This window comes from Chrysemys picta, chromosome 11 (assembly GCF_011386835.1).
Source record: "Chrysemys picta bellii isolate R12L10 chromosome 11, ASM1138683v2, whole genome shotgun sequence".
Classification (NCBI taxonomy): Eukaryota; Metazoa; Chordata; order Testudines; family Emydidae; genus Chrysemys; species Chrysemys picta.
In genome coordinates, this window is record NC_088801.1 from 30,703,245 (window position 1) to 30,847,423 (window position 144,179).

Consider the following 144,179-nt stretch of genomic DNA (forward strand, 5'->3'; position numbering starts at 1 on the left):
TGTGTACAGTACTATAAAATCCCTCCTGGCCAGAGACTCCAAAATCCTTTTCCCTGTAAAGGGTTAAGAAGCTTAGGTAACCTGGCTGGCATCTGACCCAAAGGACCAATAAGGGGACAAGATACTTTCAAATCTTGAGGGGGGGGAAGGTTTTTGTTTGTGTTCTTTGTTTGGGTGTAGTGTTCGCTCTCGGGACTGAGAGGGACCAGACATCAATCCAGGTTCTCCACATCTTTCTAAACAAGTCTCTCCTATTTCAAACTTGTAAGTAAATAGCCAGGCAAGGCGTGTTAGTTTTCCTTTGTTTTCTCAACTTGTAAATGTACCTTTTACTAAAGTGTTTATCTTTGTTTGCTGTACTTTGAACCTAAGACTAGAGGGGAGTCCTCTGAGCTCTTTAAGTTTGATTACCCTGTAAGGTTAATTTACATACTGATTTTACAGAGATGATTTTTACCTTTTTCTTTAATTAAAAGCCTTCTTTTAAGAACCTGATTGATTTTTCCTTGTTTTAGATCCAAGGGGGTTGGATCTGTATTCACCAGGAGTTGGTGAGAGGAAGGAGGGGGAATGGTTAATTTCTCCTTGTTTTAAGATCCAAGGGGTTTGGATCTGTATTCACCAGGGAATTGGTGAAAGGTTTCTCAAGGCTTCCCAGGGAGGGAATGGTGGCAGCGGGACCAGAGCTAAGCTGGTAGTTAAGCTTAGAAGTTTTCATGCAGGCCCCTACATTTGTACCCTAAAGTTCAAAGTGGGGATACAGCCTTGACTACAACAGACACCCAAATATTAGGAAATAACAACGGACAGTGTACATCAGATAGTCATCTTTAGCTCTTCATCCATCCCTCAACAAGAGACCCACCAGTCTCCCAGTTTAATCCTTATTTTCTCTCAATTCCCCAACCTGCCCTACAGCCCATCCCGTGCCAATTCACTCACTAATCCAGAAGAGATCTACTTGTATCTGCCCACTTCCCATCAGAAGTGCCCAATCTACAGCCTCACCAGCTCCATCCCTGACATTCATTCACCCACTTCCCACCATGACACTGGCCTGCAACTTCTAGTCACAAGCTGAGAGTGTGGCTAGGAATTGGCAATGGGAGTGAATGGCCAGAGAATTGGGAAGAGTTTCTAGCAGCGGGAGGCAGGGAAAAATCCTACCCCATCTCTCAGCTGCTAGAACTCACCATACCTGGCTTCACCCCAGGATCTAGATTAGGAGACAAGTCTTCTTCGAGCACCAATGACCCAACTCATAGGTGTCAATGGAAAGTTTTCTGTTAATTTTAATGGAGGTTGGATCAGCCCATACATTCGGAAAACAGCAACTTTCTACGTATCACATCCCTGCAAACTACTCAGTTTTCCAAGTGTAAAGATATTTGTCTATGGAAACCCTGTGCGTGGAGTCTTCCCCTCTGAGAGACTGTGATGTTGATGTAAAAATATAAGAACAGCCATACTGGGTCAGACCAATGGTTCATCTAGCCCAGTAGCCTGTCTCCAACAGTAGCTAGTAACAGAGCTTCAGGGAGATGAGTGTACAGAATAAGGAAGTAGAAGTGATCCACCCCGTCTTCCCATCCCAGCTTGTGGTAGTCAGAGGTTTAGAATCTCCTGAGCATGGGATTGCATCCCTGACCATCTTGGCTAATAGTCATTGATGGACCTATCCTCAATGAACTTATCAAATTCTTTTTTGAATGTAGTTATACTTTTGGCCATCACAACATCCCCTGGCAATGAGTTCCACAGGTTACTGTGTGTTATGTGAAAAAAATCTTCCTCTTGTTTGTATTAAATCTGGTGTCTATTAATTTCATTGGGTGACCCCTGGCTTTTGTATTGTGGGAAAGAGATATAGCTTCTTTTAGCCTATCTTTAATAATTTAACTAAGATGCAATTCATCAAAGTGTAAGGAAGGGAAATTCACTCATACTCAATGGCCAAAATAAATCTCCAACCATATTAGAGCAGAAAAGATTACATTTAGATTGCTGGTCCACATTCACCTTCATCCAGCCTGTCTCTACATGAAATCACAGACAGCCTTTGAGTTCTATGGATTCAGCTGCTTTATTTAATTACTCCAAACTGTGTGTTCTGGAGGGTATCACAATAATAAAAGTAGAGGAGAATCAATATTTCATTGCAACTCCTCTAAGTGGAACATCTCACTCTGTGTCACTAATGTGCTGTCACCATGGCACTGAGCAGTTAATAAATTCGGCTGTGAAAAGCTGATTGTTTCCTCTAAAATGGAAAATGTTCCTGCATCTTAATTTACTCAAAGGATTAATAAGTTATCCCAGCCTCCTCATATTAACTTTTTTACAATTCCTACAGATATGCAGTAGGCTTTTCAAATGAAATATTAATGCATTTCTGCAGACATCTATAGCAAAAGTAAGGGTGATTTTGGGTTCACACAGGTATGCACCCATGAAGTTTTACTTTCAGAAACTCTAAGCAAAGTTTCACTGGTGAGTTTCACTGATATCAAGTAGCATGTCCCTCCTCTAGCCTCAGCAGGGCAGACAGAACTTAACCAGCTCTGCTCCCTTATGCTCAAATTGTCCCAGGCGATGAAGACTGGACTAAGTCTCTCCACTGGGTCACAATAGGCCCAGGCTTTCCCTTACCTTAAGGTGCCTTCTTCAGAATGATGGGCTGGAAATTCCATCATCCCTCTCAGTTTCTGCAGGAGGTCATGGCCATTCAGGGGATATCTGGCCTGTGTTTAACGTCCTCTCTTCACTCTTTCCATCCACCCTCAGTTTTGAAAATCTTCCACTCCCTTTTCACTCTGTTTTCTCCATTTTGGTTATTCCTTTTCCTTCTTTCTTTGTTTCAGATTTTAAAGCTTTCCTTCTCCAGTGCCGCCTGTTCACCACACTTCTTTTTCACATGCTTCAACATGGTTTGAAGTGTAGTTTTCTCATGAAAAGTTCTCAGTGCAAATCATTTTGCTGCATTACATATTTTCTCTATCCCTCCCCTGCCGCCCCCCCCCCCACACACACACACACCATTCCTTCTCTTTTACACTTTGGAACACATTTGCATGATAGGAGGATTTTGGTTTTTTGATGGACCCAAGGGACAACTCCAAGAAGCAGAGATTGCCAGAGTGCAGTGATGTCCCGCCCTTTTCTTTAGCTTTGCCCATTAGGCCAAAGGCCAAGAGGAGGGGTGGCACATTGCCACTGCATCAGCCCTGTGTCACCCAGGGATTCCTCCACATTGGTGTAATCCTTAGGATGCTGGTTAAGATGGATTTCCCCATCATAATGGCACAGAGTGACTTAGGAGCATACTGTTTAGCTGTTCCTGGTACCCACTTAAAAGGCTTCATAATCCTTCATTTGAGGCACAATTGATTGCTCTGAAACATAATTCTTATGCATTAATAGCAACCAATGAGACATATTTAGTGCAATAAGAATGGCCATACTGGGTCAGACCAAAGGTCCATCTAGCCCAGTATCCTGTCTTCCGACAGTGGCCAATGCCAGGTGCCCCAGAGGGAATGAACAGAACAGGTAATCATCAAGTGATCCACCCTGTCACCCATTCCTAGCTTCTAGCAAACAGAGGGTAGGGACACCATCCCTGCCCACTAGGGACACCATCCCTGCCCATCCTGGCAAATAGCCATTGATGATTCATGATGCAGAGCTGAAGGACACTATTCCTAATATGGAACAGCTTTGAGGATTCTGCTCACACTGCTGGTCACAGTCACGAGTGGGGAGCGCAGTTTTTCAAAGCTCAGGTTCATTAAAACATATCTTCAATCAACAATGGCTGATCAGAGAGTAACATTGCTTGCTATTTTATCGCTTGAAAATGCCATTGGCCAATCTTTGGATTTTTCGGACACACCTTCAGTTCGCAAGGGCAAAGGCAAGAAAAGCGACCTTTTGAACTAAAGGACAAGGGTTAACATTTTAAGGCTGTTGCATACTGTAATACTATTTAATACTGGTCCACCCAATGTTGGTGCGCAGTTCAAATTCTTGATGTTAGTACATTTCAGTTATTCTTAAAATTAAAAAGTTTCTATAAGCTTAAGGAAATGAATTTTTTGTTTGCTTATATATGGCACGAATAAATACAGATTTACAGATCCTATCATGCAAATTTATAGTCTTATATGACAGGGATAAATCATGCATGCAAATCGTGCATCAAAGTCCTGGAATAGGCTACAAATGCAATAAAAAATAAATAGTCAAATGTTTAACAAATGGAGGAGGGGCACCGAAGACACTCCTCACCTGGGGCCCCATTTGGTCTACAGCTGGCCCTGAGCAAAGCCTTCTGTGGCTCATTAGTGCTATTTAAGCAAGGACGCGATATGAACAGCAAGTAGGCTCAGTGAGATCTGGTGAGATCAGGGACACTCCAGCTGAACAGTAGGAGAAGACATTTATCTGTGCTTCTTTAAACTTTTTACTCCAGCAACCAAACCCAAGTCTTGGGGGACAACTTTCTCTACCCCCTTTTGTCTTGTAAATGACACTCCTGAAGCAATGAGAGAAAGAGGAACCTGGGGTTAGATTCACAAAGGGACTTAGGTACCTGAGTGCTCCCTTAGTGCCTAAGTCCAACCTTTGTGACATTCACAAAACCACCATTCAGCAGCTACCTAACCTTGCAGGCATCTAAATTTCTATGGCTGGCATGTTCAAAACCACCTAAGTCCTGACACCACCCCACAGCTAACAAGCTGCTCAGAGTCCTCGCTCAGGCCTAAGCCCTGGCAGGATGCTCAAACTAGGTGTTCCTCTGCCTAGCTTACCTGTGAGACCTGATCTAGTAATTGTGCTCAGATCAAGCCTATCCCTCACAAAAGGCAGCCAGAGGCAAGCAGGTCTGAACATTTTGGGGTTATCCAGGCATCTACTGCCTAATCATAGCCTCGTGGTTTGAATCCCTAATCTGCCTTGTTTGGAACAGGGGCATGAACTTGACTCTCCTACATCCCAGTGAGAGCCCTAACCAGAGGGATAGGGAGACTGACTCTTCTCTTTCTAGGCCCAACGAACATTTAATTATGTAAAATAAAGTGAAGCAGCTTCATCAGGACAGTCACCACCCCCAATAGCTTGGTGGTTAGAGTAGTCAACTGGAATATAGGTAGACCTGGGTTCAAGTCATTGCTGCCCCAAATAGACAGAGTAGGGATTTGAAAACAGGTGTCCCAGGTGAGTGCCCTAACCATTGGGCTATAAGAGAGGGAGTGGGGGGCTCACTCTTCTGCCTTTTGTGAGAAAGGGCTTGTGATGGGTTGGATCACAGAAACCTTGGGGCTGCCAACTGATATGCCAAGACTACTTCTGCCCCTGCTTTCCCTGCCAGCTTGGGACTCCAGAGCCCTGCCTGGCTGTGCCCGACATGCTTGCTGGCCACAAACATAGACCCAGGTCTTAACCATGTCCCACAAACTGAAAGCAGCTTAAGAAGTGTTCCTGTGTTTAACACTCAGATGCCCAACTCCCAATGGGGTCCAAACCCCAAATAAATCCATTTTACTTATACAGGGTAAACTCAAATTTTTCACCCTCTATAACACTCAGAGAGAGATATGCACAGTTGTTTGCCCCCACCCCCCCGCCCGGTATTAATACATACTCTGGCTTAAATAATAAGTAAAAAGTGATTTTATTAAATACAGCCATTTTACTTATACAGGGTAAACTCAAATTTTTCACCCTCTATAGCACTCATAGAGAGATATGCACAGCTGTTTGCTTCCCCCCCCCCCCCCGGTATTAATACATACTCTGGCTTAAATAATAAGTAAAAAGTGATTTTATTAAATACAGCCATTTTACTTATACAGGGTAAACTCAAATTTTTCACCCTCTATAACACTCATAGAGAGATAAGCACAGCTGTTTGCTTTCCCCCCCCCCCCCCCGGTATTAATACATACTCTGGCTTAAATAATAAGTAAAAAGTGATTTTATTAAATACAGAAAGTAGGATTTAAGTGATTCCAAGTAATAGCAGACAGAACAAAGTGAATTAAAAAGGAAAATAAAATAAAACACGCAAGTCTATGCCTAATACAGTAAGAAAACTGAATACAGATAAAACCTCACCCTCAGAGGTGTTCCAGTAAGCTTCCTTTTACAGACTAGTCTCCTTCTAGTCTGGGTCCAGCAATCACTCACACCCCTGTAGTTACTGTCCTTTGTTCCAGTTTCTTTCAGGTATCCTTTGGGGTGGAGAGGCTACCTCTTGAGCCAGCTGAAGACAAAATGGAGGGGTTTCCCAGGGGTTTAAACAGACTTTCTCTTGTGGGTGGACACTCCTCCCTCCCCCTATCTAGAATCCGAGCTACAAGATGGAGTTTTGGAGTCACATGGGCAAGTCACATGTCCACGCAAGACACAGAACTTACAGGTAGCAGTCAGGAAGCTGACCAAATGCTTTACTAAGGCTACTTAGAAATCAAGCAAGTACACAGCCAATATTCATAACTTCGAACACAAAAATGATACATGACCACAAATAGGAGGAATAGATTCAGTAGATCATAATCTTTACAGAGATATGTTACATGGCATATGTAGCATAAAACATACTCCAGTAATGTCATATGTACATTCATAAGCATATTTCCATAAAGCCTTATGGGGTGCAACATCACAGGGCTGACCTGGGTTAGGCACCTAACTTCAGGAGTGGAGATCCTCACCTAATGCCTGATCAATTGGAGCTAGCCAGCTAACACCTTTGTGGAGCTGGCTCCTAAGCCCCAACCCGGTCCTCTGCATTTCACTCCTGGCAAGGAGATAGACATTGCATCAACTAAATCCCCTTTGTGAATCTAGCCCCTGTAAGCAGAGAGAGTCCAAAGCTGGAGGAGTGAGCTGGTGGAGCAGTAATACTGGATAGTCCGTGGGCTCAGCTACACTTTGATCTGTAAATTCCAGCCCAAGTAGACATACCTGCATTACCTCTGATCGAGCTAGCACACCAATGACTGATACCCCTGGGGGTACAAGCAGCAGGAGGGGCTAGCCACCCCAAGGATGCAATGAGTGTCTCAGATGAGTACATACTCAGGGTGATTATCCCCCCTGCTGCTTGCACTCCTGTTGCTACATACTATTTTTAACACCCCAGATCTGATTAAGCTAGTGCAAGGACGTCTCCTCAAGCTGGTATCTACACCTCCATCTCGAAATACAGATGTACCCTTTAAAAAATTATGAGATTTAAGAACATAAGAATGGCCATCCTGGGTCAGACCAAAGGTCCATCTAGCCCAGTATCCTATCTTCTGACAGTGGCCAATGCCAGGTGTCCCAGAGAGAATGAACAGAATATGTAATTATCAAATTATCCATCCCCTGTCACACATTCCCATCTTCTGGCAAACAGAGGCCAGGGACACCAGCCCTGCCCATCCTGGCTAGTAGCCATCCATGAACTTATTTAATTCTTTTTTGAACCCTGTTATAGTCTTGGCTTTCACAACATCCTCTGGCAAGGAGTTCCACAGGTTGATTGTGCATTGTGTGAAAAAATACTTCCTTTTGTTTGTTTTAAACCTTTTGCCTATTCATTTCATTTGGTGACCCCTGCTTCTTGTGTTATGAGGAGTAAATAACACTTCCTTATTTACTTTCTCCATGAGTCATGATTTTATAGACCTCTATCATATCCCCCTTAGTCATCTTTTTTCCAAGCTGAAAAGTCCCAGTCTTATTAATCTCTCATCATATAGGAGCTATTCCATACCCCTAGTCATTTTTGTTGCCCTTTTCTGAACCTTTTCCAATTCAATATATCTTTTTTGAGTTGGGGTGACCATATCTGCACGCAGTATTCAAGATGTGGGCATACCATAGATTTATATAGAAGAAATACAATATTTTCTGTCTTATTATCTATCCCTTTCTTAATGATTCCCAACATTCTGTTCGCTTTTTGACTATCGTTGCACATTGAGTGAATGTTTTCAGAGAACTATCCACAATGACTCCAAGATCTCTTTCTTGAGTGGTAACAGCTAATTTAGACCCCCATCATTTGATATGTATAGTTGGGATTATGTTTTAACGTGCATTACTTTGCATTTATCAACATTTAATTTCATGTGCCATTTTGTTGCCCAGTCACCCAGTTTTGTGAGATCCTTTTGTAGCTCTTTGCAGTCTGCCTGGGATTTAACTATCTTGAGTAGTTTTGTATCATCTGCAAACTGTGCCACCTCACTGTTTACCCTCTTTTCCAGATCATTTATGAATGCTGAATAGAACTGGTCCCAGAACAGACCCTTGGGGGACACCACTATTTACCTCTGTCCAGTCTGAAAACTGACCATTTATTCCTACCCTTTGTTTGGATTTAGTTTGGATAAACACTTATGCAAATTTTGGGCCTGATGTCTGCACTTGTTCTGCATAGGATTGTGTCCATCTTTTGCCTGATTTATCTGCCATTTACTTTGCAGAAACAGAAAAACCATGATAGCAATAGCACTGGGCGTGCATGGCTATGCTGTAGGGCAAACAATTCCTTTCAGGTTGCTGGGCAGACTAATTTTCCTTTTAAACTATTAAAAATAATGGAAAAAGGCAAAAACCGATTAGAACCACTGTTAAAGAGCTCCATAGAATAGTACTTCTGGTTCCAGCCTGAGATAGAGGCACAACCACCATTCCATCCAGCGTAGGTAAATCATGTCTTGGGAAGAAGAACTGCCTATGAAACAGCAGGGGGTTAGTACTTACTGGCTGGCAACTTCAGTCATAGCATGGAGAAGTATTTTTTTTCTCTGCAAATTAAAAAAAAATCAGTTTAGGGTGATAAATTCAGGGATACATTAGGCTATAATGCCTAAATATGCTGGGTAGCTAAATCTTTGACAGCAAATGGAACCAGAGAAATGCAACATTCCTCCTGGAAATCATTGTTGTGGGTTTCCAGGTGGTTGCTAATGTAAAAAGTACAGTAGTTGTTTATTTTGAGCTATTTGTCTTTGCGGTTTATACTCTTCTGCCCTTCAAAGTAACTTTGCACAGGAACTGATTAACTGTCCATCAGCTGGGTTTTAGTTGTCATGGTGACAAGCAGTAGGTTATGTTAGCACCTAAATATTCATAGCATTATTAAACTCACATGAAGAAGTAGATTTAAGGTCTTCCACCAAAAATATTGATTTATAAAGTTAAAGACTGTATATCAGATCTATGAATAGCATAGCATAGCATTAGTTTAGGGGCCAGAATTACACAGGTGTGTGGGTGCCCAAAGATGCACAGAGTCAGTGGGAGCTGGGCACCTAACCTGCTTAGGCACTTTTGTGAGCACAACGAGGTGCCTGTCTGCATCTTTAGACACCTACACACCTTTGTAAGTCTGGCCCTATACGTTTATCAGGACTGGGTCACCTCGTTTCACCTAGGGTAAGCCCCCAGCTGCAGCCTGATGGCTTAAGAAGGACACCCGAGAGTTCGTAGGTTTGACATATCTCAGCCTTCTTTAGGCAGGGTCACTTAGGGCAAAGATTTACCGCTAATGCTGGCGGTGTTGTTCTGATTTTTAAACCCACAATCAGCAGAAGCGGGCATACTGTGGTGACACACGTGGTGGGTGCCTTCTAACAAGCAGAGCTGGAATGGGAGCATTCGGTTACTGACAATGCTTAGCAATTCACGTTGTCCATCCTGTGACGGATGGTGGTGGCTGAAAGTAACATACCTGAAATTTTAGTGTATCCCAAATGCTTAGAATTCAGAGCTGGCAAATTAGTGGCCCATCGTCAGTGACTATTTCTTCTGGAATGCCAACATGGGAAAGGATGTCCTTAACTTTTCTATCAATTGTTGACTAATGGGAAAAACACTTTCTACAAATCTGGAAAACTAGTAATTTCTTACCAGATAGATATATTCCTTTCCATAGCATAGGTCTCATGCTGTTTTTGGTCAAAAGACCTGCTGATTATCTCTGTGCATCTGAGAGCTTGTTTGAGTGGGGTTCTGGTCATTTTGCTCAGGGCTAGAAGACATGGTAGTAAAAGTGTCTGAGCCGATTCTACATTGGTATTTTACCATGCCACTTCACTGATGGTGAACTATGGGTCTGAATTTTGCTAATGTGCCATGTGCACCTTGGGATTTCTTCAGCTCCATTTTGTGGGCTTAGGTGGACCACGCTGGCTGCTCCCTGCTATGCACACAGTGTGACCACAGAAAGACTAAAGTGCCTATCAGAAGTGAAAGGACATGTGCACGTTAGAATGGTCACTGCTCCATGTGATTCATTACTGTGTCATTTTGGGTGGTTTCTTGGGCCATTTCAAATTATACTTACACCATATTCTTTCCAAAGTGCACATCAGAATGCTTTCTGCATTCTCCTTGATGGTGGATGAACATTTTGTATGAATGATTCATCGCACAACTACACTGGAAACAATTTCTCTTCTTTTCTGGCTACTACTGTGAAGATACAATTCAAGCAGGTTGCTGACCTGTGTGATTGCAACATTTTATGTTGCAGCAACAATTGGTTTTATTCCTAGAAACTGCAGAATTAGAGTAAGTGTTGCAGGCATATTAAAGCACTGTAATCCAGTAATTTGTGAGAGGTGATTATGGTGAATTCCAAAATAATCTCTACGTGAGTATTACTATATCTAATGCTTGTGGATTTATACATATATAGATACACACACCATTGGCTGAAGACAGCCCCTTGCCAAGTGGTAGATGACTGGGTGTGGTACTTGTAAAACATTAATACGAGGAAGGAAGTGTCTGGTATTAAAGCCAAAAATAAAAAAACAGAAGTGAAAGCATTAAGGTAAAAAGATACAGCAATCCATGAGAGGCATGCATTTAAATGTTCACTGTAAAATGACAGCAGCACAATCAGTGGAAAACTGATATGGAGTAGCAACAAGAAATCTAGAAAGAAATATACTCAAGTCCTTCAGCACCTCATAGGATTGGATTTTAATTGTGAAAGGAGAAATACATTTTTTTGTAGAACATCATGTACATGGAGCCAGAATCATTTTCTGTTTGCATCCTCAAATGTCCTCATGAGAAGCCTGAGTCCATTAGAGAGCTTTGGACAAACTTCAGTAATGGAGACAGTAGATTGAAAGAGCCCAACAGGATCTAAGGGAACTATGAGGGTCATGAGGAACATCCACGCTAGCTAGAGAGAAAGAGGCTATTGCTAAGTGAAAAAAAAAAACCTGGGGACCAGTCTTATAATGGATCAAATGGGGTTGGGGAGCATCAGAAGCTGCTCTTACTATAGGCTTTGTCCTGTAAATCGATTGATATCCATTACATAAAATTTAAAGACTCCCATTGACTTCAATGAGTTTTGGATGTTAGCAGGAGCTAACATCCTGCTTCTCTTATCACTACAGAATGCACTTCAGCAAAGGCCTGCCCACTGTGATACCATACAAATGTTTGATTTTGTACCAAGAAGGAAATGCTGTGGGGTCCTGTTCCTAAAAAATAAGCTTTGCCCTCTGTGTCCTTTAAATGTAGGTGCTGATCCTATTCTAGTCTGAGAAAAAGGCAAAGCCTAATGTTTTGTTCTACAATCAAGCCCAAAAGCTTTAAGAACGGTCTATTCCTGCCACCTCTGGTAAGTCAGCCTTCTTCTGCCTAGTTGCCACCAAGTAACTGAAATCAGAGGCCATAGCCTATGATTCTGTCTCAGTTTTACAGCAGGTTTACAAAGTAAAGTAAATGATGGCTTAGCTGAGGGCCTCTTATAGGGTCAGGCATAGTAGCAATGAGCAAATTAATTAAACAAGTTTTCTGTTTTATAGGGAATTTCGTTCTTTCAGAACAACAGCTCTCATTTCCTTCTTTAGTAAACTCAAGTTGCCCTCTTTATCCACAGAGGATAAGCAGAGTATAAAGTAATTCCTTAACTCTTAGGAAATCAAGCGAGCCATTAAAACCTATAATCAGTTAAAGCTTCTCCTTTTCTGAAGAGACACAGTGTGCCTTTCATACAAATGACAGCCTCCTGCTGACCCTCTGAACCGCATGGGCCTAATTCTTACCCCAAAAGCCAAGTAAAGAATCACTCAGGGCTATGTGTTCTACAAATCTACAGCCAACCCCCATGTCACAAAACATTAACCAACCAGCTTAAACCTCTGGCAGTGAATTATAGGGGCAGAGCATACAAGCTATTTCTCTGGCATGCTCAATGGTTTTCCCCTGATTCAAGAAGTTAAAACCTTCACCCTCACCTTTAATGCTTAACATGAAGAAAGTTTTCAATTTGGGGGTTCATTTTCTGGATGAATATCCCCTTTTTACAGCATCAACCACTTCAGCTGGGTATTCCCATCCCTGACACACTGGCATGTGTGCCCCTTTTTTGCATTTGCTATGGAGCACTTAGTGGCAGTGCTGGGACAGAATGTAGAATCTTACTGGTGGGAGAAAACAATGGGACACTGTACTTTTTGGTTGATGCCCCTACTGCTTTGTGTTTCTAAATTGGAAAACTGCTTGTGTGGTGTTGTCATTATTACAAGCTGTTTTTGAGAACTTCAAAGTAAGTTTTCATGAATCATAGGGTAAAGTTGATTGCTGGACTTCTCTTACCTAGCTCTCTGCTTTGAAACTGCTAACACTATTTTTAGTTATGCTCTATGGCATTTTGTCTTTCATACGTCCTAACTCTTACATGAGATCTACAAAGCTAGTTTGGCCAAACGACGGACATAGGTGAAAGCTGTTTTTGAACAGATGGATAACTGCTGTTTTTTGTGTGTTCTGGCAAATTAAAATGTGCTATTTCTCCATTATGTTTTCTAACAAGCTGCTCTTTTCAAACACTTGGGCAAATGATACTGAAAAGCTAAACAGGAATTGTCTAAAATGCATTACAAATAAACTCAGAACTAAGTTACCCAAATTACAGCTTCCTAAACTAAAGTTAGTATGCTGTGGTACTGTACACCATGTGAATGTGCGGCCATACAGTCTTGGACAATGATTATGCCAGATCTCAGATAACTGAGGAGGGTTATGCCTGCTTAGGACTTGGGCAGGAGATCTCCAAGGAACATCCAACATGTTGCAAGTAGTAAGGGTACAGTGGCGTTCTGTTCTCCGAGTCCATATGAATAGTGTTAGGGGGCACAGTGCTGCTGGAGGCTTTCCCTCCCCCCGCCCCGCTCCCAAATAAAACTTAAAACCAAGGATTTCGCCACCATGATCTCATGATACTTTTTGCCAGTTAGCTCTAGTGCCCCAAGCTAATACCAGTTTGGGTGATTATTATACTTTCTACCTTTTTCTCCTCAGTTTAAATAGAATAAATCAGGCAGGTTTCACTTCCTATCCTACACTAATGTCTGATTGGTTGCTAGGCACTGTTGACAATGTCTGTATCCCACCCAGAGGTGACTGTACTTCAGTAGTGGCTGATGTGATTCCTATATGATGTATGGTATATCGATCATTTTGTTAAATGCTTTAGGATCCTAGTGAATGAAAGGCACTACTGTGTATACTATAAATGCAAGTCATCAGTCATTGTCATTACCAAGTAACAGAGTTGCACATATAGAAGTTAAGTATCAGAGGGGTAGCCGTGTTAGTCTGAATCTGTAAAAAGCAACAGAGGGTCCTGTGGCACCTTAGAGACTAACAGAAGTATTGGGAGCATAAGCTTTCGTGGGTAAGAACCTCACTTCTTCAGATGCAAGACTTGCCACAGGACCCTCTGTTGCTTCATATAGAAGTTGTAACATTTCTTGCAGAACATTAATTAATCTTGAAAAAGTCCCTGGACTGGACCTTACCCACACTGATGTGACAACACCCAGAGTAGAGAACAGAATGCCATTTAATATAGATTCTTTCATATTCAAGATATGCCAGATCACTTAAACTCACTCTGGAAATATAGTTACCTTGTAGGTCAACAAAGCAACCATTATTCGCTCAGCAATCATTTATTTACAGATTAGTCAGACACATTAGGAAGAAGAGGAATGTTTGCAAATTTACTTGTGTCGTCCTCTCCTCTTTTAAAACACATACCACGGGACCTTTAACTTCTATCTCGGGAGTGACCTCAGCTTAAAGTATGGTTGCACTCTGAAAAGTGATGACACTGAGGGGCTCAATGCTTATTGTCTCTGCGAGCTAGGTCAGGAAGGGAATTCCATGCATAGGGGTCAGCATAGAGAGGCTTGTAGAGGGAACAGATGATTTGGGTGTTAAGGATAGCATCACTAGTGGAGCAAAAGGAGTGGGAGGAGTCAAGGAGAAAGACCAGAGAGGTAGAGAGGAAGAACTATGCAAGCCCTTTAAGTGAAGGGTCAAGAGGAATGGGGAGGGATCCTAAGGAGAGATTCAAAGTGTGGGGTGATGTGGCCACGTCAATGGGGTAGGAGAGCAATTTTAACAGCCACATTTTTAATAGATGAGATGTGGGGATTGTACAGGACATTGAGGTTTTCTGGGAGGCCAGACTGTACAAGGACAACTCTGCTAGCTGCTGCAAAGGGGAGCAGGCCATAGCTCTGCCTTGACCCCTCCCTGACCTGCCCCTATGGGAAAACTGGTGCTACGGGAGGTACAAGCCTGGAGTGCAAGGACTGGCACTGTGCCCAGCCCTGTGCAGGAGAGAGGCAGGTACATGGTACACACTCCACAGAACGATGCCCAATCTAACGCCGAGTGCTGGGGAATGCCCAGGGGCTCAATAGGAGTTGCCTTTCCCTGTGTCCTGGGGAATAGTCCATTATAGACGTGTGTTATACTTATAATAATTTCAGTAACGTATTCTACTGGCACATCACTTACATAATATAGGCTACACACTCCTTCCAGATGCCATGTACATTTATGTTTGTGTGGGAGTAAACAATAAATAGCAATACAGGGGCCCATGAATAGGGACAGCCTCATAAAGAGCTCACAGCCCATGCATAGAGGCTGCACTTATATGTGTATGGGGCTGAATCCTGAGCAACTGAGCAACAGCCAGTTGCTGTGTGGCAAGTACTGCAGAGTACAAGGGCAGTAGTGATCATAGGCTGCTCCTTTCTTTGTTCATGAGTTTGTGTACCCCGACCATGTTCCCAGGTCATGGTCTTCATGCACCTACCCCCTGTTATTCAGTGCAAAGAGCCATTTCGGTGTGTGCAGGTGCAAGACATGGTCTAAAATGCATTCTAAAGGGAGACACGTAGTCTAGAAAACATCCTTATTTTCTTTGTTTTAGATGATATTTAGGTTACATATAGACTTTTTTCTTACAATTGTCAAGCCATCTTTGATCTTCAGCAAACACATAGGCAGCCTCACATGAATCTATCACCCACATCCTGTTTTTGATCAGCTGCACATCTTGTGGCCCTGAAGAGCTTGGTGTAAGTGTCAGATTGTGGTAAAAATAATAACCAAAGTTTTCTCACTACATGCTTGGACATTTGTAACAGAATTTTCTTTCTTCAGCATATTGGATTTCCTCCATAAGGCTTAGGTTGACTACATAAAAGGCAGACAATAGTTAAGCCTGCACAATAACATCTCCTCTGTTGCAGCTAAAAGACATGTACAATTAACCTTGCTTAGTTCACATTCAAATGCACATAAATACTATGGGCCATAGAGATATGCCAGTTTACGGCAGTAGAGGATCTGGACTTCAATGTTTATATCTATAGAATATTTTAAATAGACTTTTTTTTTAATTATCATGCTGACATAATGCTTAAGCAAAACACCAAGTCTCTCCTTCACACACACACACGCTAGTCCAAACCATTCTGGTCTTTGTAAATACAGTCAGAATGATATTTTCATTCAAAATATTATTTATAAAAGAATTCTGGAAAAAGAGAAACAAAAATATATTTATTTTAAACAATTTCCATGAGTTTACTATCTAGTCTATGTTCTTTCAATACAAAGAGCTACAGTTTAGACTTTGAGGTTGCATTTGACTCAACACAAGTAAAATGCCTGTTTATTGTCATAGGGCAGGGTTCCCTTATCCTGGATCCTTACTGCAAATAGTCCTCATGCACACCAGTAGCAAGTTCAACACCAAGTGCTTTATAAACATTTGTTCTCCACAGCATAAGACTTTTCCTCAGGTCTTTACCTAATACCAAGGCAAAGTGCAGGAGGGAGAGAGAGATCTCACCTCTCTGAGATAATGGACTCCTTTGCCCTGCCTTCCCCTCTCCCTCCTGTCTCTCTTTTAACCATCCTCGCCTGACCATCTGAATTCCCTGGCTGGTTGGTTAATAACTTGGTACTTAACCAATATCTCATCACGTTGGCTTATGAGGGGGTTCTTACCAAGTGCACACAGTCAGCCTTTAGCTACTCACATTATTGATGATGCAAGGGTACAAACTTTCACCTTCAGGTCCAACAGGAAAGTCTGAGAACATCTGTTGCTTGTGGAGATGGTCTGAGACCAAAACCCTGGCTCCAAACACTCTCAAACCTTGGGGAGAAGGAGGTCTGATGAAGGTTGGGTTGCTCCATGTGGAACAACCTCTCAAACTCTGAAGGACTTGAAATCCACATTTGGATCTGAAATTTGTGGTTCTGGCCTATCTCTAGTTCCTCGCTGCTGTTAAAGCGCAGCACAGAATTCAAATCCATATGTTCTGTTAAACTGATCAAGCCCAAATTAAAAGACTGACTCCAGCCAATTTCATTGCTCTGATATATAACCACCAAGGACGTAGGTAAATCCCTTAAAGGGGAGAAAGGATTTAGCTACACAGGGTCATATGTTCGAAGGGCCCCTGATCCATGTACCCACAAATTATCTTATGCAAAGCCCCACCTTTGCACATATCAGTTGCATATTCATTACCTTCCAATTTGTGTGTACTTCAGCACAAATCCAGAGGCCCCTTTCCTGCAACAATATTCTATAGTTTTAATATAAAATGGCACTTTTTACTTGCGAGTAAAATTTTAACCCAGCTATGGAATTCCTGTTCCTAAATAGGGTGAAATCCTGGCCCTGTGGAAATCAATGTACTTCAGTAAGGCCAGGATTCCACTCTACATGTACAGTAGACATGCTAAGAAAGAAAATATTTACTTTAAGTGAAAATCCTGCATTAGGAACTTCCTATACTTAAAAGGCCTGATTTTCAGAGATGGCTTCTAACTTGGCAGGTGCAATTTTGTATGCACAAATAACTCTGCCTGCATATTTGCACCTATATGTTGGATTGTTAGATGTCTAGGTGCTACCATGAGCAAGATGTGGGTCCAATTATTTGCATTTGCAAAATTGCACCTGAAAATTTGGGAACTAGGTTGAAGTGTCAGGCCCTATATGTTCTCAGAGTGGTATTATGGGCATGATTTTCAATCCAGCCTTCACTAGAGCATCACTGTGCCCACAGTCACTTTCACTTGGACATCTAAGCATCTAATTTTTCCCAGAAGGCATCCTAGTGACATTGCATCTAAAAATAACTGTGGGTGAAAAACAAAAACAAAACAAGAAAGCAATGTCTGAAAATACATGCAATGTATCTTAACTTTTTGCCTGTGATTTACTGTGTTGACTCAGAAATGGACTCCAGCTGCAAAAATTAGATTGGATCCAGGTGTGGGGTTATTTGAATCAAGAGGTTTGGTTTTGCTCAGGTTAAGGGCCAGCCAGGAAATTCAGAGCTCAGCTGGATCAAGGGTTGGACTTTGAACCACCAGAGACATGGGAATTTAGGGGGTTAAAGCACATGTTCAATTTTTAGCATAATAATAAACATATATGTTAAACTGAATAAACAAAAGAATGTGCTTCCCATAATAAACAGAGCAATAAAGCTTCCTCCATGTTCATATAATGTTTCCCTTCCCTCAACTTCACATGGAGAATTGCTGTACTACAATTTTTTTAATCCTCTTAGAAAAAAATATAAAAACTATTTGAAATGTTGGTTCACAGCTCTTGTTGGTTTAACAAGCGTTGGGTGGCTAAATCACCTTGGAAGATGTGCCTTTGAAACAAATTTATCAACTAAAGGAATATTGGGTACAATGGAGGATATTTCTTTGACTTTTTGTTTGTTTGTGGTGGTGAAAGTTGCTGGTTTGACTTGGATGTTTTAAACACAATTGAAATCTTGTTAGAGAAATGTCTGAAGTATTAACTACCTCTTAATGCTCTTTTTTTGTCAGTTAAAACCAAGTGAGTCATGTAAAACAAAAGATATTCTTAAAGATAATTATATTAACACTTCTTCCATCTATGCTATGTTTTGAAAAGTTTTGCCGCAGTTTAGAGGACTTAATTTGTGCTTTATCTATTATAAAAGTGTTATGCACATATAATACCTGATATATACATAAAGTGTCTCCTTTCCTTCCCATTCTATATCCAAACTGATTAAATAATTTCCTATAATCTTGGGTAAACTATCCCTTCCATCTTCATTCCATAAACTACAGAAATCTTTAATCCTAAAAAAACCTAGACAATTGCTGACCCTTTTGTTTCCGCAGCAGTACACCAAAATACTGTAGATAGAATTCCATGAAGTCCTTAAGAGTGCAAGCTTGTTTATGAGGTTTGAATCCCAAAAGGCACACTCCCCTGACACTGATTTGTAAGGAGTTTTCGAAAGTGAGACTGAAATCTTGCAGTCCATTCAGAAACAAAACAAAATCCTATTGGTAACTGCAGGACATCCCATGAGAATGGCATAGGAAGGGATGGACTTATTTCTATGGGACCTTGAAGAAGGAGAATTCATTTGATGTACTGTATTTAGGTCATCGTTCGCTGATCAATATTTTCTCAAGACTGCTGAAATTCTGCTATGCTTCTTTGACTGCAACAATCTCAATTAGTGACAGTGAAGAAGCATAACCTTTAAATTACTTGTTACTGAGCCTGATATATGCACAGTACAGGGAAATATGTTTTCAATAAGCCTGATTAGAATTTCAGAAACAAGTGACAGGAGTTAGAGACATGTCACTATAAGCAGGGATAACGGGCCCACCTGAGCTGTCACAACAGGGTCTTGAAGCGGAGAAAACACAAAAGCAGTCAGACTACATCACTAGTTTTCCAGAACCTTGTGCTGCCATTCGATTTTTCCTTTTTTTTCTATTTTCAATCAGTTCACCCTGGAAGACTCCTTTTCTGGCATTTCATTCCAAACCACTGAAATGTGTTCCAAAACCTTTGTTACCAAACTACTGCAATGGATGTTATTTTGTTCTGTACACACCTGTCCAATATTTCTTTGGTGTTCATCATTTCAATGATCTTTGTCATCACCACTGCTAAGTACAAGGTCAATTCATGTTACTGAAGCTAACGTCAATCCGATACCAGCAGCACCAGAAAGCCACTTCCTCTCTCTTTCTATACTACCGTGCAGCTGCAGATCAAATAACATACCTCAGTTGAATACCTCCCCCAAACATACTCAAATCATAGTCCAAGGAGTGTGGCTCTGCAGTTGTCTCATATTTCAGATACCCCCTCCATTTTTTAAGCCAATAACCCTTTATGCTTTTCTCCACCGGTTCTTTTTAGAAAACTGAAATGTTTTGACTCCCAAGTTCATTTACATTCAATGGCCCCAGTTTGTTCCCCCTACCCAGATGAATGAAACACACACCCTGTGTTTTAAAAGTTCAGTAACTCAGCTATTGTGGCCAGTCTAGTGTGAAAACAACAGACAATGGGTACTGAATGAGCTGCCATAGTAGAAAAGCTTTGGGTTGTTATCTGAGGAATCACGTAAGTTTGTGAGTGACCCTAGATTTCAAATTCCCCGTGACAGTAAAGACTTACCATGACATATCAGTGATTTCAACCATGAGGACCAGACAGGTCTGATAAAGTGTGGGCCATAGGTTATGATGTGTATTAAAATATTAGCATGAAGAGACAAGAAAAATCCCAATGATATCCTAGGAGTTACTGCTACGGGCCCTGCAGCGTGTGCATGCTGTCCTATGGGCATGACTGACTGGAGAAATGTGCTCGCTAACTTACTGACTGGAAAGACAATTGCATTTAAATAAAAGTCCCTAGTCTCTGCTACAGAAACTCAAATATACCCTAGTCTGAGCCACAGCTCAGGCAACAAGGTTAACAAACATACAAGTAAATCCTTCAGACTTCTAGTTACTGCACTTCTTTTCACAGTTTTGTTCTTCTGTGGTGTGCACATTTGTATATGTGGGGCCTGATCCTGCTCACAATGGGACTTCTGCCAATGATTTCAGCAGCAGCAGGCCCTTTAATAAAGTTCTTTGAAGAATATAATATTTGGCTCGCTAACGTAGGAAATAAATAGCTGTAACTCTCACACAGAGTGGACTACATTGGTAACACGAGGGTCGATGAGAAGGTGCTGCAAAGCTTTTCCACATACCAAAGTTAGTCCCTGAAAATCTGTTCTGTACTAACAAAGCAGGGTTCACAGTGTGCTAGCTGCGTTCAAGAATAATGAAAAAAACCAGCACTTTAAATAATGTCAGTCCTGTCATAAGGTTATGTCGGGGGAAAACGTGTGGCTGGGTGAGTCAGTATGAATCCCAGGCACTATGTGGTTTTACTGCTGCAGTTTCTGTCTATGGATACTAACACAGTCCTTGCTACTGAAGAAGATACTTAAGATGTCAGACACGACTTTCTTCCTCTTCAACTGCTCGGTGAAGACCTGGAATGAATTTTAAAAGCTGCTTTCGGACACTTCCTCTCCTATTTTTCCGTGGGAGTGTTCCAAAAATATTTGAAAAACTGCCTCCATCCCATGACGGCGACATTGATCCACTGCTAGCCAGACTGATGCTTCTGTTCCTCCTCAGTGAATATTTCCCTACTGCAGTGTCATTGTCCCTCGAAAAGAAGCAATCATCATCTGTGCTCGACTGTCGGCTCAGAGTCTCATGAGCAGAATCCTCAAAAACATAGGTCTGGTAGAAGCTATCCTCACTGTCCACTGTCATTGAGCTCAGCTGGCTTTTACAGCTGCTTTCGCTGGAGAATCGGGGCTTAATTGGGAAGGCAGGCCTTGATGAAGCACCACCACCAAATAAATTGGACTCCAATTCCAGGGTGTCAAAGTTGTTGTCATTCACCTCCCCTAGGAAAAAAAGGTATAAAAGGTATAAAAGCAGCGACATTATACAATGTAAATTACGTAAAAACCAGAGCACAGGAAGTTTCTGTATCAAAGATAATCTACAACTTCGCAATCTGAACTTCCCGAAGTGTCATTAGAGAGATATGTTACTGGCAACTGACGCCTACATGTTTGGCTAATTGAAGAGAGCTGCACAAGGCACGTCAACAGTTTTATTTTGTCTCCCCTAGATTTCTCTGTTCTTCCTTACTGTCATGGTATCAGCTTTTTTCCAGCCAGGAAGATGGGGAAGAGCCCCATGGATTTATCATGCCAGCTTAGAACATTGATCTATCAAGTCCAGTGTCCTGCCTCAGGCATTGGCCAATTATTGATACTTTAGAGGAAGGTGTATTAGTTGTGTACCTATCGCTTCCCCCTAGATAAACCGAATGAAGGTCATTCCCTGGGTCAGTCAGTAAAGGAAGGGAGGAAAAAAGTGTGTAACCAATGCCAACTTCTGTTTTCTAGAATTCATACAAATGACCTTTTGTTCTGCACCAGCCAAGGAGACAGACATCCCCATTCATTAATCCCTGAAACAGTTTTTCCACAAAATGCCCTCATTAACAGGGAAAAAGAAGCCAAATGAAAATCAGACCCAAGCAAACACCTGCTTTCGACTGAGCACACAGAATTTCTGCCGAAGAAGCTGTGACGGTCATGAAACGTCCTGTGGTTTCCTAACAGGAAATCAAAACTTACCATGCAGCAAGCGTTGTTCCTGTAATTGCAGCGATCGGAACTCCACCCATTTTTCCTGCAAAGTTTGCTGTGAAGGGTAAATTGTGAATGATGATTAGCACTAACTTTCACAATGTCAAGCTTGTTTAGAGAAATGGTGTATTCAGAAAAACTGCAGCTTAGTTCTAGGAAGCAGGTACTTTCAATAAAGTGCATGTTCTCTTACCAGTCGTATTAACAGAGCCTGCTTGAAAATTAGTAAGTTTCTCCCAGAAACAAATTATTCAGTTAATTTTTGTTTGACTTTTGCTGATGCACCTAACACATGCTATTATGGAGTATTATCTGGATTCTCTTATTACCCATAGATATGATAACACTAGTTATTGGAAGTCGGGCTCACCTCCTACAAGAAGAGAACGCAAAAGTTCAGAGGCATGATACTATAACTACCTGTACCAACAGCATTTGAATACTATCTGCACATCCCATAATAGAAGCAGCATCTTTGAAGGAAAAGCCATAGCTGTAGTGCAATAACTATATAATAATCACTGGCAAGGACAGTGAAACTCATTTGCCAAAAGAAAGGCTGGGGGAGAGATTATCTAGTTATTTGGGATAAGAAGATCTTCAGAATTTCCAGCATTGGTTGCTGTATTAAAATTGCCAGTCAACCCACTGTGATGCCAGCATCACGGGCACTGTGGTCTGGATATTGAAAAATGCTCAGCTACCATTTAGTCACCAAATTGAATGACCAGATTTTTCAAAAAAGCTCAGCACATCAGGAGCCTAACACTGATCTCTTCTGGGACTCTGTCCCCAGTCGTGGGTGCTGAGCTCTTGAAAACAAGGCACATGTGCTTCTATAGCTTGTTCTGCCATGAGCAATGTCCTGATGTCATGGTTAGCAACAGCACTTTCAGTCTGATGCCTATAAAGGATCATCTATCCTGATGTTGCTCAACATTTTTGCTTCCTCCCTGCTGCATGCTTATCTAGACATCTCAAATGCAGTTACAGATTTTAATTAAAACAATAAAACCTGTACCATTTTACTTTAAGGTGGATGCAATAGGGCCATCTGCAATGATGTAAATGAACTCAGTGTACCTATAAATAGGTAGCCAGACGCACCGTTTCCGGATTTACATAGGCAGAAGCTTGATGTTGAATACAAATGCAAATTTTTGCTAATACCACATGTGTGCAGACATCTGTGTGGACTGTTGTTTCAGGGGCAGTCATATTAGACTACCGCTTCCCTTCTTAATGACTAGAGCTAAGGGGATAACTGCTTTTTGGTTTGGTGGCTGAACCAAAAAAAACCCAAATAAAATTAGTTTCAGGTCGACACAAAACAAACTGAAAAATGTCTTTCTTGCTGCAGTGAAAAACAAGCACTACTGAACTTTTGCAAATGGTGATTTTCAGAGGCCTATAATTTGGCCAAATCTGGGTGAATTCTCATGAGGGCAGCATGACACCTTTTATTGGTTATTCAGAATATCCAAGATTTTCCTTATTCTCATCATCACCACATCAGAGTCCCAGCTATCCCCTAATTATGGTTTCTGGCACCTAATTGAAATTTGGGAGCACTTGGACACTCAAATAAATGATGTGCATCCATCTGTTGCTGCCAAGATGCTAGCTAGACTTCTCTTCAGTTTGTTGGCCCAAAAGTTTAGAACACATCTCTCTAACAATGTGCTTACATGTTCAGTCCCTAGTTCTGTAAAAAGGTTATTTGTACCAATCTGGCAGGTTATGTCAAAAACCAAAACAATTCTTAAACTCTAAATGTGCTTATTCGGTTTGCAGTGTATTTGTAGCCGTTTTGGTCCCAGGATATTAGAGACACAAGATGGGTGAGGTAATAAAAGATATTCCCTCACCCACTTTATCTCTCTAATTCTGTTTATAATGACTCTTTGTACTTGTGGTTACTTATCACATACTTTAGTAGAGTCTCAATTATAGAAGCCTTTTTGGGGACAGGTCTTTTATAAACAAAAAATTGGTTTCTTACTATTGTAACCACACTAATATGAAACCAGTGGGCCTAGGCCCACACCCTCTCAATACTTTGATATATGACAACTATTTTGTGAGGTAGTGGTTTTGCACTTCTGGGAAACTATAGTTGATATATTAACCCCCTTCTTGAAAACAGGGCATATAGTTAGAGATGCAGCAGTTTTGCTTTATCAGTGACTTAAGCTTAGAGATGCTGTGGTCTATGCTGTGAGGCCACAGGATGTTCAAAATGACCGGCCCTATTAGCACCATCATGGAGCATTACAATGTGGTCTGCACGGCAGCAAGAGGACTAGCCATTTTGGAAGCAGATAACTGCTTTAATTAAATTCTGAATGAGGGCAGAAAGAGGGGGATGGGGTTAGATTCTGAATCTGGAAGGGGAAAGGAGAGAGATGAATTTCATATTTAACAAATCCACTTAGCAAGGCTAGAGTTCGGCTGCTAAGAAACAGATTGGGGATATTTTAAATCCATCACTGTAAAGTAAGTAGCTCTGTTCCACCTACTGTTTGTCAAATCAAAATGTACATGGGTATATCACAAAGCACAGTAACTTTATGATGTTTTTCTTAGGCTCAGATGCTTTTCAAAGCTTTTATCAGAGAGAGAGAGAGAGAGAGAGAGAGAGAGATCTCAATTGTCAGGCTGTTTATCCCAGCCTGTACAACTAACAGTAATGGACTCTGTAGCGGTACTAGTGACTGCCGACATAATAATCAACTACTGTGGTCTCATTAATCACAGCAATGAAATGTCTGGCTCCATGACTTGGCTTATTTCTAGTTCTTTCTGGACTAGGTGGTGGTGGCTGCTTGCATACTTAGATGATTTAATCGAAGTTGGGGTTGCCATTCCAACATCAGGGTCATTTGGAGGTCAAACTCGGGTGGTGGCCCCATGTGATGTAAGCAACGTGCTGGGCATGTGTAGTTCCCCTACCTCCCTCTACCTTCCTAAATCTCCTAACACTGAGGGACAGGGCAGAACATGGTAGATTGCATAAAAGCATCACTGTATATGAAGGAACTTTGCCTCAGAGCCAGCGTTGCAGAGGAGCACCTGGTAAATATTATTATTATTATTAGAGTAGCTGCATTACATAGCACCCAGAGGTCCCAAAGGAGAGTGAGAGACAGTCCCTGCCTTTATATTCTAAATGAAGACAATAAAGGAGAAACAGAAGCACAGAGACTTGCCCAAGGAGACACAGCAGGCCAGTGGCAGAACAGGGAACAGAGCCCAGGTCTTCTGACTTCCAGTCCAGTACCCTATCCACTAGACCATCCTGCCCTGAGAAACCCAAAGAAAGCCCTGTAATTCATTGGGAGATTAGATGTATTTTAATAGTTTTAAACAGGCGCTTTCTACTTACTACTTCTAGGACACTTTAAAAACTTAAATTCTTGACTAAAATTAATCTGTTTAAATTACAAACACTTTAAAGGCCGAGTACTTTCCTTGTAATAAGAGAGTAAGTGGGCACCATTGTGGTCTCAGTTACACTAATGTAAATCTGGGACGTCTCCCCTGAAATCATTAGTGTCACTTGTGAGAGGTGAATCAGGCCCAGCATTATTTAAAAGAAAAGAAAAACAGTAAAGAGGATGGGTCAGATTCTGCTCTCAACTACACCAACTCCAGATATGCTGACACTAGTGAATAGTTTGACTACACCAGACAGGTATGTTAATTGGATCAACTTGATGACTTAACTTGTATGCATAGGGTATGTCTACACTGCAATTAAAAACCTGCAGCTGGCCCATGTCAGCTGCCACGGCTCACTCAGTTGGAGTCAGATGTAAACACACACACACGCATGCTTAAGTTCAGCATGCATTTTTTGTTTGGTTTTCTGGTTGTTTTTTTTTAAACTCTTTATGAATGCCATGTCATGGTACAAAACTGCTGGTGGTATTTGCTAAATACAGATCAAATTAAAAATCATACCAACTCTGTTAATAAAAAATGAATCAAGGTCTGTGTCATAACACCTAGCACTTGCCCATTACTGACACTCACATGGCAGAGATTATTATAGGTTTACAGAAGTAGAAGTAATTCTATCATCTAAATATTTTAGGTGCTTATATGGCCCTTATCACCATAGTATTTGAGTGTCTTACAAAAGCCTGTGATGTAGGGAAGTGCTATTATCCCCATTTTTCAGGTAGGCAGCTGAGACAGAGACCTGCCCAAGGTACACAGGGTGTCTGTGGCAAAGCAGAATATTGAACCCCAATTCCCCAAGTGGCAAGCTAGTGCCCTAACCACAGTACAATCCTTCCTCTCAATCAGTCTTGAAAACATCATCCAGCAGCTTTGGGCTATCCTGAGTCAGCAAACATTCCTTAATTCTACTCCTCACACATACTACGTATGAACAATGTCCCAAGCTAGATGACCTTAAGCAGATGATAAAATGAGGGCCTGGGTATTTTGGGGTTCCCCTTGTGGAGAAGCATCCTCTTCACAAAGACTGCCAACACACCTGGTATCCTCGCTGGCAGTAGAACTAGCAAGGTCAAAGACATAGGAAATGAACTAGCCTCTCAGAACTTGAGGCAGGAGGGGTTGATGCATATTGGCAGGGCAATGCGAGATGTTGCATTTCCATTGCCAGTTCCTTCTTTGTCTGCAGAAAAATAGATGACTTCGGTCTTCAAGAAGTCAATCTGGCACTTTTTACACATAACATATTTACATGAGACATACCGCACTTAAAAACCACATATTAAATTACCTTCAATAACTGCAGCTTGGTTTCAAGTTCCATTCTCCTAACAATCCTGGCTCCATTAACAGTCTCTAATCTGTAAAGAACAATTGTTTTCATGGCTGAAATGTACAAAGACCATTTAAGCATGTATGGGTATTACATTACTACTATTAGTTAATGTTTATACTGCAGTAGCACACAGAGGAGTCAGTAGGCACAGTATCAGAGGGGTAGCCGTGTTAGTCTGAATCTGTAAAAAGCAACAGAGGGTCCTGTGGTACCTTTAAGACTAACAGAAGTATTGGGAGCATAAGCTTTCGTGGGTAAGAACCTCACTTCTTCAGATGCAAGAGGCACAGTAAATACCCTGAAGAGCTCACAATCTAAAAAGCAAGAGGAATATGGAGGGCTGGGGAGAGGGATGCAGTTAGGATATATTATCTCTCTCAAATCAGGTATTTTAAGGAGTGATGTGTTTCCTGTGTTACAGAGGAATCCAGCCACTTTGTAAAATTCCAAACACAGGAGTGTGGAGAAGCAGGAGAGGATGAAGAGAGAGTATGGGCCAACATCCAAAGAATGGTAAATATAAAAAAGGGGATCCCAGGGCCAACGGGGACAAGGAGGTAAGTGTAACAGTCTTGACTAGTTAGTCTTCCTACAAGTTTTACGTCAACAGGCAGTGAGAGAACTAACACTACTTACCACAAAGATCCAAGTGTGTGAGTGTGAGATTGAGAGGGTCTTGTAATGGCCTGGGAATTCTTCCAATGTATCATTCTATAAGTGCCTGTGACAAACAGCTTTGTGCTAATCCACTGCGAGAACCTGCCTACCTCATGCTCAATAGTGCTTGCAAGAGTAGGGTGACAAGATGTCCCATTTTTTAAGGGACTGTCCCGTATTTAAGCCCTCCTGCAGGTGTCCCGAGTTTTGCTTAAAAACGGGCAAATTGTCCCATATTTTCTGCCTCCCCTCATCAGTACTGGCAGGTCCTGCTGCTGGCCCGATCCCTCTTTGCCAGCCACCCGCCCACCAGTGGTGAGTGGAGGGGTCCTGTGGCTGACAATGGGGGTGGGTGTGCAAGGCTGGTGGGGGGTGAAGCTGCAGCACGTGGGGCTGGTTGCTCCCCAGTGCTCTGTCAGCACAGCCCCCACTGCATGCTGGCTCTCGACCAGCATGGCCCTGCCCCCTGTTCCGTTTCTGGCCAGGGCAGGCTGTGAGCTGTGGCGGCCGGTGAGTGTGGGCAGGTGCCAGGCAGCACCTGGTTATGTGTCGCCTGTGCTGCCCACCCATTGGCCCTTTACATGTTCCCCTTCTCACTGTTCTCTCCCTGTTTTGCCCTTCTCCCTTCCCCCCAACCCCTCTGCTCCTCCATATCCCCCCTGGCAGGGCGCGTCCCACTCCTAGCGCTGTGAGGAGAACCAGCCCCTGGTCAGAGCGCTCAGCTCACCAGCAGCCTGGCTAGCAGGCTCCTTCCTTCCCCCACTGTCTCTGGTTGGGCCAGCACCCCAGGAAAGTCCAAGACCCTCCTGCCCTGGGTCCTGCCCACAGGGGGCACGGGGCTGCTCTAGCCCCTAGGCACCCTCCCCTGCTGACCCACCTCTCTGGCCAGGCTGAATGCTGAAGCCCCTTCAGTCAGGTTCCCTGGGCCCTGGTGCACAATGCATCCTTAAGGCTTAACCCCTTCCTGCCCACACTATAGCCGGGGGACAGGAGGCGGCTGGGTTATGTCGGTGGCCAGCAGCGGCCTGGAGGTGTTAGCTGCCTTCTGACACTGTGTGGGCAGGAAGGGACAAGCTATTTCCAGCCACTGGGGGTGGAGGAGAGAAGAAGAGATGAGCTCTGCAAAGACACAGGCCAGGTTGTCCCAGCAGCAGGGGCGGAGGAGTTGGGGGGGGAGGGAGAAGAGGGAAGGAAGCAGCTCCCATCCCTTCCATCCCTCACAGTGCCAAAAGGCTGCTGCTGGCCACATTCTGGTATGAACCCTGGCAGAAATCTGTGGGGGGAAGGGGCATGTGACCCTGATTGCCCACAACCCCCTGTGTTGCCTCAGGAAGATGTGATGCCAGATATCAGGAGAGGCGAGTCTGTCTCGGGGGCTCAGGTCAGTCGGTCACTCCCTCCCCCCATATGAGAGAGGTGTATGGGAGTGTGTGTGCATCACCTCTCCCCATGTGTATGGGGGAGGGGAAGGGTGTGTGTGTCACCCCTCCCTGTGTGAACCCTAAAGTCTTAAAGATAAGAAGAATCCAACTGCTCAGTATTTCTTTTTAACGGGCTCAGTCAACTTGATGTTAATTTGAATGTTTGTACCGCATCATTCTGATTGACTGCCGCGGAACTCACTTGAATACGAGTCATTTTACCAGGTGTCCCATATTCACCATAGGGAAATATGGTCACCTTATGCAAGAGCAGGGTTCAATTCTAATTTGGGCAATTACATTCTGCATATTTGATGTGCTATGGTAACGCTGCACTTCTTGTCCTAAACTGTCATGTAGTGCGGCTCTATGATTTTGAACTTGCTATCGTGTTCCTGCCTACAGGCAGGACGGTGGATCTTATTTCATCAGCAGAATTTGATTTAATCATTTTTGCCTTAGCATCAGAAACAGCAAATGGAGCATCAGGAAACAAGTAAACATTTCTTCTTAGGCTCATAGTGTGAGAAGGGATTAAACTAAAATGTTTGAAAAAAACACTTAGTTACCTTAAATAATTCCCTGAAGATTTTATCAAGTCCACCATTTGCTTGTGACTAAAACCTTCAGTGCTCACTCCATTGATATTGGCTAGAATATCACCTGGTAAATTTAAATACAAATAAAATGAACATCTCAGGTACACACCATTCTTTCCACAGTCTCTAAAACAAAAACTAAATGATACAGAAATAAATGGGAAAAAAAACAAACAGAGCCACAAACCATAGGAAAACATGAATAGTTACCTGTTTGCAGGCCAGAAAGATGGGCAGGACTTTCTTCTTGTATTTTGCAGACATAAGTGCATATTTGCAGGGAGCAAGCATTTTGGTGTTGTAATCTACGTGTCTATAAATATCAAATTGACAGTGTTACCAATATTAAAACCTCAAAATCAATGTAAAAAGTTAAATAGTGTCTGGGCTGTAGTCCACGAAAGCTTATGCTCTAATAAATTTGTTAGTCTCTAAGGTGCCACAAGTACTCCTGTTCTTCTTTTTGCGGATACAGACTAACACGGCTGCTACTCTGAAATCCATCACTGCATAGTAAGTGTTCATCTTATTTTCATTTTTTTCTTATTTTTTGTATTGCATAATGTTTTATTACTTTTGTTATTATCATAAACGAGAAGTCAGGAAGCCTGGGACAATAGGAATAGGTTATTTCCTTCTTAGGAGAGAAATGAGTGGAAACAGAAGAACAATCAATAAATTATCCTTGTTCATTTTGTTTACAATATGTGCCATTCCTACACAACATAGTTTTAAACCAAGATGGCTACTAAACAGTAAAAAGAAAAGTTTAGGCCTATTTATACATTAACTGTAGACAAGAACAACTTTCTGGTTCTAGACAACCTGGACATAGATTATTCTCTTGTTTACACTACAACAAGCTACCATCTTGTAGGATCCAGTTATAACAGTGTAGAGTCTGACACCGCCTGGGAACATGGTTTTAAACATTTTGGACCATATGGTACCATATTTCAAATGTCATTTTAACCATCAGGTAATATTAGATGGGACAAAAGGCTATTATGAGATAACTGAGAAGCAAGGAAAATTGAACCTACTCTTGTCCTAAGTAATTTTTTAAGCGGTAAAAGCTCCGAGTCCCAAGGCACAACATTGTGTCCACACCTGCTCCAAGAAAAAAAATAGCTGCCTCTATTTTTTATTTTGAAATGAATATTTATTAAATAATTATAAAAAAATCAAGCAAAATCCATCATCTGTGTCACATGTACTTCGAAAAATAGTCAGACAGATCATGTAACTGTAAATACCTAATCAAAATCTCGGTTATCTTGCAAAGACATAAGAAATAACCAGTCCTGTTGGTTGCCTGGTAATATCAATATTTAACCACCTCTTCCTACCACAATTCAGGACTGGAGTTGTGCAAAACATTAATAGTGAAACAACAATGACACCACCACTTACAATTACCATGTCCACTTCAGGAAAAAAATTGACTGTGAAAACTTAAACATCACATCTACCATGATCTCTCCACCGCCATACAGTCCCTGAAATCTAACCACCAGACAGTGATCAAACCAGTAGACAAAGGGGACACCATTGTCATGGGCGGCGAATATAATAGGCCAGGGGAGGCTCTCCCATGGCTGCTGGATGCCCAGTTGAGGGAGTTTGGGGGGGGGTGGGGGGTGGAAGAGAGAGTTTTTGCTTTATTATGCTCCATGCAGGTTCCAGGGCAGCTGAGGAGGTGGTATGTGCTATTCAGCTTCCTGGGTTCATCAGTAATCTTCCTGGACTCCCTGAACTGATGAACCCAGGAAGTTGAGTAGCAAATACTGCCTCCTCAGCCACCCCGGAACTTGCATGGGGCATATGAAAAGCTTCTTCAAATGAAAATGAGAAACATTTCCCTGTGGCTAGGCTGGGGCTCCTCTGGGCAGGTGGAGGGGGCTTGGGGCACCTCCAGGCAGGTGGGGAGGGAGGAAGGCTCAGAGCTTCGGCTAGCCCATGACTCCTCCAGCTGAGGGGGGAGGGCGCTCCAGCTTCTGGCCTGTGCGAGGCTCCTCTAGCCAAGGGGGAGGAGGGGAGGCTCGAGACTCCTCTGAGTGAGTGAGGGTCTCATGGCCCCAGCCGCAGGGGAGGGGCAGGGGATCTCAGGACTCTGGCTGCGGGGGGGGGAGGGGTGCAGGCGGACGTTAATGAGGCCAACTGACAACTCTCCAACATCACCTACTATAAAGATCTCAAAGAAGATCCGACACCACACCACAGGACATCATCAAATCCTTCCCCAAACAATTCCAAGAGTAACTCTACAAACTGATTCCCCACAAACTCATCCCATTGACCTCCTACATGCTTCCCAAGATACAAAAACAAGGGAACACAAGCAGACTCATCCTCTCTGGCCACAGCACTCTTACTGAAGGAATATTGGGACTCATAGGAAACCATCCTCTAACCACTCACCACACAAAGGGCACAACTGACTTCCTTCACAAACTCTGCAACATTAACAACCTCCCTCAGAACACCATCCTCACCACCATGGATGTCACTTCCCTATACACCAACATACCTCACAATGTCAGCATCATCGTCTGCCTCGAAATCTTTACAAGATAATGGACTATCCACCCCAAAGACATCAGCAAACTCATCCATTTCATCCTCACCCATAACAATTTTACATTCAACAACAAACACTTTGTTCAAACCATGGAAACAGCCATGGGTACTAGGATGGTCCCCAATAGGCCAACCTCTTCATGGGCCACTTTGAAGAAGAATTTTTGGACAAACAGCACAAAACCAGTGATATACCTGATATTTTCATCTTTTGTACAGACTGTTTAAACTCCCCTCATAGATTTCCACCACAAATTCAACAACCACCACCCATCCACTAAACTCTCTCTGGAACACTCCCACACTAACATCAACTTTCTGGACCACAACAAGCTTTAACAATGGAATCCTACAGACAACCATACACAAGAAACCCACAGATCACCACACCTACCTTCATAGATCCAGTAATCACCTCAAACACACCAAGAAATCTTATCTACAGCCAGGCTTTCAGATACAACAAAGTATGCTCTGAGGAGAAAGCCCAGGATATACACTTTAACACACTTAAAACCATCTTCACCAAACAAAGACACTCCACCAGACAAGTAGATCACATCATGGAACAGGCCACCCAAATGTCCCAAGAGAACCTGCTTCAATACAGAAATAAAACCCTCTCTGACCAAATACCCCTAGTTGTCACCTGCAACCCTACGCTGGAACCCAACCGGGGTATCATCAAACAATTACAACCTATACACAATGGGGACCCCATCCTGAAAGAAATATTTCCTGACCCTCTACTTCTGGCCTTCAAACAACGCCCTCTTCAAGCTCATCATCAGAAGCAATTTCCCCACAGACCAGGACACACCAATTCAAAGAGGCACCAGACCCCGCCAGAACAACAAATGCAAAACCTGCAGGCATATCTCCACTGCTGTGATGATCAACAGTCCCCACAACACACCTTTCAAGACCCATGGGTCCTACACATGCCTATCACAACATGTGGTGTGCCTCATCCAGTGCACTAAATGCACCAATAACAATGTGCGTTAAACCAGACAATCAATACGCTCTCAAATGAACTCACCCAGGAAAATGATAAAACACCCTATCACTTGTGCGTGAACACTTTTCACAAAGCGATCACTCTATATCTGACCTATCAGTCCTCATTTTCAAAGGAAACCTGCACAACACTTTCACAAGGGAACTTAAATTCATAATCCTGCTAGACAATAACAATCATGAACTGAACAGAGGCACTGGATTTGTGGCTCATTACAACAATCTGTAACCTACTAACCCCCTCTTTTTGTCCTATGACTCAGAGGTGTTAACGGGCCACTTTGTCTTGAACGATCACTTACAATACTGTATGTGCTAACTCCTTATGCTAAACAATGTGTTCCACTTTGCATTTAGCTGTCACACTCAGACAGTGCTTAATTTGTAATGAAAGAGGTACCAGGACTCATGCAATTAGGTATTAAAGCTTAAGCAATTTTTTTACATTCATAACTGATGCAGCAAGCCCAGAGGTGCTGGGGCTATGAACTGCCAAGTCTAGCCCTGGCACAAATTAAGCACTGCACTCAGTCTCAGAGTACCTGTCTCAGACCTGAAGAGGAGTTCTGTGTGAAACTAAGACAGCCAAAACCCACACAATTCTGAGTTTCGTTACAACCCTAAAATCCTCAGCAGGTTCACAAATTTTTCCAATCACAACATGGATCAAATGGTGAGCAAACCTGGCATGAGTTTCTAGCAAACCTGGGCTTATTTACTTATTCACGAAGAAACTATGCAACTCAGTGATTTCAATATTAGGCACAACTTAATGCTTTCAGCTAAATCCAATATTCCAAGTGAAACTCGGGGGTTTCAGAATCACACCAGTACATGCCATTTAACATTGTCCTACCAGACTGAAAGTTTATACCAGCCTGAGAAATATTATCTAGCTATTTAGGCCTCAATCTTGCACACACATGTATTTACATTAGTAACTTTTTAGACACATGCATGGTCCCATTACAACAGTACTGATTGCCGTAATCTGATTACAACAGACTGAGACCATAAATGGGAAGTTCTGGTAGAATTGTTCAAATGGGCAGAAACTTTCAAATGCAAAATTTTCACTGTAATTCTCATAAACCACCTGCAAATGGTAGCATAGAGATTCATATAGTCCTATTCGGGGATGCCTAAACTCACACTTGATCTTAGCCAAAAGGAAGGCTAAATCATCCTGTAATAATGAAATAGAATATCAAGGTTGGAAAGGACCTCAGGAGGTCATCTAGTCCAACCCTCTGCTCAAAGCAGGACCAATCCCCAGACAGATTTTTGCCCCAGATCACTAAGTAGCCCCCTCAAGGATTGAACTCACAACCCTGGGTTTAGCAGGCCAATGCTCAAACCGCTGAGCTATCCCACATAATCACATCTACACAATGTAAAGACTTTAGGCCAGATTTTTTTTAAAAAGATGCTTAGGTGTTGCTCCAGTCAGTGTTGCAAAGCCTAAGAATATGTCCACACTGTAGCTGGAGATGTAATTTCCAGTTCAGGCAGAAAACCCCATGTTAGCTCTAATCAAGCTATCGCACTAAAAGCGTAGCTGTGGTGGCAGGATGGACAAGCCACCCTGAGTACAATCCCATCTGACACCCTGGGTATGTAGTCAGGGGGGTGGCTAGTCTATCCTGCAGCTCATGCCACCACAGCTACACTTTTATTTTTAGCATGGTAGTTTAATCAGAGCTAGTTCTAGCAAGAGTGTGTCTACCTGAGCTGGAAGTTACACCTCCAGCTCAAGTTCAGACATACCCTAGCTGACATAGGAGCAGGGGTGCTGGGACAGTGGGGGCAGGGGGTCATGGCCCCATCACTTTTTACTGGCTGTAAAGGCGAGCCAAAGAGGGAGGGGACAGAGAGAAGCAAGCGTGGGGTGGGGCCTCGGGGGAAGGGGCAGCATGGGAGAGGGCCACGGTTCGGGTGCCAGTGGTCCCTCCACACACACTTGTAGGGAGCTTCCACCGCCACTGCTTAGGAGCCTAAGTCTCGTGTGCAGAAGTGATTTAGGCTTTTAGGAGCCTACGTCTTATTGAAAGTCAATAGGATTTAGGCTTCCTAAGAGCCTAAATCAATTCTGAAAATGGGACTTAGGTGGTGCAATGGCAAGTGAAGTAACACCTAAATACCTTCAAAATCTGGAGCTAAATCAACCTATTTCAATACCAAACAGATACTGGCTTTTTATAGACCAGGCTATCAAGTGAGAGGCTCACAGACAATGTACATTCAGGAAGATATGCCAAGAATAATTATTTTTAATCTGAATGCCACAAATAATGAAAATCTGCCCTGTCAATTCATACAAAAGCACAGTAATTGACTCAATTATCTTCACTTCTAAAAGCTCTCCACTATTCCTGACCCGAATACTTACACACTCATTAGTCACAGAACTAAATCAGAAAAAGTTATGCTTCTCCTAATACACTAATTTGGCTGAAAAAATTATTTATTCTCTGTGCATAAATATGGGAAATGCTTCAAAGATGTACAACAACAGCACTGTAAATAAAGTGGTTTCATTCCTATGTATTGCAAGTGGGGAACCAAATCCTTATGTCCTCAAATAAGCCTAAATGCTTGATGCTTCCTTGAGAACATTTCTAAATTTATTATTTATATACTCTGCTAAATATCTATCTTATTTATCTCACACCGTTAACATCAGTGATGTATTTTAAAGCTACAACCATGCCACCCACAGTAATTATGCAAAATGATAAATGGACGCAGATAAAGACTACCAGTATATAAACAAATACTGTACAAATGTGTGTGTGTATAGATTAGAAATACAGTATGAGGAGGTTTTCTGTGATACTTGTATTAGACAACTGCCCTCAAAATTGCATCAGTTTTGTTTTCTAGTGATCCAGGTCAAAGTATTAAAGTAGTCAGCTGAAAGAGGAATAGCAAAGATTTATATCTCCCAAAATATATAAGAAATCTGCAAAGGCCTGCCCCTGCAATCCTAGATGACCTCTGTGAGTAAACCTTACAGGATCAAGCTCTCAACTTATTATGAACCATAAGTAATTTTATTTTATTTTTATTATTTAATGTATTTATATTGACTATTGTATGTGTGTCCTTCTCTCCCTATATATATATATATATATATATATATATTATGTGTGTGTGTGTGTGTGTGTGTATACACACACACACACACACATATTATATATACACACACACACACATATATATATTATATATACACACATACACACACACAGAGTTATTTTTAAGTAAATTGCATGAAAAGTAAAATAGTTGAACTTAGTATGCTCATTACTATTATTTTAAAAATTCTTAATGTAGTTCCTCTATACACTTACTTCCAAAAATATATCTACTTAAAGTTTAAAAAGAGATTTTAAAAAGACAGTACAGTGTTTTCAGAAGAGAGCATGTGTGTGTTATTTTCCCGTAATGGATCAAATATTTATATTCTATACTTGTTCTTTATCCCTTCCAAGTTTGCACTGAACTCTGTATAAAGGACATTTTGCTGTTTCCCCTCAATGTCCATAAGGAAATCCCATACAAGTTAGATACACACATTGAGGCTATAGAGAAGCGATCCCGGAGTTGGGTAACATAAGTGTCTAGAATACTTATATAGCAGCGTTAATCTAAAGCACTTTAAAACTATTAATTCTCACAACATCTCTATGAGGCAGGTAAGCACCATCGTTACCCATTTTTCAGATGGGTAAACTTAGGCCAACATAAGTTATATGACTTGTCTAAAGTTACTCAAGAAGTTAGTGACGGGGGTGGGAATTGATATCAGGAGTCCTCTTGCTTTCTAACCCTCTATTCTAATCAGCTGACAACACCCCCTGCTTTTGGCAACAAGAAGCACATTGTGGATTCAGAAGGAGGATTAAAACAACCATGTCATGGAATAGGAAGAGCCATGGAAGTTGAGGGTATCTGGATCTAGCGTTTTGTTTTGGCCCATAATAAAGATAAGGCCACCTACAAATCTGGGATCTGGATTCAGATCCGAATCTCTCTGAAGTTCAGGTGTAATGGTTGGTGATCAGAAGATTTGGTCTGTGTCCTTCTCTATTTGTAAACCCTTTGAAATCCATCACATTCCAGGTCCATCACTTCAATTCGTCATGAACACAGACCTATCACAGTCAGTGAATTAGATAATCTATATTCACAGTGCTGAAGACTCACCTCAATTTCAAATCCAAATGTTTCATTATCTTCTTTGACAATAGCAAGAAGCCGTCTGTAAGAAAAATACATAAATCTGCATATAAAGAACACAGCACCCTATTTGGGGGGTTTATTTATTACTAAGAAATGCAAAATGCCGCTATTTATCCAACTGTGACATATCAGCCCTATCAACAGTCTAGATTCATGGCATGCACATTTACAGACAGTCATAAATCTTAGGAGCCCTTCCTCTCAATATTCAAATTACTTTTTAAACCCACCTGCTCTACACTGCTTGCTAGCTACTGTGTGCAAATGAACCACCATTCTCTGTCTGGTATCTGTGCTGTACCTACTCTTTGCTGTTAGATTGTAAGCTCTTCAGGGAATGGCTTTTATTTCATTTTCTGTTTTATATTTTTACTATCCATACATCTATAGCACAATATAAATCAGAGCAAGTATTATAGTAAAAAGCAAATCTCTTTACCTTTGTGGCTCAGAAGAGTCACTTAAGGAACTTGATCTGGTTAAAGCAAGCTGGAAACAGAAATAAAGTTTGCCATTGTCAATATGTCTATACATTTAACTTTACATATACAATGAATAAAATCAACAAGTTAACAGAAAACTACACCCTGTATCCTACGGGAGGACAGAAGGTGTTACTGCTGCCTAACCACCCTCGGTGTTCCCACTGGTGTAGGAGCAGATGCAGAGTGATTAGGGGATGTGCTGAATCAGGGCATCTCACATACACTCTCTCCAGCCATTCCTGGCCACTTTTGGGATTGCATTGGCTGCACGCAGGTCCCTCAGTAGAGGAGAGAGTTTGTAGCCACTTTGCAACCTCTCCCCGGCAGTTTTCATCTTGTGGGTGCTGTACCTTAGGTAATGCCTAAAAAAACAATATAAGCCTGAGATGAATCTAGTCCTAAAACTATACTGGGTAAGGGAAGACCAGAATAGAGATCCCGTTCAAGGTCTTTGTACCACCATCCAATGGTTGGCACTTGGGTGGTCTGTTAGTCATGCATGAATTCAACAGCAAGGTTCAGTATTCTCCATAGATCTGTTGTAAATCAAATCCCTCTGATCTTCCATACCATTCCCAGTCTCTGTGTCATTTCCAAATGGAATGATGAGGGAAGAGACATGTCTCTGGGAAGTTTGGTAGATTACGTAGTGCTGTACCAGTCAATAACAAAGGCACTTCTGACGCTACATCCCTCAGTAATAAACACACAGTGGCAAGTGGGAGCGGGTCAGACAGAAGAGAGAAGAGATTTCATTTTGTTAAGCCGTGTCTAGGTCCATAGCGATGGAGCTGAATTACAGAAAGGTAAACTATAAACAAACTGGATTTAATTTGAAATAAAAGTTTTAATTAAAACAATAAATCTGATCAACCTGATGAAAATGACAACTGTAGAACCTCAGTTTTAGAAGCTAAATATAAGATTGCAAACCAATTTCCATTCCTCTTCAAATCCATCTTTTTAAAGCTGGCTGGCTACTTCTAATTAATAACTGTCAATATATAAACCTGTCTGCTTTCTAGGGCTGACTTACCATTTCATGTGTAACACTCAGTGCTTTTACAGGTCATTCATCATACATTGTTTCAGTATTGTTATGATACAGAAAGTCACCGGTAGGAGAAACATTTCCAAATGGGTGTGAAAGTCACTTAATATGATCTTTCCAGACTCTTTGATACAAAGTGGAAATATGCAGTTTCTGAATCTAACATGTGAAAACATTTTGGACATGATATACCCTTATGTGACTCCAGTGTTATGCCACTTTAAAATCTGCAATAGTCCTCCACAGGAAATCTGCAATGAATCAAGCCTTATTTAAAAAGCTCTCCAATATCTGTATAGCCAAATGTCAGGCATGAACCTGCTGCTAATAGGATAAAGATGAAACCCATTGATATATTGTGTTACCACTGGCCAATGGAAGCATGAGGTAACTCACAGCACACTTTTGTACTGGAAATTGCCACCTAGTACCTTTGTGATCAGCTTTCAAAAGTTCGGGAACCGGTGCCCTTAACACCAAAGCCCTGGAGGGGTATGTAACTTGGTTAAGCGATGACTAGTATACCTGCTGAAGAGTTTGAAGGCTGTAAACATAATGGAAGGGATTGTTTAGGGTATTGAAAGCAGTTGTAATTAAAAGTAATGGGCTGAGACTATGAAGAGGGAAAATTTAAGCTGAATAATAAGAAAATATTTTTGAGAGTGAGACTGGTTCGACTGTGGATTCCACCCCCCATCACTCCACCCCCCAATTGAAGTGCTGGGACTTTAATTGCTTGGGACATTTTAAACTGGAAAGGACAATAGACGGTACTCTGTAGGGGGAAACCCTGCGCTGGTCGAGTAGCTGAAGTGTTTCCTATGATTCTAGAACCTATTTTGCATAATGTAGGAATGCCATGTGACAGTATTTTGTGGAACTTTCAGATAGGAGGAATGACTCTTAATGTTCACTGATAGGGCTTTGGAACAGAGCCTGGAGCTCGAGTGCGGAGCAGCTCCAGAGCAGTGAAGCTGCAGGTTTTTGCATGGAGCTGGAGCAGAGCCGGAGCACAGCTCCAAAGCCCTGACTGATATTGTGGAAATTATACTGCTGTGCACTACGGAAAATGTACAACCTGATCAAAGTCTGAGCTGTGCAGGTCTGAACACCCGCTCTCTGCAATCAGGCACAGCCTAGCCTACACATGGCCAGAATCCACAGGCCCCAGACATGCTATCTTACTAGGGGGTTGTAGGTGTATCACAAATGCATTATTTGGAATGATGTTGGGAGCCATATAATGTACATGAATCATGCAGTGTGTTTTTCAAAACATTTGGGAACCCTTCCAAATGCAGTCTGAAATATGTGGAGCTCCAAGGCCAGTAAAGGGCATGGGCAGGGCTGGTTCTAGGGGCAGGAGAGCAAGGCAGTCATCTTCCAGGGCATGTTGAACTGCTGCGCCACTCAGTTCTTATTTTCTTTTCCTCTAAGGGTGGCAGGGGGGCAGGTGCTAAAAATATTTTCCATCCTGTCCAGCAAAATGGGTAGGGCTTCTCCTGGGGTAGGTAGTTCTAATCAGAGTTAATATTTTTATCGTGCCAACAGTGTATTTTAATAGCACAAATACTTTTTACACGTCTCTGGCACCTTCCAGTGGAGGACTTGAAAGCATTTTACAAACATTAATACTTAACACCCTGTGAAAAGGAGAAGAGCTCTGTGTAAGCTCAAAAGTGTCTCTCTCTCACCAACACAAGTTGGTCCAGTAAAAGATATTACCTCACCCACCATATCTCACCCCATGAGAAACTCAAGTAGAATGATCCCTGTTTTACAAATGGGGAAACTGAGGCAAAGATAATTAATTGACCAAGATCACACAAGAACCAGCTGAACCACCAGCAGGACTCAAATCTTTTTGACTCCCACTCTTGTGCCTTTACCACAAAGCCACTCTTATCTCTGCCAGCATTCATCCACGAGTAGCCAAATGGGCCTATTACCTTCTCCGCTGACACCAATGAGAAATAGAGATACATCAAAAGAACAGACCACCTGGGCTGGGATTCAGAGGCCCTCCGTTTTGGCTAACTCTGCTCCCATTGAAGTCGATTTTCCATCGTCTTCAATTGGAGTAGAATTAGGCCAATGCGGAGCACTTTTGAAAACCCCACAATAGGAGTATTGCACCCACACAGCGGTACTTCCGGGAGTGCTGTGATAGCAAAGGAAATGCTGATTTGCTAATGCTAATTCCAGCATTTCTAAAAGCAGATATAAGTTTCACCGGGAGTTATTGGGGTGACTAAATCCCCATGTGTGAGCAGGTATAGGAGTGTCTGTGTGACACCACTCGTTAGAGGAATACTCTTATCTCCATGCACGGTGGAGTCCAACAGCATACACACATTCACGAGGCCAGAAAACATAACTTGATATTTCAGGCAAATAGAAAAGTATTTAAGAAATCAGGAAGGATTCTGAAAAGGGCTAACATTAATTTTAAGCAAAGATTCTTGCCAAAATGTAGATTACAAATGAGGAACTACTGGCCTGTATCACAAAAATGTCTATGGACTGCAAGTTAACATAATAAAACATATGACAGACTTCAGAGGGATAAAACTGTGCCTCATCATAAAACAACCATCTCTGTACAAATCTTATTTCAGAAACATGTATTTGTTTTGGGGGAGGAGTGTTAGATGTAGGTTGTTTGTGAGAGTTAAATATGCACATAACTTTTAACTGATCTACTTCTCTAAAGTATCCATCAGATATGTAATTCTTTGCATAGGGTGGTTCTCATAGCAAATACATGTGTTGCAATTTATTTTTAACAAACATGGTCACGTCACAACCGTTACTGTAGATGTTCTCTCTAAATCAGGCATGATTGCCATAGAAAACTGTGCCTATCACAATCATCAACAGCATTCCACAGAAATATATTAATCTGTCTAGTTCTGGTTCTGCTTTATCTTCTCCAGTATTGTACAAAGAGAAGGATTAAGCGCAGTTATATTGTTATACAAAGTGAATGCTTAAGTGCACAATCAGTATGCACATATTCTTTGATAATTTGTGTTAATGTGTTTTATGTACTTTCAATTTAGACTGCTTTACATTCGATTGTTAGATATATCCTATAAGTGCTTATTTGCCAATTCAAAGCATTAGCAAGAATAGAAACGGGCTTTCTTAAAAGTCAATTACAAACAGAAATCTGTCATGCTCTGAAAGAAAAAGAAAGAAAAACAAAGAATATTGTATTGAGAAACAATTCAAATCAGAATCACTTCTAGCAAAATACTTCAAACCAGATGGACACAACTAATGAGGTGCTTTCAATCATAGATGTGGAAGGCAGTTCATGAGGGAACCAAAAGCCCAAATACTGGAGCAAAGTAAATTAAACTATCAGAAACACCCAGAAATCAAGAGTCTTCTCAACACAGCTGTAAACAGAACAAACCCTAATGCAGTACAGCTAGGGACTTAGCTGCAAAAGAACTTTATGTTCCGAGTTGCCCTAGAAACTTACCATATTAGTGTTTCGTTTTAAAGGTTTTAATCACAATCCAAGAAAACAAATTCCCCTTGGTGTAATTCCACTGACTGTATTAAAGTTAAACCAAGGTTGAATGTGGCCTGCTACATTCTACAACAAACCTTTAAAAATCACATGTTGATAACCTTGTAGCTTACACTTAGAAATAAAAAAAATAATTGTTTCTCTGTGGTTTTTATTTTTATCTGTTCTGCAAAAACTGGACCTTCCACAATGTCAAAACCTGAAAACATACCTGTTTGCGTCCCCTTGGTAACGTTCCCACTGTGTTTGCCAGACTCTGAATTCTTCTATTATCCATCTGGGGACTGCACATTGGATCCAAGTAAGGTGTGTAACTTGGACTAACACAGTAGCCCACAAAATTGGCATTCCGGTTTTGCTGAATGAGCTTTCTTAAGGACATGTTGGACGAAGGGCACTTAGACTGGCATTGCTAAAGAACATTGCTTGGCTGAGGAAACTAAAACTATAACCTCCTCTGCACGCAATCAAAAGTAGCAAACAGAAAGAGCCCATGTGACTTGTGGTTTAGGTGCATGTTACATAAATCACTTCTTGCAGATCGCCAACATTACTCAATGTTTTTTTAAGCTCATGGGAGAGCTAGGAGATGCGTTTTGCAATTAAAGAAATCTGCTTGTTTTTCCACTCCTGGATACAAGTAGAACTCACATCATGCAGTTTTTATGTTCTGTGATGGTTTGTGTTTAAAAGACCATCTTGCTTTAAAAAGGTCCCTGAATTTGACATTCATTCTTACATTTGCTCCATGTCCCTTCATATCCCTCAAATTATCATTGACATAAAAAAAAAATAATGTTTTTGCAAATAATGACTTCAGTGAAGATTTAGGGACATCAGAAAGAATTAAAAGGACTTGTCGGAAAGTATTCACTGCAAGAAAGCACTATTCCTGCACAGTGATGCTCTTAAAAGAGAAATTGCATTTTGCTGTTAATTATCAATTCTGTTCCAAAAAGAAAAATTTATGTAATTCCAGGCAAGCAGGAAGGCGATACCAGGCAACCCATAGACAGAGCCATGAGGGGAGGAGGAGCATGCCAGTCAGTTCACAGTCAGAGAGGGCCATGGCATGAGGATAAAGTTAGGTATTTCACAGCTCATGGTCAGTTTGCTGGTAGGTGGGGCCTCAGAAGGATGGTGACACCAGACAAGCCACAGACAGACAAGGAAGTCAGAAAACTGTTCCAAATTGGTCCCCCAACAAGTGGGCTCAAATGGACAGGCAGCACTATAGCTGATAAAGGCACTCCAGAGGTCCCAGAGGCAGGGGTGCTGGAACAATTTGTATAGTGGGGATGCTGAGAGCCAGTGGACCAATTTATACACCCTGTATATGATGGAAACCACTTCAAGCCATGGAGTGTAATAGCAACCCCAACACCCCTAGTTTCAGCACCTCTGAGGAGGCTCTACCACACATATCACCCATCAGTCTGTCACTACACACACTGCATACTCACAAGATATTGAGCACCGTATTGCAAACAATGGCTCAGACTCTCTCCCCTGATCAGACTCCTTTATACCTCTCACGTGATACAAAAGGGCACGATACAGGTTGTATGTGGCCAGATAGAGAGGATCTCTCAGCTAGTGTAAAGTCAGAGCAGGACTGGGACCACCATTCACTTGTACATAGGCCGCCACACAGATGGTTGATTTTTGTAAATATCCATAGCTTGAAGATGGGATTTTATAACTGGTTCCTTTTCCTTGAACATTTTCGCTGGTATTGTTTCCATTTGCTGCTGGGACATGTGAATGGGTCACAGTTGGTTGGGGTTGTTTTGTTTTGGGTTTTTTTATTCTGTTTTTTTTTAAACTTCCTAGCGCAGCTTCTTCACTGCTTGGTTCTCAAAATATTTTATTTATGGGGAAACAAAGAAGTCCATAGACCACAATTTCAGAAGTACGTCACAAATAGAAAAGGGGCAAATAACATTTCATAAACCCAAATTTGAGAGAGCCCAGCTACCAATTGGCTACAGTTAAACAGTTCAAGAAGAGAAAGGGGATAGAATACAGGAACTTTCCAAACACTCCCCTCCTCTCTCCCCCCCCCCCCCCCCCACACACACACAAAATCATCTTTGTTTTTCTTATAGCTCCTGTATAAAAGTTGACATTACCACTTTCAGACATCAGCAAAGCAGAAAGATGGAGTGTGAAGATGTCAATACAAGTATAATACAAGCCTGAGATGCTTGCCAGATCCACCAGCCTTACCTCCTTTGAACCTAACAGCCGAAAACGTGTGTGAGAGAAAACAAGGAATTACCTATGCTTCACCAGAGTTCTGAAGCTGATTAACGCAAGAAATACTGTCTAGCCTGTCAGCCCAGAACTGCTGCTCTGCCAAGAATGCCATTTTCTGATGGCCAAAACCAGCCTCTGGGGGAGTCTGAATGGTCTGATGGAAGTTCTCTGAAATTCACTTTCATTTTTGTTCAATGTATGAAGATGAACACTTGAGACTCATGGATGAGTGTCAAACAAACATTAAAGTCATCAGGATTTGTCATCTATAGTGGTTAGTACTAGCATGCTCTTGAGATCTTGAACAGAAGATTTAGGGCTTCAGACTATCACAGAATCTCAGAAGTTACATTATTTTTTCTCAATACGTCCTTCCTATGTACCTTTAAAAAAACGTGTGTGTCTGGAATACCCAACCACCAAAAGGAAATTCCAGCACATAAAATCACAGGGGTCATGCATCACACAGAATATGGATAGTGGTGAGCTAAGTGCAAGAAGGTTTAGAGAACTCTGCCAAAACTTCAGACTAGGGCAGAAGTTACAGATTCTAATTCCTCTCATCTTCTGCTAGCCACATGGATTTCAGTGCATTCTTTTTAGTATCCATATTATGCAGGGGGGAATCTGATACAGTGTTTGATTTAGATCTGGTTTGTACTTCCTTTTTACTTGTTCAGTTTTAGTAAAATGCTCTGGGGGAGAGAGTGGAGTGAGAGTGGAATCTCTCAAAAAAGATAACTGACTTTAAATGATGCATTGTGGAAGACACAGCAGCCATATATTCATTTTAAAGCAGAGACCTGCTCCCTTTATCATCCTTAAATAGAAAGACAAAACAGAAGCTTAAAGTCAGTAACAATGTATTTGGGAAGTGGTGAATGGGGCCCCCCTTTCAAATATATAAAGCATGTAGAATGTAATTGCTAGCAGAATTCATTTTCTTAGCTGTTGTTAATCTCTTTTCAGATGTAGTAAGTCCATTTTCCCACCTATCTGATCTGAACTCAGCTGTTTCCAGTGTCTAGCTCAAAAGGAGATTTGCCTTAGCTCTGGTTTCCTGTACAACTGTGAATCAACTGACAACCAGCCACAAGCACCAGAGTGTGAAGAGCAGTAAGGCCACCTTCAAGATGTTCTTTGCACAGCAGCACGTATGTGAATTCTTCAAGCTACTCTAATGTAGTGGTTAGGGTTACCATATTTCAGCAAGCAAAAAAGAGGACGGGAGGAGCCCCGCCCTAGCCCCGCCCCTGCCCCTCCCACTTCCCGCCCCCCCAGAACCCCCAACCCTCCCCCCGTTCCTTGTCCCCTGACTGCCCCCTCCTGGGACCCCTGCCCCTAACTGCCCCCCAGGACTCCACTCCCTATCTAAGCCTCCCTGCCTCTTGTCCCCTGACTGCCCCAACCCTTATCCACACCCCCACCCCCAGACAGACCCCTGGGACTCCCACGCCCCATCCAACCACTCCCCACCCCCTGACAACCCCCCCCAGAACCCCGACCCATCTAAACCCCTCTGCTCCCTGTCCCCTGACTGCTCCGATCCCTCTCCGCACTCCTGCCCCCTGACAGCCCCCACCAGAACTCCCAACCCATCTAAACCCCTCTGCTCCCTGTCCCCTGACTGCTCCGATCCCTCTCCCCACTCCTGCCCGCTGACAGCTCCCCCCCAGAACTCCCAGCCCCCCACCCCCCCGCTCCTTGTCCCCTGACTGCCCCCTCCTGGGACCCCTGCTCCTAACTGCCCTCCAGAACCCCACCCCCTACCTAAGACTCCCTGTTCCTTGTCCCCTAACTGCCCCCCTCCTAAGACCCCCCCCAACTGCCCCCCAGGACCCTACCCCCTACCTGTACCCTGACTGCCCAAAACTTTCTCCACTCCCCCCAAAAAGCCCCCCCCCGTTTCTTGACTGCCCCCTCCAGAACCTCCCTGCCCCTTCTCCTGCCCCCTGGCCCCCTTACCCTGCTGCTCAGAACAGGGTGTTGGGCTCTGTGCGAGCCGAGCCGGACACGTGGCTGCGCTCCCCAGCACAACAAAACCCGGTCCCTGGCCCTGCACAGTGCTGCTGGACCGGGCTGCAGGGGAGAGCTGCCGGCTCAGAATGCAGGGCGGATCCGGCTCCTCTACAGCTGCTCCGGAGTCCAGCCCGGGACTTTCCTGCAGCCCTCCCAGCTGCTCGCTGTGCTCTGCCGGGGGAGGGGGGAAATCCCGGACATTTTGAGTGCTTTACAAATTCCCCCCGGACGCTATTTTTAGCACAAAAAGGAGGACATGTCCGGGTAAATCCGGACGAATGGTAACCCTAGTAGTGGTTTCCAACCTGTGGTCTGCAGACCCCCCCAGGAGTCCACGGACTATGTCTAAGGGGTCCGTGAAAGACAGACTGAAAACTGACTGAACAATTTTCAACTCTACAGACAATAGATTTTCAAAGGGGTCCGCACCTGCATTTGAAATTTTGTAGGGGTCTGCAAATGAAAAAAGGTTGAGAACCACTGCTTTAATGGATATCTGGGGAATCATCTACTTCACATAATCACCATTAGAGTTGCTAGGGAATATCCTTATTCTTTTTTTTTTTAAATATAGGGTCTGATCTTGCATTCCTTCTCAAGAAAAATTCCCAGTGACTTCAGGACAAACCCAGAGTGTTCTGCAATAGTACTACAAAACATGGCAGGTTACAAGTGTGTTATTATATGCTTTTGGACAATTACTGTATTGTTTTAAAAGTTTGCAGCAATGTAGAGCACACAATCTTTTGTGCTAGGAAGGAAACCTCGAATGGCTTGAAGTATGACCTGAACTACCTAGCATTCATTTTACATACTGAAGAGATTTGAAGCTTCGTCCAGCCACTTCCCAGACATTATTCTAAAGTCCTTCACATTCACAAATCCTTTCCTGTGGTGCTTGTATATTGGTGCTGTTCAAAACAAACACCAGCGAAGGCAAGTTTCAGTAGCACAAAAAGTTTTTGAAAGGCAGGTGGTCAAGTCACCAAAACCAAAAAAAGTCACAAAAATGTGAAATCAGATTTAAGACAGATAGGAATTTCCAGACTGGCAAAATTACCAATGGGCTACAAGTGGCCAGTTCTTGATGCTTCGGAGAAAGGTGCCAGGATCCTCACAAATTGACTTGTTTATTTAAATCAATGTAAGATTTCTAAAATTTCCTAAGCACTGATAGCCTACACAAGACTGTCCACACCATTTAAAGTCCCATGCAGGGTCTGCATAGCAGCTGCAAAGCAGATGCCTGTGCGCCATGGAAGAGGTCTTTATGCTGGCTCCAAACACTACCCCAAATTTGTTTTTAAATGGTGGTATTATCGTGACATTTGCTGCCATCATATTGTTCACTCTGCTTTTGTGTTACACCCCTTCCTCCATTCTGTGTCCATCTGCTACTCTGTGTTTATATGGTGCTAGTACAGTGAAGTCTGGATCTTGGTTGGTCCCTAGCACTGCCAAAATAAACAAAAATATTGATAATGAATCTGCTTTTGACCCAGATTCTCCACACAGGCCCTGCTGTTCCAACCCCTAGGTTAAAACAGTGACCATGGAATAACTGTACTGTAGTACCATGGCCTGCCCATGAGTTGGGGGTTGAACTCCATCATCCAAATCCAATGTCTTTTGCAGTCACTGAATTTTTCCACAGACTTTCCCAGGCCTTAAGTTTCCTGCACAAGCCCAGCTGCTGGATGTGCACAGTGGTGAAATCCCACCAATTACTTACTTGGGGGGGGGGGGGGTTGTTTTGTTTTTTAACCAGTTTCACAAATTTTTGCCCAAGTTTGCAGTTTTAATTCAGAAAAATGTGTGAAGCAAATCAGATATTCCCCAGGTGCACAATACAGCTCATCTGTTTCAGCCACTTCTTCCCTGTTTTCTACAAGTTCCTGCTCTCCTAGCATTACCAGAGGGTGACTGTGTGTCACAGAAACCCTACCCGCAGATTTAAGTTTCTTCATGATGTTCTAACCTTGGCGCTGATGCTGTTATTTTCTTGTACTTGGCACAGATGGAGTCTTTTCCCTTTATGTATAATGTGGATAGAGATGGGCCCAAATCATAGCCCAGAGCAGAACATAGAACTTTGGTGGGGTTACAAGCTGGATCCGAATTGGACTGACCGGCTAACCCTTATCTCCATATGCAGCTAACCCTTATCTCCATAATGGGCCATGCTGACTCCTGGCTCTAAAAGAACCAGACCTGGATAATAATTAGTCTAGTCTCCCATCCATTGTCTGGCTCATATATTTAGATTGACAGCTCTTTGGGGCATGGACTGTTTCTTACTTGCACAGTGACTAGAACAATGGTACCCTAATTTTGTTTAGAGCTGCCAGGCTCTACCATAATACCTACTACTCAGTAGCGTAGTGGTAAAAGAAGAAGCAAGTAAGTTAACCTAACCTAAACACCACATTCACCAAATGAGAAGTGGGTAAACTCCATTTACCTGGGTTTACCCTTGATACACTACTGCTACTAATAATACAGAAGAAAATCAGGCTACAATTTTTCCATTCAGGACCATTGCTGTTCCCCTCCAGATTTAAATAGAGGGGATTCAGCCATCAATCACAATAACTACATCCTGGTATACCTTAGGTCCCACCCCTGCAACCCTTGGATCAATGGGACTACTACCATAGTGAAGTCAAATGCATGTGCAACTGTTTGTAGGAACGAGGCCTTCATGATCATCTCTCCATTTTCCCAGGAGTACTGCCAGGGATTACAGGTTAGGGTTAGCTATCTGAATATGCTACGGTGAATAAAAGCCTGAGATTGGGGAAAACGCCCCTAAAAATTGTGCAGGCATCTCATATACTTGGGGCAATGTCTCACATCTACAAAGAATTTATTCCACCTAAATTATCTTCCAGTTGCAGAAGATCCAGACAAATCTTAAAGAATGGCGTCCATCCCCTTCTCAATTAAAGGATGTAACTATGCCAGAAAAAAACAAAACGATTTCTTACTGAGTTTTGTATTTTTATTTCTTGCTAATCCAAATCATTCCCATCAGGCTTTTTTCATGCAGCGAAATTCTGTCGGCAAACAAGCTCCATGGAATGCAGAAAACTGAGAATTTACAAATCAGTCTCCTAGTCCCAACAATATCCCCAGAGGGTGAACATTAGAACCATGACATGCTGTAGTCTTCTTAGCAAGACCAAAGTGTAAACATTCTGGCAAATCGGACCGGGAGGGATGATAAAGAAAAGGACCGACCTGAACTACAATTTTAATTGCCCAGTATACGAGTTCCCAAGAAGTAGACTGACTGAATACCCAACATATGATAAAGCTGCTCTTCACATCATCGGCAATCCCTTGAGGTCGAGGATGATCTCTTTCACGGGTTTTATTTTTCATGGGTCCTTTGGTGACTGAGGAGTCTGATCCTTGAGCCACAGGCTCATTGCCAGACATTGCAGGTGTTGTCGGAAAACCAGATTGGGCCACGATTGTTGCGTGACAGTAGTCTGTCCTTTCTTTTCTGGCATTTTTCTGTGACCAGGGCAAGGCGATTTGAGGCAATTTTCCTCAAAAGTGGACATTCCTTCTCTGACAAGTCTTCGCCTGTTATCCCTATCCTGGGCTGCTGTCTCCCAGGGTGTGGTATCTATGCCACATCTCTTTATGTTTATCTTGAGGGCGTCTTTAAAGCATTTCTTTTGGACTCCCTGTTTTTCTCTTTTGGTGAGTTGGGCATACAGCAGTTGTTTTGGTAAACGTACATCAGGCATGCGCACACAGTGCCCACTCCACTTCAGCTGGTGCTGGATAATCAAGGCTTCAACACTGAAGAGTTTGGCCTCTGTGAGAAAACTGACATTAGTGCAGTGATCCTCTCACTTTATGTTGAGGATCTTCCAAAGAAAGTGCTGGTGCTGGCATTCCAGGCGTCTTCTATAGGTCTTAGCATGGTATTAATAGTTCAGATTAGAGAGATTTCTAGCAGTCTAACAAATCAGTCCTTTTAGTGCTCAGTCCTTGCCAGTGGACCAACAAAAAAATCAATGATAGGATGGAGCTGAATGAATGCTGTTCTCTCAGTAGTGCTGGATTCTACAATTATCTAGACTGTAACATCTTTAGGGCAGGGACTCTCTTTTTGTTCTGTGTTTGTACGGCACGTAACACAATAGGGTCCTGATCCATGACAGGGCTCCTATATGTTATCTTAATACAAACAGTAAATAGAAATAAAGGAAACGCTGAAAAAGAACCAGTCAAAAACTAGTGGAACTATAGGTCCATGAATGGTGGCAAACTGATCTAACTAACAAACCCTGATTAGATCTTGATTTATCCCAGAGTACAAACATTTCATTCCATTTAAAACCCATTCAATAATTAACGTAGTAATATTCTAATGCAGACATGACCTTTCCCTGACTATACTCTGAAAACAAGATGGAGACAAAGGATACATTTGTAGTTAAGATATAGCACTAGAATGCAGAACGAGCTGAGGTCTGTTCCTGGCTCTGCCACAGTTTTCCTATGCAACCTAGTCAGATTTCACAAGTGAAGCAGGGTTAGAACAACTCATTACTTGGGAAATTTCTAAGGTCCTGTCTAACCTATATTTGTGTGTTAATGTCTAACTCATAGGAACATAAGAATTCCCTTACTGACTCAGATCTGAGATCCAGCTAGTATCAGTTCAGTATCCTGACACTAACAGTGGCCAGCATCAAATGCTTCAAAGGAAAGTGCAAGATAACATGCTATAGACAGATTTGGAATAATCTGTCCTCCCGGAGAGTCTCCACTTAACCCCTAACAGTTAGAGATTGGTTTAAAATCTGAAGCATATGGGGTTTTATTCATTTACTTTTATAACTCTGGATATTCTTATTATCCATATAAATGTCCAATATCACTTTGCATCTTGCTAAGCGCAAGCTTCAGCAACATCCGATGGCAATGAGTTCCAGAGTCTAATTGTTCATTGTGCATAAAAGAATTTCTACTTATTGGTTTTGAATTTTCTGCCTTTCAATGTTATTGAATGTCCCCTTCTTCTAGTATGAGTCCCCTTGATCTTCTATTAGTTAATTGTGTTAATTGATTGACCATTAAATTAACTAATTTGATTCTAAATGCAAATGTAACACTCTACAAAGGTTTGTTCCTAGTTGAGGATCACCCTTGTGCTTGGCTAGGACCGCATGAACCAAGGACCCAGAACAAATCTGCGTGTCGTGGAACTAATGTTTGTAGACTGTCTACAATAGTGCTAGTTAACTGGAAATCAGTTAACAGGAGATAAAACATGATCAAAATTCTAGCCATGACAGGGCCGAAGGAAAACCCAGGTTATAAAGAAAGCAGTGTTGGTGATTCACTAGATGGAAACAGAACTCTTCCCTCTAAGTCATTACCAAAACAACATTCCAGATCGGTGCATGGAGGCTGTGTGTTGAAGGAAGTGCCATCTCTCAAATGAGAAAAAAAAATTGAAGTCCTGATCACTTGTGGTCATCCTATAAATTCTTTTCCCAGTAGCAGGGAAGTTAGCATTAGTCTACTGATCAAGTCCTAGTTTGGGTAATTTTGCCTATCTAAATCCCCCTGCAGCTCCTATTGGATATCATTTTCTTCATGTCTTTTCTTAAAGGTTTGTGTAGTATTATTCTACATTAGTAAATTGAGGTGGCCAGAAATATGGTTTGTTTCCAATGGAAGATTTTGAATTTTGGCAGAAATTCAAACACCAAAAAATTCAGCGGAAAACCTAAATATTTTGTCCAATTGCAAGACCTAGTGGGAGTTATCGTTCAGATGCCTTAATTCCTGTTCTCCTCTATACACCAGGGTTGCTGGTCAAACTACATCTCCCATGAAGCACTATGGGCTCCCCTTTGGAGAGGGGAAATAATGCACCTTGGAGACCCTGGTCATGGTGTAAGGTGGAAGATGCAGCCCCGCCCATAGAGTAGAAGGGGGGGACATAAGGCAGCCAAAGAAACTCCCATGAGCCAACTCAGCTGCATTTCCAAATTGAAATATTTTGTTTTTCAGGTATTCAATTTTTCAACCAAAACCACCTATTTTTGATATGGAAAGCAGACACTTTCCACACACAAAAAAAATTCATTTAGTCTAAACCCATTTGATGTCCCAAAGCAGTTCCAATGGAACATTTTCAATCAGATTTATAATTAGGTAGTGGCTGTGTTCAACCCTAGAGGTTGCTGCATTTCATTGTATATCAATAGGCTATAAAGTGTTTGAGATCGTTCCACGTGAAAAGCACTGTACAAATGCATCTGGATGGCTGATCAATGGCTGACGTGTAATGACTCACAGTGGTCTCTGTCCTTTTTTTAGTGGACAAGCGTGCACATTATACATAAAAGAAAACAAAACATCAGATTCAGGCCCTTCACTTCTGAAAAGGGAGGTGACAGATATTAGAGCGAGCATAAAAACTGAAATAACTGAATAACTTCAGAGACAAGAAGTAGTTTCTCTGGATCAAAATTGGGGTAGCAGGGGTGAAACAGCTTTCATTGCCACTGTCCATGATGGCCCTATTCTGTGGTTAATAGAGTTCTTCATCCTAGCTCATTTCACCAGCACTCATTCCACTTACATTTATTAAGAGCAGTTTACACAACTTCCAGTCTTCCTCCTCCACACCACTTGATTAGATGAATGCAGCTAGAGTAAAAGGAAACAAAATTATGATAGACCAGAAAGAGCCTGTTTCTCATAATACAAACTAGATAGTATCTCAGCAATGACATCTTTTTACTTGCTAACGCAAGATAAGTAAGGTGACTCAATCCCTGTTATATTTTTCCTATTTGCCATTATTTTGCTGATTATCTCTGCAAACAAACTGTGCATTTCAGTTCCTTAAGTGATTTTGTTTTAGTCTACCTTTTTAAAATCAGGTGACTCATCTCCTGAAACACTGGAGAAAAAAATTAAGATCTCCCACAAGAAAATAAACACATAAATTAGATCAACTTGCAACTCTGGTAACTGAGTATTAACAGGAGACAACAAAGTGCCCAGTAACTAAGCAACACAAACATACAGACATTAAGATTTTCAGAATCATTTAGTTTTGTTGCTGCCACTGATGTATGTCAGGGTGGATTATGTTACCAGAATGGGATTATACAAGTAAGATGATGTAATATTAATGTGGGCTTGACGATGCTAATATGTTGGAGTCAGTTCAATGGGAACTAGATGATGCCCCAAGCATGAGCAGACTCAGACTGAGCTGAGTATTTGTGCACTTAAAAAATATGCTGTGCCTTCTCGTCTCACAAACTTGAGTCCGTACTAAACAGTACATCACATTAATAAGCACAGCATGCTGTCGGTTTATGGTCTCTGTCTTTAATATATGATCTCTCATTTCTACACTGCCTGGCTGTCAAAGTCCTGATACCTAGAACCATGATTAATTTAGGAGACAGCATGGACCAGGGGAATCAGCAGTCAGGAACAGAGCTAGTCAGAACCAACAAGTCTCCTGCCAGTTCGACAAACCCAAAATTCTTTGCAAGTTTGGGTTCCTTGCCAGCTCGCCTGCCGGAGCCCCAGGTTTCCAGAATCCATGGCTCCAAGGCAGTCCCAGAGGTTCAGGACTCCTGGGCCAGCTGTGCTCAAGAGTCAGGCAGCCCAAATACCCAGCTAGCCCAGCAGCCCTGGGACAGCAGATCCTGGGAGCCCTGGCAGCTGCTGAATGCAATTGGCATTGGCATTTTCACCATTGCAATAGAATGTCAATTTCAGTCAGCAGCAACCAGTCCCAGGAGCATATTTCATTTCAGAAACACCATGTGTCAGTGCTTCCGGAACAAAAGGTAGAGGATTTCGGGTTTGCAAGAAATTTTGAAAAATGTAGCTTTTGTTCCAAATTGGAACAAAACCAAATTTTTAAATGCCTAAATTTCTCGCAAACTGGAAATCCTGAGTTTCAGCCAGCTGGAGTCAGTGCTAAATCCTTGCTCCATCATCCTTTTACTCTGTGACCATGGAAAGTCACTTAAAACTTTCCTCTTCAGTTTCCCATCTGTAAAATGAAAATATTAAGCCCGAGCTGAACATGAACTCTAGGCCCTCAGCAGCAGAAAATCTGCTTAGAGGAGTGTACTTTATGTACTTTAAAGCAATTTCTGGCATCTGGCACTTCCTGGCCCCCCAGATAGTCTGTAGCTTTAAATCTTGCAGACTCTGCAGTGCCAGAGGTCAGAAAGTCCAGTCAGTTGTAGGGCCAGCTCTGATTTCTGTAGCTGGCCCTATTTTGGTAAGGTTGGGGGACAAATATAATGCTGGTAAACTATGAAATCTGTGAAACCTTTGAAATAATCTGATATTGACCAGCAGCCAACTGCAACCAGTTGCTGCTCTATTGCAAGTATATCAAAAGAACTGTCATTTTCTTTCTCAGTACCATTATTTCTATATCAGCTGCCTGTATTGTCCCATCCATATTCAATTTCTTGGTCATCCTTTTCTTACTGGTAAAATACTTTGCTTTCTCCAGTGTCCTTGGTCTTATTTACTGAGCCTTATTTCTAGTTGTTCCACAACAAAGCTGAGAAATATTGGGACATTAGAGGCCAGATTCTGCATTAAATTTCTTGGGTGCAACTCCCATTGACTTCAAGATGAGTTGTACCCTGTAACTGAAAGAAGAATTCAGTCCCTAAGTGATCTTATTGGAAAGGTAAAATAAAAATGTCCCAGTTAGTTGGTCTAGTCTGAAAAATTCCATACATTGTGAAACAGTCTAGTTTTGCTGCAGTGGATATGTGCTGAAAACTGCTGTGTAACATCAAAAAGATATCTATTCTCCGTGTAACATGTTCTAAACGTAGAAAAACCCACAGAAGTGCCCTACAAGGTTTTGTCTATACATAAAATCTAAACTCAAACTGTCATATTTCAGCTTCAGAAGCACATTTTACAGAAAGTGGCGCCTCGTCTCTTGGACCACAAAATTTTCCATCTCATAAGTAACATATGAACCATGCAATGACTCAGAATAACGGTTTGAGTACCTAAATGAGTAAGTCAAGTGGCATTCAGTTCAGCCCCTAGCATGCCAACTAATTCTACAACCTAAATTTAACATATGCAGCTATATCTGCTTTCCCAATCAAGTTTAGAACTTTTACACAATAGATTATTATGAGACAAATAGCCGGATTTTCAAGAGACACAGAACACCCTCAATCTTATTAACTTAAATGAGAGCTGCAGGTGCTCTGAAAATCAGGTCACTAGTCGCCACATAACTCTAGTTTATGTTTACATCTCAGATTTGCAAATATCTATAAAAGTACAAGATGATGTTTTTGTCAGGTCTTTTATGGTAAGTGAATTTTAAACAGAGCTTTACATTTAGAAGGAAAGAACCAAGACATTTCAAAATAAATCTAATAGGGGTTTTATCAGCAGCAATTCACACAACTTGTGTAATGCAGTTTTGAACAAATACAAACCAACTCTCAAGTGCACAACTTGGGGAAATAATTAAACTTGTGGGTGTAAATCATCCAGAGGCAAAAGCTGCATCAAAAACCAATCAGCCAAATCCCCTGCTGGTATAAATTGCTGTCACGCCATTGAAGTCAATGGATCTACCCCAATTGAGAATCTAGACCAGGGGTGGGAAAACTACAGCCCTTCAGAAGTTTTCAGACTCCCTGGCCCTTGAGCTCTTGCTGGGGAATGAGGTCTGGGGCTTGCCCCGCTCATGCGCTCAAGACGGAGAGCAGGGTTGGGGGCTTGCCCCACTCCACACATGCCATGGCTCTGCTTGGATCCTGGAAGATCCCTTCCACACCCCTGTCCCAGCCCTGATCCCCCTCCTGCCCTCCAAACCCCTCGGTCCCAGCCTGGAGCACCCTCCTGCACCCCCCAACCCCTCATCCCCAGCCCCATCCCAGAGCCCTCACCTCCTCCCACGCCCCAACCCCCAATTTCGTGAGCATTCATGGCCCACCATACAATTTCCATACTCAGATGTGGCCCTTGGGCCAAAAAATTTGCCCCCCCCGATCTAGACCAATGCTGCAGAGTGAAAGCTTGATCAGTGTATCATGATTTCACACTTTATAAATGATTTTTAGAACATCTCATTGAAATTGCCAAGCAACATATGTATAAAGCTAAAGAAAGGCTTCCAAAGTGGAGCAAACTAATACTGTAACAAATCTATGGACACATAGGAATGTCATGATTGTCGTCACGGTAAATAGGTAAACCGGTAAATCTGAAGGGTAAATAGATTTATTTTTAAACTCAATATATTTGAATTTTCCCCTGCTATGAAAGTCCATCTGAACTTGAATTTCATACCAACCCCAGTAATCACTCATGTAGCTTTTCTGCACCCCATCTTTCACTTCCCATATAACTTTTGTAGCTGTTTCCTCTCCTGTAGTTTATATGTTCTAGCACCTGCTACATAACACAGTATTAAGAATAGAAAATATGCAGATACTCATTTCATTACTTAGTGAAGCACTTAAAAAAAAATCGCCTTGCATTTTGTCTCCTAGTCATTCGAAGTTTCACTTCCACAGCAGGAAAGTTTATATTTGTGTCTTAGCAAATACCTCCCAGATTTGCAAGAAGGAACTTGGTACATAAAACAGGATCTGGAAATTGAAGATTTGACCATATTATCAGGAGTCAGCCGAAGGAAGAAATAGCTTTGTGTTCATGGGCAAATGCCAACAAAATGTTTTGCATATGGTGTTCAGTATTTCTTCACTTGCTGCAGTGTACCTGTTAATGTTCTTTTCTGCTGCTAGTGAATCAGACTCAGCAATTCTGACTTAGTACCAAAAGGCGTTTGCCCTTTTATACATATTGGATCTTGGCTTATTCGACCATTACCTCTATTCCTTTCGCTGTGGGGTTGAAATGAAAAACCACATTACAGTCCAGGCTGCTGTTATTGGGGGTATTCAAAGAATGTTAATATCATTACAGAAATCTATAATGAGCATGACCTTGCAGAAGCTTGCCAGTCTCATCTCACTTCTTTCCCTGTTGAAGCTAGATTGAGCTAAACTCTTCAAATGTCTCTGTATACAACCACTACTGCAATGTCTTGGTCAACCCACCAGGTGGCCTGCAACTATCTAGCCCTACTTTTTTCCTACTATGTTTTTAATCTTTATGTCTCTAGAAATAAATTTCTAAATAGGAAATGTAATGCTGTTGTTGATGCTGCAATATACCTGTGCCATGAGAGCAGTTTTCAATAGACCATCCCTCAGTTTCTCAGACTGGCTTGAACCAAATCCAACTTCAAACACTGCCCCATTCCCTAAGGCTGGATCTGGATTCAGCTCTGAATTTTTCAACTCAGTCGTATCATGATTATTTATTGAGTGCCAACCATGTGCTCAGAAACCTGCCCTTTGGAGCTTATTTTATTAAAAGGTAGGTTGTGACATATCAAAAGTACATCTTTGCAAGACTTAATATACAATACGTGGATCATTGAGTTAATTAAGTTATTACAAATTCACTTAAACCTCTGGAAGAAATGAATATTACACTTTTGAAAAGCACAAGTGTAGAAAGATTTTAAAGAAAATTCCTGCCTTCTCTTTAGAGTTAGTTTTTATTTCTTCTGGTCCCGAACACGGGACAACTCTGGGCCAGATCCTGCTCTTATTCACACTGGTATAAGTGAGCACAGGATCTGGTCCTGTCCCTGAACTCGGTTAGTAAGTGTAGCCACTTGCCTCTAACTTCCAAAGGCATAATAGAGTGCACTGGCTAAGAGACAAATTCATAAGATACTGTCTTGTGATTTACATTGTTGGAATAAGTTAAATTCAGCAAAGGATACAGAGGTATTTATAGAGGCCACAGTGAAATGCTACAATTCATTTAAAAGCAAGTGAAATAAATGTTGAAGACAGAAATTGAATCCATATCCAGAGCATAATAAAGATATTGTATAGACCCATTGGTTCTGGACAATTCTTGCTTTAGTTCTGCTCTTTTGTCCCTTTATATTTTCTTTGAAGGCTTTTACTTCATATTTTCGCTGACACTCAAACTCACACACTTCCCTAAATCCCACTATCCATCAGTCCCTGAAAAATCCTAATAAATAAACCATACAAATTAAAAGAAAACAAAAATGGCATTAACAAGAGCCAGATTTAAAAACCTCAGGGTCGCTGACAAATACATTCCGGATTTGTGGTTGCAAAAGTGAGAACTACATACACTACTTAGGGTACACAATTGTACACAGCCCCTTGGCCTCTTAAAAAAAAAATCTCTCTAATACCTTCCGTTTCTCTAACGCCTTCCATCACAAACACTTTACATATTATATGCAGAACCACTAAGGCCAAGTCTATACTTAAAACTTTTGCTGGTATAGTAATGTCTGTAAGTGTCTGATGGTTTTTATGACATTTTTATATAGGCAAAATCCCTCATTGTAGATGCAACTATCCCACCAAAAATGGTTTTTCCTGTATAGATTATTTTGTTTGAGGAGCTATACTCATCAAAAACACTCTGTATATACATACACCACAACATAGGGCTTCATTTCACCAAACAGCAAAGCTGCTCTTTTTTCTTCATGGTAAAAAAATATCTGAAAGAGAAAATTTACACATGCAGCTAAAGGGCAAAACTTGATTTCCTCTACACACAAGATTTTTTCATCCATCAGCAGTCTGAAAACAGATCGGATGACACATTTTACTGTACTCCAGCAGATGGCAGACTGCTCTCACTAACAAGCAGCAGACAGTGCCTTTCTAGCAAAACAACCAAAGGCAGATTAGACACTGTTCAGAACTCCTAGTTCAATTTAAGAACTTAAAAAACTGTTTTTAAAACAGAGGCATATGTGGCAAGCAAAGAGTTCCCTAAAATATGTAGGGTGTGATTATTACTATGATTGTGTGGACAGTGCCCAGAGTGTGGTTGGCATTTTCCAGATATCAGAAAGAGCTATGTCCTGCCTTTTTGTTTTTAATATACATACATATACATTTGTAGAGCTGGTAAATAGACATATACACACGAGCTCTACACATTTGAATTAGGCCTTTTTAAAATCATTGATAATTGCAACCACAACAGTTACTTAGGGGAAAATTTTCAAAAATACCTAAGGGGCTGAGGAGCACAAATCCTACTGAAAGTCAGTTGGACATGTGCTCCTAAATTTTGTGGCTATTTTTGAAAATCTTTGCCTTAAATGTTCTGACACCAGTTGCCTCTTTAATGTTGCTTAGTTCATGTTTGCAAGCAATTATGAAGTTCCATCATATTATGTTGTCACTTGGGAATTGTGATTACCATACCTAATCTTCAGAATCATGAGAAGAAGGATGATGATTTCACTGAATTCCATGCTAAATGTTCGGCATTTTGTTTTGGGTGATTTCATGCCTCATGAGTGTCACACGCACTCATAGGCACAGCCACCACTGTCAGGACATCAATTCCCTTTGTGGCAAGGCACTTCCTTCATCCCACTAGACTTAGCATTTCCCTCTCTGGCAGTGGTGGGCCTGGGATGAATCAGCCCAACTCTGGACAGTGTTTGCCTCTCCCGCTTTGGCCATATTTTCAGGGTAGGCATCAGGGTCGGCCTAAGTTAGGGTGACCAGGTGTTCGGTTTTCGACCAGAACACCTGTCGAAAAGGGATCCTGGCGGCTCAGGTCAGCACCGCTGACCAGGCTGTTGAATGTCCAGTTGGTAGTGCTGCGCAGCGGGGCTGGCAGGCGCTCTGCTAGTCTCCCACACCGTGCAACTCCCAGGAAGCAGCCGGCATGTTCCCCCTCAAGCTCCTAAGCATAGGTGCAGCCAGGGGACTCCGCACTCTGCCCCCGTCAAGAGGGGCCACCCCCACAGCTCCCATTGGCCGGGAACTGCAGCCAATGGGAGCTGCAGGGGCAGCGCCTGTGGATGAGGTAGTGCGCAGAGCCACGGGGCAGTGCCTGCAGACTGGGCAGCATGCAGAGCCGCCTGGCCATGCGTCTGCATAGGAGCCGGAGGAGGGACATGCCACTGCTTCCAGGTGCTGCTTGAGGTAAGCGCCGCATGGAGTTTGCACCCCTGATCCCCTCCCAGGCCACAACCCCTTGCTCCAGCCCTGATCCCCCCTGCTGCCCTCCAAACTCCTCAGTCCCAGCCTGGCACCCCATCCTGTACTTCAAACCCTTCATCCCTAGCCCCACCCCAGAGCCCACACCCCCAGCTAGAGCCCCCTCACAAACCTCCATACCCCAATCCCCTGTTCCAGCCCAGAGCCCTTCCTGCACTCTGAATCCCTCAGCTCCAGCCCAGAGCCCCATCAGCCCCTCCAAATCCCTCAGCCCCAGCCCCACATCAAAGCCCGCACCCCGAGCCGGATCCTTCACCCTCCCTGTGCCCCAACCCCCTGCCTCAGCCGTGTTCCCCCTCCCACCCTCCAAACCCCTCATTTCTGGCCCCACCCCAAAACTCGCACCCCAGCCTAGAGTCCATACCTCCTCCCACACCCCAACCCCCTGCCTCAGCAGAGAGCTCCCTCTCATACTCCAAACCCCTCTGCTCCACCCCCCAGCCCCCTCCTTCACCCCAAGCCCCTCATCCCTGGCCCCACCCCAGAGCCCACAACCCAGCCAGAGCTCTCATCACCTGTCGCATCCCAACCCACTGCCTCAGCCTGGAGCCCCTCCCACACTCTGAACTCATTTCTGTCCCCACCCCCAAGCCCACATCTCCAGCCAGAGTCCTCACCCCCTCCTGCACCCCAATCCCCTTCCCCAGCCCAGTGAACGTGAGGGTGGAAAAAGCGAGCAACAGAGGGGGGGAAATGGAGTGAGGGGGGGCAGGGGCAGCACACGGGACAGAGGTGTTTGGTTTTGTGCAAGTAGAAAGTTGGCAACCCTAGCCTAAGGGGCAATCCTCCACCAAACAAAAAGGAAACAGTCTCACAAATACAAAAACACAGCGGGATACCTTTTCCCCTGTCTCATCACTGGGGCAGGGTGTTGTCCTGTTTGCCCCTGGAGTGTCAGTCCTTACCATAGCAAACACTCAGGCTTGGCTTTTTCCCTATGAGAAGGAGCACAGCCTCTCACCGTGGAGAAGCTTATTTCCCTGCTGCAACTAGCCTGGCAGCAGCTTGTCACTCTCCCTCATCTCTCACCAGAGGAGGGGTTTAAAAAGGTCCCTTAATTGGATTCAGGTGTCCCTAATTGACCTGAGGTAACCCGTGCTCAGCTTGTTGGGGAAAAGGGCCTTTAACATTCTAGGGCTAACATACTGGCCTTCCAGCACCCTCTTGCAGCCATCCAGCCTGACTTTATCACACCTTCTTTAATCTTTTCTACTTCAGGTCCTCTCCTTTCCCACCCATGGGCCCCTTCTCTGCTTCTTCTTCCTAATCCAAACCATTTCCTCAGGCTCATATGCTGACAATATACATTTCTATATGTATTTAAATGTGTTAATTAAATCCAGGGACAATAGTGACAGAGTCCAATAAGGACTCATATGCATAGACTTTAAAAAGTGCTACTAAGTTCAGGCTAATTTCTGCTAAACAGACTCTTACTCTAGACCAACTCCAGTGAAATCAATGGAGTACTCTAGATTTACACTGTTATAAGAAGAGAGAAGAGAATGTGGCTCATCAGCTTCATACTGAAGCCCAAACAATGTACAAAACTCATGGGTGATGCTTTAGGGAAAGTAGAATACCTTGGCCAAAACAAGGAGCACCTAATGCAAGCCATATTCTCCCCTCCACTTAAGACATACAGAGAGGAGCAAAGAGCCCTAATCACAAAGAAGATCAGAGTGGTAGGTACTGCATGGAAAGGAAGGCAGATACATGCTTTGGTTTCCCAAATGTGGAGCCGCCTGTCCTCTTGATGGCCACTATACAAGCTTCCAGGTGAAAACAGAGTGGGAAAGGAGTGTCAGAGCCACAGGAACCTCCACTCTCTGCAGCACGTTCCCCTGCTCCTCCCCCCAGGGCTCTGGAACTGAGGAAGCAAAATGATAAGTTACTGCTGCTCAGGACATCAGTAAACGCCCCCTCCCCCAGCATTCAGAGACCGCAGAGAGTGGGCAGAAAGGCAGCCAGTGGCAATTTAACAGCCTTTTTAGCCAATCTGCCACTGGAGCCTGTGGAAGAGTGGAACGTCTCCATTTAGAGCCTAAAATCTATGGGTATGCACAGAGCATGAGCTTTAGGATCCAGCAGAGTGAGGTGTGTGGGGCCCACAGTCTCCCCTATTAGAGAGGAAGTTGTGGCAGAGACACAGGTGACAACACTGCATCTTACGCAAACATTTTAATTTAAGATTTCCATGCCAGGCAAGATGTAACCCAGTATGCTCAAACTCCTAAGACTTTTGTCTGCTGAGTATAGAAGGTGGTTTCCAGGACCCACTATTGAAAGAGAATGCAACAATGCAAAAAGCATTATCCAAGCTCTAGACAATACAACTATTTTTTTTAATTAATTTAAAATAGAATTTTAGGCTTCACAGAAACAATGGCGAAGTACTTAATTTATTACAATTGCCACTTTCTGAAAATCTAATATGTGAATTATGCATATAAAATACAACATTTAAACAACTATTTACATCCAGAGGCAGCTGCAATATTAAGCAATAACATTAACCAATTTTTTAAAAAATAAATATTTTTTATTTGCTACAGTATATGCTAGGTTAGATATTTTACAGTATGAAGGTTGATTTAATCACTTTACCAAGTTCTAAAATATTCTGTTACTTCTAGATAAAATATGAATATTTCTATAAAATGCACAGCTTATACAGAGACTTGTACATTGCCAAACACTACACATTTCTCTTTGGGGACTGAGCTCCATAGAGTTAGTCACTAAATCTCAAGGGTTATGTTTAAAATGCATTCAGTCTATTTATCCACAAAATACATTCAAAGCCTTTGGATACAATTTATTGCACGTCTCATACTGTAGAAATATTTTGTACTTTTTAATGCTTATTTCCCTGTACATTCATAACTGGTGCAGTCTAATAAAAGGAACGTTTAAGTCTTTCTAAAAACTTCATGAAGACAAATGTGTCTCAAGAGATGATCCTTACCACAGTATTTCAAATCACAAATATATAGCTTGCAATATGCAGTTAAGATGGTTTTATTTTATACAAGGCAACTAATAATTAGTTCTATTTCTTATATAGAACATACTATAGGTAGCATGGTGCTTTAGAAACCAGCAAAAACAACTTTATAAAACTAGTACCTGAACAATGGGATTTTTGTGAGCCACAAGCTTCACATATATAGAGAGAGAGATGCATTCTGCCAGCATCGTTTTCACAGTAAATTCTATTTTATTTAGGTTGCAATCCTGAACTCTTGCCTCAAAAACGTCCCATTGGGTCTGATTCGGATCTCATATGAGGCTCCATTAACTGCCATGGAATATGCTGGTGTTACTGAGATCATAATCAGTCCCACTAACTTCAGTGAAAGATTTGCCTGAAGACAGCTCAGGCCTTTGGGGCAAACCTTGCTCACTACATCTAAGTAATCTTACTGCAATCAGTAGCAGCCTGATCCCTGCCTCACTGAAGTCAATGGCAAAACTCTTAAGGAATTCCATAGAATTTGGAGCTGGCCCCAGCTGAGCAGAAGTTTACAACATTACAAATAAAAAGTTAATATGTATAAAGTTAAACAGAGGGTGTTTTAAGGCAAGTCTGAGATCTTGTTTCAAATGCTGATGAAAATGGGGCCAGATTCTGTTCAATCTGCAATGTGAATATCTACTGTATATTCTACATTCTTTATATGCAGAGCAATACAGACCTTTACTATGGTAAGAGTCTCACACTGCAAACTGGAGAGAAGAATTTCACACTATTATTGTAAAAAGTTTTTTTCTCTTACTTAATTGGCCTCTCAGAGTTGGTAAGACAACTCCCACCTGTTCATGCTCTCTGTATGTGTGTATATATATCTCCTCAATATATGTTTCACTCTATATGCATCCAAAGAAGTGGGCTGTAGTCCACGAAAGCTTATGCTCTAATAAATTTCTTAGTCTCTAAGGTGACACAAGTACTCCTATTATTGTAAAAACTGTGATACAAGTTCCATATTCTTCATTCCTAGATTATTTATAATTATTGATGTGAGGTAATAAATAATTGTAACAGAGAATAGTGAAGTAACAATGAGAAGGCTAGTATTTAATAAGGGCTAAAAATATAGGCTCAACATAGGATTAATTCAGATAAATTTGGTTTAGTGCAAACAAACATAGCAAAACAATGTGAGGATTTTAGTTTGTGGCATTCACAGAGGAAGCTTAAAAAAAAAAGTCAGGTGCTGCAAAAGTTAAGATTTAAACCATGCAACTTTAATGTTGCATTAATGCAAGTTTTTACATTTCATTTTCTGGGTTTTTATTAAAAGGAAAAAAAGAGTCCCTGGGTCCATTAATAGTCAGCAGAAATTGGTAACTTGTGCCTCTTTCTGTTGGCCACACAATAAAAAAATTTTAGTTGTGAAATAGTCTACTAGTTTGAGATAGCCCCTGTCCCAGAAATGAGGAAAACCAGGAGAATCAATCACTTCTCACAAACAAGTAGTTTTCCCCACTGTAACTCAAAAATGGCTCAATACACAATCTGCTCAAATTTAAAAAGAGAGACAATGAGCTTATCTTGGGGCAGAGACCAAAAAAGAAAAACAGGTCTCCCCTTGGGCTGGAAATTTAGGAAATCTTTTTGAAGCAACCTATACAATTCTTTAGGAGGAATATAATTCAAATTCCAGGATGGTTCAATAATTCTACAGAAACGTTTTAAATCCTCTATTAAATTCTATACGATTTTTCCATAAGGGAAATGGAAACAAACAAAAAAAGGAGAAAATGATATAAATAAAGAAAAAAGGACTTAAACTGATAGAAGCAAGAGGTAGAAAAACTGAAGAAGTAGGGAAACAAAGAGAATCATGAAAATGCAGCTAAGAAAATAGATAAACCTAGAGAGAGAGAGAGAGAGCGCGCATAAAAAAATGAAGTGACATGACTTGGAAAACCAATTTTGAATAAAATGAGTTGGTAAGAGGCAGGACAATTTATTTTGCACATTGGAAGATGAAAGCAGATGAGGGAAAGGTAGAATTATATCATTATTTGTTTTTCTTTGTAGTCAGAAAATTTCCTATCAAACTTGTTTCCTTTCTTTTACTATGTCGTGATAAATTCATTTGTTGCCTGTATTTTCACTAGGGCACTACAGAATCCCGCAAGTGCTTGGCTCCATCTGTAATCTTATTCTATGAACCGCTGTAATTAATGTAGTCTAAATGTTAGGATTTTGTGGGGTAGCAATCAGATTGGGGCAGGTGATATTTTCTAGCATTTAGTAGTCAATCTGCAGCATAGAATTTAAAAAGCACATAATATTTATAATAGAAATCTAACACGGGAGTTATGCTTATAGATGAAGGACAGTTACTTAGAATAGAAAATCCTTAGCAGGGATACTCTCTTTATTGTCTGTAGCGCTCAATGCACATCTAAGCCACACTCCAAAGAATAGCAGCATCAGCAGCCTTGTTTCTTTAAAATTCTCTCTGTGCATGATTTAATTCCAGTTTAAATAATAATGCTGCCTAGATTTGATGCAACAACAGGTCTAGCACAACTTCGTGTTACTGAAAAAAGGAAAATTGCAAGATTAAAACTTCTGAGAAAGGCAGTTGTGGGTTCAGTTTTTATTTTAGTATCAGATACTGTACACAGAAAAGTAATATTAGTACAGAACAAATAGTAGGAATCCAAAACTGCATTGGAGCCATTTTTTAAAGTTACTTAAAATAATTGGGTTTACACTGGATTTCAGAATACCAAAAGTGATTTTGAGTAAGAATATTAGACATCTTTTTAATAGAGCCTTTTTGTGCTATAGACCATTTTAAATTTTTTCTCTTGGTGTCAGTGTGTTGTAGGGGAAATTCACAAATATTTTGTTTCTTTATTATATGGATAAAGCCTCAGGGAATAGTGAGAATAATACATAGGAGTTGCTGGATGCTGAGCACTTTGGAAAATCTAGCCCCAATTGCAGGCACTGATCACTGTTGAAAATACAGCCTCATATTAATAAAATCGTATCTGAAAAGTAATTGGAAGTACTTTGAGCTTGATCTAGCTCCCACTGAAGTCAACGGGAGCCTTTCCATCAACTTCAGTGGGAGGTGGATCAGGCCCTTTTCACAGAGAAATTCCTTGCATTTAAAAACAAAAATTGTCAAGAGGTTTTGAATTACAGTGTATGAGCTCAGATGCTGGATTCTTCTATTTTTTCACATTTGCTGATATTAAAAAGATCCAAATCATCTTTAACATTTGTAAACAGATAAAACACAGGACTAAAACAATTCTCTTGTAACAGAATTGTAGTGGTTGGTTACTTTTCATTTAATTTTCAAATAAATATTGTAGATTAGAAAGTGTGCATGTGACAAAACTGCCTGGTATAATTTACACATATGGAACATATAAAAATATTAAAAATATATATTCAGTTTGACTTTAAATCAAAACATACAGAAATAAAACTTACTAGCTATTCATTAGACACAGTCTAAGATTTTTAAAGGTATTTAGGCATTGTTCTACTCAGCACTGCAATACCTAACTGATTTAGGAGCCTAGTCCCATTGACTGTCATTTAAAATGAGACTTTGGGCATGTAGATAGGCCCTGTTAGTGTGCAGCAAGCCCAGGTGTAAATCTAGAACGGTCTCGCCTGCCATGCTACCTCATGTTAAAAATTATTATTTTAAAAAGTGACTTAATGGTACTGGGCTCCTAAGTCAGTTAGGCATTGCAATGCTGAGTGGAGCAACACCTAAATACCTTTACAAATCTGGGCTCTACCCTTCAGTCTAATTAAAGGGCCACAAATAACTAAATCTTCAGCTCACTTTAAGCAGTGTAAAGTGACTGTATAAATTCTATGAACATGTATGCTACATCTCACTAGTATCGATTTAAAGAACAAACAACATCTACTGCACCAGAAATCAACATGTCAGGATAAAACAAGGATCACTGACACTGCTGACTGAAGGCTACATTCCTGGTTTTCCACATAAAGCAGAAGTCAAAAGACCCAATGACAGAGATTAGTCACACTCACAAAAACTATTGAGTATCTATATGCTACATAAGATCTCTTGTAAAGATTTCCTCCTCTCTCTACACCATAATAAAAGACCATATTGCCCCAAATCAGAGGTTTGTGAAGAGATTTGTAGATCTAATTTTATATTTCCTGGATTTTGTGGGTTTAATATATATATATTTTTTAAACTGTGTTTACAATGGGTATAAGAAATTATTTTTATAATAAAACAAAATCAAAGACTTATGAACAGAATCTGTCTCAAAGTTTATGAGAGTTATTTATCCACATACCTTCTAATCCAATACAGGAAATCATGAAATACCAGAATATTTACGAACCTTTGAAAATGCCTACTGATACTACACTTTTGTAAGCTAACATTATGGTGAAAATAACTATTCAGGGATTGTTTTGATGTCCTGTTAGTTATTTACCTGATACCCTGGGGCCGTTAATGAGATGCATATTTGACCCTTCTGAAGAAATCAGAATGGTCTTACGTCGATGAGCACTTTTGGACAATGATGCCGGAACCGGGGGGGGGGCAGGCCCCCCCACACACTTTTTAACATGGGTGTAGTTTGAGGGGTAGGGGTGGTATTGCCCCCCCCAAACTGCAAGCCTTGGGCAGGCTTAAAGCGGCAACAGCAGGAGCTTCACTTTGCAGTGGGGGGGGGTGATCAGCTCCCCCCCTTTCCCCCATGAAGCACAGCCCCTTACCTGTGCTACTCCATGCCTGCCCAAAGCTTGCAATTTGGGGAGGCAACGCCACGACAAAGTGCAGCCCCTGCTAGCATTGCTCTACACCTGCCCCAGGCTTGCAGTCTTGGGGGGGGGGGATGCTAACGCAGCCCCCCAAACTATACTCATGATAAAAAGTATGGGGGAAATGGTCCCCTGACCCTTCCAGTTCCTGCACCAGTGCCGCCCCTCCACCCACCCCAACAAAGATTCTTGCACCTTTGGCTCTTTAAATCCACAGATTTTCTTCAATTGTTGCACATGCTTATTACATTCCTGTGCTAGAAACACTGAAGAAGTTCCTGTGTCTGCAGAGTGGATTGGACTTTTAAAAAATAATTTAAGTATGGGGGAAGTGGTTTGTGGGAGGGAAATACATGCCCCAAAGCCAGGTCAGAGCACAGGAACTGCAATACAGCCATTCATGAGTACTACTGCTCCAGACTATAGTCTTGAACGCTCAGAGCCGGCACTAGGCGTAAGAGCAGACTAAGCAATTGCTTAGGGCCCTGAGCAGATCAAGGGGCCCCCTAGTCACTTTTTATTATGTGTTGTGTGGGGGCGGGCCAAAATATTCCTGCATCGGGTCCCCAATAGGCTAGCACCACCTCTGTGAGCACTGTCTGTACCACTCACTCACAGTGTGGGAGCTGCTGGTTCACAGTTACAGATCTTGTGGACTTCACCCTGGCCCCCCTCAAACACAAACATCTGTGCTGGTGTATACCGCGTACAGGTTAGTTTGTATGAGTCTCTGCTGCTGGATCAATTTCACCCAATACATTGTGCCCTTACAGCAAATAACTTTGTTAGATCTCACTCCGCAAAATACCAAAAGACACTAAAACATTGACAAATGGTCTATAAAAAGGTTGATTAAAAATGCATGCTTTTTAGCTTACACTGTAGCATTCCTATAATTTTTCCCCACAAATACCAGGAAATACTGCCCAAATTACTTTTCCTCAATTTGATAAAAAGAAAAACTGGTCCTTGGTTGATATTTTGAAACAGTTAGCTCAGAGTAGGTGTTTGTGGCTGTTTGATTAATCCCTGAAATAGGGGTACATAACAAAAATACCACCAAACCTTAACTACGGTGTTGCAAATGGAGCTGTTAATAACAAATATTTTAAAAGAAAGAGAGAGAGAGAGAGAGAGAGAGAGAGAGAGAGAGAGAGAGAGAGACTGACTGACTGACAGACACATGTTTACTTTAGCTTCACAGTATAAATTTTCAGTGGAACATTCTTATTTGTTTGGTTACTAAATGATAAATATAATATAAAAACATATAAATGCACTTTATTGTAATATATTCTACAGGATTCTATGGGAAAACACCTAAGAAGTTCAATGAGTTTGGCCTGTTTTTGGTTTGAGGTTAAAACATATATGGTTTCTTTTGCATACCTGTCTTTAAACCCATACATTCCATCAACAGTGTATTTTGGTTTTAACTAGAATAAAAAGCTTAAGAATAATAAAATAGTTTAAATATGGAATGTTGTTTCATAGCTCTTAATATCAACTTGCATTTTAAAAACCAACATGAGTTGGTTATTTGCTTTATAAAAACAGCAAAACCAACTAAAAGCTGCAGCTGGTTGTAGCCAACTTTGAAGTTGTTTTTCAGTGCTGTGGTTTGAGCACTTAAATACTGCACTGTATATATGTGAGGTAGACAGAAAAAAAAATCACATGTAAAAAGATGGAGAGTGATTCCTTCCTCCTTCCCCCAAATAACCCATTTAGGCTTTCGAATCTTCATGTACGCAGAGCTGTGAAATGGTCTTCTTAATGCGGAGCGCAGTCAGTCGAGCTGCCCCATTAGCATACCAGCACTCACGCATTATTCTACCCATGATTCGGAGTGCCTTAAGACAAAGAAAAAGAGGTTTATGATTAAAAATCCACTGCTTCAGTGCAGCAATCAATTAATACTCCAATGCCAGGTGTACTTTGAAATAATATTCCAGCAGAAATGACAGAAAAGTTACCTCATTGTTTTGGTTCAGTCAAAGAGAAAAAGAGTACTTTGATATTCAGTGCTGTCAGGTCCATTTCACTAGATTCACCTTAAAAATGCCACTTCCTTGCACTCAGCAGGGGAGGAGTTTTGAATGGGTATCAGGGGATGACACACAATGCCCAGCAGTGGGTATTTGTGGGGGGAGTGGGAAAAGGGGTACAAGAGTGCACACAAGGCGGAGGCAGGACTAACCACCTCCCTAAGGCCTGCTGCCTTCCCATATACTAGAGAGAGGGGTTCGGGTTAGCGACTGGCTCCAGAGTGACCCAACCTGCACATTTAAGTTCTTCCACGCTTTTCAAAAGCCCCTTGCTTCTGCCAGCTAAAAAGCTAGACATCCAAATCCCATTGAAATACAATGGAAGTCTGGCACCTAACTCCCTTGGGCTACTTTGAAAATCTCAGCCTTAAAGAATACATTTAAATATTCTCCTAAAAATGGGGGGGGGAGGGAACTCACCTCACAACTTTGCCACTGGTTTGGGATATTTGGTCTAAGTTTCTGTTCACAAACTACCCTTCTCATATCTTCTATTGAGGGATCCGAAGGCACAACATCATAATAAGGCAACTGGTACTCCTCAATGATTCCTACAAGAGGAAAAAGAAACAATAATCTCTAACTAGGTTCCATACTAAACATCACTGTCCTTGTGCTTACTCATTTAGATACACCTGTTGAGTTCTAGGAGATGGAAGAACTTTACCCCCTGTCACGGAGTATTGGGGGACTCAGGGCCCTGCACCCCCGGCTTCCTGCGATTCATCATGACTCTCAGCCAGCCAGTAAAGCAGAAGGTTTATTTGGATGACAGGAATACAGTCCAAGACAGGTCTTGCAGGCACAGACAACAGGGCCCCCCTCAGTTAGGTCCAGCTTGGGGTCCCAGGGCATCCCAGCCCACCCCCCTTTGGGGGGGTCAGAGCCATCTCTGCCTCCCAGCCATCTCTCCAGCCCGCTTCCAGCACTCTGCCTTCAGCGACCCCTCCCACCGCCTTTGTTCAGTTTCCCGGGCCAAGGTGTCACCTGGCCTCCAACCCCTTCCTGGGTTCTCATGTTACACGCTCAGGTATTCGCCTTCGGGCAGACTCCCATCCCCCAATGCAGACTATCCTAGCCACACTCCCCTGTCAGCATTCACAGACCACAGTAAGAACAGGCCCAGTTCGTCACATCTCCCCCCTTCGAGACCGAACTGAGCAGGGTCACTTTAGCCAGTGACCCGGGGAAGTTCGAACCTACCCCCGTTCCCATGGATGCCCCCGCATCCCTCCCATTCCTTGGTGAGAATTACACCAGGCCCCTCCAGTTTCACGCCCCCCCCTTAGGTCGGGGGTGCTTGATGGCCCTCGCAGTTCACATGTGGGAAGGTTTATGCGGCCTGTGCCCTTTTCCCACCCCCATACCTCTGGGGTTCCAACTGGGCTGTGGTCTTCTCCCAGCGCTCCAGTCTGGAGGTCTGTGCTTTGGGCTCTCTTGGTTTAGAGCCGCCCTTTTAACCTTGGCCACCCTCCGGAAAGGATCCTTTATGCTGGGCAAGGGTCCTAAAGCTGTTTTCCCCTTGTCCCAGGCCTTCCTCCCCCTCTGACAGGGGTCACAGGATCCGCAGTACTGTCGGACAGTAACAAAGACCCCAGGCCAGTAAAAGCTCCGTAGCAGCCTCTGCTGGGTACACCAGGTTCCCTGGTGCCCTGAGAGAGGAATGTCATGGGCCCGGCACAGCAGCTGGCGGCGATACTTCTGGGGTACCACCAGCTGCCTCCTGATCCCCCCTGACTCCATTTTCCCTGGGGGAGCCCATTCTCGGTACAGGAACCCCTTCTCCCACAGGAACCTTTTCCGGCCACCTCGTCCCATGGTCTGTACCGCATTGAGGTCGGCCAGGTCCCTTATCTTCTGCAAGGAGGGATCTTCTCTGTAACTCGGCCTGGAACTCAGCAGCTGGGACAGGGATGGCCACCTGCTCTTTCTCGCCCGCTGGGTCTGAAGCTGCAGCCTCCCTGAGCCGTGTCCCTGGGCGTTCCCTCCCCACCAGGTTAGGGTCCTGCGCCTCAGGCAAGGCACCCCCCCCAAGGCCAGGGCGCAGTGCCCCTCGCCGGCTCTGACTGCGGGTCACAACCAGTGCCCTTTGGGGGTTGCTTGGCCAGTTCTCCAGGTCCCCCCCCCATCAATACCTCAGTGGGCAAATACGGGTGTACCCCCACATCCTTGGGGCCCTCCTTGGCCCCCCACTTCAGGTGTACCCTTGCCACGGGCACTTTGACTGGTGTTCCGCCCACCCCCGTCAGGGTCAGGTAGGTGTTGGGCACCACCTGATCTGGGGCCACCACCTCGGGCCAGGCCAGCGTCACCTCTGCGCCCGTATCCCAGTATCCATTGACCTTCCTCCCATCCACCTCCAGGGGAACAAGGTACTCTCTCCGGAGGGACAGCCCCGCGCCCACCGTATAAACCAAAAACCCTGAGTCTGGAGCATCCAGCCCCCTAGAGGAGCTGGCCTGGAGCTCTCCTCCCTCCTTAGCAGGTGGTACTCTGCCAGCCCCCCTTCCCTGGGAATGCTGCCTCTCGCCGGGCTGGGTCTCTATCCAGTCAACCCCTGTGGGTTCGGTCTGCTCAGTCTGTCCCTGAGCCTGGGGCACTGGGCCCGTATGTGGCCTTTTTGGCCACAGTGGTAGCAGCCCATGTCCCATGGGTCCCCCCGAGTGGGTCGGATGGTCCTGACGCCGGATGTTCCCCTTTGATGGGGTTTTTCTGTATTTTCCCACGGGGAGGTCCCATGGTGACTCTCTCTCTGCGTTGTGGTGGGACTGTTCCTTTGGGACTCCTCCCTGTTATCTCCTGACCGGCTCTTTACAAACTCATCGGCCAGCCGGCCTGCATGTCGCGGGTTCTCTGGCTTTCTGTCCACCAACCACAGCCTCAGGTCGGATGGGCACCACTCATACAGTTGCTCCAGTACCAGCAGTTTGACCAGGTCCTCCTTCGTCTGGGCCCCATCAGCCCACTTGCTGGCGTATCCTTCCATGCGGACGGCTAGTTGCAGATATGAGATCTCAGGAGTTTTATCCTGACTCCGGAACCTTTCCCGGTACATCTCAGGAGTCAGCCCAAACTCACGTAGCAGGGCCTTTTTGAATAGTTCGTAGTCCCCTTTCTCTGCCTCTTCCACTTGGCGGTACAATGCCACAGCTTTGGGGTCCAGTAAGGGGGTAAGGACCCGGAGTCTGTCCGCGGGATCAACCCGGTGCAGCTCGCAGGCCGTCTCAAAGGCCTCCAGGAAGTCATCCATGTCCTCCCCCTCCTTGCGTGGGGCCAGGATGCACTTATCAAAGCTCCGTGCAGTCCTGGGTCCCCCCTCACTCACCGCAGCCGGGGGTTCGCTGCCCTTCAATCTTGCCAGTTCCAGTTCATGCTGACGCTGTCTCTCTTCATGCTGTCTCTGTCTCTCTTTCTCCTCCCGTTCATGCTGTCTCTGTCTCTCTTCATGCTGTCTCTGTCTCTCTTTCTCCTCCCGTTCATGCTGACGCTGTCTCTCTTGTTCACGATCCCCCAGCTCTCTCAGTTTTAGCTCTTTCTCCCATTCCAGCCAATTCCACTCCACGGATGCCGAACGTCGCCGGGAGGATCCTCTGCTGGCCGGCGAGCTTCGCCGGGAGGATCCCCTGCTGGCCGGGGGGGTCACGGCGCCCTCGGCATTTGCTGGGCTCCTCCCCACCCTTCCCCTAGGCATAGGAAGAAGGGGTCTCAGGAAGCCCTCAGCAGCTGGCTGACCACTCCCAGCTGGGACAGGCACTGGTGCCTGCGCTGCATTTGCCAGGCTGCTTCCCTGAGACACAGGGATCAGTTCATTCGCGCGATCTTCCGCCTCCAGCCGGGCAATGAGCTGTTCTTTGGTGAGCCTCCCAATGCGCAGCCCCCTCTGCTTGCACAGCTCCACCAGGTCGCTCTTAAGCCGCTTGGCATACATCTTCCTGCTGGCCACTCACCGGCCTGTGTGCTCACAGCTCCCCACAGTTCCCAGGGGGACCCCTAGTGTGCCAGCCCTTCTCGAGGTCACCACCTCTCTGCCAGGGTCGAGCTGCAGACTCCTCCGCCCCTGGGACCACTCGCTGCGATCCCCCTGGGGGACCCTGTTACCGCAAAAGTCCTTCTCGCTGGTCACACACTCCCAGGGGTAATAACCGTCTCTCTCTCACTCTTCAGCACGCCTGGTCCCTGTCAATCCCCCTTCGTTTTACTGCTCCCCAGTCACTTACTGCAGGAAGCGCCGTCCACGGGGTGCAGTAGATCCCGCCGCTGCCACCAGTTGTCATGGAGTATTGGGGGACTCAGGGCCCTGCACCCCCGGCTTCCTGCGATTCACCATGACTCTCAGCCAGTCAGTAAAGCAGAAGGTTTATTTGGATGACAGGAATACAGTCCAAGACAGGTCTTGCAGGCACAGACAACAGGGCCCCCCTCAGTTAGGTTCAGCTTGGGGTCCCAGGGCATCCCAGCCCACCCCCCTTTGGGGGGGTCAGAGCCATCTCTGCCTCCCAGCCATCTCTCCAGCCCGCTTCCAGCACTCTGCCTTCAGCGACCCCTCCCACCGCCTTTGTTCAGTTTCCCGGGCCAAGGTGTCACCTGGCCTCCAACCCCTTCCTGGATTCTCATGTTACACGCTCAGGTATTCGCCTTCGGGCAGACTCCCATCCCCCAATGCAGACTATCCTAGCCACACTCCCCTGTCAGCATTCACAGACCACAGTAAGAACAGGCCCAGTTCGTCACACCCCCTTCACCAGAAAACCTTTTGGATTTCAGCAGTAGATAGGCCAAAAAGACTTGGTTGGAGGCAGCCCTGGGAAGAAGGCCACTAAAGATAACAAAGATAACACTAAAGATAAGAAAAGATAAGGTGAATGGTCTTGGGTCCTTGAGAGAATGGGGTTCAGGAGTAAAGAAGATCTGGCTGAAGTGGGGAGAGAATGGAGTTTCATCTTTTTGGTTCAGAACCATATAAAATCCAAACTAATAGAGGTTTCTTTGTTGCCAACCCTTGCGACCTAAACTCTACAGAATGTGAGCAGGTCTATTGCATTCCCTGATAATATGAGTCCCTTATTTTCATATTGCCAGCACACAAGTTCATCATCATGGGAGGTTAGTTTTGTGGGTTTTTTCAGATCAAGATTTTGAAAGATAAACTTCCTGCAGATTGGAAACCGATCAGTAGGGAAACTGCATGGGAGGAACTGGTTTTCTAATGAGTTCTACTGTATACGTTAGTTTCTTTGACAGGGGAAGTGAAAAATAATTTACTTATGTTTTGTTGCTTTTGATATTTCAGAATAATTAAATCAGCTAGGCATTAACTGCTATTTATTCACTTGTTAACTCTTTCATATCATAGGGTTACCATCCATCCATATTTCCCCGGACATGTCCGGATTTTGCATCTCTGAATAGCCGTCCGGCAGGAATTGGTAACAAGGTTAAAATGTCCGGGGGTTTTTTCTCCCTCGCCTCCCTCCCTCCCTCCCATGCAGAGTGCGGCTGCTGATTGGGCAGTTGGGCCAATTGACCCACTCCCATTGGCCTCCAGCAGCCAGAGCCCTCCCCTGCTCCCCCCCCCTCTGACTGCAGCCCTGTGTAACACACAAACCGACCCACCGGGCAGCGTGTTTTGCAAACACGTGGAGCAGAATGGTAAGGGGAGTCCGGGGGGGCAGTCAGGGAGCGGGGGAGTGTTGGATGGGTCCTCGGCCTCCACCTGCCACCCCCCCTCCGCGCGTCGTCATCCCTGTGGACCCCCTTCCCTCCCTGCCTGCCTCTCCCTTCCCTGCTTGTACTGCCAGAGCCAGAGGCAACTGCTGTCTGCTGCCCCCGGGTCCTAGCATCCCTCATCCACTAATGGGAAGACAGGCTGCCCTTACCCTGCCCTTCCATCCTAGCCCTGAGCCTCTCCAACGCCCCAAACCCCTCAGCCCCAGCCCTCATCCCCCCGCACCCTAATCCTCTGCTCCATCCCTGAGCCCCCTCCTGCATCATGAACCCCTCATCCTCAGTCCCATAGCCCTCACCCCTGTATCCCCTCCTATCTCCAAACTCCCTCCCAAACACCCTCCCCCTTCCCACACACCCCCTCCTGCCCTCAAACTCCCTCCTAAAGCCTGCACCCCCTCCCTTTGCACCGCCTCCCACCCCCAAACTCCATCCCAGAGCCTGCACCCCTCACCCCCTCCTGCACAACCACCTCCTGCCCCAGCCTGGAGCCTGCACCCAGCACCCAAACTCTATCCCAGAGCCTGCACCCCTCCTTTACCCTAATTCCCAGCCCAGGACCTGCACCCCAGACCTCCTCCCCCCACGCAACCCCCCTCCCAGAGCCTTAGGCAGGTGTGTGGGGGGGTGGGTTCTGGGCACCACCAAAATTTCTACAACCCTGCCACCCATGCGAGTGGATAAGGGTCGGGGCAGTCAGGGGACAGGTACGGTCCTAGGGGTGGGGGGTTCTCAGCAGGGGGCAGTCAGGGGACAAGAAGCAGGGGGGGGTTCTGAGGGAGGTAGTCAGGGGGTGGGAAGTGTGAGGGAGTGGATGTGGGTAGGGCGGGGCTAGGGCTAGGGCAGAGCTTCCCCCACCCCCACCCACTGTCCTCTTTTTTGATTGTGGAAATATGGTAACCCTATCATATCAGTAATTGCTCAACAGGAAATTTTTAAGTCATACAACTCTTTCTCCTTCCACAATCTGGAAAATTCAGTTAAAAATGATGTTCATACATTGTATGAACATATTTCCTTTAAAATCCTTTACATTATTTTTATCAAGTCTGGAATGCAACACAAAACAGCCAAAAATTTTACCTCCAATTGAGCATCTTCGTGATATCTCCCAGTACACCAGACCAAGAGAGTATATGTCTGCACGTTTGAAGGACTCAAAGATGCTCATGTTCATTACATCATCAAGTATTTCAGGAGCCATGTACCTTTAAAACAAGTTACACACAAATGCACAATTTACAAAAGTTCTAACAAAGATTCTAATATTTGACATAAAGAGGGTTGGGAACAACATGTTGGAGAGCCATCCCCAATTACCATTGACTAGCGTCAGCGTGTCATTGACTAGCGTGTCAAACAAGGGACTTTCTATGATGAAAATCCTTACATGTTGCTAAATGATTAATAGCCATGCAAGTGTGAGAGGTAGGTAGCTATACTGGCCAAAGAGCTTTATTCTACCTCCATTTATATTCCATCTCAATGCTTATTTTGCTTTTCATTAATAAACTGTGCTCTACAAGACAAACTAATTGAATGTAATGAAATTAGTGTGGAAAAGTACCAAAGACTTGAGAGAGAATGAAAATGAATTCTAACCACAGTAAAGAGTAGAGTCAAGGTAGCAGCTGAGCATGCAGTCAAGGATGCAAACGTGTTGCAGTTACTACCCCCAAGAGCGCTGACAGGATGCAATGCGGTTGTAATCACCATGGGCAGAAGGACCTAAAGATATGTGAGGTGCATAAGGTGGCAGCCCCGCCCGGAGTGCCCTCCTGCAACAGGTTGCGGCATGACAGGCATGCCTGCCTCAGTTTCCCTTTTTAGAGTCCCTAACTCCACTTCAGGCTCTCTTGCTACACAACCACCCTCCTTAGGGCTGGTTATAACAAATGGTCCAAAATATAAGTCCCAAACATATAGTACATTTCTCATGCTAGTGCAAGCAGTCATTAAAACTCCAGACATCTTGTCTCTTGATGCCCCACATACCACACACTGGCCCCTTTGACCATGGCTGGACTCCCTGTGAGCCCTCTTCTGTCCTTGTACCATGACAGCCACTCCAGACCTTCAAAATGGAGTACAACCCTGCTCTTCCCAGCAGGTATTCCCCACCCACCCCCAGAGAGCCTCTCTGATGGGAGCATCCTTGCCAGGGAAGCATCCCTCACTCGCCCTTGCTTGCTGCTGACTCCAGCCCTGGAGATGTCAGCAGGTAAGCTCTTCCGCTGCTCCCCCACCTTCAGCCCTCTCTGGCCTCGGCTCTAGCTCTCCAGCTTAGAGCCAGCAGGCAGGCAACTCCCCTCTGCTGTGGCTCCTGCCTTCAGCCATGGCCTGGGGATGCCAGCCAGCAAACTCCTCTTGCTGCTCTTCTTGCCTCCAGCCTTCCCCCAGGAAACACCTTCTGCTTCCTTCTGGGACCTTCCACAGACATCTCTCCCATGCCCCTGACTCCCACTTAGGCAGCTCTGATTCACCAGGTCTCTTTTCTCCTTGCTCTACACCCAGGTGCCCTCTTAGCCCTGGCCAAATTGCAGTGTGCTGATAAGGCACAAGTGCACAGGCCCAGCTCCCACTTAAAGGACCAATGTCACCCTGTGATAAGGTGTTTAACAACTAGTCTTTCATCTGACTAGCTTTAGTATTCATATTAACCAGATACTTAAAGTTCTCCCCCCACCCCGATTTGAAAGTATCTTCTTTCCTTATTGGTGCTTTTGGTCAGGTGCCAACCAGGTTATTTGAGCTTCTTGGGATTTTATGCTACTCTTAGCTGTATATTTATGACAGCATGCCTGCTTCATACAGTACTCAGAAATTGCACAGAAATGGAAATCACACTGAAAAGATATTCCCTAATATTTATGGAAAAATACTTATCTTGTCTATTTAAAATGTCTTACCTTTTTGTTCCCACTCTAGGATTCTGAGGTATGTCAATTGTGTTCAATACAGCATCATGTCTCACAGCAAGTCCTAAATCTGCAATGGCACAGGTTTCATTTTTTTTCACTAAGATGTTCTTAGATTTCAGATCTCTGTGTGCAATAGCTGGTTTGCCTGTTAAGACAAAAAGGCAACTAAAAGCATTATTGTGAATCTTAAAACATAGCTTGTTTACTGACATCCCCCATCTCAACATAGAAAAATTAGGGCTGTATTTAGCACAAAATAGAGTTTCTGGATGTGTGCCAATGCTAACCAGAGGAGCCTAAAGAAGGCATCTTTTGTTCATACTTTTCCTTTATTCCCAAACTGTAGTCATGTTTCAAGAACCAAAAATATCTTGTTCTCCATGCTTCTATTCTACTCAGATATGCATTGGCCGGTGCATGCCTCTTATATCCCAGGTTCTCCAATGGACATGTAAAAAAACTAGTCAACACTGGAGAATCCCCTGGATTCTGTGGGACTCCAGTGGAGTGGACTGGAGAACTTGTGGCAGCTTCAGATAAATAAAAACCTCCATTGTATAATTTAATTAAAATGATGGCAATGAAATGAAAATGAAAAACAGTATAATATTCCTTACACTGTTTGAAATTAAATTAAATTAATTTTATGCCACTCCAAAATTTTCTATTTTCAGTGTGCTGCAGAATTTGTACTGCTAGATGTTTGGGCAGCTGTGTAGACTGCAAGCACCACTAAAAATGTAATGTGTCTTACTCTCTATTTATAAAGCACCGTCTACATTTAGGGTTCTATTTAATTTATTTTACAATCTTTAAAGACAGCTACTAAGATACCAAACTGTTTGTAAAAGAAGTCTTTACCATTCCTTCTGACTAATAAGCTAAAGCATTTTTGTAAATACCACCCAAAGTTTCCACTCATATTTCCTAAAAATGATATATGAAAGAGAAATACAAATACCTTGTGTACCAACTATCTCCATATGAAGGTGTGCTAGACCACTAGCTATTGAAAGTGCCAGCTTAATCAGACTATCAATGGTGACAGTATTTCTGTTTAAATAATCAAATAAGGAGCCTTGCTCGTGGTATTCAGATACAAGCCACAGTTGAGTCCAAGTTCCGTTATCTACCAAAAGAAAATAATCTTATTTAACATTGTAAAGAACTAGCCCCATATAGATAGATAGATAGATAGATAGATAGATAGATAGATAGATAGATAGATAGATAGATAGATAGATAGATAGATAGATAGATAAACAAAAGGATCCGAATTTTCAAGTTGAGTGGATTTAAAAAAAAGCAACCACACCTCTTTAATCACTCTTTTTTTAGCCCCCATGCCACAGAAGTGGTTTCAATTCCAGAATTTCAAAGTGGATATGCACACCCACGAAGGGAGGCTGCACTGCAACCATTTTGCATTGTGTATCTGGTATGTTACACAGCACAGAGATCCCAACAGATTAATGGCCAGTTTCATAAGTGCTTAGCACTAGTCTTCCCACTCAGAATAATGGGAGCTTCTGGAAGCTAAGTCCTTTTGAATATATGGCCACCAAAAATGAGTGGTGCTCTGTTTCCCCTCACAAGAGCTGGTGACAGTACCAAAAACCAGAGAACCAAAGGAAATGCAGCTCATTGTTCTGCAGTGATAGCAAGATCACCATCAACTCTTGTAGCTCTTGGAATGTAAAAAACATTAGTTCATCTTTAAAGGTATTTGTACAGCAATCCTGAATTTCAAGACATTCTCATATCATACTTTACTTCCTTGGCTGTATTGCCATATTTAGTTCTTTTCCTGCTATGAAGGTATCTATATAAAGTGATCTATTTTTATAGATGTATGGCTTAAAGTGAAAGGTATAAAGCACTGATGCAGCTTGATTATCAAGTTGATAGCATAAATAAATAGTCAATCTTTCAGTAATATTTTACCAAGCATTATTCTAATTAATGAACTACCTGATAGATATATGTAAGGGGACTGTTGCCCCCTTACTAACATTCAGTGGGGGTGTTTTGGTTGGCTAGCTCCCAGCACTAAAAGGGGAAGGGTCGAGGGCAAATCAGGAGCCTGAGACTGACAGTCCCCAGGAACCATGGGGAGAGGCCAATGCTCCAGATCAGCCTGATTGACAGGGCGGGCGGGCTAATCAGGGAGTCAGGAGGCCAGAGGGGGTCCCGTCCTCCGTGTGAACTGGAATGGCCTGAGTCAGACTGAGTGGGGCCGAGCTAAGGAGAGAGCAGGGGCCCAAGCTGAGCTGGAGAGCAGAACCGTGCCAGATCCAGAGCCAGAGACGCAGCCCAGGGAGAGCAGATCCTGTGCTGGGAGCAGAGCTGCAGCCACAGAGCCAGAGACGCAGCCCGGGGAAAGCAGATCCTGTGCTGGGAGCAGAGCTGCAGCCACAGAGCCAGGTGTGGTGAGCAAGTGGGGCCAGCCAAGGGGGAACCTGGGCAAAGGGCCCAGCACAGAAAGACACCCCCAGACAAGGGCCCTTGCAGGCCAGACCGGGAGGGGGACCTTAACCCTACGGGGGGCTGACGCTGGGAAGAAGGGTCCCACCACTCAAAGCCCGGAGGTGTGTGGCCACCACCATTGCAAGTGTCCAACCCGCAGCGTCTCGGCAGCACGGCCTGGGCCTGAGAAGGAGGCCTAGGACCTACAAGAAGCAGACTGTGACCTGCCCTGACATTCCAGAGACACTGGTTGTGATGTTCCCTGCCACAGAGCAGGGTGATGTGTTTTCCTTTAACCTTTCCCATTTTTCCTTGTTCTTTTCTTTAGATTAATTGTTAATTAAACAACTTGTATTTGCTTTAAATTGTATGAAGTAATCAGTGGGTCAGGGAGGTGCCCAGTGTAAAGAGAGTACCCCGGAGTGGGGACACCCTAGCCCCTGTCCTAGGTGACCACAGCAGGGTTGGGGGTCGAGCCCCCCAGGAATCCTGGGCCCAGCCTTGTTGGGGTTACGAGGACTCAGCCAGACAGGAGAGTGGAAGGGGAGCCCTCAAGGGCAGGGAGGCCTCTGGGTAAAGGAAGTGGGAGCGGGGACTCAGATCCTTTCGCTTGCCCACCTCACCGGGGTAGTGCAGAAGTCAGGAAATTTCCCCACAATAGCGGGACCATTCCCCCGCTTACATATAGGACTCATTTAAACTTTCACTTAAATCAGAGAGGCCCTGATCCCACACTGAACTCCATTCAAACAGACCCCTGCATCTGTGCAGAGCCTCAAGGCTCCATGCCGATTCAGAGGTCTGCTTAATGCAGGACTGCAACCTAAAAATTGTAAACTGATCTCACAATCCTAATGATCCGATTTAAAATTAATTTTCCTAATCAGCTCCTCAAATCATTAAAAACACATCCCTGTGTTTTAGCAAATTAGAGCAGAGGTTGTGGAAAAATCAATTTCATTGGGCTGCCATAGTGCAGAGAACAAACATTGTGAAACTATGTTTGGAAATACTATATACCCTTGTTATCAGCAGCAATGAAACCCAGGATGTTTTCATGTCTCAGCATAATAGTCTGATAGATTTCTGCCTCACGAAACCAAGACCTTTCATCCCTCGAGGAGAAGATTTTCACAGCTACATCTTCCCCACACCATTTTCCACGCCAGACTTCACCAAATCGGCCTTTTCCTACTATTTCTTGAAGAACAATTGTTCTTGCAATTGTTCTTTGGACCAGTAGAGGTAAACCTAATGAACAGATGAGGATACTTGTAAAAGAGTGCATTAGCAATTATTATTAAATTCAAATTAAAAACATATATTCTAATATGTTGTAATTACCATGGCCTTACAAGTAACATACACACACTTCCTTGTGACTATTTTTTCCAATTCTGACTAACAAAAGTGGATAAACATAGATGGCATGAATTATGCACAATCCTTGTCTGAGTGAGGGATTGTAAGTCTACCTCTGAAACATTCCTTGAACTGTATGTATATTGTTATGGCTCTTTATGATTTTTCAGTTGAATCTTTAGTATAAGAATGTGAGCAACCTTCCACATATGGACATAGGGATAAGCATGACTTCTTGCTCTAAACTATCCTAGCGATGTTACTAACTCCAGACGTCCACATGCTGAAGCAGCATGCTGATGCAGTAAATCATTTGGCTCAAAAATAAGTAAAGCTGGTCAGTAATATTTCAATCAAACGGCTTTTCAACAGAAAACACTGATTCGTTGATACCTAAACTTTTCATGGATACATACCAGCTGCAACAAAATGTTCACAGAGAAAGGTTTCTCATGTCCGGGATGGAATTTCTCATAAAAAAACAGAGAGAACGGTTCAAGTCTCTGCTCTGCCTCATTTAGAGTAGGGACTTAAACCTGCCTTTTCAACATCCCTGGTTGAGTGCCCTAACCACCAACCTGATGGCTATTCTGGAGATGGGGCTTGTCTGCCTGCCTGCCTCATTTTTCACAAAAATCTTCAAAAAGGTCTTGGTTGTGTCCTGGTGGGGAAAAGGAAAATTTTCTCTCTCCAGCAGCCTCCAGTGCAGGGCCGGCTCCAGGCACCAGCTTCTCAAGCAGGTGCTTGGGGCAGCCGCTCTGGAGAGGGGCGGCAGGTCCAGGTATTTGGCGGCAATTCGGCGGACGGTCCCTCACTCCGCCTGGGAGTGAAGGACCTCTCGTCGAATTGCCGCCGCAGATCGCGATCGCGGCTTTTTTTAAATCGCAACTTTTTTTTTTTTTTTTTTTGGTTTTGGCTGCTTGGGGTGGCCAAAACCCTGGAGCCGGCCCTGCTCCAATGCCAGTCTCCCCTACAAAACTCCGTCTCCCAACTTTCTCCCCCTGTCACTCTGGCATGTCCAACTCTTGTCCCCTCTGTATTCAAATCAAGCAGCTTCCTCCTCCATGTTGCAGGGGCCTAGTAGGGAAGTCATTGAGAGCAAAAGAAAAACAGTCTCCCTGCTCTCAGTGCAGGTGCCCAGACGAGCATGGCCTGCAACATATCCCAAAACTGCAACTGCAGGGAAAGTCCTGCTTGGCCACAGAGGATAGCATGCTCAGTGACACAGAATCTCCTGAGAATTTAGTAGCTAAAATCTAAGTCTCTGAGTATGTGCAAACAAACTTAGCTAAATGAGGATGGATTTTGAAGGGGATGGAAAAGGCATGTCCCTCACATAAAGGCCATGTCCCTGCCAAATTTTAAGTCCCTGCTACAAACTGGAGGGTGGGAAGAAGGGAGCTAGAGCTTTCAAAATAAAATAAAATAAAATAAAATAAATAAAGAGGGCCACATTTTAAAAAAAAAAAACGCCTTCTTGGAAATGGCTGAACCATTTTGGCTACAATTTTCAAATAAGTCAGCCTGCATGGATACCCAGATATCCAACATGGAAAATTTCAGCCTAAAATTATTAAAATTGAGCAAAAGCTATAAGCAACCAAAAACTGGGTCTTATAATGGGAAGAGTGGGGCTACCTTAATAATAGGAGGTGCTACCTCTCCCGCCTATAATAAAAGAATGAAAAACTGGTCTTATTTTGGAGCTAGAATTAAGCAGTTTTAGTAATCTAAAGCTATATTTATTTCAACACAGTTTTGGTTGTTTTGCTCAAGAAACACCCAATAATCACCATCATGAGACTGACCTTTGAATTTAGGACATTTATCCTTGATAAACATAAACATGCATACAAAAAGAAGAAGCTTACAAAGTACCTTTAAATTCTATTATTGTTTGGATCATCTAACAGTGACTCCTGCTTCACTTGGTTTATTGTCAGATTTCTCTTGAATTATCAAAAAATCCACTCTCTTCTGGCAGCATTAATCCAACTAACCTCAACGAAAAACTATATTTTTGTAGGAAATACACATAAGAATGCTTCTAATGTGTTAATACATTTTGTACCAAGTATTCCAATCTTTCCATAGGAATAGTATCAAAGGCCTGTTTTTAGAAACAGTGACATTTAGGTTTAAACAACTAATTTTTAACTTGGTTCAGATTAACTTTCTTCTGGCTGTTCCATGTTACCCCTGTATCCCACTCTTACACCATAACGGCTGTGGCCTTACCTACACACAAGATTTGCCCCCTGTTACAGCCATGAGTGGGCAGCTACTGAAGAACACCCTATAATATGAATAAGCAAAGCTAAGCTAAGCTGCACCATTGTATATTCTGGTTTTCTCTCTGTTAGGGGTTTGCAATAATAGTTACACAACTAACTAGCCAAAGATGGCTGTAACTGTGACAAATCCCCAATGTAGACAAGGCATAAGTCTATTGACTGCACTCAACAAAGAGCTGTCTAAAATATATGTTTTATTAATTCTGGTTTTCTTAAGCACTGTTTATTTTCAATTCTAAATAAACTATTCTAGTTACAGAAATCTGGCCCATACAGCCAACAGCCCAATATGATAATTATGAAGTATGGAGTTTGCATTGTGGCATCTTTTCATATCACTTTAACTTAACAAGATCCCCACATCAGTTGACTCATCATACCATGCAATTACCCTGATGAACATGAAAATCTCTTTAGGCAATACTTTGTCTTGACAAACTCCTAAAGCTATGACACAAATTTCTTTCCATAAGGCAATACATTTCATGCAGTGGGCACAGTTTTTTAATCTCTTTATCATGAGAAAGATACTATAGGTTCTAGTAGTACTTCCCATTCTAAGTGTTAGGAATACCCACACAAACCAATAGTACTGTACTTGACAGTGGAAACTTTAACTGCCATCACTTCGCCTATTGAACTAAGAAAACTGAACACAATGTTGTGATTCTGTTCTCCTGGCTATTCATTAATAAATATAGAAGTTTTAGTGTGCTTAGGAGTGCATACATACCAGATCCAGACCCAGATGTTGTCATATCATAAATAAGATCTTTAAGAGTTTTTCCAGAGTTTACAAGGTTGCACTCAGATAGAGGTTCTTCAATATTTTGTCGCTTCTTCTTTCCGAATGTACAATGACGGCCTTGACATGTATATACAATCAGCATTACAGCTATAGACAAGATACAAACTGGCACAGTAACTATCACTGTCAACACCACAGGTCCTAGGTTTGGTCTCCTTGAAGGTTCTGAAGCTTTTAAAAAAAATACATTACAACAAATCAATATACAGTGTATTGTAAATGTTTTAAAATTTTACTTTTAAGGCATTACCCAAAATACACTGAAGTCAATAGGAATGTCTTTCCAAATTACTGAATACACAATAAATAATAATATAATAATAAATGGAGATATCCTATCTCCTAGAACTGGAAGGGACCTTGAAAGGTCATTGAGTCCAGCCCCCTGCCTTCACTAGCAGGACCAAGTACTGATTTTGCCCCAGATCCCTAAGTGGCCCCCTCAAGGATTGAACTCACAACCCTGGGTTTAGCAGGCCAATGCTCAAACCACTGAGCTATTCCCTCCCCCCATGGACTGTGGGTAAAAGCCCTACTTTCTATGGGTATGTCTACACTTCAATGGAAGCCCAGGGTTCAAACTCAGGTTCAGACCTAACCCCAGTTCTGTCTACACACAAATTACACTGACCCAGGGCGCAGACCCAGCATCCTAGGACTCCATAAGGATGGAGAGCCAGAGCCTGAGTCAAGCCCTATTGCTTTGCAGTGTAGATGCAGCCCCACTGGACTCGTGTTCTGGGAGTCTACCAACAGTATCCCACAGTTATGCTGGCTGACTTTTTTGGTCCTCTGGACACTCAAGTTTGGTGGACAGTCAAGTTCTCCTACATTGCACTGCACAAAAAAAGGACTAGAGCAGTCACATTTTGGGAGGGCACTAGAAAGTCTTGGAAATGGGTGGCTAGACTCAGGCCTGCATAATGAAGTGTAGACATTGGAACCCCAGGATGGGACCCAGGGTTCAACAATTCCTGACATGAGGTAACTTGAGTTCTACTAAGCCAGGGTTTACATTGCACTGTAGACTTATATCCTATAGTTACATCATCACAGGTTAATGTAGATTCACATGTAAGGGGGGCAGAAAAGTTTATATTAAATTATCGTCACCCATGAGGTAAAAAGTAAGGTGAAATTTAATCTCTCTCCCCAAACACTATTTCCATCTCCTATTTTGGATCAATGTATTAATCATTTTTACTCCAGGAAAATATGTATCTGTTCTCTAATTTACTCAGAATCAGTGCAAATACTACTCTGGTTTCAAAAAAAAAAAAAAAATCCAGTTCCAAATACAGAGGCAATGTCACAATTTTGCATCTTCATAGGTTGTAGTTGTAACTCTAGAATTATATAAATTCTGGTAACCACAGTAAAAAAAAAATCACTGCAGCATGTGTGTGCAAGCCAGCTGTACAGAATACTCTCAACAGCAAAATTCTCACCCTTGTTCCCCGCAAAGCCCTTTAATGTAGTGGCCAATTCTGACCTTGGATGTATTTACACAACTCCCTTCCAAATCAATGAGATGCACCTAGCAGTAGAATGTGTCACACGGAGTATGTCTACACTGCAAATACCTTGCAAGTTACTAAAGCCTGGACTCCAGCCAGAGGCTGAACATCTACACTGCAATTAAACAGCCCCTTAGCCTAAACCCCAGGCGCCAGATTCAGCTGGCATGGTTCAGCTGCAGGAGTCTAATTGCAGTGTAGACATATCCTAAGCCAGGGGTCGGCAACGTTCGGCAAGCGGCTCGCCAGGGTAAGCACCCTGCCGGGCCGGGCCAGTTTTATTTACCTGCTGATGCGGCAGGTTCGGCCGATCGCGGCCCCCACTGGCCGCGGTTCGCCATCCCGGGCCAATGGGGGTGGTGAGAAGCGGTGCGGGCGAGTGATGTGCTGGCCGTGGCTTCTCGCCGCCCCCATTGGCCCGGGACGGCGAACTGCGGCCAGTGGAGGCCGCGATTGGCAAAACCGCGGTCAGCAGGTAAATAAACCTGGCCCGGCCCGCCAGGGTGCTTACCCTGGCGAGCCGCGTGCCGAATGTTGCCGACCCCTGCCCTAAGCATTCAGATACTGTGAAATTTATCTCAGAGCAAAAGACTGCACCAAGCACTCAATGAAAGATGCAGTTTACAGGCTGTTGTAATATACTCTAGCTACTAAGCACTGTTCTTATAACTTCTAAGAGCCTGCAGCTTGGTAGGCTTTATAAACTTACGCCTTTATAAATTCCTTACAATAGTCACAGAAAAAAATCTCACCAAAATAAAAGTTCAAGATATTGCATCTATGATAAATCTTTAGACTTGCACATAATTTTGTACAGAGAGAAAAAGCAAGCTTATCATGAGAAGTTGCAAACACAGAGTATATGTTCACAAGAGGAAAATGTTATACAGGCTACTGTAGTGTATATATAATCTTCATAACAATATTTAGAATACAGTTAAAATTTATAAACTGCATGTTTTCATGAATGCAACACAAATATGGAGAGACCAAAGTGTTATAGGCCAACTTACTTTTCAAAGTACAAGAAGTCTAGAAAATACCTTGCTACAGTTACACCTACTACCCTAAATCTAGCAAATTACTTACCTGCAGCAAAGTTTAGTCAACAGCTCAGCTTTTGTAAACAATGTCATCATAGATAAGCTAATCGCTGAATTGCAGAAGCAAAGCACTGATCAGACCCCCAGAGATAGAATTTGACAAAGAGCACTGAATGAACCAGAATCGTAAGGCCTTACCCATTTAATGAATTTATACCATTTAAAGTTTTAGAGACAAAAGTCTTGATCTCAATTTATGAAAATGTTAAGGTACACATACAGTACAGTCCAAATTATACCTCAGGGTTTCAGGATACAGTATATCCAAAATCTTGGGATAAAGGGGAAGAGATGAAGATAGAGGGAGATAATGGCTGGCCCACTTTGAAAAATATATAATATCTATATTGTATGTAGCTATGAGAGAGACAAAGGTAAGTTATAAAGCTTTTTGAATCTTAATATCTATCATTAAATAATTCTCTGATCACCCATAATTTCCCACAACTGTGAAAACTGATAAAAATAGAAAAAATATTTTAAACCCATAGTTTTGTAGGACTGAAAATTTAAAGAGAGAAAAATCTTTTAAAATGCTTAATAAACCTCTATATTATCAGTCAAAATTATAAAATAAAAATAAAAATTGAATTCTGCCAACTACATGCAATTGCATCCACACTAACGAGGGAGTGCAAAAGTTACCAGTATAGTTAAAGTGATACAATTTTCTAGTGCAGACGAGCCCTTATTCTCTTCTGCTTGTTGCATCAGAGAGAAATTAAACTAGCCTCTGCCACCAACCAGGAAGCAGGGGATAGGAAGTGCAAAATTCAGTCTGTTATTAATTTAATGATTGGCAGGAGTGCCGCCAGCTTTTCTGCCGCCCTTGGCGGCGGAAGGTTCCTGCCCCGAAATGCCGCCCCCCCCAGAGGCAGTGGAGGGTCCCGCCGCCGAAATACCGCCGCAGTCACCGCCCCCCAAATTGTAGCACCCTAGGCAACCGCATAGGTCGCCTAATGGGTTGCGCTGGCCCTGATGATTGGTTAATTATTTTAACCAATGTAAGCCCAAACACACAGTGAATCTATCAGACAAGTCCCAAGAAAAGGAGCCCAGTGGGTATGAACTCACACAAATGGGACAAATAATACAAAAACTTTCAAAATATACGTGAAAAAAAAAGAAGGCACAATCAGCAATTCTAACCTAAACGGACAAAATAAATGTGTAATGCTAATCTCTTCGGGAACATAAGAAAAGGATTTTCTTCTTAACTATTTAAAGCCATCAAGTGAACATTAATCAAAAAGTTTAGCAACCCTTATTTAAAACAATCAACTACTTGCCATATAAAAAGAAACTGTCTCTAAATTAATATGTATGAAACAGAGCAGCTGCCTAATGATTTCAAACTACAATATGAGGCATCTTCCAACTTTTATTAAAGGGTATTTTTAAGCAACAGAAGAGAATGCTATTTTAATATTAAACAGTTGACAATACATAATTTTTATTCTTATACTTTACAAAGTTTACTTGTTTTTAATATCTATAATGTACCTTTGGAGAATGTCCACAAAACCCTGAGGACTACAGGATTGGGCCCCAAATTTCAATATATGCAATATATCAATTAATTAAAGTTAATCAATCCAAAGCAGCGGTTCCCAAACTGGGGCTTGTGAACCCCTGGGGGTTCGCGAAATGTTACAGGGGGTTCTCATGAAAAAAATTCCTCATGGTGGACAAAGCTGTCCCTAGGGACCGGGACAACTTGGGACCAGCAGCCTAGAGCCCCTGGACTTCCAAGAGCTAAGCAGATCAAAGCAAGCATATCTATCACACTGAGGAGATTTAAACTTCAAGACTCCTTATAAGAAGTGGAAAGGGAGGTGGATATTTTTTGCTGTTTTTAAAATTAAATAGACAGCTAGTATTGTTTTTAAAATTACTATGAAGAACAAGTTTAAGCTTTGTTGTAACGTGCGTTGTTTGCCTGGACTGCTCAAGTCCTGAATGCTTGTGTAGGAGGAACTCTTTGAGTTGGCTTCTTAAATACCTTCATGCTGTTTCACATCTGATACTCTTTGATGAAACATAGGAGCCTTTTCTTATAAGAGGCTTATTCAAAATGATACAATCTACAAAAGTGAGATCTTGGAAGAGTGTTGCCATTTCATAAAGTAATAAAAACACTGTAATGATAAATAATAAATAATAATAATAATAGTGTGTAATAAGCTTGTCATAAAAATAAATTTTATATTTCCAAGATCACTGCTTTTATAATTTATACCCAGGTAAAGGAGAAAATCCCTGGAAATATTCATTTTTAGGAGAGGGATTACGAGACTTGACATTTTAGTGAAAGGAGTTCACAGGTTGTTAAAGTTTGGGAACCACTGATCCAAAGCATTGGCTGCATGTACAAAAATTTCATTAAAAAATCCATGCAACACAAACTAACAGTCCACAAATAATAGCCTTTCAACCCCCTACCTCATGCTCACACACTCCCAATCTCATTCTGTGTATTGAGAGTAAACTAAGTAAAAGATAAAATCTCAGGAAACTCAACACAAATGGGTCCACTGGAGCCACAGCTAGAAGTTTATCTGAAGAGCAAAAGAACTACTAAATCAGCTCTTTGTCCCCAAAACCAACTCCTCGCTGTTCCTTGAAACAATTGGACTTCTGGAAGTTCCTTGGAATGAGAAATAGGACCCTATAAGAAATGCAGTAAATCCAGTCACAACATTGCTGGAACTGGATATTTCATGGGATCATCCATACATCAGTACATAAAGAGCAGGAGCATTCCCTACAGTATTCCATCAAGATAGACAATTAGAAAACTAGACTAATGGCACATCTACCCTGCAATAAAACACTAGCGGCATGGCTGGCCAACATCAGCTGACTTGGGCTCGCAAGGCTTGGACTGTGGGTCTAAAAGTTGCATCTACGGGATCAAATTGGTTTTCCAGAAACCAGCGGACAAAGAAAGAGCTTTTGACATAGAAAAGCTGTGTTTAAACTGACTCTGGGGCTCCCTTCTAATCCAGCAAATGGTGCAGTTACCCTGAAATTGTGACACTATTGTTATTTTAATCTCATCCAATAAATCCTTGTTATTCTATTCCTGGATTGTAGTACCCGAGATACAGGGCAGAAAATGTAATTTCTACAAAAAGTCTGTCCCAAGCACAAAGTCTAAATAGATATCCTGTCTCCCTTCAGTGCTTTGATGTCAAGCAACAAAGTGCATATGAAAGCGGTCAATTTTTTCTTCACTCTTTCTCCTAGTTTTCCCCCTCTTTGAAGCTGGAATCCCAGAAACATGTCTGGGGAAGAACAAACTAAATCTTTAAAAGTACAGTCTGTATCTCATCATATGTATGAGTTTGTCACCAAATCATAAATGAATAACATTACAAGCTGCATATATTGCCTAAAACCAATCTATCCTATTACTATGAACACAAGGATATTAAGTTAGGAAATACTAATATTGCTTACCATGCCAATAAAGTTATTGGGTTTTTCTTCATTGTCATCATGGAAAAGGGCAAGCCAGTCAATTTTGCACCTAGGCAGATAAAGTTTCATGACAATTTTGCAAGCCGGTTCACAACTCTGTGCATGAGTTTCTCCATCTGTAAACTGGGGATAATGGTGTTTACCCAGCAGCTTGTCACTTGGAAACAGCGCCCACTGACACTGGGGGGAAATATCATGGGTGCAGCTTGCCCCTGAACCACAGCAGCATGAGAAGTTACCTAAGCCTTGTCTCAGTTAATATTTCAAGTATATTTGATGATAGGGAAAATGGGTTTTATTCAGTGAACACATCTCTAAGTACGATCAGTCCATGATTTGGTGACATATTTAGTACATTTGAGATGCACATTACATGGTTTCTCTTTCCTTTCTCCCATGTCACAGATATTTTTCTTCCTCAATTATACATCAACCTGGCCAAAAGTCTCTCCAAATTATACAATAGCCTAGTAGCTGTACATCAGCTACTGCAAAGTTGGAATATGACCTGATAAACTAGGAAGGTCAGTCACCTATTAACTGAGTTTGCAACCGGGGGGGGGGGGGGGAAACGGGGGGACACCTCACAGATTTTATCAGCAACTCCTCAAAATAACCAGTTACACACTGGAAGTACATAGAGCCATTTCCCCTGCTAGAAATAGAAGCAAAAGAAGACCCATCAGGAAGCAGTGTACCAAGATTTGTTTGGACTTTACCTATTGGCAGAGAAAGGTAATCAAGTCACAGATTTGTGCAGGAAACACTAGAATTAGAAACATTAAGCAGAAGCAAAAAACTCCAAGCAATATAAAAACCTAGACAATACTGACCAATGCAAATTAATTTTGCACTCTATTAACATTAACCCAGGGCAAATTTTATAAAGGGATATAAATCAAGTCACTGCCAGGAGCTGTTATTTTGTCAAAATTTAGCTATCCAGACTGTGTTCGTGTTTGCATATTTTTATTGTCGCGCCTTTCCACTTCCTCAGATGCAAAATAAGAAATATTAGTCTTGGCTCATGCAAGAAAATCAAGTTGTCTGTCTCAGCCAAAAGGAGGGAAAACAATGAGAGAATTGACAGAAAGATTCTGTTGTTGAACAGTACATGCTGCCATTTATGCTTTTACTAAGGAAATTCATGAACAGACAAATTGCACAAAGTAAACAAACTGCCTTCTGGTAAGAATCCCTCATGACACCTCTGTCAACAGTTAACACAAACTTTTAAAAAAGCCACTTTTGACATATGCAGAACATGAGCTTTTACTTTAGGAAGTAAGGCATACCCAGATTATCAGTCAAAACTTGTTCTTCCTACTGAACTAATCTTACATTTGTGGGCAACGTTTATACATTTCTTGTGCTCTGCTTTAAAAATGTTTGTATAATGAGAATTTGTTCACCCCCATCCACCTTGATCTGAAAACATACCCATCTATGTGTTTGTGAATTTGCATGGTTACAAGCAGGACTATAATTTCAAAGAACACATTTTAAGTTTTCAATAAAGTGTAATTAAGCATGAAATTGTGCACACAAATATTTGCATGCAGTAAATGCCAAATGCCAATGGAAATAAGGTCTTGTGGATGCACAAGCTGGGCACTAAATCACGCTGGCAAACCATTAAACTATCCCCAGTTTTTTTTTTTTTTATTTTAACACTGTGTTCATAATTTCACAGTGATGACAGATTGATCACTAACACGTGCCTGCTCCTGATGGTGCTCTCATTTGCACTAATGCAAACAGCTTCTTTTCCCCCCTCATTTAATCAATGGCCTTCATAGTCAAAAAGAAAATTAGTAGCAGACAATGGCCAATTCCTATTGATGCTGTGACCAAAATGTTAATTGTCTTCAAATATATTAACTTCTCACCAAACTCCCTTTAAACCTCTCACAAGTATTTGTAAATTTTCAGCCCAAATGTTTTGCAACAACTTGTTCCTCAGAGTTAAAGTTCTACTCTTTCAGCAGTGTAGGTTCTGCTGTGCTCATGGGAGTAAAGACCAGTAATGTTTATTTTAGTCATGGAGGCAAAACAGATATTGCTTTGCATTCAGAGGTCTGCAGATCTGCTGAGTAAGAAGAAGCTAATTTACACAGTAACTGCCAGAGGTCTCAATGTGCCATAATGGCAGCTGGAAATAGCCAAGATTCAGGGAAACTCCAGCAACATCCTTCCCCTGGACACACTCATATCAGCTGCAGGAACATGGTTGGCACATATCCTGGCTCTTAGACAAGCCTGGGAGCTTAAATTTGTAACTTTGTTAGACACTAAAAACCATGGTCTTAATAAAGATACAGGTTTAATGACTTATTATAACAATTTGAAACCCACTAACCCCCGCCCTTTTTGTCCTATGACTACAGGGATGTTAATGGGCCACTTCACCTTGAATGGTCCCTTAGGATATGCCTACACAGCAAAGAAAAACCTGCAGCTGGCCTGTGCCAGCAGACAAAGGCTCATAGCGCTTGGACTGTGGAGCTGTCCTGAGTCCAGAAGCCTACACAGCAAAGAAATAGCCCCACTGTATGAGCCCTGCAAGGCAAAGTCGGCTGGCACAGGCCAGCTGTGGGTTTTTCTTTGCTGTGTGGACATACCCTTAGAATACATGCTAACTACTTATGCTAAACTATCTGCTTGATCTTGTATTTAGCTGTGACACTCTACGAACCGTTCCCAGACCTGAGAAAGAACTCAGCTCGAAAGTTTGTCTCTCTCACCAACAAAAGTTGGTCCAATGAGAGATATTGCCTCACCCACCTTGTGTCTCTGATATTTCCAGGGACAGACACACCAGCGTCGGGGACACTTTGCACCAGAAATATAGGGCAAAGCAGCCCTAAGGAATCCAGAGTTTGGGGCCTACAAATCCAGTAATTTCCAAGAAACCTGCCTTCACTTGGACCTAGGCAATGTTTGTCCTGTAATATGAATAATATGTAAAAGGACTGTCAGAAAAGATTAGCAATCAAGTAACCTTTGCACTTCTGCAGTTCCATCTAGCATGAACTCTCCCAAATGTGTAGGGCAAAGGGCTCAGTTTTTAGCCCAAGCAGATTACCCTCACTGCTAACAGTAATAGGAAACCAAATGTTTTGCAACTACCCGTTCAAATGTTGGAAAGACACAAAGCTATAGAAAGCACATCTATGAATAGATTGTTAAATTTGTTCCATTTTTCCAATAGCTGCACATTTTATTAAATCAAGAGTATTTTGATTCACTGTGCTGTGTATTGTATGTATGTAGTAAAGCTGCTGACCAGAACATAATTACTACTAGTATCTGTCTGCAAGTGTCAACTGAAAAGGATCATTCCTGCAACATGTCAGTATTTAAGGGTTGTAAATGTTTATGTAAATTTAAGTAGATTTATCTCAGACTACCAAGAAGGAATATACTCTTCCTTCCAGATGTTCTAATTTGAGTGATTGACTGGGAGCTGAGAAAAGTATACCCATATATCATTTTCCCTCTTGCAGTCAGTCAGTCTCACCTTCCTCTCCCAAGTCTTTTTCCTTCTATCAGCTCCAAGTGAGAGTTCTCCCCCTAAACTACTGGGTAAAACAGCACCTCCCTCTTGCAAGCTTCCTGCTTCTCTCCAGAATTTTCTGCAGAATCCTGCCCCATCTTTCTCTCTTCTGCAGGTGCAAACTTCTGCAACAGCATCTGCTTTCATTGTTCTGTGCCCAGACCTTGTCTCTTGGGAGAACTAGACGAAATGGAGAAAACATTCTATACAAGACATCCCCAAACATATGGACTACAGCTATGAGCCAGAAAGATGGTGGAGGTGGGGAAAGCAGAGGAATAAATGCTGGGGTGGAAAAGGCAAGAGGTCAGATTTGCTTATTATATCCTCACACATCTTTTTGTAAGAAAACCATGAAATACTCCCACTCACCTCAAGTCTGTCCAAAATACTGCTGTGAAAGTTACCACACACATCCCTTTTGATTCTGCATCTGCCTCATCTTACTGAATCAAATTCAAGCTCCTCATCCTCACTTAGAAGGCCTTGCCTCTGGTCTCATTTCTGAGTGTCCCACTTTCTCCCAACATTTCTCCTCTTACTACTCCCATCTTTGTCACACACTTTCATCTTTGTCTTTCTATTATGTTGCTCCCTATACATGGAGTTCCCATTTCTCATTTACCAAGTTTCCCCTGACACCCATCTTACTTCCTTCATACTACATCTTTAACCCAGAGCTTTCAGGAATCTTTCCCCCTTTGTTCATGTCATCGGTAATTCCTCCTTCCTCTGGCTTCCCTGAACTGCTGTCCCCTATCTCATTTTTGTAATCCACCATAAATCTTCGGAGCAATAGACATATATAACTTGCTGAGTAAAGTGCTGTGTAACATCACAATATAAATGACTAATTATAATACAGACTATGAATATGTTAACTTCTTGTATAAAAATAACAGGCTTTACAAATAAATGCTATACCACCTGAAAGGTTATTGGAATAGGAATGGATTGACTAAAAACTGCTGAAGGGGAAAAGTGCAATGTTTTTCTGTAACTAAATCCCAAATGGAAAAAGCACCAAATAATCTTTTCACTGTTACAACTTTTGAGAACGCCAGACTCAAAATACGGCACCAACTTTATGGTATAGAGTTCCTAGAAGAGTAAACCCTTTTCTCACACTTGGCAAGGTTCAATGACACACCAATAGAACACTGGCAGCTGTTACAATCCTTTTGCAGAATTTGAAAACTCAAGATTTACAAACAATTTTGCTGATGCTATAGAAAGAAACGATTTTACTCTCATATGCTACACTATGTACTGAACAGTGAGGTCTTAGAATGTAAGGTTATCCCAGTGTCCCAAATAAACATGATACTCAAGACTGGCCCTGAATTGTACAGAAAGCAATACTACATACTTTCTTTCTCCCATCTTTGTCCTTCTGATCTTTATATTAACAGACTCCAATATGAGCTTTACTAATTTCTCAAGCCACATATATCAAAAATGACATGCCACTTAAAATTACAGGACTCTAGAAGTAACTAGTCAAAATGAGGAGAAAGATGTTACAAGTCATGACAGCTGCCCGTACCAATGGTTAGAATAAAAAAAACAAATGCAGATATCCCCCTGCTCACAGGTGGGAGGGGAGTTTCAGTCACAGAATTAACAACTAGCAAGATAAAAATGGGTGTGTAATTATCCCCCTAATTGGAAGTGTACAAACGTTTTCCAACCTCTCTATCCGGTTTGCATATCCAAGACATTTAATTCCAGACCTCAACCTTTAAATATTTGTATGTCCAGTTTAGACTATAAAATCCTTGGGGGCAGGAACTTGGTCTTACCATTTATTTGTAAAGCATCATCACCTGTGACACTATCAAATGAAATAATTTCTGCAGGGCCCATTCCCTTGGCAAAACACACACACAGCTCTCTGTGACCAAGCAATCTTTAATTCACAGCCAAAATGTATGTTTCTTCGCTGCTGATACACAGTACGTCTCCATTATAGTGGTTACAATTTTGTGAAAGGTCTAAATAGGACACCAGGAAATCAGTTTGAAGTCTAAACTAAGGCTAGGTCCACACTACCCGCCTGATTCGGCGGGTAGAGATCGATCTTCTGGGATCCATTTATCGCGTCTCATCTGGACGCGATAAATCGATCCCAGAAGCAGTCCCCCGTCGACTGCAGAACTCCTGCTCGCCGAGAGGAGGAAGCGCTGTCGACGGGGGAGCTTGCCTGCGCCGTGTGGACCCGCAGTAAGTAAACTTAGTTCAATCTAGGAAACGTCGACTTCAGCTACGCTATTCCCCACCCCAGTGTGGACCAACCCTAAGATACTCCATTAGAAAGATTTTTTAAGTAATCAAATTTCTTTTACTTCCTTCACCAACATTCCACTGTCAGCTGTGCACACACCTTCCACTGACTACAGTGAGAGCTATACGAGTGTCCAAGGGAAGAATGTGGACCTATGGATGGATCTAGACTGTTCTCAGTGGTAGCAGATGACAGAACAAGGAGTAACGGTCTCAAGTTGCAGTGGGGGAGGTTTCGGTTGGATATTAGGAAACACTATTTCACTAGGAGGGTGGTGAAGCACTGGAATGGGTTACCTAGGGAGGTGGTGGAATCTCCTTCCTTACAGGTTTTTAAGGTCAGGCTTGAAAAAGCCCTGGCTGGGATGATTTAATTGGGGATTGGTCCTGCTTTGAGAAGGGGTTTGGACTAAATGACCTCCTGAGGTCCCTTCCAACCCTGATATTCTATGATTCAAAACTGCAATATATCTTTGCTCCTGTCATGATAATTCAAACACAGCCTAATCGTGAGATACTGCTTACCTATAGGCAGGTGGAGTGTTATATTGTTGCAGAAGTCAGTGTAGCAGCATTCTGTTTTTGTAATGTTTTTAGAACTGTGACAGAAGACTTGAGCATTCAGTTCTGGTAGGGATACACATGACTTTGTCACCTCTTCTTTGCCATTAGTTAGCATGACTGAAGCCCAACATGCTCCTTCAGTTTGGCAGGTGAAGTTTGTATGCTCACACAACTGGCACACACATTTCAGACCTGAAAAATATTTTTAAAGGTATTATTTTTCACTAAAAACAATAAAACTTCATAACATACTATGTACATTTATTTAGTAATTCAGAGTAAGGAAGATTGTCTTTTGTTTAGATAAGGAGACTGGGAGTCAAGACTCCTGAATTCTATTCTCAGTTGTGCTATGGATTCATTGCAATACTTCTGCCAAGTCTTCTAAGCCATCACACAGCAGAAGACGTAAGCACATGTTTAGCTTTATACATGTGCCTAACTACACTCACATTGAGCAAGGTACTTAAGTGTGTGCATAGATGACTGGTGCCTCCCCATATTGGGGGGCACAAGCTAAAGGGGAGGACACGTGACCGCCCCACCCCCAGCCTGGGGCCTCCACATTCTCCCTGCCCCACATTACCTGGTTGGGGGTGGGGGTGGGGGGAAGAGGGAAGGGGCTCTGTCCTCCCACTACGCTGGCTCCCCCATGGCATGTTCAGCTGCTCTCCTTGGCAGCCGGGCCCAGGCAGGGAGCAGGATGGAACTCCTCTCAGTTGCTGCCCTGTGCGGCATAGCTCCCTGGGAGAAAGCCTGGCTGGGGAGGGGCAGCAGCAGCTTCTCACTCTCTGCCGGGGCTCAGCTTCTGGGGACGGGCTGAGCATGCCAGGGGGAACAGGAGGCTCTGATTCACTTAGCCGCTGTCCCCAGAAGCTGAGCCTGGGCAGGAGGCAGCCCACAGCAGCCAGACACTCTCCCAGGCAGCCACTGCGCTGCACCAGACAGTGTCCCAGCAGCCAGAAGAGGCACTGGCCCCACCTCTTCCACTCTGGCTCTGGTCCCACCTCTTCCCCTCCCCGCCCAGGCTGGCTGCTTGACCCTGCATGTCTCCTCCCCTGAGCGTGTGCCTAACTTTAAGCAGGTGAGTAATCTCACTGACATGCTGTAGTGCTTTCATGGACACAGCATGTATGTGCCATAATACATCCGTAACGCCAACAGACCCCAGTCATTGTCGGCCAGGATCAAACCTGGGACCTTTGGAGCTTAATGCATGCATCTCTACTGCATGAGCTAAAAGACATGTCTCTTAGCCAAGACTGTAGCAGGCTCAATCAATGTCTAGGTGCCACTAAAGGGGGACAGAGTGCCACACCAAGCAGGCATGGGTTACATGTCCAACTGCAAAATGATTATGACATACCTACCTTGCTGGGGTATTGAAAGGCTTAAATTAATTTCTGTAAAAATAAATCTTTGATACTGTGAATGGAGGTTTTATAATAGTACACTACTTTAAAGAAAAAAGTTTACATGTCCATCCCTGTAGACCAAATACAAGTAATAGATGCATTTGCTGCCTTTTACCTCAGGCCCAGGCATTTACAGGAATAATTCTGCCCCCAAATCAAGCTGTCATATGTGCATTAAGGTTTTGCTTGTTTTAAAGAATGCCTAATAATTAAAGATCACAGTATGCAATTAAATATGAATTAATTAATGAAGACTATATTTTTCAAGCTCTATTGAAAAGAAAAAATGTCATGGTCACGCTGAGTACATACTGTCAGTTTTAATGGTAGTTTCTCCATGACATTGGTCTTACCAAGAGAAGGAAATAGTTTCTACCCTCCTCTCTCTTCTTTTCAACAAGGGGTACGGCTATTATTCTGACATGTAAAGTCAGACATGTAAGTCTTTACAAGCCCATGGAACAGGTGGTGTCATAATACCCCAAGATTGGACCCAATGTCAAAAAGAGTCAAAAACCTTCCCTTACTTCATCTGCCATGTATCTCCAACATTTTATGACAGTTTGGTCCAGTACATATTTAAGCAACTCTTTTAAACGGACAGTTTTGGTATTGAACCCCTATTTTCTAAAAGCATACCCAATTTTCATTCGTGATTAGAACCAATTATTGCTTATTAATCATGAACAATACAAGCAAACACCATTTATCAAATGGAAACTAGTCCAACTTTTTAGTATTAGAGCTGCAAAAATAATTCAGAGTGACTAATGTACTCAAGCTCTGCCTGTTTTTGAGAGCAGAATGAAACTGATCAATTCTTCAAATTCACAAATTTCTTAAAGAAAACTTTCCCATATGAATTAGCTTGCAAATACTTGATATTCAAACTCACAAAGATGCTGTATTGTTGGTTATATAAATCATATGGTATAGTTTCCATTTCCTAATTAGACATAACTAACCAACTCAGTGTGTAAAATTTCACACATCACAATCAAATGTACAATTTGAAGTTTGCTTTCTTCTACATATTGACATTTGAGCTTAAAATTTCCTTTTTCTCTGGCAGTCTGTCTAATAAAGCTCTGCAGCTCACGTTTGTAGAAGATAAATATGACAGGCATGAATTAAACAGATTTTTTTTTTTAATTTGAAAAAGTATTTGCAAAAAAACTAATATTATTCACTCAGCTCTGCTATTTATACCATTTTATACTTGAGTCCTGCTGAAAAGACCAGCAGGAGTAAGGAGAAAAGACATCCTAAGTTGCACAATGGGCAAATGAGAAAGACAGGAAAGTGCATCTGTGCTTATATGAAAATCTCCTTTCTTTAAATAATAAGGTCCACAGGGCCATTACATTGAGCTCTTCAGCTTGCTTGTAGCTTGGGGACAGAACCAGACCTGGCACTGGCTGAAGAGGAGTGCCCTGCACCCTGAAGTTCCCTCCAACTGAGTATTTTCACAGCCAGGATAATTCAATTTTACTTTCCTGAATTACAGATTGTGTTAAATATATACAAGCACAATAATTTCTCCTACTGCAGAGCATAGGAAACTAACCCTAACAAACAATCCCAAATCTTTGGATGTCAATTTCCTTCTCTACTCTGGATGATCCATTGTCTCCAGGGTGGACCAAATCTGTGGACCTTATTACTTGAAGAAAAGAAAATTTCAGGCAAGCACATAAATTTTCCGATTCTTCATTGTGCTAAGGTCGACAGATCATTACAGTGGAATTTACACAGTAGAGTGCCTTCAGGGTGGGAAGCAAGATTAGCCTTTAAATATAAACATAAAAAATGAGGTATAAATATATATCCTCCATCTTCCTCTGGGCACCAAGGCACTGAGAAGACTTCTGCCAAAAATGGCATTGACTAAAGACTGGATGACCAAAATGCAGAATAGATTAATTTATGTATTGGTAGCCATGTGGCCACCTAGCAGATCTCAATATAGGAGACATGACTACTCTGCTCTGAGATTGACTGGACTTTGAGATGCTTCAGAGAAGGAAGAATATTTCTGAATTTATTTTGGGAATGCATGTTCCAAGTTGTGAGGACTACTTCTGTGAATAAAAAGTGCAATGCTAGCTCTCATCTGAGAAAGCGCCCAACTTCAGAAACTTGCCTTATTGGAGACAGTAGCTATCAGGTCATCTATTTCAATGGAGAGGAAATATAATGACACCTCCTGCAGGGGTTCAATCTGGGTAGTGCTCTAAGGAGTAGAATGAAGAGCATGACCTTGGAACTATCACCTTATGTGTCTAGAATAATGGTTGTTGCCCAAAGCAAGCATCTAATGTTAGCATTTGTACTAAAATTCTTTTTGTCAAACATGCCGATATTAACCACAGAGACTTGACCTTTTGGCTTGGGCATCCTTATGGAAGTGCACTGGTTGTTAAGATATGCACTTTGTACCACAAGAACAATACGTTATGTTTACTGACTTCCTTTTAGGGAATATGAGAATGAATCACTTCATCCATGTGTCCATTTTGAACCTCTCTGGAGGATTGGTTTTTGTAATAGCGGGCCTCTGAAAGAAGGAGACCTCAGAAGGTCCAGGGCTAAATTAATCAGACCTGAGAGCCATTGCCTTTTCAGCCAGAAAGAGTACCACTATTTCTCTCTCTCTTATCTTTTGTATGGTCCTGGGGAGGACTGAAAAGGTGGGAAAGACATACAGCAGAGACGTTGCCCATCTTTGCAAGAGATCATTCACCACATCACATCCCAGATCTCGACACATGGAGAAGCCACAGGGCTTTTTACTGCTGTGTCAAAAAACAGAAAGTCAAATCACTAGCCCATCAAATGGACTTACAATGAGTGAAGATAGTTCGGAGTAGAGATTCCATTCTGCTTAATTCAACATTTACCAGGTAGGTCTTGGTGTTCATCTCCTCCTCTATGGGCACTACACATAGAGATAGCAACCTTTGCTGTACTCAGGGCAAGAGAAGTTGATTTTTCTCAGTGATAGGGTTATTCTTATTTTGTTTATGAAAACTCCATCAGACACACTGATGGCACAATCAGAACAAGTCTGTTAAACAGGGAAGGAACAATGCACCGAGACATCAATGAATCATTAGGTTAGGGTGGATACTGTGCTCTTTCTGACATCATTTCCTGGATTGAACTGGGACTCGAATGAGCCCCCTCCACTATCCCCAGTTGACATCTAACATAAGATTAGAAAGAAAAGCCTCCTTTAGCAACTGATTCAGATGGAGCCCTGCTCTGTTTATTCCTAATTCTCTGAAGCTAAAAATAGGATGGGAACATGTTGTATTGCTCTAATCTGAAGTAGATGATGGATGGTTTCGTTCATGTCCCGGCATTTTCATGGTTGCATGATACTGGGAATGGGACAAAGCTGCTCCTGTGATTCTTGCACAGTTCCCTTTCTGGACAATGTCCAGTTTCCTCCTTTTGACCAAAGACCTGGCACCAGCTGGGGTCTGACTCCAAATGCAGCTGGTTGGAAATCATACAGATAGTTCTGAGGGCAGCTACAGATCTTGCCTGAGCACTTGTTCTAGCTACTACTTGCAAAGTGGTATTTTCTACTGCCATACTTCAGGTACTGCTTCAGTCTGCTATCTGACCAGAGATATGCAGGAAATTGTTTTCTTATCCTGCAAAAATTTCCAAGATTCCCATTCCGCAGAGACAAACCAGAGACTTTCCAAAATGTTTCGCAAAAAATCAGAGAGACTCACCCCAGAATAGCCAATAGCCTGTGGTTAGGGCACATACATAGGATGTGGGAGATGCAAGTTAATAACGCTGCTCTGAATTAGGCAGACTTGTCTTCTGACTTGCCCTGCCTCCATTTTCCCCACACTGGTTCCTAGTCCCAGCCACTCCCCTTCTATTCCCCCCATCTGATCTCAACATTCTTACCCCAGCCAATTGGATCCCAAGTTCTCCTCCCCGACTTATTTTCCTCACTGGCTCCTGTCCCAGTCTCTGCACCAGCTTCTAGTTCAAATATCTTTGCCAACCAGTTCCTTCCCTCCCTTCCCTATCCAACTCCCTGTTCCAGCCTCCCCTACATCTCAGCTCCCCTACACCTCACCTCTCCTCCAGTACCCAGTCCGAGTCTGTTTCCACAGTCAGTCCCAGTTTCTCTCCACCCTCTCTCCTATCCCAGGTTCATCACACTTCTTGTCCAAATTTCCTTTTCCTCTCCCACAGTCCAAGTTTTGTGCTGAATTCATTCCAATCAGACATCTTTCTCCTCTATGCTGCCCGTAGGCCAGCAGGGGGGTCATAGAGATCACAGGAGAGAAAGGAACCCTGCCCCAACTCAGCCCAGAGTATCTGGGAGCAGCCATTACAGGGAAAGTCTGGGTTCACCTGTGAAGCCCTGACCTGGAGGAAGTATGTTCAGTCTCTCTCTGGGGATGGTGCATGTCCAATCATACGTAGGAGCTGTGAGGTGAAGCACAACCAGAGAGGATGGAAGCTTCAGAGATTTTAGCTGATGAAATCAAAGATGTCTCTACTGAGCATGCGCAAACTGTGATTTTTCATAACTTGGGCAGATTTTTAGGGAGATGGCAAAAGATACATCCCTGACACAAAGGCCACCTTCTGCCAAATTTTAGGCCCCTGCTCCAAATCACGGGGGTGCTAATGCTGTTCAAAGAAAGGGTTGCATTTTTTAACATGGGCAAAATAACATATGCTTCCCTAGCCTTGTTCTCAAAACAGCCAAACAATTTGAACTAAAATTTAAAAAATAAAAATAATTAAAAGAAAATTCTATACCCACAGAGACTGAGGCATGCTGGCATCCACATTTTCATCCCAAATAGTTAGTTTGGCAAAATTATAAGCAATTGAAAACAGGGACTTATAATGATAAGTGCCAGGCAACCTTAATAACAGGCAGTGCAGCAGTCCCACCTTGGCCTATAATAATAATTCAATAGAATTACTAAAGGCCAGTAGCCCATAACATCTAAAATTATGGAAGAAAGGTCAATTCAGCTGACACCACTGTAAAGCCAAAAAACCAATTTCAACATCTTCCTGTTCAGGGAAGGGGAAAAAATATCTGTGTTCTTGGTAGAAAACAAGATTCTAGTCTGTAGCTCATCCTTCACCACCCACCTCCCTTCTTAAAGGGCTAGGGGGATGTTTTTGTTTTATACCACAATTAATGTTAGTTTTTGCTTTGTCTTCTAGTCACAGGATTGTTGACTAGAATTTCACAAAATGCCCAGATACCAAGTTGACACTTGTCATGGATACTAAGGGCTGAAATTCTGGTCTCCCATGCAACGAAACCAAACTAAATGACTCTAGGAGAGGGTGAATTAAATCCTGCCATCCAGGTTAGGGGCAGGGGGAAGACATTTACGTGGCCAGGCTTTAACTATTACTAGAGCCAGCTATTACTACAGCAATTGTGACCTGTACTGATTCACGAGACCTACTTGATATGTTCCAATCACTCCTCCAGTTCACCCATGACTCCCGGCATCCTTCTATGCCTGCAGAGAAAGATCTCGCTGAATTCAGTTCTATAATACATTGGGGATACAGAGTCCACTTGCATGGTGTCCACATTACCAGGACCCCCATGCTGCATGAAGCAGGGTATGAATGAGCTCTCCTCCAACATCTAGTGATGCACTGGAGAAAAGAGACTTCAGGAATATAGATATGCCTACTCTGCCTAGGTATGCAGCATGATGGAACTGCTTTCCCAAAATGATCAATTTTGGCTGGCTTTAGTTTACAAATCACTCTATGATTCGAATGTAGGGGGTAATGAAATGTTATCCTTATTGTATGAGTAAAGGGTAGCAGAACTCTGCCAAGGCCTGTCCTGATTGAGGTCACCCTAAACTTAGCCTCACTTGCTAAGCGGGGGACAGGGATGCCAAATTCCAGTGAAGATGAGGGAGTATGGGGACAGGTGTTCCTACCTGGTGCTGTGGACTCTGGCTAAAGAGTCCTAGACACCATTTGACCTTCTCCTCTCCAGCGTTTAAAGGTAGAGCAGATTAGACTCAATTGATAGTCACTGTTTCTGTTCAGTGATTACCAGAGCTGAAATCCCTGATAAGCAGGTCTAGGGGCTATGCCTTAGACCTGCTGTAGGATAGGGGTGGAATGAAAGACAATGCAGAGGCAGTACTGGCAGTGAGGTTCCCTGCTACACAGTGAAATCACTAAAGACCTGAGTTAAGTGGCGGAACCTCAGAATACGCACGCACAAGTGGCAGTGAGTGTCCAACAGCAGCAAGCAAGCAAGCAAGCAGCAGCTGACCAAAACAGCAGAGGCAGTGGCAAACAGCAATTGCAGAGGCATTCAGCGATCACTGAGACATTGCTCAATGCCCACCCCACCCCTTTCTGAGTTGGGAGGTCAACTCCTATGAACACACCTCTGAACTCTGGGTGAAACCAAGGACAGCCAACTGTGAGAAGGGTGCACTGGAGGGAGAGGGGAGTGATGTGTTAAAGGGATATTCATTTGTCAGACTCTCCCACCGCAAGGTGGGAAATTGAGGCAAAGGACACTGCCCAATGCACTGCAGGGTCGAGTTTTTGCTTATGATTGCATGCTTTTGAATGTGGTAGTAGTGTTTTCCCTTTCCCTTCTAATAAAAGTTCCCTTTTGTTCTACACAGGCTAGTGCCTGTGGGGGGAGGTGGTGATAAATTTTCCCAGATTACTGGGTTGGGGCTCAAGCCAGTTCTGTTCTGTATTATTAAGAGGAACCCCTACATCAGGGGTAGGCAATCTATGGCACGCGTGCCAAAGGCGGCACGCGAGCTGATTTAGGGGCACTCACACTGCCTGGGTCCTGGCCACAGTCCGGGGGGGCTCTGCATTTTAATTTAATTTTAAATGAAGCTTCTTAAACATTTTAAAAACCTTATTTACTTTACATACAACAATAGTTTAGTTATATATTGTAGACTTATAGAAAGAGACCTTCTAAAAAGGTTAAAATGTATTACTGGCATGCGAAACCTTAAATTAGACTGAATAAATGAAGACTTGTCACACCACTTCTGAAAGGTTGCCAATCCCTGCCCTACATATTAAACCCAGCCCTGTTGCTGCCAACTCCACCTGGCAGAAGGGTTACATACAGAACCACAACAATTCTGCTACAGTTTGTATCTCCTACTTCCACAGAGAGGCTGGGGAATTTTCAACACACATTTTCTTTAAAAATTCTGGGGATGAGGAAGAAAGGAGAGAGAAGAGTTGTCTTCAAAATGGTTTGAACACGATGAAATACATCTTGCTTATTTCCTCACTGCTAGCATCAGCTATAGCTAGCAAACCCTGCACAATCATCCCAAGAAGAGCCCAAACGAATGCATAGCATTCCCCTACCCTACAACACAACTGCTTTCCCATAGATACTGATATGCACGTTGATGATGGTGCACTGATGGAGATGTAAGCAAAAGAACTTTCACAACATTAGAACCAATTTAGCAAAATAAAATTCTTGTGAATTGGAAAAAGACAAAATAATCCAAAGGGGGAAAATTGTGTATTTAAGCTTTGATAGAAAAGATTATGAATTAGTAATGGAAAGTGAGAAAGAAAGCAAAACAATGTGTCCTTAAAACTTTACATTCTCTTGTTCTTGGGAAATTAGGAGAAAAGTGACAAGACTGAAATATGTCCTCAAGCAGCTATGTTTGGCATCCAGTCCTGGTTGCCCAATTCCTTAAGGATGCAATTCTCTAGCAGCACTTATCTACCAAGCCCTACACCTTTATGCAAATAAGGAAGTGCAGCTGTCATATAACGTGCCTGTGCATCCCCCTATACACCACATGCAGATTGGTACTATGGCCCAGCAAAGTCTGGTGGACAAGGCCACCATGGGGAGCCGGCTAGAGAAGCATAACATCATTAATTACTCTCTGAAGGACAACATTTTGTAGTCATTAAATATTTGTTCTTCGGAACAGAATTACTAATTTTATGCTTCTGGTTCATCGAGGCTAAAAGGACACCACCAACTTGAACTCTAGTTAATTTAGAAAAAAAAATAGTAGTTCATATACACATCATCAGCTTCTCGATACCTCAGCCATTTTTTGCAGTTTTACAATAGCATTTTTTTTATTAGAAATTGTGTTTCTTCTAGATTGCTCTGTGAAAGACCCACACAAACAATGGAGAAAACTGAGTACAGACCTACACAGGATAAACAGGGAAATTCAATACACACAAAATTCTGTCACATGCAAAAAATGAACAAAAATAGAGAAAAAGCTCTCTAATCTTTCAGGTATAGAACTATTGGGGGAACTTTTAACAATAGCAGGGAAATATTTTCAGATAGAAGTATGACCTTTAAGGCAATTGTGTCCCTTTAATTTCAATGGGAGTTGAGGGCACGCAACCATTTGTAAGCAAGACACTGCTCTGGCTAAAGGAAAAGATGATTCCCCCTTCAAAATAGCAAGTAATCTTCACAGTTTACATACACAAAAACAATTATTTTTTCTTTTAGGCTTCAGTGTGACCAATGGTAATGGTGGGAATAACATGTAAATGGTGGGAATAACATAGCCTAGTGAAATGAACACATACACATGGGCATAGCCAACTGCGGGTAGGGGACTAAGCCCCTCACCTCCACCCACCAGGAAAAAAAACAAAACTAGGGATCACATAAATTAAGGAAGAAAACACTGAACTTGGAACAGAAGCTCATTTATCTCACCTTATCACAAATGGAAACATTTAATCATGGTACAAAATGACTAAAAGTGATATTCAGCAATTATTTTTAGCCCTAACTCCCTCAAATAAAAAGTTGTCCATGCTCCTGCATATAGTAGAAAGATCTAAACTAACAATTAGTTTATTAATTCAAAGGAAAGCACAAATGGATAATACATTTTTAAGCACTCTTCAGTTTTACCAGTAACAATTCAGATCCATTAAACACGATATACAATACTCCCGTGGGAATTCTGCACCAAAAAAATAAAAATTCTGCGCACAATATTTTAAAATTCTGCAAAATTCTACATATTTTATTTGTCAAAACAACACAATATAATCACACCATTTTCAATTATTTGCTGACAAGTATTTTGAAATAAATAACCAAAGTAATTGAAAATGGTGTGATTATATTGTTATTGTGTTTCTATGTTATTTTGACAATTAAAATATGCAGAACTTTGCAGAATTTTTTAATTTTTTGGTGCAGTATTCCCTCAAGAGTACCAGGGTTCTGTGTGGCACAATATGGGTGTGGGCAGCTCGGTGGGGAGTCTGGGTGCAGGGAGAATGGGTCTCTACAGGGCAGTCAAGGAGAAGGTAGTTAAGGTTCGGGGGAGGCTGGGGCAGGCTTGGTAGGTTGGGGGGGTCAGGGTGCAGCTGGTTAGGGCTCAGTTGGGTGGGGGGTTCCTAATGCAGGGGGATGAGGCTTGGCGGGGTGGGAGTTTGGAGGACTCAGTGGGGGGTGCAGGGAGCTCCTGATACAGGGGATGAGGCTCAGCAGGTAGGGCTTTAGGGGGCAGGGGTCACTGTACAGGGAGTTGCTCCCCCTATCCACCCAACCCCCATGCATCCAGACCCCTCCCCCCCAAGCCTCACCCGCCCCCACACCCAAGCCTCCCCGACACTGTGCAGAGCTTCCTGCAGCCAGGGGAAGTTTCTGGGGCTTGATCTGTATAACCCTGCGCAGATACAAAAATGTGGATCTGCATCTGATCTGCATCCACCAGGCTCAACCTACAATCCGACCCGCGATCCACTAGCCATCTTTTACATGTATCCGCACCCACAGCAGCAAGCTGTATCACAAGGGAGAGGAGGGGGGGATCAGGGGTGGGGTCTTGCAGGGAAGAGGCAGTATAAGAGTGGGGACTGGGGGAAAGGGGCAGTGCAGGGGCGGAAGAAGGGGCCACACAGAGGGAGGGGCTGGGGGAGAAGAGGCGGCACGGCATGTGCTACTCCCAGGGGCTCATGAGCGACAGCACATGGCAGCAGCAGTGCGTGTTGCATCACAGTGGGGCAGAGGGATGGGACCCTGGGGCCCCACCTGCTCCAATCCCCATGGCTGGGGGCAGGGCTCGGGACTGGGAGTGTGGCCAGTGCTGCCAGGCCATGGTGGGGATGCTGGCGCTGCCCGAGTGGCCCGAGCTACTGGACAGGAAGCAGCGCGGCGAGCAGGTGCTGGACTGCCCCAATTCCAAACTTCCACCCAGCCCCAGCCAGCAGCTGCTGCCACCAGCCCCAAGCACACTGTGCCCCCCAGGCTGCCAGAGCCAGACACCACAGGCCAGGCACCACCAGTGTAGAGCCCTGCATGGATGTATCTGCATCTGATCCACTATCTGCAAAAATGATCTGCCGATATATGTCTGCAGATGCGGATACGCACGGATATGAAGCAGATATCTGCAGATTGGCAGGGCTCTATTGATCTGACCCAGCCTTGGCTACTCCGTGTAGGGAAGGGGAACTCCGTCTCCGTCCTCCCACCCCCCATACTCAGCTGGGACTAACATCCTTGGGCTGCCAGGGCATCCCCTGACCCCCCACCCTCCAGTGATTTACCACTAGCCCCAGCTGCCTGAACAGACATATCTGAGCTGCCAGGGAGGGGTGAGTGAGTACTGGTGCAGATTCTCTTTACTTCCCACAGAAACCATTTTCTGCAAGGAAGCAAAGAAAATCTGCAGGGGAGGGGGGAAGCATTTTTCTGCTGTGCTACAATGGTGCAGAATTTCCCCAGGGCCAACCCAGATAAGTGAACAATAGATGGAAGATCTGATGATTTGGGACTGGGGAGGGCGGGGGGGAGTTTAAAAATTTAAAAGAAACACTTAAATGCCACAAGTATATAGGACAACGCCAACAAGAAAAAGAAAAAAAAAGCAAGAGTACATTTAGCATACACTGGCTAACAGTCTACCGCAAACTGGAAAAAGAAATTAAAAACTGAGGGAATAAGCAAACTCAGTATCATTTATGAACCATAGGGGGTTTTGCACTTCACCGCCAAGCCATTTTCACTGTAAAGATACAGATTACCAAGGTATTAGCATTAGGATTATGATTTAAAGGAAGGTTATCTGTAATACCCAATAGCTTCAGGGCAGTAGAGTGCATCACAATAAAATTGAAATTGGGTTACAAATTAAGTGTTTATTTTGTATTATTGTAATCAGAATCTCTGTCCTTAATCCTGATGAGAGGAAAAGATAAATCCTGATAAAATGTTTCTATTTGGAATAACTTCATTTACTGTGCACTTAAACTTTTACTGTCACAGTTGTTCATAACTATTTAAAAGAAAAAACGAACCACATTTTACCCCAAAATGAAGCGAGATTTTGGTCTCATTTAGCACAACTGCCTGGATTTCCTGTTTACGGTTACTTAGGTCATAGTAAACTCAAGCATGCCTTATAGAGCTTCCAGTGCACAGACATGGCAACATTACTTCATGAGATGGTGAATTTTGCCAACTGCACTGGCTGGCATGTGGTGTGTATACATAGCTCTGCTTCCTCCCCGACCCAATTTAGGGCACCATGAGCTCTAGCAGGAGTAGGGAGTGATTAGTCCCTCACCCACTAACTGTAGACCTTTACTCAGATAGAGAAGCATCTTATTGCCGTCTGTAACAGGGTGTAGCAGTGCCCCCTTTGCTCCTGCCTCTGCTCTGTTCCAAAAGTCACTCGGAGACTTTCTAGCTCAACAATCACCGGTGCAGTTTATTTACAGGGTGCAATCCCACCACTTTCTCACCATCTACAGCTTGGGGGTTTGAGCCTTAAGGGCTTCTCAATCTCTGCAACCAGTAGGGAAGAGCTACCCCCTCTCCTTCCACTCTCTGGCTTCCCCCCTACTTCCTTCCTCTGGGCTTGGATATAGCCCCCAGCTAATTAGGCTGGCAGCTGTTTCCCCTTCACCAATCAGGCACAAGTTTCTCTAGCCAGCCCAATTTACCTCTCTTAATTGGAGCTGGCATGACAGAGGTCTGGCTCAGGACTCCCAGCCCAGCACCCTGTCACACTTCCCTATCACTGCACACGTGCAGAAGGACCAGGCAGAATGTGACTCTTATCAAATAACTATACAAAAGATAAGATGTCAAATAAAAAATTGCAAAACTGGGCATTCCAGTCAAAAACTAGACACCTGGCAACCCTAATACAGGGGTAAACATGTGAAATGTAACGGCCTATGACTAGATCCAGTCAAACTAGATGATCTTATGGTCCCTCCTGACCTTAAAACTCTATATATCCATGAAACGAGAGCTACTGAAGGGAAGAAGAGAAGAGACATTATAATGGAGAATTATAACAAGATGCTGCCAGGTAAGCAGCTAAATTTTATTGATTCAATAAAATTTAAAATGGCTTATATAAAAAGGTATGTGAAATAGTCTCAATGAGAGATGAATACATTCAATATTTGAGTTCTTTTGTATTAATTTAAAAATTTGAAAATAAAAATACCTGTGCCATATTCATTGTATTTTAATTTTAAATGGGCTACTTTCCATCGCAAGAATGCTGTTTTGTGAGAAGAAAAAGTGTTAGCTAGTTTGTCAAATGTAACATAAAAGCAAAATATGAAGGCCCCAAGATAGCCTGAAATGAATCAGCAAAAAATGCTGTGGAGAATTTTCCAATGTTTTTGTGCACTTCTAGGTTATACACTTCAAAAGTGAGTGCATGGAGGAATTGACCAGGAGAAGACTATTATGCTAGACTCAAGTATTAAAGTTCATTGACAGGACAGCTCCAGCCCTTCTTTTAGAAGTTCCAACGCTGTCCTCAGAGTCTGGTGTCTCCGGACTTGTCTGCACTGACACGCTAAATCAGCACGGCTGAAATCAATGTAGTGGCATCAATTTAGCAGATCTGGTGAAGATGCAGTAAGTCGATGGCAGAGCACTCTCCCATCAACTTCAGTACTTCACCTCCCTGAGAAGTGGGAGCTAAGTCGGTAGGAGAGCCGACATAGCGCGGTGTAGACACCGCATTAGGGCAATATAAGCTACATCGCTTAGTGGGGTGATTTTTTCACACCCCTTAGCGACGTAACTTACATCAACTTAAGCAGCAGTGTAGACCAGGCCTCAGTGTTGTATCAAGGAACTCGGAGGCTAATGATACATCTTTGCAGTCTCTCTCACAAGAACATTGGAATTGACCTGCAAGAACACCAAATGGCCTTGTGGCCTCCAATATTGAGCTCTTCAAGAGGTTTCAAAGAAACAAAAAACTGTTCTTCCAAGCTGTCAATAAAAATATTTAACATCAATGTTAGCAGTAGAGCTACTTCAGATACTTATTGTTAACATCTACTCCAAAGTCAGACTTGGCAGCCATTTATTCCTATTTTGATTCCGAACATTTAAACAGGTTTTTATTCCACGACAGGTCTACCTCTTACACTCTAGTACTAAGGCTATGTCTACACTGCAGATCTTACAGTGGCACAGTTGTTGTACTGCTGCAGCTTCACCACTGTAAGGTCTCCCACGTAGCCGCTCTATGCCAATGGGAGAGAGCTGGTATATGGGTACAAAGGTGCGTTACAGTACTATAGCTCATTCCTCTTTCCATTCTATCTTCTCAACTATTTTCTTACTGATGTAAGGCTCAACTCTCGATAGTCCCTGGCTCATCTTAGCTTTTTATTAATTATCTATTATTATTATTAATGATTAAGATTGGCACTATACTGACCACTTTTAAGGCCCTCAAGGTAGTAGCTGATTTTAATAGTAAATTACATTGTGTGAATAGCTCAGCTACTTGGTTCTTTAGTTTCTTTCCTTCTCTCTAAGTACATAAAGAGAAGGACAGGAAAAATTATATGGGTGTGTATGTATGTGTATATATATATATATATATATACACACACACATATATATATACACACACACACACACACACACACACACTATATTTGTGCATATATATACACACACACATATATATATACACACACACACACACACACACACACACACACTATATTTGTGCATATACCATATATAAAAAAGCACAATACAAGTTAGAAATTACTAATTGTGCAAGTTAATTAACAAACTGAATGAAAGGTTCAGTCACACACTGTACATACATTCACCAGTCTGTTCATCAAATTATACAATATTTTCTCCTTGATTAACATTTAAAGTTTGTATTTTATCATTCAACTTCTTGGTAACACTCTGTGCAGAACACAAGGAGTATGACGGAGAATTCAGCCTCAAGATTCTCTGTGTTTGTAGCTCACTATGACTGCAATCTTGTGGCATAGAAAGATTGTCATGTGATAATGCTTCAACATAGCTACTTCTTTCATAACGAACAGATTTTCTCTTTTGGTATTTTGACATGTCTCTTATTTGACTATTCTCAACAGCAGCTTATCTTACCTCTGGTCCTCTCACACAGAAAGCCAATAACATAGCTATTCTGAAGAAAAAGCTATTTTAGATCATTACTGTGCACCAGATTCCAGCTGTGTAAATTGACCAACTGAAGAGCTGCTCCTGTATGTTTGTTTTACACTCAGACCTTCTCATATACACACAGAAAATGACATCCACAGAAACACACATACCTTTCATAACATCTACAGGGATGATCTTGTGGTTTTCACATTTTATTATTAATTCCCATAAAGAAAAAAACCATTAAAAAAACAATGTGTCTTAAGGAAAGCATGTGTAATGCTGACAGACCCTGGGCATCGGTGGTGGGATTGAACCTGGCACCTCTGGAGCTTAATGCATGAGCCTTTACCACATGAGCTAAAAGCTGACGGGCTGTTAGCTAAGGCTGTAGAGCAGACTCATTTTATTTCTCTCGCTAAATGCCACCAGATGGGACAGAACACCATACCCAAGAGGTGTGTAGGTTACACATACACTTACAAACTCTTAGAATACAGGAAAATCTGGTTAAGGTACCACTTTTTAATAAAATACATTATATTCACTTCTATAATTAAGTCCCGTACACTGTCAACATGTAGTGTATGAATTATATTACAGTACATGCCTCAAAAACAACAAGGAATCCGGTGGCACCTTAAAGACTAACAGATTTATTTGGGCATAAGCTTTCGTGGGTAAAAAAAACCCCACTTCTTCAGATGCATAGAGTGAAAATTACAGATGCAGGCATTATATAATAACACATGAAGAGAAGGGAGTTACATCACAGGTGGAGAACCAGTGTTGACAGGGCCAATTTGATCAGGGTGGATGTAGTCCACTCCCAATAATGATGCATGTCTCAGACACTCTATAAACCCCAAATATTAACAGGTAGCTGACTTTGATTTTATGTACACATATTGGGCCCAATCCTGCAATAGGCTGGGTACCCCCCACTCCCACCGAAATAAATATTGACAATCCAAAGGTTGCTGAAAGAAGACCAAAGAGAGTCTGGAAAGGCTAATTTATGAGGAGAGACTAAGCATCTATTCAGGTTGTGAAGGAAGAGGGGAAGGTAGCTAACCATTTCTAACATTTTAAAGTATCTACCATGGATGGAGAAGATTTATAGGAAGTTGGCAATGAGTGGGTACAAGAAGGAGTGATTGGATGAAATGTAAGAAAGGAGAATGTAGATGAATATCAGAAAAAAATATATAATAGATGCCCTCAGTGCTCCCTTCAGTGTCACCATCTGAGGGGGATCTAAAACAGGGCCAGCCTGAGGTGGGAGGTACACAGAGAGGATGGGGGAAGGTTCATCAGGTCAGCAGCATGCTTCATGCATTATTCTTCCTGATCCCGTAGGGTATGACTACCCTACATATAGGAGTGAGCCTCCCAGCCTGGGTAGGACAGACTTGTGCTAGCTCTGCCAGAGCTAAAATGTTTGTGGGCATTAAAAATAGCAGTGGGGATGTTCTGGCTCCAGTGGAGAGGGGCTAGCCACCCAAGCTCAGACCCTGGGGTCGGTTGGCTGAGCTGGAGAGCTCAGGCTGCCACTGGAGCCACAACATCCACATGGCCATTTTTAGTGTGTTAGCTCAAGCCCCATTAGCATGAGTGTCTACCTGGGCTGGGAGACTGGCTGTCAGTACAGTGTAGTGTACAACTGAGGTGAATGGAAAGAGAAAACCAGCTTTTGTAACTGATGGCACTATATTTTTCTATGTGCTTAAATAAAAAACATACGAAATATTTCTAGAGAACAGATTGGGCCCCAACCTGCATTTGTCTTGTACCCAAACCTCTCTCTAAAGTCAATAGGAACTCTGGGCTCACATAGAATAGATGATTAGGCTCTTTGTGCATGTCTGCTACAATTTGCACTGCAATACAAAAGTTATTTAGATATATTTTTCTCCACTATAAGTAATTGCACTAATCCACATTTGAAAGAATGAGAAAAACTGATAAACACTGGAAACAGTATGCACAAATTCTCAAAAGTGACTACTAAATTGAATACTCAAACTTGAAAATTATAAAAGAGGTCTGATTTTTCCCTTAGTGCTGAGTTTGAATAACAGGCTTCTTCAAGATGTCTCAGGTTGGGCACCCAAAAATCCCTAGTAACTTTTGAAACATTGTGCCGTAATATACATACACAGACACTCCCACCTGTGCCATCTTGCAACCTTACCTCTAAAGTATCCCAAATGAGTGCACACCTACGACTTGCAAACTTGTGATGTCCTGAAGTTCACAGCGCGGGGCCACAGACAAACACACACAAAACTCTGATCGCCAGGACAAGCAATTCGCTTCAAGTCCCCTTTTGAAAATCGGGGCGCACTGGCAGTGCCTTGGCATGTGCAAATCCCTGCACACAAGGCAATAGTTCTGGAAGCCACAGGGCGCAAACTTCTCAGTTACCAGAACAGTTCTGGACTGAACCCGTCAGTTTAATAGCTTTGGACTCGTTATTCCAAATCCTAACCGACCTAGCTGTGGTGCGCACACACGTCGATAATGATAATAATGAAATGCATTAAGCTTCTTATCTGCCCGCGAAACACTAGGGGCTGGCCAGCTGTCAGCGCGGCACGGGCAGGGCTCGGAGCTGGCGGGGAACGCACCAGGACCAGGGCGGGTTTGTCACTCCCAGGTAGCGGATACATCGGCGCGAGCCGTGCGCGCGTGCAGAGCGAGTCTTCGGAGCGAGCCCGCGCGCCCCTGCCCGCCCAGCGGAGCGAAGTTCGGAGGGCGCGCGAGCGCGCACCCAGCCGCCGAGCGGGGACAGGACCATCCCGGTTCCCGCCCCGTCCAAGTCCTCACGTACCTGAGCAGAGCGAGGCGGCGGCGGACAGGAGCAGCAGCGCCCGCCGCATGGCCGCGGTGCGGGGCTGAGGGCGGCGCAGGGGCTCCGCAGCGGCCAGGTGCAGCGGGGCTCCTCGCGGTGTCTGCCCCCCTGCTCCCAGCTGTGCGCCTAGCGCTCCTCGGGCACCACTGGCCGCGACAGCCTGAGCCGGGGGAGGGCTTCCCCGCCAGCTCCTCCCCGCCCCAGACACACCTGCCCGCCCAGCCTGCCCCCGCTTACAGCGGGCTGGGCTACGTGGTAAGGTGCTTGTCACCACACTGCCAGCACGAGAGGGGTGGGAGGGCGTCCCCAGGAGCGTCCTGTCCCACAGCCCGGGCCGCAGGGAGAGCATCTGCTACACCGGCTTGCGGGGGTTGAATAGTCCGCTCAGATTTAGTCTTTCTTGCAGCTCGGCTTGATTGTTGTAGAGGTAGGTGGGTGAGACCATTGCCCCGCAGACAGTTATCGTTCAGCACGTGTGGTTAGCCCGCAGGTACTCTGCTCTCGTTCGCTAGCAGGCGTTACTAGTCTGTTACGAGGGGAAATGCCCCTACCCCTTTTAAACAACTCTAGTACTGGTTCTCGGCTTTGCAGCGTGATCTTCGACCCTCATAAGAATCTAGGGGCTGGGCTTCGAAAAACCAGCAAGAGCTCGTGGTTTAACAGCCCCTTTCCTAAGTTGTAAAATTATATATATCCCTCCCCCCTAGCTCAGTGGTTTGAGCATTGGCCTGCTAAACCCAGGATTGTGAGTTCAATCCTTGAGGGGGCCACTTAAGGATCTAGGGCAAAAATAAAGATTCATATGCTTCTTCACGTTTTAGGGCAACAAAAATGATTAGGGGTGTGGAGTACATGACTTATGAGGAGAGGCTGAGGGAACTGGGATTGTTTGGTCTCCAGAAGAGAAGAATGAGGGTGGGATTTGATAGCAGCCCTGCCTGAAGGGGGTTCCAAAAAGGATGGAGCTCCGCTGTTCTCAGTGGTAGCACATGACAGAACAAGGAGTAACGGTCTCAAGTTGCAGTGGGGGAGGTTTCGGTTGGATATTAGGAAAAACTTTTTCAGTAGGAGGGTGGTGAAGCACTGGAATGGGTTACCTAGGGAGGTGGTGGAGTCTCCTTCCTTGGAGGTTTTTAAGGCCTGGCTTGACAAAGCCCTGGCTGGGATGATTTAGTTGGGAATTGGTCCTGCTTTGAGCAGGGGGTTGGACTAGATGACCTCTTGAGGTCCCTTCCAACCCTGATATTCTATGAGATTTTATATATATATATATATATATAAATATATATATATATATATATATATATATATATATATATATATAAATATATATATATATATATATATATATATAAATATAAATATATATATATATATAAATATATATATAAATATATATATATATATAAATATATATATATATATATATGAGATCGTCTTTATGCATTTTCTTAAAGTTGTTTAGCTATATATATATATATATATTAAGAGGCTTCCAGCGAGCAGCACTGGGCTCTGTTGCAAAATGCGCTGCTACACAGCTCCCAGCGCTGTAACAGTTAAGGAAAACATTGAACAGGTCTAAAGCTATATTAGGTTTCTATAAATATTAACCAACAAATATTTTATTTATCACCACTACCGTGAAGGGGTTAGAACAGCCAGAGCAGTAAAGTCTCTTCTGCTGTGCACGTATCAGATAGGCCGTCTAGCTGGAGAGGTGGGGTGCACTAGGTACTCAACCTGCGATTGCTGGCTGCTGGCCAGAAGACATGATTTTCTTCTATTAAGGCCTGTGCCTACAAAACCATTTTATTATTTAATGGAGCTTAGTTTAACAGTCCCATTAAAATTAAGGAACAAAAATCAGTTTTATTTAGTGTGTTCCCACAAATGAGAGGCCAGATCATCCCTTCCCCACAGAAAAACCTGCAGGGAGAGGCTCGGAGGGAGGAAATCTCTAAAAGGATCCCTAAGGAGATCCCCCATCCTCCCCACAAAAGAAATTGCCCTGTCCTGGCAGGGGCAGTATTTGCTCCTCACATGAAAGAGAACACACATCACATCACAAACATTGCATGTCTTTAAAGGATCTGTGAAAGGTTAGGGCCTTGTCATGTAGAAACCTACGTTTGAGCATCAGTTCTGGACTGTAGCCTACCCACTCCCATCTTCCTCTGCCTCTCTGGCACCACAGCACCATTGAATCCACATTATCAAGGACTCCCCTTGTCTGCAGCAGGACCATACAGTCAGGAAGGTGTTCCCTGGGAAAGACTGCATTATCTTGCAGTGCTTTGCTATCTACACTATCTTTCCTCCACAGGGTAATTTTAAATAAAATAAAAGGATAATCAAAACCAGGTCATCAGCTATAGTTTTAGACTTTGGGAAATTAAGGGAATTAGTTAAGGAAGTCCACAGACTGAAGAACTCAAGGACTTAAATGTGGAGGGGGCTTGGAATTTCTTTAAATCTGCAGCATGGAGTGTGGCTCACTTGCCAGGATTATCTAGGAATCCCTCATTTCCCTGCTAGTGTGGGGGCCTTGGGCACAACTGCACCTTGGTTCCTCCTATTCTGTGCCTATGGCACAGAACAGTTTAGTCTCCTCAGGGCTGTAATACTTTGGTTTAATTTGGTTGTCAGGTTTAGTGTGCAGAGGAGGTCAGACTAGATGATCTGTTGATCCCTTCTAGTCTTAAACTCAATTAATCTATGTGCAATCCTAGCCCTGGACCACCTACTCCTCTCCCCACATGACCAGTCTCCACTCTGCCCTGCAGCTTGGACCATCTACCAGCAGAGTGCCGGCTGCAGAGTCAAGAGACACACATTATCACAGGCTTAGCTAAGTCACCTCTGCATAGCTGGGGGATCTGTGGACAGTGAACTCCTGCATGCATGGATCACTGTGGGACAATCTGGGCCTATGATATTAAATATTTGTGCACAATTATCTCACAGTCATAACCTATTTACTTGTAATCACATCTTTATATCATCATACTCATTTCCACAGCAACTATTAAGAGGCCAAACACTGGCATAAGATAGCCACATTAAAGTAATCAGTAGGAAGTATGTTTCCCCTTGAAGAACCAACACACTTACCAGTAAGACCTCCTCTAGTAAATCAGCCAGTGAGATAAGAGCTACAAAGCTACAAAGATATGAAAAGAAAAAAATACATTTTAAAGCAAAGCTTAACTGAGTAATATACTAATATACTAATACTAATAGGCTTAAATTTTCCCTTTCATCTCAAAGGATCTGAAAACACCACATAGATAAAATGTATACAAATTATGCAGAAAGATCATATTACAGGCTAATGAAATGTAGCCATCTGTGTATCAAAACATGGAACTGTGTAACAGCACACTGAAACGACACAATAATTTATGAAAGAAGAGCGTACAATACCATACCTAAAAGAAATGGTGACGAGGAAGCTAGGAAAACTGAATAGTTTTAAAATTAGAATTTGACCAAATCACTGGAGAAAAGTACCATAGGTTAGTTAGTGGCCATAATTGTTAGGAACCTCTGTTTTGTGTTTTTTTGTATAAGACATTGCCTCTGGCAGCACAGAGCCCCCTAACACTATATTAGCTCAAATGGCAAGAGGGCCAGCTACCGAATCACTAGCAGCGCTTCCTACAACACTGTGATTTAGGAGGATCACCAAGGAGGAACCCAGCCCAGTTTATCAAACTCAACTGACAAGGATCCTAGACCAAGGTGGTATAGTTTACATGCCACAAGATGAGTTGCAGCTGGTGTAGAGTGTTCTGAAATATGCATAGCCACCAAGTTTTGTGTAACTCCATGTGTCATTTTAAGCAAATTGTTTAGAGTTAATTTGTAGGTTTATAAATTTGCACAAAACAAACTTCCATTTATAGTCAAAACACCCTGCCTCAAGGGGTATGGCACGAAGCTGTATAAAACGTGGCAGCTATGGCTGGGGTGACTAGAGGGAAACTGGTGGCTGATGTGGGGAGGCAGTAGCAGGATGGATGGGGGACACTTAGGGACAGTGAAGGTGTAAGTAGCAGTGGTGGAGTGCCTGGAGTTGTAGGGGGTGGGTATTTGTTGATTGCTTGTGGCTACTGGGTTGCTTGGGATGGTTTGCTGGCTATTGAGAGGGGTGCAGAGGTTGTGGGTGAGTCTGCAGAAGATGTGGTGCTGGGAGAAGGACGGGGGTGAGCTGCTGGGGTTACAGCAATTGGGATGTTGTGGGTTACTGAGTGTGGGTGGGTCACAGGTTGCTGCTACTGGGAGAGAGGTGTTGGCTGGATGCTGGGGATGCAGCCAAGGGGTTTGGGTGTGTTTGCTTAGGGACAGCTTGGTAAAGCCTGATGCAGGAGAGGTGAGGGAGCCTGACACTAATGCTGAGTCCCTCGGGTGGTGCTGCTACTGACATCCTTCCTCTGGTCACTGCTACCTGTGAGTTCCTGCCTTGGATCCAGCAAATGCAACATCATGAAAGAAGTCATCTGGTTGCCTGCTCAGCATGTGCTGCTGGGGATTCAACCTGATTTACAGAAAGGCATGACATGGCTGCCAAATGTACAAGTGTCCTACAGATGCATGTTGTTTCTTAGCCTTGGCTAGGACTATTGGGTCTGTGTTCTGGAAGCGCAAGCCAAGTAGAAGGGCAGTGGTTGCCAGATTAAGCTAGTTATCCACTCAACCTCGCTTTGAGAACAGGAGTGGGCATATTATAAAACAGGAATTTCCATAGAGGATAACTTTGAAAGTGTGCTTTTGTAGAATTGGTATTATACATTAACTTCAGCTAAATCTCCTCAGAAATCAGAAGGATGATGGCAGTGGAATGACCATATAAAATCAGAACAATAAATGCTAGCAGGCATGTGAGTTACACTGTATATATATATATCTGGTAAAGTCAAGTCAGTTGACATACATTTTGTTAAATTCCTTAGAAATCTTAGGGTCATGTGGTCCTATGCAGACAAAAAAGTTTAAAAAAAAAAAGAGTAACAGCTGCTTTACTGGAAGTAGAGCATCAAAGAACAGAAGACAATTTAGATTGAAATAATTTTACTCGTAGTTAATTTAAATAAGACACTGGATATACAAAATTAGGGCATAATTGAGCCTAGTATTTAAAAAAAAAATCATCACGGCATTAGAGTAACAAAATAACATGGCTTTTGGTTGCAAACTTTTGCAAACTGAAATGCCAAAGTGAGGTTGTGGCATTTGATAACTCCAAATATTGGAAGGATTGTCTTACAGCATGAATATTATTTCCATGCTATTTTCATTTCAGGCTTTCAGTATCACAAGTTTTCTTCACCATGTGATGATCTCTCCTTAATCAGATGCTATCTTTATCTCATTTCATCTCATCTTGAGATGGTCTTGAGACAAAATCACAGGTCCAAACCTTGCTGAAATCTGGGATTGTTCAGACCCAGATCCAAAAACTTCACAGCTCAATTCCATTTCTAATTTCACCACGTCCTACCAAGATGTAATTGCATCTTATTGCATGTGGAGCTGGACACACACAAAAATTGGTGAAGAACTTTCGCTGAAAAAAAGTGGGGAAAATTTTCAATAAAGGTGAAATGTTTTGTTTCAATATTTTCTAAATGAAACATTTCATCTTTTTGTTTTAGAATGACATTTTGGTTAGAAATTTAGCTGATTTAACTAAAAACAAGAAGGGGGGGGAAACCACCTGAAAATTAAACAATGTCAGGTTGAATGGAATATTTCATTTCACTCAAACTGAAATTTATTCAGTTTTTCACTTTGGCTAGTGAACTAAACAAAAAAAATTATTCACCCAGTTATAACTGTATGCTCTAAGCTATAAAAGGAGCCTAAAACCAGCCTTAAACAATCTATTTCCCTTCTCAGAGTATTTACATCTTTCAGCTATATGTTAATAGTTTTCATACCCTCCGTTTAGTCACCATTTAGCCAAGCTATGCTTTAAAGCTTTCCTAATACACCAGAATCCTTCCACCCCTAAATAGTTTTCAGTATTCTTTCCTGAATACCTTCCAATTTGTCAATATCTTTCTGGTATTGTGGTATCCAGAACAGTATATGTAGTGTCTTATGTGTGGTCTCACCAGTGATCTACAAAGGAGGACTGCCATCTCCCTGGGTCTAAGACAGTACAAGCCTCCCAGAACAGTGCTACCTTTTCCCCTCGCTCCCCAATATGTCGTCACTTGCTGTAATATAACATCTCCTTAAGGCCACCATGTTTTTATAGCCTGAGAGCCCCAGCACTGCTGGTGAAATGTTAGAGAAGCAGGTTACTGGAACTCTGTCAATAAAATAGTGTTGGACCTGTTCCTACACAAGAGTCTGGATTTACTTGTTTTAAGATAGTAACATCAGCCCTAATCCAATTTCTTATTCATTATCATCCCTAGTTCTTTTTGGCATTACTGGTTTCTAAGTATCTCTTCCCAAATGTATTCTGTATTTCTTATCCATATTTTTAACCTATTTCAAAGTGCTTTTTAAATAATTTGTCTGGCTTCACTTAATAATGTAGTATAGGTCATCTGCAACTGTAACTTCTTTCAGCTCAATAGAAATTAAATTAAATTAAATTAAATTGTTTAAATTAAACCAAGCCTCACACCCGTACCAGTACCTGCAGCACTTCATCGTATATCCCTTCTTAAGTCAACACTTTGGTCTATTTACAGCTCTTCAGATGTATTTCAATCCATGTGATGTCAGCTGGTCCCAAGTTGGTTGTAATTATTTTATCCAATATGATTTCATGAGAAATTGCTTCAAATTCTTTAATCTTTAGACACACCATGGTTAATCTCTCTTTCATTCACTAATTTTGTGATTCAATCAAATAAAGCAAATTTGTCTGCATTATGAGTTCTTTATGCCACCTATTGCTCATGGTTTCATGTCCTCTAGATGTGTAGGATTTTTTTCTTTTCATATTTGTTCCATTATTTTAATTAGGGATTCAAATTAAATTTACTGGATAGTAACTGCTAGAGCTGCTCCTTTTTCTATTTTTAAAGACTGATGCTAACAACATTTTTTCTCTCCAGCCCTCTAGTACCTGGCCAGTTCTACATGACATTTCAAAATTATCTGCTAGAGGTTCCATGACTGCATTATGCTAGTTCCCTTAAAACCCCAGAAAACATCCCAATGAGCACCTGCTGACTTTACATATGTAATTTTTACCCAGTATTCCTTTACCAGCTGTATAGTCATATTTACATTGACATGGTCTTTATTATTGCTTAATCATCTGTAACCCCTTTCCACTGCAGCTTTATCTCCCTTCTGGTTTATTAATGTTTCCTTTCTAGATCTTCTTTTCACCTAGTATTTATTTTAAAAAATGTTTTTGAGGCAATATAGTCTAGCAGATTAGCAAGGTGTGGGGAGTCAGGAACTCATGAGTTCTAAGGGCTTGTCTACATGAGGAAGCTACTGCACAATAAACTATGATGTGAATTTAAAGCTCAATAACTAATCCGCACTAGCTTCTCACTTACTCCACAATACAAGGGCCTTTTTGCAGTTTAACTGAATCCACTCTGGACATAGATTCCGCTAAAAACGGGACAAAGGGCACTCGATGCCCTTTTCTATTCTGACATAATTTTAATAGCTATTCTGTGCTCTTTCCCTGGTAGACAAGCCATAGTCCTGACTTTGCAACTGCTTTTGCTGTGTGGCATAGGGGAAGTCACTTAGCCTCTTGGTTTCTCAGTTTCCCCATTGAGAAAATATAGGACACTTTTTTTTTGCAAACACACAAAACAAGTACTTACCCTTCCTACTTCATGGGTTATGAAATCAATTAGACAGGGGAGACAGCCAGAAAAGGATAATTGATTTTTTCCTCTCATTGATCCCACTATTGGATTCTCTAGGATAGGATGAGAACAAGCAGACGCGGGTACCTGTTGCTGCCACTTCTGGGCTCAGGCGCTTCACTGGTCAGTTCTCTGGGGATGTAAAGGGAGGAGATAACTTTTTGACATGTAACAGTGAGTACATCTAATCTGGAAGAAGGAAGCTGATGATTCACATTACGCTGCAGTCTTTTGAATGGCAATACCCTTAAGTAAAGGTAGTGGAAAATTTTCTGAACATTTTTCCATTGGAAAATATGTTTTGTGGAAATCTAAATTTTCTACTCAAACATGTCAATTTTTATGAAATTTCATTTGAGAAAAATATTGAAACAAAGTGTTTCATTGATGTCAACATGGCCCAGACATTTTCAGAATGGAATGTTTTGATTTTTCCATTTCAAAATGACTTTCAAAATTAAATTTTATTTTATGTTATTTAAAAAAAATAAAAAGTCCAAATTGAAACAAAACATTTCTGTTGATCCAAAACAAAAGACATTTAAAATTTTTGTTTCATGAGAAATTTAACATTTCATTTTGATTCAGAATAAAAATACATTTCAAAGCAGATTTCCCTGCAAAATAGAAATTTCAGTGTACACACAATTCTACCCACACTCAAATCTCCTGGCCCAGGAGACGATATGGGATCATAATGGCATTTCAGATATGCCTTGTAAAGAGATAATGTTAATGTTCCTCCAGATTAACGTGACAGCATGTGCATATGCACAATTTTATGAATGGAGATGGTCAGGAACTGGAATTTCCATCCTGTGGAAAATTCTGACATTTCAGAAAATAATCCATTCTGTATCAAAACAAAGGCAAAATTTCAAATCTTCTAAAGATATGAAATCCCAGAAAAATGTTTAATTACATTCAAGTATTAAATATACTATATAATACACACAATACAATATTAAAATCAATATTTTGCTACAATATGAAAAGTAAAAAATATTAATCCAAATAACTTTGTTGAAACTAAACATTCAATTTTCCCATAAAAAACAGGTTACAATTATCAGGTTCCAATGGAATATTTCAATTGCAATTAAATGTTTCCCCTCCCCCCCCCCCTTTTTTTTTAATGGAAGACTGTTCCAACCAGTTCTACTTTTCAGTTATTGCTCTGTTTCAGTTACCTACTTTGTGCGACTTTGTGGGTCACTTAGGCATCCATACTTACCAATAGTTCCATTTTGGATTGGGTGAGCCCAGACATCCCTTATCTATTCTCAAGGAGCTGGGAATGAAAAACGTAAGTAATTGGAACATAATCATCACACTATTATTTATGTACGTATCAATTTTGAAGAATTTTCTCTTCCCACTGATCAATTTTGATTACTTATGAATTAAAATTAAAGATGGGCCTGCAACAAAATTCTAAAGCTAAAAACTCCCCCAAATTTAGACACGAATTTTGTAGGTCTGGCTCTGCTCTTACAAATATGAATCAGGATAAAAGGTAACAGTGATGATATGAATCAACAAGGCCAACTCAACCTCCTGGGCAGCCAACAGAGAATCACAAATTATTGTAATTTGTTAATATGGGCTGGACGGGGTATGTGTGGGTGTGGGAAATTAACTTTTTCTCTCAACCTTTAATGTCATGAATGGAAGTTAAATATAACACCACTTCAGTGTATCTATTTTTTATCTGTTTCTCTTATGCCTTTTCCTATTAGTTGTTTATGGCAGTACATAATAAATGAATGATAAATATAATTAAGCTAGGGAATTCACTGATTCGACTATGCTGATCCTCACTAAGTAATCTTGATCAAAGTCCGCCATAGGGAGAGAGTTATTGAGTATGTAGTTTAAAGTTCATACAGTACTAAGAGCCAAGGCAAACCAATGGGAGTTGATGGTTTCTATCACCAAGCCCTTAGTATTGCATTGACTTTCAGCCATTTTGTTATGGATTATACACAGTATCTTTATTAGCAAAAGGAGTGGAGAACATGCTGCACCTTCCAGGTTAAAGCCTTAAATGCACAAACTTTCATGTGTATTTTGTGGCACTCTTTTTGCTTCTTTAAATAAATATTTAAATATTTTCATTAAGAGCATAGCATTTTTAGATGGTGAAAATAATTAAATTTTGAACAGGTAATGGTTCATTTAATCCTCAGAAGAAAGACATTTCAGTAGGCATGAGTAAACAAGTATAATGTAAGAATCATTCTTAGATAATTACTTTAAGATCAGTGTGACTTGTTTGCTTAACAGTCGTTGTGGTTTGAAATAATTAAAGAATGTTGGGTTAAACAGATCCTTATTAGAGTCAGGAACTTAAGTGGTGACCAGATAGTAAAATATTCCTTTTTTTCTTTGTTTCAGGCTGATATAGGATGGTATTGTCATGAAGAAATCTATTTTCTTGAACTAAGTTATATTAATTTGAGCCATGCTAGTTTAATACATCCATGTGATTACTTTTACACAAACAAATGTTAACAGCTAGGCAAATCAGAAAGTTAGAAACTCAGTTAATACTATAGCAGAAAAAGACTAAAATATAATAAAATAACCCAAAAAGGGTTAGCAGTTTTTAAGTTTAAATATAAGATAGATGCCCCAACCGCTATTGTACAGTCGATTAACATGCAAATAAAATATGTCAAGTTAGCCAGAGAGCTTCCACATCAACCCCTGCATAAATGAGAAAATTAATAAGGACTACACACTTCAAAGTGTGTTCACTGTTCGATAGCAAGTTCTACTTGTACACAAAATATCATGCAAGCTATCCTCTAATATTTCTACACACACACACACACACACACACACACACACACACAATACACTGCATATTATACATTTGATAAAGTATACTGCTGCTTTGCAGATAATGGAGGGTTGAGAAGGGGGGGAGGGGGGCGCTAAACAGGTCAAATTTTCCCCCCACTCAAGGAAATATATGTCAAAAGCTAATTAAAGCCAAATGAAAACCAATTTACAAATCTAGACAGCAAGGCAACAAAAGCAATTAATTCTCGAGGACAAGACTGCCATGCCATTCTTAATTAATTTTGTTGTTCCCTAGAATTACTAGTCAGATGGTCCTTAATCAGGGGTTCTGAGGGCAGTGGGTCATCTTGCACGTGTTACATTACTGAAGCACAGCAGAATAAAGTTATGGGCACTATGTTAGGCTTAACACAGAATTTAAGTTCTTTTTGTGGGGGTTAGGTTTGACCCTTAACATTATTTTAAAGCAGATTTTAAGATATTTGTTGTATTTATGTTGAGAAGCTAGACTGAATCTCAAGGACAGCAAAATAAAAACTGGGTCAGCGTTCAGCTTTCCCTCTACCCTCTTTGAGTACGTCTCCAGCCTAAGCTACCATAGGTCCTTTAATTAATATTACAAAGGCTTAGCTGCACGTAAACTATTGTACTGTCCAAGCCTTTCCTCTGTGGATGTGTATCTGCAATAGTGCAGGCTGGATGCTAGTCAGCTGGACAACGCTACCTGGATGCTAGAGTTCCTGAAACAAAAGAAGCTCTGTAATCAGTCCCCACAAGCTGCTGTTAACTTTCATCCCAGGGGCACAACAGGAAAATGCTTCCCTCATTAATTTCTTCTTATTCATGGTTGCCTTCTATTCTCATCATAGGTGTTCGTTTCATTGGAGGTCTCTGATTGTACCAACAGGGATCATGAAGCAACATGGCAGTCCTCCAGAAAGCTCTCAGCTTTACCAAATGGTGGTGAAATTGCAGACTGATGCTTTCTTCCTTGTATCTCTTTTTTCCTTGAACTATGATGATTTGAAATCAGAAGTAATTCCCTTCAGCTGGTTGGTGCAAATAAGATATTAGGATCTATTTTCATACATGGAACAAAAAGATAGAGTTTCTTTCTTTGTCCTTGAAGAACTAGTATGCAAGTATTTTAATGCATAAAGCACGGGACTAGCCCAGACCTTGCATACTTCAGCTGCCAAACTTGGAGGTTTAATGAGACCTTCTTCCAGAATTTAACCTGCATCTCCCTCTCTCTCTTCTCCATTCAATGCCATGTGGCTCTGCGGCTCTCTCTCTGTCACTTTCTTCTCTTAAATCAGTCTCTAGCACAGTGACTCATTCTTCCAAGTCAGTAACTTCTTTTAGCAGTAGAAGTTCGGTCATCAGATCATGTCTCATGGCCTTTAATTTAGTGATCAGCACCAAAATGTCTGCTTTGGTAGTTAATGGATTTTCTTAAGTCCTGGCCTTTCTGCCTGATTTGACTGCCACATGTTTACTTGGAGGTCTCTATGCTGTGAGCAGGAAACACTCTTCTTGGTATCTTTTTAAATTTCAGATTCTTAAAGAGAATTCATCCTGTGCAACTCTTTGCTCTGATTTTGTGGGGGGAGTTTAGGGAGGGTGGTGAGGTCAATGGAGGCAGATTACTTTGCTATCACATCAGACAGCCATGTTATTCTACTAGTTCCCCAACATCAGAATCATAGAATATCAGGGTTGGAAGGGACCTCAGGAGGTCATCTAGTCCAACCCCCTGCTCAAAGCAGGACCAATTCCCAACTAAGAATTAAAGGAATGTCTTAAAATGCTGAAGAAGGAAACTCAGTCTGGCATGTAAAAACCTTAATTGTGGAGTTGTTACAGCTGAACTGTATGGAAGAGGTAAAAATTGACAGAATACATAGAGTGCTGCTCCTTCTACCAAGGCCTGCCAATAGACCCAGAAACCAAATTGTGAAGTTTCATGATTATCAGCAGAAAGTTTAGTTATGAGAAAAGCCAGAGAGCATTCAGCGCTCATAGTGTAAGGCCACAAGCTGCAATTTTTCCATGATCTCTCTGCCCTAATTTTTTTTTAAAAAGAGAAGAGAGCTGAGGGAAATTACAGCAGCACTCTGGAGGGCAGGTATCAGCTACAGATGGAGATCCCCATTCAAACTCCCCATACAAAAGGATATTCCAGAGGTAGTAACTAAAGCTAAGCTACTGTAAAAGTCTTGACAGATAGTGAAACCCAGGAAAAGGAGAACAGGAAAAAACTCTAGAGACCATACTGGCAATGGCAGAAGTGAAGCTGAATAAGAACTCAGATACCTGAGGAGAAACCTAAAGATTAACTAGAAGGGACTTCTTGGGGATGAATAGGTGGAGAATGAATCCCTATGGATTGCAAGAGAAACTGTCCAAGTGTTCATAGAAAGTGTAAAAAGGATTAGGGTTCAGCAAAGCACAGTTGTTTGGAGACTGATTTACATGCAATGTTGGGTATTTTATTTTTGGATTTAAACGAAGGAGAATGGAGAAGAGGGGAGGGAACCTGAAAGGCGGGTGAGGAGAAAAGGAATTACTACAAGAAATATATAGAGAAGTTTACAAACAGAAAACCATATTCACATAATTCTAAATGAGAGACATTGGCCATACAGGGGTTCATTCCATCAAACAGCTCAAGAATCACAATAATTTCAAGTTTTTCCAATAAACTAAATAGTTATTTTCAATGGCTCTTCCTTTGACATTCAAAGATCTTATTTTAAAAGGGTTAAATCATGTCATTAAAAGGAAAAGAGCCCTGACAGAACTTTGCTCAATGTATACTCCCAATCAAAAGCAAAAAAGGATTTAAATATTGCAACACTTTGAGGAAGGGGAAACTGTACTTGGAGGAGACTTCGATTGCACACCAATTCCTTACTGGGAAAGGTCTGATAAAAAGACGAGGGGGATAAGGAAGCAGGTGCAGCATTAACTTCCTCTGTGCCAACAATTCAATCTCTCAGCTTTCTGGAGAGAATTACACCGAGGGAAAAGATTACTCCTTTTATTCACACCCTAATTAGCTCTATACTAGATTAAATTTAATATTAATTTCTTAATCATGAATTGGCACCATTACATTGGGCAGAACACGCACTATTGGAAGTAATATTTGCTAGCTGGGATGGGACCCAAAGATCCCTCTTTTGGAAAATGAGCTGCTTGCTTCTCCAAGGTGACTAAAATAAACAGAAAATATCAAAAGAGGTCTTTTCTGAAAGGCAGGTAAAATAATATTTAGGGGGCAACTAATAAGCAGAATTTCTCAACTGAAAAACCAAAGAGCTCAAGACAAAATAGAACCAGGAGATAAAAAGGTAACAAGACATTCATAAAAACAGGTTAGAAAAAGCATATCAACAATTAACTAACTTTAAGGGGAAATTGAATATGTTCAGATGCTGGTGAAAAAGCCCTTATGTACAAAAAGCAGATGTTTTATGAAAAGACATACAAGTGTAAGGTATTGGCTCAAAAACTTAGAGAGATTCGAGAGCAATGTAATATTCCACCAATTAACAAGCAGCAGCAAATGATAATTACACACCCTAATAAAATGTGCTTTGTTTGCATCTTATTTAAAAATCTCTACAGCTCAGATACTCCAAGCTCAGAAGTTAAAATTTATCTGGAAGTAGCAGGCTTGCCAAAGAAACACAGCTTATAAAGAAACTTTAGATAAAGAAACAATAGAAGAAGAAATCTTAGAGGCAATAGCAAGCATGAAAAGTAGTAAGGGGTTGGGACACATGCCTTATGAGGAGAGGCTGAGGGAACTGGGCTTATTTTGTCTGCAGAAAAGAAGAGTGAGGGGGGATTTGATAGCAGCCTTCAACTACCTGAAGGGGGGTTCCAAAGAGGATGGAGCTCGGCTGTTCTCAGTGTTGGCAGATGACGGAACAAGTAGCAATGATCTCAAGTTGCAGTGGGGGAGGTCTAGGTTGGCTATTAGGAAAAACTATTTCACTAGGAGGGTGGTGTAGCATGGGAATGGGTTACCAAGGGAGGTGGTGGAATCTCCATCCTTAATGGTTTTTAAGGCCTAGCATGACAAAGCCCTGATTGGGATGATTTAGCTGGGGTTGGTCCTGCTTTGAGCAGGAGGTTGGACTAGATGACCTCCTGAGGTCTCTTCCAACTCTAAGCTTCTATGATTCTAAGAGTCCAGGGCATGATGGCTTTCCAGCTGAATTTTACAAGGTATTTAAGGAGGTATGACGGGTCTCTTGAGAGCTACTTTCATTGTTTTTCTGTTATGGGAGGAACTTCCACAGTTATGGAAGAAGCTATTGTTGTTCTCCCTAAATTGACAAAGACCTTACCTTATGCAGCTCTGATAGGTCCATATCACTGTTGAATCATGAGAGCGATTTTAGCAAACATATTAGCTAGCCTATTCTAGTGCACATCTTAGCTTATATAAATGCAGATCAAGCTGGATTTAATGAGGGTAGACAAATGTCTGACAATTTTCAGAGAGTACTTGGAATCATCCATAATGCCAGATCCAAAAAAAATCGATTTCTTTTGTTGTCACTTAATGGCGAGAAAGCCTTTGATAGAATAGAGTGGGACCTTCTGTTTCAAGTCCCGCCCCTCAGGGACATCAGCCTCCAGTTCTTTAAATGAATAACTGCTCTTTACACCACCAGCCCAAAAGCAGATGTGCACATTAATGGGATTGAATTACTCAGAGAAGCTAGGCAGGGATGTTCATTGTCTTCTTTACTTCTTGCACTGGCCATGGATCCTGCTGCACATAGATTCATTGTTCCTAACATAGGAATAAAATGTGCAGGACCAAATCAGAAAATAGCTTTATATGCAGACGATGGAATATTATTCTTATCTCAACCAACTATTTCCCTAAAATTAGTCTCTAAAGACATCCATGACTTTGGGAAAGTGTCCATATTTAAAGTAAGTTACGTCAAGTCTGAAATGCTGTCTATAAGTTTGCCAGACTCTGAAAATGTATTCCTCCAGAAATCATTTGGGTACAAATGGGCAACAAATTCTATAAGATACCTGGACATTCAAATCTCAAATAACTTAGAAGCGCTCTGTGATTTAAATGTGAAATCCCTACAGTAACTCCTCACTTAAAGGTATCCCAGCTACGTTGCTGATCAGTTAGGGAACATGCTTGTTTAAAATTGTGCAATGCTCCCTTCTAACGTCGTTTGGCAGCTGCCTGCTTTTCCACTGCTTGCATGAAGAGCAGCCTGTTGCAGCTAGCTGGTGGGGGCTTGTAACCAGGGTGGATCGGCAACCCCCTTCCCCCTCCCCATTCAGCTCCTCGCTCCCTTAAGTTCCCTGTGCTGCAGCCACCTAGCAAGCTATCAATTGCCGGCAGCTCAGCTGTCCCTCCCCGCACTGCCATGTGCTGCTCCTGCCCTCTGCCTTGGAGCTGCTCCCAGAAACTCCTGCTTGCTGTGCAGCGGGGGAAGGGAGGGGCTAATGTGAGGGTGTCCCCCTCCCCCCTGGTCCTACACCCCGCTTACTCCATCTCCATATAGAGCAGGGAGGGGACATGAAGGGAGAGAGACAGAGAGCTTGGGGCAGCAGCTGCTGTCTCAACTTCCTGATCCACTTAAAAAGACAATGCACTTAAGAGTGGGTCAGCTTACTTAAAGGGGCAGTGTGCATCTCTCTCTCCCACACACAAGGGATGTGTGTGTATCCGTCTGCTATGCTGTCTCCCCTCTCTCGTGTTCATGCTGCCTTGTGTGAGAGGCTACATTAACAACATGTTAATCCTTGAGGGCTCAGCCGAGTGCTAGTTCATCATTTAGCAGCAAGGTATTCCCTGGGAAATATCCCTCCCTCTTCCACCCTCTAACTTCACCTTCTCAGCCAAGCGTCACAGTCATCATAGCTGTGAACAGTATTAAATTGTTTGTTTAAAATGTATACTGTGTGTATATCTATATAATATATAGTTTTTTGTCTGGTGAAAAAAAGTTTCCCTGGAACCTAGCCTCCCCCACCCCCCATTTACATTAATTCTTATGGGGAAATTGGATTCGCTTAACATCATTTCGCTTAAAGACGCATTTTTCAGGAACATAACTACAACGTTAAGCGAGGAGTTACTATACTTCAACAAATGAAAACAAAAAAGATCTGGAGTGGCAGGGGAAGTATGCAACTTCTTGGTTGGGTAGACTAGCCACAGTCAAATGAACCTTTTGCTAAGGATATTTTTCTTGTTTCAAAATCCTTCTGTTATCATCCCAGATAAAACTCTAGTACCAATTTATATGGAATAAAAAACCCCAAGAATAAGTGCAGATATTTTGTACAGACCCATTAAACAGGGTGGAAATATTCTATGGTGCTATCAACTCAAAGCAGCAGTAGATTGTCTGGATTAGAGCTCGCCCAACCACTGGGTCTTTATTGAAGAAAATTGTGCTAGCATAAACATTATGAGGCTACCACGGAGTATTTAAAAAAAAAATCACTCTCTAGAAATTTATACACATCCTTTAGCAAAGGCTACTCTAGAGAGTTGGGCTAAAACTAGAGATATGTTTTTTTCCTTCACCAATAACACCTATTGCAAATAATTAAGATATTAACCTAAATCATGAACCAGAGAGCTTTAATGATTGGAAGAGCCATAGAATACATATGGTTGCTCTGCTATTCAGTAGAGAAATTTCTCCAACTTATTTTGGAGATCAAAACTACCTAATTGGTCCACTCTCCCATGGTAGCAGTCCTTTTAAATTAGGCATTTTGTTTCTCTTTTTTTTTTCTAGAAAAACTGTTTTATACAGAAAGCTAACTTCAATAGAAGTGATGGCATCTGCTCAATTAGGAAACAAAAAACAAACAATTATATCAATCTCTGCAAATAAAACTCTCCTAACAAAAAAAAATGTCCTTATATGACATGCATGTATGACGCAACATGAGGATGGCCGGATCATGTAGTCCTCAGGCAAGACAATAGATGGACAACCCGCAGTGACTGGATCCCCAAGACCATAAGCGACCGCTGAGCAGACCAAAAATGGAGATGAAAGAGGAGCTTTTATGCATACTGTATATTGGTGAACGTGTGCGGTCATTAGTGTGTATTGGGATGCAATCCGTAACCAAATATCACAACTTGTTGGATATTTATTGCCAAACGAGCCATTCATAATCCCCCTGGGGCTTCCTAGTGGAAATGGTCACACAAAAGGAAATGAAGAATTAATCTCTCAACTGCTGTTAGCTGCTCAGCCAGTTTTTTTGTTTGTTTGTTTGTTTGTTTTTAAATGTTGACATTTGATAGACATGCCTGGTCCATTAAATGTGTAATCAGAGATTTCACTTAATTTAATGAAACCATATCAGGTGGTGTAGTGATGCTCATCCTGTACAATGGTAACAACCTGTTAAATATAGTAATCAGATCTCTCTAATTCCTGTATAATGTCTCTAAACAAAAGCTCAATATTGTGATTGTTTTGTTTCTGATACGTTCCCTGCATGGCAAGGATTTGTAAACCAGTTTCTACTACTATCGATCAATCATTAAGAATCCCATGCACTTTTTATAAGTATCGAGGATCTTTAGCCTATTTTCCCTTTCTCCATTATTGTGCAACATGCTGTGGACCTGGTTACTGTTCTTGTCGGCTCTGCATCACTCAGCAAAAAGTTTTGCTTTATAAAGAGCCAACCAATTTGAGATTTTTCACCTAATGAGAAACCAGTGGGTGGTAATTGGAATCAAATGGCCTGTCTTTCTTGAGTTTCTGTCATAATGTGAGTTACAAGGAAAGCCTTTTGGAAGGTGATAATCTATTTGCAGTGGTAGAGCTTAAGGTAAAATTTATAAGTACGTTCCTCTTAAATTCAAACATCCCCTCTAGGACCATACATGTCCCCTGGAATGGTGGTTGAAACATGAAGGGACATATGAATCTTTAGCGCATTTGGTACTTAAATATCTTGCGATGCTAGCTACAATAGTGCCAGGAGAACGCCTGTTCTCACTTTCAGGTGACATTGTAAACAAGGAAGCAGGCAGCATTATCCCCTGCAAATGAAAACAAGCTTGTTTATCTGAGCAATTGGCTAAACAAGAAGTAGGAGTGAGTGAGTACACTGTAAAGTTTTACATGGTTTTATTTTTGAATGCAGTTTTTTTGTACATAATTCTACATTTGTAAGTTCAACTTTCATGATAAAGAGATTGCATTACAGTACTTGTATGAGATGAATTGAATACTATTTCTTTTGTTTTTTTACAGTGCAAATATTTGTAATCAAAAATAAAGTGAGCACTGTACACTTTGTATTCTGTGTTGTAATTTAAGTCAATATTTTTGGATGTTTTCTACAGTTTCAAATAAATGGTATTTATTGTTTAACAGTGTGATTAATCGTGATTAATATTTTTAATCTCTTGCCAGCCCTAGTCAAACATTCTCTTTACATCCTGAGGATATGCACTGTGCAATTTGTGAGAGTCAAAGAGTTTATAAAGTACTTTGAGATGCAACATGAATTGCGCAACATAAAATGTATCATCTCAATAATACTTTCAACAATGGGAACCTGTCTGCATTCATCCAATCCACAGTCCGATGTATATATAGAGTAATAGTGGAAAAAATAGGGACCTATTTACATTCTCACACCATTAATGATAGCATCCTACATTTATATCATGCAGTTCATCACAAGTGATCTCCAAGGTGTGTGCATAACTGGTTGGAAAACCATTCCCAGAGAGTAATCATCAGTTACTTCAGTCAAGCTGGAAGGGCAGATCAAATGGGGGGGTCCCACAGTGATCAGTTCTGGGTCCAGTTGTGTTTGATATCTTTATCAATGATTTAGATAATGGCATAGAGAGTATGCTTAAAGTTTGCCAATGATACCAAGCGGGGACAGGTTGCAAGTGCTTTGGAGGACAGGATTAAAATTGAAAGTGATTAGGCCATTTCTTCAGTTTGTCCAGGAGTAAAGAAGATGAAATTCAATAAGGACAAATGCAAAGTACTCCACTTAGAAACAATCAGTTGTGCACATATAAAATGGGAAATGACTGCTTAGGAAGGGAAACTGATCTGGGAGTCATAGTGGATCACAAATTAAATATGAGTCAACAGTGTAACACTGTTGCAACAAACAAACAAACAAACAAACATACATTCTGGGATTTATTAGAAGGAATGTTATAAGCAAGACAAGTAGTAATTCTTCCGCTCTCTTCCATGCTGATGAGGCCTCAGCTGGAGTATTGTGTCCAGTTCTGGGTGCCATATTTCAGGAAAGATGTGGACAAATTGGAGAAAGTCCAGAGAAGAGCAACCAAAATGATTTAAGGTCTAGAAAACATGACCTATGAGGGAAGAGTGGAAAAAATTGGGTTGGTTTAGTCTGGAGAAAAGAAGACTGAAGGGGGGGACATAACAGTTTTCAAGTACATAAAAGGTTGTTACAAGGAGGAAGGAGAAAAATTATTCTCTTAGAATAGGACAAGCAGCAATGGGCTTAAATTGCAGCATGAGCTGTTTAGGTTAGGACATTAGGAAAAACTTCCTGTCAGGGTAGAATAAATTGCCTAGGGAAGTTGTGGAATCTCTATCATTGGAGATTTTTAAGAGCGGGTGAAAAACACCCATCAGGGATGGTCTAGCTAATACTTAGCCATGAGGGCAGGGGACTGGACTAGATGACCTCTCTTAGATCCCCCCCAGTCCTAAGATTCTATGAAAGTGATTTACAAGCAATGGCTAACACCTTCAAAGGTGCTTAAACTTTTCTATTTCTATCGAGGCGACTAAATAGAGATGGCATCCTTTTCAAAGACCTGGATCAAAACCTGGGTCTGAATGAAATCAATGACTAGCAACTTTGAAAATCCACTTTTGCAGCAAACCACAACTTTTGAAATGTTAGCCCCACTGTAGAAATAGCATTAAAAACTAGAATGTGGGAAAATCTCATACATCCCCATAACACACTGCAGCCTAAACAATATTGTAGTTCAATAATCTATTTGAATCCTGTCCTGTTGATTTGGACAAAGGATTTGTCAGTAAGATTTTAAAATAAATATTGATTAGTGAAATACCAACTTTGGTTTAATAACTATATTTTCATATAAAAATCCGAGTGTATAGATTGGTGAAAAAACACTTCCTTAGCATGGTTTGCAAAAAAGTTGAACATTTACTTCTGTAATCTCATTAAGAGCAATTAAGAATTTAAAAATCCAAACTATTATTAGCTTGCTTATAAGTACCATTGTTTATTTAGATCCCAAACCTAGACTATTTTATCTAAGACCTGAAGATATGAAAGCAGCAATATAAATCAATGTTGACACTGACTAACCCACACCACTTGAAATATATTGATGGGTAGCATATTTAACTAGCTGACAAGGCTTTTCTGAATATTTGGACATATACTACCTAGAGTTATATTTTATAACATCATCTTACTGTTATGATAAATGAAGAGTGACATGTCAGCAAGTTATTTGTTAATCATACCTAATAGGGAAGAGGCTCCCATATACTTTTAACTTATCACAGCACATGCTGCCAAGTGTTATATATTTTTAATAAGGCTCCCATTGAATGACTTAACATTGATGCTAGCAATCACCTGTCTTCAAGGTGCACCTTTCCATATTATGTTATTCCATTTGTAGTCTATTCTAATATATGATTTTTAACAAATTCAGAACGGAACCTATCTGAATTAAGAAATTGTTTGGTCAGGGTCTGTTTTCCCCCGCCGCCCACTTCAGTGGGTTTCATTTCAGTAAGGCAAACAGGATTTAGGCATTAGAGTATCTATGCGTAATAAAAGGTGCCTAGTTTTAAGCACATTTAGGATGGTTTGAAGCTCACTGACTGACAAGGCTCCCACAAAGTATAACTTTTGAGTAAATCTCTTATGCTTTCTCTCACTTATCCCTTCAGTTCTATTTCATTACTGGTGTGTCTCCAGTCTAACCTAAGTAACTATTTAGAATGAGATCTAGGTTTATTAGACTGGGTAGTTGAGTCCCTTCCCAAAGCGATTACAAGTTTCTTTACAAAGTTCATATAATGGACATTGTCCTTTTTTTTGTTTTCAAAGAAGAGATTAGAACATCATTGGTTGCCAAATTGCATTTTAAACTCAAGCTGGTTTTGAGCTCTAACCAAAGCAGAAAAAGCTATATAAAATTGAGAGTTTTTGATTGCACTGTTATTCTGGGAACAACAGGGAAGTTTTCTAAATTTTGCTTTTATTAAAGCAGGAGTATCAATTACAAATACACCCCTATCCCGATATAACACGACCTGATATAACACGAATTCAGATATAAAGCGGTAAAGCACTTGGCGGGGGAGGGGGGGTGGAGGGCTGCACACTCCGGCAGATCAAAGGAAGTTCAATATAACATGGTTTCACCTATAATATGGTAAGATTTTTGGCTCCCGAGGAGCGTTATATTGGGGTAGAGGTGTATAGACCATTCTCTTACCCCACATGCCCCAAATCCTGCATCAGGGTCCATTACCATGGACACTAGCAGCCACACACAGTCCAATTGAACAGAGGTTCACCTTAACAGACCTTACTGCAGGAACAGGGCCATGTGTCACACATAGCAGGGCAAGAGAAAAGGATGCAAAAAAAAAAAAAAAAACCTACATCACCAGGAACAACTATGGCACATGATCATGTGGATTAATGAGTACCCCTCATATCCCATTATCAGCAACTTGTAGTATTAGGTTCCTGAATGATCCTTAATTTTGCTTCTCCCATCTTCAACACGCCTTCAACATACCAAGCACCAGATTTCTTGTGTTAAAAAACAAAAACAAACAAAACAAAACACACCACACACATTTGGAGGTCTGTGATAAATGAAGGGGGAAGAGGGTAGCGCCCTTTTATGGACACCCAGCCAGCAAGCCAGCTAGCTACAAAATCCCTCTTAATAGTTGCTCTCTACTTGCTTTACCTGTAAAAGGTTAAAAAAGCCCATAGGTAAAAAGAAGGGAGTGGGCACCTGACCATAAGAGCCAATGGGAGGGCTAGAACTTTTTAAAATTGGGGGGAAAAAAAAAACTTTCCCTTTGTCTGTCTGTCGTTCTCCAGAGAGAGGGGACAGAGCAGAGACAGGGTTGGAGCTATGCAGTAAAAAGCTGTGGACCAGGTATGAAAATCACTAGATCATACCTAGAAACTACTCATTTGAAACCCCCAGATATGTAAGTAGATCAGGAAATGTCTAGAAAGACATGATTAGGTTTATTTCTTTACAGCTTGTGGACTCCTCTTTACTAACCCCCAATTGCTTTTGTTTTGCTTGTAACCATTAAGCTGGACCTCAATAAAACCATTCTTGATGTTTAATTATTATATTTGGTCTTTTTAAATCTAGCAATAGCCTAAGTTCCAGATTATTTCCTCTCTTTTGGTTTTTAATAAAATTTACTTTTTTAAGAACAGGATTGGGTTTTTGTGTCCTAAGAAGTTTGTGCATATGTTGCTTAATTAGCTAGTGGCAAAAGCTGCTTTCCTTTCTCAGCTCTCCCCTGGAGGGGGGATGAAAGGGCTTGAGAGTACCCCACAGGGAGGAATTCCCAAGTGTGCCTTCCGGGGTTCAAAGGGTTTTTTTGCATTTGGGTGGTGGCAGCATTTACCTATCCAAGGTCAGAGAGAAGCTGGTACCTTGGGAGTTTAATACAAGCCTGGAGTGGCCAGTATTAATTTTTAGAATCCTTGCGGGCCCACACCTTCTGCACTCGAAGTGCCAGAGGGGGAATCAGCCTTGACAGGCCATTAAAACAAATTAGTTCCCAAGCTAAAAGTATGCATGTCATGATTCACATTAGGCCTTAAAACAGCACGTCCTAGGGATCTGAGCGACTTTGGAAACAGGAGTAATGATAGGAAAGCATTTTCCAACCTTCATTTTAGAAGTTTTTAATTGAACTCAGCAAATAAACATGATTAGTGAATAAAACCAAAATAGGAAAAACTATAAAAAACACATATCACGTCTGTTCCCGAGCAAAGTCAAAGAAGCCAGCAAAAGGCCAACTACAAATTTAACTGAATCAAATATTCTTATCTTGGCACAATCTGGTTTCAGGCCAAGACATGGGATCGAAACAACTTTAGTTGCACTGATGATGATTTCTTTGAATGGATGGAGGACAAAAGTCTCATTCTCATCCTCTTGGAGATCTCTGCAACATTGGATCCATAGGATACTGCTGTCCCACCTGAGAAAAGTAGCAGGAGTAGAGGGAAATGTGCTAAAGTGCCCTTCCTGGAAGGACTCCGCTCCTCAGGCACAATGGCACTTTCTATCACAAGATTAAAAGCTCATTTGTGTAGGAGACCGCTTTCTTGGCAACCAATCCCAAATGGTGGCATGAACTCGGACGAACTGAGCAGTGTCACAAACTCACCACCTTCTGCTCCAAGTGTGAGGTACCCCTTTTTGATCTTGCCTTTTCCTACCTAAAAGCATAGCAGGATGTATACATTAAAAACCCTACCAAAACACAACACTATACTGTACACAACACCTGCCCACACCATGGAGAGAAGGTAAGTCAAGGAATGACCCACACAACAGATATTCGTCATATCACTTAATGCATTACTGGAAGGCGCTCGGAAAATGGCATGAAAAATCTACACAGAACAAAAATAGGAGTAAAACGTTAAGCAGCTGTAGGGAAAAAAAAGCAGTCCACATGGATAAAAATTTACAGCAGACACCAGACAGTAAAACCACTATTCAGGGCTACTCATTTTTGTCAGAGCCATTTAGAGGCTCCCATCCAGCTTCACCTGAAAGTGCTGCATTCAACATCTCTGTATCCTTTGCATGAATCCACTTAAAGTGTGCACTAACCTGATAGGGGAGATTTCAATTTAGACTAACTATGGGGACTATATAGAAAGATTTGAAAATCCTTATTTCGGGGTTTGTCTTCACTACCGGGGAGATTGATGCTGCTGCAATCAATGCAGCAGGTGTCGATTTAACAGGTCTAGTGAAGATCTGCTAAATTGACAGCAGAGTGCTCTCTGGTCAACTCTGGTACTCCAGCTTCCAGAGAAGAGTAAGGTAAGTCGATGGGAGTGCGTCTCCCATCGATGCAGCACAGTGAAGACACCGCGGTAAGTCGAGCTAAGCTATGTTGACTCCAGTGACGTTGTTCATGTAGCTGGAGTAGCGTAATTTAGGTCGACTTACCCCGGTAAATGTAGACAAGACCTCAGACATAGAAGGTGTCATTCAAGAAGGGCAATTAATATAATCAGAAAAGGGAAAACTTCCATCTAAGGAGAGATTGTAAAGATATGGACTAATAAAAAGGGACACAGAGGTATACAAAACAATAGCTGGCATATGAGTATGCCTGACTGAACTTCTCTAATTCAAGAAGAGGACATTCAATGAAACTGAAAAGCAACACAATTTAAAATGGCTAGAAAATATAAACTCAAACAGGATTAGATATTTTACAGATTTTTTTAAAATTGATATAAATTCTCATTTCAAACAAAGCGTTTAGTACAGTAAGTGATTGGGATTAGAAGGAAGTTTCCCCTAGGCAGTTTCCCATAATTGTCCACTGCAAGGTTTCCTGTATGTTCTTTTGAACCATCTAGTAGTGGCCACCATCAGACATAGCATATTGAACTAGACGGACCACTGCTCTGACATAACATGGCAGTTCATGTATAGTATAGAGGTGTACTTGGAATACTGTCTCCTAATCAGGTCTGTATAAGCTTCTCTTTCTGTAAACGTATCACGTGATTTGCATCTCTGTTTAGTTTATGGGAATAACCTCGGATTTCGGAATATATTATGATAAATTAGTAGCAAAGAGTATAATGAATGTACAGAAGACAGTAATATATTGATTGCTCTTGCTATGAGACATTTATCAGTGTATTTATTTTGGAAAGCTCCTAGTGGCTATTTTAATTTTTGTGAGCACCCCTTTCTGGAAGATGATAATATTTGCCAGCAACAGTAGAAACAAAACTGAAACTGAAGAGGTAACAGGTAGAAATGTGCAAAGATACAATGGGGAGGGAGCAGAAGGGGCGGGCCTGAGCAACTTTGATTTTATTCCAAGAGCTTTATAAAACACAGCAGAGTAGCAGAGAAACCCTTCAAACAAACTTTCAGAGGTCCTAGTATTTAAACAGTGCTCCGTAAGAAAAGGGAATTTATTCAAACAATTCAAGATGAGAGCATACCTTTAACCTGCTTTTAAAGTTATTGGTCTATCTTGTAATTAATTTAGATAGTAATTACTAATTTAAAATTCATACAGTGTGTGAACACGAGATATGATACACCAGCTTCATCATAATTTCAGAGCCAGAAACCTTATTTGCAATATGAACATCTGATCTTTAGCCAAAGTATTGGTGAATTACATTGGGGATTATATTGTTTAAAATGTATAGACAGTGGTTACAGCAGTTGGCAAGAAGCATTTAGGGTTGTGCCCTTGCTTTCCTATTTGAATGATAAACATTTTCTAACAAGAGGACAAATAGTAAACCATTTAACAATCTGTTTTGCAATATTAAAGATTGCAAGATCCATGTAGAGCAAATATTATAACAAGAAAAAACAAGCAGTCTCTCAGCAAAAGGCAAATGTTTTTTCCTCTCTTCATTTTGCAACTTTGAACATTGTACTCTGGCAAGCTTTTGGTTGTTAATCTCTCCATTTCGTAGAGGTTACCCATTACAGCTTTCACTTTCTTCTTGTCTGACATTTTCTAATACGAGAAAAAAAAAATTCCTAATGTAGGCAAGTGAAGCTCTTAGTGAGGACTTTATTTAATCAGAGAATGACTCCAGCTGTCCTGTTTCTGTACAGCATTCTATAAATGGTGTGTCTTGTGTTATCTGAGTGATGTGTCCAACCACCAATAACGAGGTCCCATTTGACTCACATGAGAGTGCTCTTTCATTAATATTCAGCCTGCTGTTCTCGAGTTCCCACATGGCTTTTGGGGGCCTCTCACATACATTTGTACATAAGTGCTCCTGCTCACTCAGATCCAGGAAGGGAAAACAGACACCTTA

The 144,179-nt window shown here is 42.2% G+C and overlaps 2 protein-coding genes across 4 annotated transcripts; both read right to left on the bottom strand.

The window, feature by feature from the left end:
* Positions 1 to 15,874: 15,874 nt before the first annotated feature.
* CYTIP (cytohesin 1 interacting protein) lies at positions 15,875 to 61,731 on the bottom strand. Of its 3 annotated transcripts, none has more exons than XM_065561757.1 (8): positions 61,621 to 61,731; positions 37,647 to 37,696; positions 37,172 to 37,226; positions 29,573 to 29,675; positions 29,333 to 29,426; positions 26,641 to 26,710; positions 21,873 to 21,939; positions 15,875 to 21,128 (listed from the first exon to the last, which is right to left on the bottom strand). In XM_065561757.1, exons 1-8 carry the CDS (start codon positions 61,621 to 61,623, stop codon positions 20,662 to 20,664), a joined length of 909 nt encoding a protein of 302 aa, XP_065417829.1. In that variant the 5' UTR covers positions 61,624 to 61,731; the 3' UTR covers positions 15,875 to 20,661. The 3 variants fall into 3 exon arrangements, with proteins under 3 accessions (XP_065417829.1, XP_065417828.1, XP_005296990.1); XM_065561756.1 differs by having other exon boundaries at positions 61,555 to 61,722; XM_005296933.4 differs by lacking the exon at positions 61,621 to 61,731 and adding an exon at positions 42,496 to 42,786.
* A 1,150-nt stretch (positions 61,732 to 62,881) lies between these two features.
* On the bottom strand, positions 62,882 to 117,948 carry ACVR1C (activin A receptor type 1C). Its single transcript, XM_024114774.3, has 9 exons — positions 117,355 to 117,948; positions 98,607 to 98,837; positions 86,065 to 86,310; positions 82,696 to 82,926; positions 80,171 to 80,338; positions 79,198 to 79,354; positions 77,372 to 77,496; positions 70,985 to 71,115; positions 62,882 to 70,369 (listed from the first exon to the last, which is right to left on the bottom strand). The coding sequence occupies exons 1-9, from the start codon at positions 117,722 to 117,724 to the stop codon at positions 70,244 to 70,246; spliced, it is 1,785 nt and encodes a 594-aa protein (XP_023970542.3). The 5' UTR covers positions 117,725 to 117,948; the 3' UTR covers positions 62,882 to 70,243.
* Between the last annotated feature and the right edge of the window lie 26,231 nt (positions 117,949 to 144,179).

Excerpts from the sequence above, each read along its gene's own strand:
- CYTIP (XM_005296933.4), bottom strand. The coding sequence starts at position 42,666 with ATGTCCTTAAGAAAGCTCATTCAGCAAAACCGGAATGCCAATTTTGTG. Across the intron at positions 29,676-37,171 it reads CATTTGGATTTGAAATTGAG|ACACGTAGATTACAACACCA; the intron begins GTGAGTCTTCAG and ends TGATATTTATAG. Across the intron at positions 21,129-21,872 it reads GGAACAACGCTTGCTGCATG|GGGAGGTGAATGACAACAAC; the intron begins GTAAGTTTTGAT and ends TTTTTTTCCTAG.
- ACVR1C (XM_024114774.3), bottom strand. The coding sequence starts at position 117,724 with ATGCTCTCCCTGCGGCCCGGGCTGTGGGACAGGACGCTCCTGGGGACG. Across the intron at positions 79,355-80,170 it reads GGAGATAGTTGGTACACAAG|GCAAACCAGCTATTGCACAC; the intron begins GTATTTGTATTT and ends TTGTCTTAACAG. Across the intron at positions 77,497-79,197 it reads CCTAGAGTGGGAACAAAAAG|GTACATGGCTCCTGAAATAC; the intron begins GTAAGACATTTT and ends CTTGTTTTAAAG.